The sequence below is a fragment of the Rousettus aegyptiacus genome, unplaced genomic scaffold (assembly GCF_014176215.1).
Source record: "Rousettus aegyptiacus isolate mRouAeg1 unplaced genomic scaffold, mRouAeg1.p scaffold_m13_p_7, whole genome shotgun sequence".
Taxonomy (NCBI): domain Eukaryota; kingdom Metazoa; phylum Chordata; class Mammalia; order Chiroptera; family Pteropodidae; genus Rousettus; species Rousettus aegyptiacus.
Window position 1 is genome coordinate 32,393,195 of NW_023416310.1, and position 144,179 is coordinate 32,537,373.

The following is a 144,179-nucleotide window of genomic DNA, read 5'->3' on the forward strand; positions in this document are numbered from 1 at the left end:
ATCAAACATATTGCTTCAAATATTTCTTGAAACAGATAACTGTAGAGATAAATAACTGTAAAATACCTTTCTTTTACCAAGATTTATAGCAATGTCACTTGCTATAATAGACTTTAAAATCCAGCAGTAACAGGTACACTGTTCTATTTTAGGTCTGGCTAATGGTCATATGCATTCACCTGTTTTCAGAAGTACACTATCAATTGTCTCTTACATGTCTATTTCTAATTACATTGGAAAGTCTGTGTAAACAAAAATATTGTTCCAGCCTCAATGTCTACAAAATCCAAAGCCATGAGCACTTAATTCTAATTATGATGCTCTGTATCTCCTTTATCAAGTCAAAACAAGTTTTTTGACACAAACGAAATATATATTGCATGCATGTTGCCACACCTGTGCAAATTTCTGAGACTAGATGTAGTATCAGCATTGTTTCCAATGCAGGATCCCAAGGAACTCTACCAGTCACCGTCATATGAGACAAGACTCACTCAACACTTCTTGAAAAATATCTCTTAATAATAGTAAAAAAATAAATCTTTTTTTTAATCATCTACCAAGTGTCAGGCACAATTCTAACTTCCTTTGTACATTATCTTAATCACAATATAATAACATATTGTTATTCAATAAAGTAAGAATTATTAGTCATATTTTCTTAAAAATTAAATGTTAAGATGTTATTAATTGTCCAAGGTCATGAAGATGGTAAATGACAAAATCTAAAGCTTGACTTCTGGTCTCTGCCTCTGAGCCTTGACTTTATTTATACCAATTCCTAGCACTTTGATGAGCAACAGAAAATATTACATTAAATCTTTAAAAAAAGGTTTTTTTGAAAAGTTAATAACCATGACTTATTTTTATACCAACCAACTTACGCAGTAAAAGAGATGGTGACAGTAGAATATGTGGCTATCCTCCATAAAGTTATAAGGTAAGAGAATCTAGAATCTATGTGTAATGTTTACTTCAGAGTTCTGCTTATCCGAACTTATTACTTTATTCATCCCCAAGGACATACTAATTCCTAACTATGTTGTAGGTATCACTTGCTAATTTTTACAAAATGAAGTAGTAAACATGATTTCAGACCATGAGGCATAGAAGATTTATAACACCACTGCCACAGAAGATGTTAAAGTAGAATATCGGAAAATCCATTTAGGTCAATATGTGACCCTCAATAACCATTAATCGGAGGCACAGTACATGAGTTATATCTTTAAACATTTTAAGCCTTAGAGTAATCAAATAACTATTTTGTTCATGTATTTTTTCATTACAATTCAACACAACTGCATAATAAAATTTCTTCTATTTTCCTTAAGTAACAATCTTTCTGTGAAATTGTTTTTCTTCATTGTCATTTAGTGTGCTTGGCATTTGCCATAAGCTGTTCATTTTAAATTTATTCCTGCTTGCCTACTGATTAAGATGTAACTTTGTTGTTCTCTGAATCTCAATCATCATCATCTGACACTGTATGCCTTCACACATTTTTTAACTTGAAAAAACATTGTTTATATTTGTTTTTATGACATTTAGTCTGTTTTTACATGATGTTAAAAAAGTCATTTCAATCAAAGCTATACCCGTTTTATAGCATCCTGAGAAGAGTGTACTTAATCAGTTGAATTTTTATCACTTTTAAACAGATATTTTGGTTTCATATAGACATAGCCAATGAATCATAAGAATAAGAATTTCTTTTAGCTTATGTTTAATTATTTAAAGTCTTTAGTCTTTGGTTCGTCATTTTCTAGCTTGCAGTACTACAGATGAGGAATGTAATGTTTTGTGTTCTTGTTTCTCTTTAATTTATTATTTCTATAGTTAGGTTTATAAATTTTTTTTTCTTTATTCTGAGATTCAAACATATCTCTAGGATATACACCAGTAAGTTTCACTATGATACTCAGTAAACCCTTTCAACATGAAGATTAGGATCTCAAATTATTTTTCATGTTGAAAAAATATTTATAATAATAAATACTTAAATAATAATACTTTTTCTTCATCTTTCCCTTTTACCTCTGTTTGGAATTTTCAGTATTTAAATAACTAGTTTCCTTGATTTTTCCTGAAAATCTTATTTGCGTTTTTATTATTTCCTTTTTTAAATCTTCTACTGTGTGTTTCTTTTCCCCCCATTTGATATTCTAGGATGTTAATTTGTTCTCAGCAGTGGTTCCCTCTCTCTTTCAAATGTTTACATTTGAAAATCATTTTGTTTTAGACCTACAAATTAAGTTTTGTGCTCTAATTTCATCACTAGAAGGTTTCTCATTTTTTGTTGCTTGTTTTGCTTTTTTATTGTGTTAGCTTCAGAGACACCACCTGTCCTCGTTGTTCATCTTGATTTTGACCCTTTCACGGTTCAAGTTTGTTAGAAGGACTGTGTATACCTACTCTTGGATATGTATTTTTTAGCACACATACAGATCAGACTCTAGTGTAGTATCTTATGGTATAACATGAGGATATTGCTCTGGTTTTATTTGCTTATTTCTGCTTTGAATTTGTTTATTTGTTGGCTTATTTAGTCATTCATTTAGTGAACCCATGTATTTTCTGCTAAGGCATCAGGGATAAACTTCTCTGTTCTCAGCTTTCTTTCCTAGATATATACCTGGAAAAGACATTCTCATCCCAAGGGCATGTATTGGGATCAGTTCAGTTCACATGAGCAGCTCATCTTTAGTTCTACCAACGTTAGCAAATTACAGTTTGTTAGTTTCTCCAAATTACTCCTGCAGCAAACCAACTGGTGGAGAATTCTGAGCAGAATCAAAGCCCCTGGCAGCTGGATTCTTCAGGGAACCACGAGTTCCCTGGTTTGTCCCAAAGCACACACAAAGATTTTCCTTTGCAGCTTGCCCTCTGCTTCTCACCCAACACCCCTAAGATAAAGACTCACAGTAGAAAAGTAGAAAGAAATGCTGCTCTGTCAGCCTGCCTGCTCTGAAAATATATTAACACAGCTTCAGTTACATACCATTTGTAGCACACCATCTGCTGGACTGTGATAATTAGCCCAACTTGGATACTGAAATCCAAAGCTCTGTAAATTTTGGATCATGTCAAGGAGAGGGAGAGTAATAAAGAAGCAAACCCAGGAAACATATGCTACAAAAACAATAGAAAGTTATATGATGAAGGGCCAGGATTATATTCAAAATTATTCGGAAGACTGTATACTTCTCCTTGATGAATTTTCTTTATTTGCATACAGATTGTACTAAGTTCCAATTTTTCATGTTATACCTACTGGGGAAAATATTTTTTTTTTTATTTCACTTATTTCAGTATCTTAAGAAATTAATAGTTCAAAGAAATTTCACTAGTGATAAAATAAATTAATAGAAAAACTAATGGTCAACTTCTTATACCTAGTCTTCTATTCCTTTAGCTGTTAATACAAACAAAATGAAATACAAAATATATTTCATAAATATGAATCACATGGTTACACAAAATTTATATGAGTAAATTGTACAAAATGGCTTTTTGCCGGTATAAGAGAGCTTCTAGGCTTCTATTTCCAACATGTTAAATCTTGTTTGAGGCTTTAGTATTTAAAACTGTAAACAATGTAAGAACATAACCTCTATATTTTGAAATTCAGTACCAGTACAAACGTGGACATCTTCCTAAGAGCTAGAGTTGTGTAATAAAACACACATGGGTTTTGGATCTGGAGTGTCTTGGGCTGAAATCCCAAATTCACTGTTTATATGAAGATTGGTTGCATATTTATTTAGAATGAAGATCCCTGGCCCTAACACCAGACACATGTATTTCGATTCAATTGATCTAGGCTAGGATACAAATGATCCATGAAGGCGTGACCATATAATTTGTTTGAGCTGGGTCATTTTTGAAGTGAAAGGAGACACATTAACATTTAAGCCCAGGCAAATCTGGGTGTACGGTCATGCGAGGATTGCAACTGAGAAGGCTTACTTTACTAATTTAGAGATCTCAGGCAGGGTGTTAATACCTGACTCGTATTGCTTTCTGGCAATCAAACTGAGGGACTGAATGGAAGAATGTTATTGATACTAAAAACCAAAGTAGTGTTTTAAACTGTTTCTTCTTCCGTTTTCTCCTCTTGTAATGAAATAAGCAGAAGGAAGTAGTACATACCACCCATGCTCTAGCTGGATGCTGCTGTTCTTTTTCCTGTTGTGTTCTGAGCACCCATATAGTAATCCACAGCTGTTTCTTCTCTGGAAAGTGGTACAAACTGAATTTTCACATATCGCTGTGGTACCCTCATTACGATTCAGAAAATATGCCTTGGTCCATACTGAAATGGCGAGAATGCACCTCCCCTTGGTCCCCAGGGTTCCAAAAGAACCCTGATTGTGCCTTCGCCATCATCACCACGTCTTCCGTGATAACAAAGCCCTTCAAAGAGAGCCTCAAATATGGTCCAGGTTGGAGGAGAAAACTTAGTGCCGTCCTTTCTATCTTCTTCTCCCCATGGGACCCATGTACATACAGATTACCTCACCATTGCTTTGTACAAATAAAGAAAAAAAATAACTTATGCATGAAAGCTCAGGTAAATTACACCAATTGCCCAATCTCCACATATAATTATTCAGAACTTCCCAGCTAAAATTACAGTTACATTCCTTTATTTCTCACTGTTTGCCTTATTTTCAGGTCAGGAGACTCTCTTTGATTAGCTAATGAAAGATCCTGGTATATTAAAAAAAATTAAAGAGAGAATCAGTGTGACTAGATAGATTATAATATGAAGGGTCTGTTTGCCAACCCCTTTTCAGTTTCTGCCTATCCTAGCCTTGTTCAAATATAATCGATGGTGAACTTCACCACAGGATAAGTCCTCCCTAACTAGGCATCAGATGAGGACTAGGATTTGTGATGCTGCTATAAGTATGGTGGTGGAGATGGCAGTGGTGATCCCCAGCCAGCTGAGTCCCCTAGTATTATCCTAACCTTCAACTCAGTACCTTCCAGCTGGGGTTATTGTTCAAGCTAAAATTTTTCGTTGAATTTGAACATGTCCTCTCTCCAGCCAGTTGAGCCATAGCCCTCAAACTTGCATTAACCACTCGAGTTATCTAGATTATTCCATTCCTCATCAGTCTAGTTTTAGATAAATATATATTCTAAAATGAATAATCCCCAAAGCCAAATTCTAATCCATATTCATCCTAGAACTTCCTGCCTATATGCTCAAATATGAACTATAATACCTTTTATGACCCACGGCCAAGTTCATGTTGAATCCCTCCATACTGTATTTTGGAGCAAAGGTTTGTTGCTTGGAGGGATAACTTCTACCATCCTGTGTCTATGGCATTATCCCCAGGCTTTTTTTCCTATCATGATTGACATTTTTCTCATCATCATCAGCAACAAATAACTAGTACAAAGTGAAATAGGAGGGAAATAATGAAGTTCAATGAGGTTTTTGTGGAATAATACATCTCTAGCCAAGGGAGGGGATTAGGGAAATCTATATGAATACTAGGGTATTTAATATAGAATATGAAAGCTGGGTTAGATTATGTGAGGAAAGTCATGTTATACAGAAAAACAAGAGATGACATAGAGAAGTAAAATGAGATCTCTCTTCAGATAATAACAGCTGGTGTTTATTTGTGACTCCTGAGCATCAAGCTTAGTAAACAGATTTTGAAAAAGTACTTGTTGAATGATTAATGAAAGAAAGCCATGAATTTTTGTGCTTGCTTATTGTTTTTCAAAGCAAATGGCTTTCTGCTTTTGTTTTCAACAAAAGTAGATTTTTAGTCAAACTATTTTGCATTTTTTTCTTTCCGTTTTCCTTCCCAGATTTGGAAGCAATAAAGAGACAAAGTAGTAGGCAGATGGAGAAATATTGACTTTATTACTAAATAAATCTGATATTGGAATAAGATTCTTAAAGATAAGCCCCAGAATTAGACTGACTTACCATCCTCACGGAAATCAGAAGAGTCAGGGAGGAGCATTCTTCCCTAACATGGGAAATTAAACTTTTGTCAAATGAAATGAAAATTAACCATTTTTCAAATGCACAGATTTGTTCCTATCTTGTGCTACAGGCCTCTCTCCAGAAACCCATGGTTTCTGGAGAAGTTCTGACTCCTCTGGCCTCATTTGGCTGAACTATTTTATGTCTCCCTAGCGTTCTCTATGTTGACCCTATCCTCTCTCTTTTCTTACATGTGTTGAGGCACCACTAAAAAATTTCTAGATGCATTTTATCTTGCTTTTTAATTTTTTAATATTAAGATCAGTACCAAGAAAGGAATAAATCATAACCTATTTACAGTTCATTGAAAACTCAGTTACCCAAAGGTATATGGGGTACTGTTTATCCTGTGGTACTATATATGCATTTTATTATAAAACTATCCTTTAAATTGTAATAAAGTATCATTAATATATAGAGAAATAATTTTCCTAAATAACAGTTAAGATTCCAAATTTACCTAACGTGAATACATTATTATTGTGACAATATTTATGTAGCCAGGAAGAGAGAACAAGCTGACTGGGAAGAGGGGCTATGAACAGGCATTAACTATCACATTCAGCAACTAAAGCCAAAATTCCACGAACTGTTTTCACACATGGCATTATTAAGGGTTATCTCAAAGAATAAGGGACCATACCAAAAACTGAAGAGAAGTCTTGCTTTTCCACCAATTTAGTGTAAGCTTTTATCCTACTCAGAACTTCACCAAGCATCAGAGTTACCTAAGGAGTTACGCAAATTTATATTGAAGCCTTATCCCTGACATAGTGAGAGATTCCTGGCCCACCCCACCCCAGGAGTAGGAGAATTAAGGTGGAGCAATGATGGAGACTTGGCTGAGGACTTCAAACTGTGTTCAGCCTCAATGTACATGGAAAATATTAAAACATTTCTCATATTTCCAATACCACCATTACCTTCCTGCCCTGTTTCCTAAACCACATTCAAACCCTCTTAAGGCCCTTATTAAGTTCATCTTATTCATATATATTACCTTTTAGTATTGTTTAGAAGTCACCAATTATTACCACTATTGTCTAGATTAAAAAAAAAGAAGAAAATGACATTACCATTGTGCTTTTCATAAACAGATCATATTCTATTATTCCCCAAATCCTGTTGTGTCCTCCTCACAACTGGAGATGGAGCAAACTGAAGTTACTGAGTCTCATTAAAGCTTTGAAAATTTGCATTTGATTTCCATCTCTTTTATTAGATGGGCAGCCTGAGGACTGTCTAGTCTGTTGAGCTCATTAAATCCTTTAAGAGCATTTCAAAATGCTCTTTTAAGTGAATCATTGGATTGCACATTTTGGAGAAACAGAATAGACTGATACATTATTCAACAAGACCCACCTGAAGTTTTCTTGTAGGTAGTAAAGACTTGGAGTTATAGTTTTACCAGCCTCACTCTTTAGCCCAATATTGTGTAGTAAAGATGTTTATGGACCAATTATATTTTTCATTACCTAAAACCTATAATTTGTTGCCTCTCCCATCTTATTCTCCAAGCAAGAATTATGAAATTCTCTTATATAGAATTTTCCAGAGTATTTCTATCAAACTAGAAAATCTGCCCTCTTGGAGGTCCTACACAGATCATGTGCAGAAATACATTCTTTGCTGGTGTTTGTCTATTCTGAAATGTTTTTTTCGTGAAGTGTTTTTCTTAACCCAATCTATGTAAATCATAAACAATATATAGTTGACCCTTGGACAACATGGGTTTAAACTGTGCAGGTCCACTTATATATGCAATATTTTTCAGTAAATACCTGTACTGTTTTCCACCTGCGGTTGGAAGTTCACAGATGTGGAAGGTTGACTGTGTGCATTGATCTACACATTATTTTATATAGGGGACTTGAGCGTCTGTGAATTTTGTTATCTGCAAGAGGTTGTGAAACCAATCCCCAGCAGACAATTGAGTTTCTTGGGAAGTCAAAAGTTATATATGGATTTTCCAGCGCCTGAGGTTTGCATTCCTAATCCCGTGTCGTTTAAAGGTCAAGTATGATTATCTCTCAACTCTCACAAAATATGTGCATACTTATCTCTAGATAATTGGATAGTCAGAGTAATGGCTAGTGGTGGTAGATACCGAAAACATAATGGCAAAGAGTATACCAATTTGACTATTCCCTTGCTTCTTTTTAATGTGTTCCTGCAAGTTCAGAATATCTATGGTTCTTGGTTTTCTTTTAACAAGACAGTTTCCAGTTTTTAATAAAGTAGTTCTCAAGCTGAAAGAACTTGTGTATTTGTCTGTGTGTGTGTGTGCGCGTGTGTGTGTGTGTGTGTGTGCGCGCACGTGTGAGATGATTTGCAGAATCCCAGTATCACTTGGCACTGAGAATGCTACCCATCTGTTTCTATTTTGTTTGCTGTAGTTTCTTAGTGCAAACCTCAGGACATCTTTCCTAAATATACTCCCTGGTGTTTGCCTGTTACCACCAAACTCTAAAACCACATGGAGTTCAACATAGCCCTTTTATGAAGCTAAATATATCTTACAATTCCGAGATCCTTTGTGACTTTATTCATCAGTGAAGTGGTTCTTCAGTTGTTAAAGGCTGAACAATCTCTCTGGAAGTCAAAACAGGAGCAATGGTGCACAAATATCTACTGTTGTGATTTTTTTCTTTCATGTTCTATATAGGTAGCATCCTGTTTGACACAGTTAAAAATGCCAAATCAAAAGTTTTGCCTTCTTTTGTCTTTGATCATATAAAAATACAAGTAAATAAAAAGATACATTTTAAGCCCTTTTGTGATATGGTTAAACTAAGTATATGTAATTTTTAAAATGTATTGAAAGGGAGAAAAAATTGTTTTATTCTCTTATTATTATGTAGAATATATCCTCAGAAATTTATCAGCGAATCCTGCAGACATATTAATTTAATGTCTATTATCATCCTAAAAATTGTTTAGTTCACCAACACAACTTAAAAAAAAAAAAAAAAAAACTACCACAAGTCAGTGTAAATATGTCCAAAAAGGACTTATTTACAATAACTGAATCTATCATAACCGTCTACACATGTAATATACTCTGAGTGAATTGGTCAATGTTATTTAATTCTTAGCCAACTACTTCATTATGAAAAAGCAACTTCTTATGAAACTATAGTAAAATCCTACTACTCAAGAATTATTAGAGAATTATATTGTGTGGGTGAGGGAGACAGTAGAGTTTTTTGAACAATTAAATTTTGTTTAAATTGCATTTATAAGCAGTTGAGATACAGGAGCTCTTAATGATTTCAAATGTTAGATGTACTATTGTATTCCTAAATAGAGAATATAGGCACCAATTAATCATTTCTCACTGAGTCAGGTACACATTGTGTACTCAATTGCTGTACATATTCAAAGAAAATAGTGCTGGGATTAATGAAGTATAAAGATGCCCCCCCCCCCCCCCCGCACTCATACCAGATGATATTTTAAGTTTTTGTTTTTATTCAACTTTTTTTCTTTGGTTATTTTTGCCGCTCTCCTATTGTCTACATTAGACATTTTCCCTTGCTTTTGATTTTTTTCTTTGTTTTTAATTTGATTAAAAAATCAGCCCCCAAATTAACATTTGTATAAAAGTTGTGCAAATAGGCCTCAAGTAACCACTTGTGCCTTTAAGGAAGAATTCTTTATGATGTTTTGCATTTGTTTTTATAGTTTTTTTTTTTTTTTTCCCTTCCTTCTTGTAGGCTAATCGAACCTGCCAGAGATAGGACATGATAGCCATTCAGGCTATGCACATATATGCCAGTTCTCCTTCTGGGCATGGTAGGACTACGGAGCCCGCTGGCAGATATCGAACAGCACCTAAAAGAGGGGGATGAAGCCTAAGGGAAAAAAAGGAAGACAGGAAAGTTCTTCGGGAGGGCATACAGTCAATGCTGCAGCCTATTTATACCTAAGCACAGAGAGATAAGCTTAGCTCTAGGCATACCGCTGTTTACTAAACTACCTCATCCTAGTTCCCGTAAATCATGAATATCCTTCTCTCAGGGCATAAACATTCTTGTTTACAAGGCTGTAAATCATTCCATTATCTTAAAAGGATTTCTTTAGGATGCAAATCTCTTCACCAGGGTCAGTAATGTTTAACTTAAAATCCTGCTTCCTAAAACCATTGTTTAAGCAGATCTAGCTTTGTGACACCTTCAGTGCCTTGGATAGTCAGAGTAATGGCTAGTGGTGGTAGATACCGAAAACATAATGGCAAAGAGTACACCAATTTGACTATTCCCTTGCTTCTTTTTAATGTGTTCCTGCAAGTTCAGAATGTCTATGGTGCCTTGTAATGGCTCCCGACATAGGACTGCATTTATTTAAAGTTACATGTGTTAATGTGACTTAGTTCACTAACGAAATGTGAGCAAAAGAAACATACATCACTTCTAGGCTAAAGCTTTAAGAGCCTATGTTAGAATAAACACATTTCTTATCACTCACTCACTGGTGAAGATGTAAGTGAATATCAAGATGGGATTAATGCCAGTCTAGAACTCTTGAGTGACTCTGATAAGACCCCTGGCTAAATTGCATTGGGCACAGAGTGCAAGCAAAAAATAAAACTTTCTTTTTATAAGAAACTGGGAGTTGTATATTTTCAAAGTATAATCTATTCGGAATACGTAAAATCATCACATTCTACATTTTAAATATCCTGTAGTTTTATTTGTCAATTATCCCTCAAATAAGCTGGAAAAAAGTACAGTCTAGCCTTTCGATTCATTCAGAAAAGTTTAAAATAAATTAAACATTAAAACAAGAAGCCATTTACTCATAGCTATTGGCTTCCTAATGGTAACGAATAAACAGATAAATTAGAATGTTCCAAGTTCTGTCATTAGATCTCCCTAGAATTTCGTGATAAAAGTAATAAAAGTGATAAAGGAATTTATTAGAAAAATAAGAAATACAAGGGAAAATATCAAGGATGAATTTATTAAAATCTCTATAAGCATCTTCTAACTGCATCTCAAAATAAAATTGTTTACTATCAATAGATTTTTAAAGGTTCTTCTATGAAATGGTAATAATTGCTAGTAATCAATTGATTTCCATTAGTTAATTCAGTTCTTTAATGAGTGTCTGACGATGGCGTTGTTGGTGAAAGTGATAATGGGGGTGAGATGAAGGTAGAAGAGTCACCTTCTGACATCAAGGTTGCCAAAATCAGTACCAAGACTATTGTTTCTCATTACTTTCAATTGGCAGTTTCTTTTATCTGCAAAACTGTTGAAATCAATGCTGCTTATATTCAAGTTTTAATTGTCTCATGAAAAATAGATTATAATTTTAAAACTAGCATTTACTAAAAGTTTTGTTGTTAATGTTTTACCCCTTCATCTTAGGACTCAGTAGGTGGGTGAGGGCAGAGTATTACAGTTGAACTTTTGGACAAGAGGAATAAAATCTACTGGAGCTGACCTCACCTTCATTTTACTCTGTTCTTCTTTGTCAGCACTCTCTTTTCTTCCGGGCTGAGTCATTTACTAAGAGGCTCCTTAGCCTTTAAAGTAGATTCCTCTCAGAAATGCCCCCAGGCATGCTCAGAATCTCTTGAGTATGACAGTCATTTAAATCTCAAGGCATGTATAATACTTTCAACAACTTCATTGTGTCATCTATTTCGGGTAACATATCATCCTTTCACCATTAGGTATGATGTATGCTTTCAAAAATATTCATCATACTGAAGAAGTTAGTGTCTAATCCTAGTTTTCTTAAAGTTTTAATAAATAGTGATTTTCGAGTTTTGTGATATACTTTATTGAGATAATCACATATATTCTAATTTTTTGTCAGTTAATATGATGAAATACATTGATAAATTTTTTAAATATTAACCATATTCAGTCATGTTTTATTATATATTACTAGATTTAACTTGCTATTATTTTGTTTTTTTTATTGCTGTTCAAGAGGGAGAATGGTTAAGAGCATTGCTTAAATCTTTAGTCATTTCACCAGCTATTTTATCAATTACTAGAAAAAGTTTTAACTATCTCCAACTATATTTGCATAATTGTATTTTTCTCCTTTTAATTGTATGTTTTACCCCCATATATTTCGAAGCTTTTAAATTAGGTGCATTCGCATTAGGATTAGTATATCCTCTTTTTGAATTGACTCTATCAGTATAAAATGTTTATCTTTTGCCTGGTAATATTCTTAGCTCAGAAATCTACTTTGTCTAATAATAATATGTTCACTTCAGTTTTCTTTGCTTAGTATTTTCATAATATATCCTTTAAAACCTTATGCTTTCCATCTTACTGTTTGTTTTTTATTTGTTCCATGTGTTCTGTGTTGCTTTTCCTCCTCTGACTTCTTTTAGGTTACCTGAGTACTTTTTACAATTCTACTTTGTCTTCACTATTGTCTTATCACTCATATCTCTGTTCAATATGATACTCCAGAGTTGAAAGTATGATCTTCAACTTACTACCTTTACCTTCAAGCATAATGCCACTACTTAGATGTAAGACTTTACATCTATTCCACACCTTCTGTTCTTTTGATGTTATTTTTATTTCTATGTTATAAGCTATAAAATATATTTTTGTTTTGTTCACAAAATCAACTCTTTCTAATTATTTTAAAACATTTAAATAAATATATGTATTATATAAATATAATTCCTGGCACTTGTCATTCATTTGTATGTGTTTAAATTCTTATCTGATATCATTTTTCTTTTGCCTAAAGAAATTTCTTTCACATCTCTTGTAGTCCCCATCTGCTAGTTGGGATTTTTTCCCCCCCCCTACAAATACTTTAACAATATCTTCTTGTTTTCTTCTGCCTTGCATAAATTTTGACAGAAAGGCTTTGTCCACTTTAACTTTGTTTCTTTTTACAAAATAAGTATTTTTACAAACCTCTGACTGCTTTTAAGATTTTTTTATCACTGCTTTTAACAATTTGATTTTGATATGCCCTAGTATCGTTTTCTTTATGTTTATTCTGATTAGGGTTTGTTCAGCTTCTTGAATGTGTGGGTTTAGAGTTTTAACCAAATTTAAAAAATTCTCTACTCTTCTTTGTTCAAAACTACCCCTCTGAACCTCCCCTCTTTCTGAATACAATTATGCATGTTAGAATATAATTATAGTTTCGGATCTCACCATGGCTATATTTGTGACCAGTCTTTTTCTTTAATTTCTATGCTTCATTTCTATTTCTATTCCTTCATGTTTACTGATCTCTTCTTCTGAAGTATCTAAAATGTCATTGATTCCATTCAGTGTCCTTTTAATTTTATATATATTTTATACATTTTATACATGTTTATTTTGTAATGTTTATACCCCCTATTTCCCTTTTCATCATGCTCACATTTTTTTTAATCTTTTTGAATCTATGGCATATATATATATATATATATATATATACACATATATTTTTTTTTAATTTCCAAATGTCCTTCCTTATCTGCTGATTCTGTTTCCTCTTTCACGTATGAGTCTGTTAACAACGAATTAAATTTTCTCATGAGTATGAAGAATATTTTTTTGTCTTATTGATTGGATGACTGACATGGTGAATTTTATGTTGCTGTTGCTAAATGCTAGATTTTGTTGTATTTCATTAAGTAAAATTTGACTCTGTTCTGGTGCACAATTAAGTTGTTTGGAATTAGATGAACCCTTGCTTTTAAGTTTCTTAGGATGTGTTATGAGCACCCTTTGTTTGAAGGTTAATTTTTCTAAGGTGATACCTTTCTGAGGTTTCTTTATCTGTTAAAGATCTTTCAACTCTGGCTGGTGGGAAAGAAAACTATATCCAGCTCTGTGTGATTTCTGGAAATTGTTTTACCTATTCATTTCTAGCGGTTCTTTTCCTGCGTAAGTATTTTCCTCTCACACATGTAGAAATCAAATCTAGGAGACCCCTGGATAGATTCTAGAGCTTTCTTTTGCTCTCTTTCTCACTCTCTATGAACTCTCATCTCTCTGTGGTAGACCACTTTATAAATTCTAGCCACTCTGACCTCTCCAACCTTTAATTTCTGTCTACTTCACTCAACAGTTTGCTTCGTTCTTCTTGCTTTTACCTTCTCTGTGCTATAGCATAAGGACTACCTCCAGTCCAGTGTTCTCAATCTGAGATGAGTTTGTTTCCTAGTATACACTTGCAATATCTGGTAACATTTTAGGTCATTACAACAAGAGTGATGCTACTACATGTAGTAGGCCAAGACCAGAGATGCTACTAAATACCTTACAATGTACAGGAAAACACCCACAACAAAGAATTATCAGGTCCAAGATGCCAATGATATCCAAGGTTGAAAAGCCTTCTTCTAAGCAGTTTCTTGGGAATGCCATCATTCTCTCATTAATCATACTCATGCATTGCTTATTTTCTTATATTTTCTCCAATTTTGTTGAAAGGAGAAGTATAAATCCAGTCTCTCTTAGTGCATCATAGACCAAAGTGGAAATCCTCTTGCTTCTTGATAAGAATAATTATACATTCTTTATCCTCTTACTTGCTTGTGTACTTACATTTATAAATAAATTTCATTGATCATTTGAACCTTAAAATCCAAGTTTTTTTTTTCTTTTCCTAATATTATTTGTACTCACAATATGTTAAGGTGTGGGTCACAACTTGTGGATGCTTACTTTGTTTAATGGAAGGAAATTACAACACAAAAAATGTTATACCTCATTTTTATCTTCAAAACTGTTCTCAAAGCCAAAGGCTATAAAATGTCCTTATAAAGATTTCCAAAATGTACCTGCCAGCTACCTCCGGACTCTATTTCTTCAGAGTTATCTTGATTCCATTCAGCAAAAGCAAGTTTCTACCATGTTTGGGGAGTTGTTGGGCAAGCTCCAGAAAGTGGAAAACCTGACGAGAAAAGCCCAGAGAGGAGGCTTTTCCTCTCGGGCTTAGTCAGTAGCACACCTTACAGGTTCCTGATTATAGTTCTTGAATCTGATTTCCTCCCAGGATGGCTAGAATCAGAACGATCATTCCTATCAGTAGAAAACTCTAAATATATGTGTAGCCTCACTCTATGAGACATTAGTACATGTCTCAAAGTATGGGTTGTTGTGTGACCTTTGTCAAACTGAAACCAGTTTGTCATTATATTTTCTTTATAGTAAACTGAGGTGTATAAGAAAATGTCTTAGTTTTTCTGATTTCTGGAGGCAGCTGTTCAAGCAAAAGCAAGAACATGGTTAATCCAGTGCAGTGGTTAATTGCCCAGACTGAAACAAAACAGCTGTTCATTTTGGAGCTTATTCTGACACTTATTAGCTCTGTAACATTAAAGAAGCTAATGTACCTATATGTGTCTCAATGTTTCTCTCATATAATTAGAATTTTACAGCACTATTACTATATACTATATAGTATTATAGTATTATAGTACTATAAATAATAGTATGGAATGACAATAAATTCTTTTGTTGATATTTGAAAATATTTTGTAGTTAATTCAACTTAATTAAAATGGTTGAGCAATGTTTAAAAAAGTAAAAGTCTTAAAGTTATAACTGAATTCAGCAAATTGTGGCTCTAACATTCAGTTTTTAAATGCACTGTAAAAGAAAGGGGTACAGGAAATCTGATTGCTACTGGCATCTGTAGTAAAGATTAAATGCTAAAAATATGAAAAGATATGATATGCAATAAACAAAGAGGAGGAAGAAAAGTGAAACCAAGGAATGAAAAAACAGGAAAAAAAATGCTTTACCTGAGAATTGAGTGGCTCTTTCACATATGTTAACTCATTCAATTATCACAGTAAAACTTCAAAGTAGTTATGTTTATCATACTATTGTATAGGAATTTGAAGTTCAAAAATGCATTTCATAACACTTGTCTTGTAAACTTCTTGGTATCAGAAGTTAAAAACAGAGCTTCTAATTTTAGCATATTTTACCGAAGGAAGGCACCTACTTAGTTCGATGCTATTTCTTTCAGATAAATAGGTGAGATGCCTAATTATCATTTATTTTTCTTGATTCTTCATTTTGATGTCATTAAAATTCATCATAATGTAGCATAAAAACGTTTTATTTTTAATTCAAACATTGTGTTTATAAACCCTAAGTCTTGTAAAAATCACTCGAACAGCTAAATACCCCAGTTTGTAAACATCTTGCTAACCACTAATTTATATAACAAAGGCTATCAAAACTGATTTGGTTTAACCAGCAGTAGCATGTTTTTTTAAACACCTAATGTATGAAAGGACTGTGATTGTTGCTAAATGATTAAACTGTATTTTTAACATCATTTTATATTTTGTCAATGTTTAAAGCTCAAAAACATGTAAGGTCCTATTCTGAAGGTTTAATTTCCAAGAACGTTCATTTATTCTTTTTTTGAGGAAGCGACATTTATTGCAGAGTTCAGGACTCCCCTATCAGCTCTTTCCAAGACCTCGTGCAATCTCCGTCCATTTACTCTCTTTAACTGTGCCCTAAGGGGAAAAGAAAAAAAAAATGTTTACTAAATATTTAGCTACAGAGTTATGAGAACTGAGCTAATACTGAGAGTGCTTTGAAATTATAAAATGAAAGATGATATTTATGTTCCAAATGTGATGAGCCCTGTGATGGCTGTAAAAGAGTGTACTACTAATGATGTGGTTGGAATTGATCCAGTGAATGAGAGAAATCAACATATAATTCAAACCTATGGTAATTTTTAGTTTGGGCCAATGTATGAGCCAGAACAAAGGTCAAAGCAAGAATAAAACTACCAATTACCAGAAATCAATCATCAAAACCAAATTTTGTACTTCTGTGCTTTGTTTAAAATTCATTAGTACTCACTTCCACTATTTCTTTAAGCAAAATCACCCATCTTCACCTCCTGTCTTTCTATCAGATGATATTAAAAGAGCTTCCATTGGGAAAGAAGCAAATAAGAAAGAATTGGTTTTAAATACTGTTCCCTTTATATTTAAAAATTAAGCAAAACTTATCTCTAAATACATAAAAGGGCATGAGCATCTGATAACCACAGGTTGGCATTATTTCCTCTTTTTCAGGAATGTGGTGGAGGTGGAAGTGGTGATTGAGTGTTTTGTTTTTTTTTTTAATTAGTAAATTTTTTTAGTCTATTTAATAGTCTTAAAAATCAGAGATAAAAAGCAAAATTATTGGGTAGTTACTTTTATGGGCCATAAATATGCCAAAGTTTTTCTATTTACTTCCTACCTAATTCTCTTTATAGTGCTGTGGGTGTGATGTTACTATGAAACCCATTTTATAAATGATACAATTGAAACTTAGAGTATCTTAAGCAGGGTTATAGAGCAAGAAAGCAGTCAAATTCAAACTCAGGCAAACTGACTCTATGTCTCCAAATTGTAAGCACTTTACCGTACCATAGTGCCTAATGTCCATGGCTTAAAAAAAGGAAATCTTCTAAGTCTTTATATATACTAAAGAAACATACTGATTAGCAACAGTTCTCAAAGTGTGATCCAAACTAAGAAGAAAAAGAGAGAAGAGATGGCAAAGAGGAGAGGGATGTGGAGGAAGAGGAAATCCTTTGCCTTTTTCACTTTCATTCTTCAAGCATGCACGGTAGAAGTTTCTAGGGAATCAAAGTAAATGCCAAAGAAGACATAAGAGCCCAGCTGTCTTCTATTAGCCAGACATTAAGGAGACTTGTAAAGCTATAAAATAATGCCATTCATCTTGCTAAACTTTGTTACTGAAAATATTCATAGAATATATTATTCTAACATGCTTTTAAATGAATAAATAAAGACTTAAAATCTCTAGATTTTAATTTCTTAAGTGAGGAATGTTAATAGATATAACCCACATAAACAACAATTTGGGAAGCTGAATAATTTTTAAGAATGTAAAGGGATTCTAGACCAAAATGTTTGTGAACCACTGTTATGGAGCATTTCAGTTAAATACCATTTCACTTGCTTGTGTTAACTCGTGCTTTAAAAGTCTAAAATGTTTATTAAAATGTTTAAAACAATACATCTTGAATATATCACCTTTCTATGAATTCCTTCCTAAATTTCATTCTGAAACATTTTTTAAAGTATAGTGAATCCAAATTTTGTCTGCTCAAGTTTTGAAATTGTCTCTAGTTCAAAATCAAGATTTTTATAAAAATTCTTATTAGTGTAGGATCAAGTTGTTTTTGACCTGATACTCAGTTCTTTATAAACCAGTGAGTACACGAAACTAAATGAGAGAAACCATATTGAGCAAAATGGTGCTCTTGAAGTTTTCATAACTTTATGTTGCTAGGAAACAACTTTTCCAGTGCAGAGTTTAAACATGAAGCATCTGCTTCATTTAAAGTCTGGCTTCCAGGCAGTATAGATTGCATTGAGCATTGGGAGGGAGAAACAGAGAAAAAGAAAAACCAATTACTTTCTAAAATCAACAACAATGTTAAAAGTCTTGAAAACAGAGTCTGAAGCTATATTTATAATTATATCCTTTGGAAAGTGTTGCTGGAGGGGTTGTCTTTCATCGAAAAAAGCTAAAGACCAGAGTAGAAATCGGGATAACTCAGATTCAAAATCTTAAGAAATACAGTAAAACTTGAGTGATGGTATCTCAGCATTTGAGTAGGAAATGAGAGGGAAATATACTCTATGCACTTGACCTGCATTTTATTTCATCCTTCTCAAGCAAAATTACTACTTTAGAGGAATATGAAATATACAAGCCACATTCTAGAACCTTCCTTCTGCCTCCTCCCTCATTGTTTCATATTTTAGCACGATATCATCAGTCTATAACAGGCTAGAGAAACAACATGTATTACCAATTATTTGTATGTTTTATGCAAACTAACACAGTATTCTAGTGCCATTTTTTTCCAAAATAAATATGCTTAAATAAATTAATGCTAACATTTCTACCATTATATTAGACATAAAAGTACATTTCTATGCCAATAAGTGCAGTTTTGGAGTTACCTTGGTCCTACAAACTCAGAGCTTATTACTATTTTTATGTCAAGTCTAAACCCTAAAAAGCAGAATGACTTCTGTTTCACAGCATTTCCAAATTTACATTCCTGGGAAGATTGAAAAGATTAAAAAATAAATAAAAATAGAGTGTCAAAGGTAAAGGAAGGACCCCCCACCCCCCACCCCCCAAAAAATTTGAAGGACTCGAAGAGGATTTTACATTTTTTCAGGAACTGAATGTAACTTATGTGTCTAAACACACCTTCTTCAGTGCCTCATTTTAAGGTTGCTTTTTAAAAAAAGAAGAAGAAGGAGAAGGAGGAGGAGGAGGAGGAAAAGAAGAAGAAAATAGTTTTTAATATTTTCTCCATCTGAGGAAATATTGTGGATCATCAGTATTCCCATATTTCCCTGCTGAGAATTGATGCTCTGGTCTCACCTTAGGTAACCCATGATAAGCAGACCTCAGTGACATCCTTTGTATACAGACGATTTGACCTGTGTGGCTCCCTCCTTTCTTATGTGACCAAAGTCCCTAATAGTGGTCCTCCCTCCATCACTAGAGCCTTTATTCATGATCCCTAATACATGATCCCTGACCCACTTGAAATCTAGTGGGTATTTTCTTGTTTTTGTATCTCCATATAAATTAGCTGTTTATAACTTTGCCTCACTACTAAGAGCATCATCTTATTTGTACAGCTAGACTCCAGTTCCTGTCCCCCAACCTCTCCCCTATTCTCAGTCATAATCGTAAATTCAGGTGTCTCTTGGTTGTCTGGTTAAATCCCTTGGATTTTTCCATTTGAAATAGCATGCACTATATTTCAGAGCCAACACTATGTTTGGTATTTTTTCTACCTCAATAAATCAAATACTTGTGTCCATATCTTTATAAATGTCTTTTTCTTTTAAGAAATTTATTTTTTATTTGTATTACCTACCTGTTATAAAACCATACAACATTAATTGCCTTTGGATTTTTCTCTTAGACTTTATAATTTATGAAATATTTTTCAATTTCACTACATGACTGAAATTCCCTCAGAGTTATGTGATAATATATGTTGACTAACTTTCATAATGCCTTTGTTTTAAATGAAACAGTTGCATTAAGGCCTAAAAAACATTCATGTAAAAGTTACAGCTTTCTTTTTCGTATTTCACACAAGCTGATTACATGAACAAAAATCTTACTCGAAAAAAAAAAAAAAGAAAAAAGAAAAAAAGTATCCAAATTTACCTTTAATGAATTAATAGGGCAAAATTTTAAAATCAGCTTCAAATATTAGAGGTACACTTGTAGAACAGTTCTTTGTTAGTAGTGTGGACATGTACAAATGTTATGCCCACATGAACAATTTTGTTGTATTTGATAGTCTTGGAAGATGACTGAAATCAATGTGATGGAAGTATTCTTTTTCCTAAAATAAAATGAGTCTTTAGAGCTGTTTGAAAGAGGTTCTGATGATTTAAAAAATCTGGCTCAGCACTTACCTACTGCAGGAAGCCTTCTCAAATAAACCTATTATTACAGACTTCTGTTTTTGTATTATACCTTCCTCTTCCACTATATCAGGCTTTGCCTTCTTATTACTTATTTCGGTAATCTTTCATAACTGATGTCATGTTTACAAGTCCTCAGAGAATTCTCCATTCCTGGATCATAAAGACATGGATCTCTCTCTCTCTCTCTCTCTCTCTCTCTCTGTCTCTCTCTCTCTGTCTCTCTCTCATTTTATTCTTCAGCTTGGACAAAGTATTATATACACATTGGGTGTTCAATTGGAGCTACTGATAGGATTAAGTTTCTGTTAATCTAAAAATAAGCTATTAGTGTGAGAGAGTTTCTGTGAAAAATTATGAAAAGTTTTTTTAAAATTTTATTACTCATAAATAATATTTTTAGAGGAGAGGGGTGTGGAATAGGTGATTAGGTAAATCTTAAATCATACTTCTATATTTCCTATCTGCTGACCTAAGTATTTAGTTTTCATTTAAAGGATTAGTGTAGTGGAGAGGAGAAAGGGAATGTATTTTCATGCAGATCCTTTAGCCTATGCATGCAATTCGTCAGTAGTTATTTTTCTCTCTGTAGCCATAGATTTTAAATTGCCTTTTTAGAGGTATGAAATAAGCTTTTTATATTACCCATTAAATCTCACGAATTAAGTCTACCTGCTTTTTAGTTTATCTTAAGTAACTCAGAGCTCCTTTCCTTTTTCATTATCTTGTTTTATCCCATAATATTTCATCTGCTTTTTCTTCTTTCTTCCTTCATTTTTTCATTTATATTAATGTTATCTTGCTTATTAAAAGTATGTCATATCTGAGTCCAGTTACGATACTTGCTATCTCTTCAGACTGTGTTTTTTCCATACTTTTTAGTGTTTTTGTAATTTTTTGTTGGAAGTCTGTCATGTCTTATCAGGTAACAGGAGCTGAAGTGAGGATATTAATCTGGCTAGTTGGACTTTGTTTAATGTTTGCTGTAGCTGTTGATGTCAGGGGTTTCCTGTTCCTCTAGCATTCTTGTTTTTGTCTCTCCTGACTTTGGATTTCCCTTTGAATTCCTCTTCACTGATAAATGGTACCATGCAGCTGTCTCAGTAGTGATCATTACTATTATACTGGAGCCCTACTAACGTGGTGGTAAAGAGTAGGAAAGAGGGACATTTTATAATCTGTCCACTTAATCTCTGTCTTTTCATGGGCCTGTGCCTATTTGTGTGTAACTGGCCTGTGACCTTTTTGTAATTGTTTTTTCTTGTATAATTTCTTAGCCTCTAGCACACTAGATAAGACAGAAAGGCTATAGGAAAATGGAGTGAGAAGAATATCCTTCCCCATGTCTCTAGGACAAGATTCTTTTAAGGTCTTGTCGCTGGAGAGTAGCCCTGTGCTACAGAGAATACTCTGAGCATATTTCACAACAAGTACTCTTCACCTCCTCTGCCAAATCTATGAAAGGATCTTTCTCAAATGTTCACAATGAGAAACTGGTGGAGTTCCTGGCAAAAGTATGGTGTTCCTCTTAGACCTCGGCTCAGGACTTTCTCACTTTGACACTAATCTACACTCAGTCTCTAGGAATTGATCAAAATTACCATTTTCATTTTCCTCGCAGTTTATGGCTCCAGAGGTTTCTATTCCTGGTAAACAGATCTCAGCTGTGACTCTCTGGATTCTTCTCTCTCAATAGATGTAAAGATAGCTATTTGTCCTGCAACCTCAGTTCTCTGACAAATGCAAAAAGAAAAAGAAAGAAAGAAAGAAAGAAAGAAAAAGTATTGATTTTTTTTTTTTTTTTTTTTAGTTCGTCCAGCTTTTTGTCATCACTGAAAATATGGGGGTGATGACTTCCAAACTCTTTATATGGAGTTGTTATTGATTTTTAACAGTATACATTTATTCAAAACAACATTGATTTATTTGTTTAGCAAATAATTATTGAGCTCCTAATCTATGCTAGGCACTGTGCTAAGTGTAGTGGCCTTCAAGAAGAGGCTATTAGAATATGCCTCTGAAATCCCTTTCCTCTGATAAAGTAATGTTCATTTTTGGCTGTCCTAATTATTAGAAAGAATAGCAGTATTTTCAAAAATAAAAGACATCCTTTTCCATTTCTGTATGAGTGACGTGCTGTCACATGTGTAAATTCTATGCAGAGATATTTGTTTCCTTCTCCTGGTGTCAAGCTGTTGAGTGTGATTTGTACTTCCTGCTGCCTTGCTTCAGGCGAGGGAAGAGGTGACAGCTCCAATTTGAAGAATTAGACTAATTGCAGTAAACACCCAAAGTTCTTAAGGAATGTGCAAATATAGAAAATCAATTTTTTAGTATTATTATCCAATTTTATAGTGTGCAATAATATATTTATGAAGCTTCAGCTTCCAAAATAGAAATAGAGACAATGAACATAAACAAAAATAAAACCAAAGTAGGCTCTATGCCCAGGAATCCAAAGCAATAAACTAAGTGCAGCACAAAAATATTGCCAGCCAGAATGGAAGGCTTTTCAGGCACTCATAAAAAGTACTTTGAAAAAATCTTACTCCCAAATTGAAAGAGAGTTCAACATTTTAGCTATGGTAAGAAAGCAAGACTTTTCCACAGAAAACAGCCTTATAGAACGTCTACGTGAACTGTTAGAGCTAGCAATTAGGAAATTGATGATCAAAAATGATATCATACTTGCCACTGCTCAAAATTTGCACTAGAACTCAGATTTGCTGACAGCCAGTTCATGGTTTCATCTACACAGACAAAACCTTTATGTGATTTTATGTTCTTCACAGATAGTCTTAAATACAATTCATTAGCAGAACAAACAAAACAAACTGGAAAAAATGAAGGCATCAATATGAGTAACGAGCATAGATTCATAAGAGTGATAGATACAGTATAGGAATCTACCAATACATAGATACATCATTTTATCATTGTAGTTTGTCATATCTAAAATAAAATAACTTGTAAATTTTGTACAAAAATTTATCTCCTTTGGTTCATTTTTAAAAATCTAGATATTGAAATACAAACAATTCACTAATCCATAAAAACTTGTTTTTTTTCCCATAAAACAAGTTAATTTTTATTCATGGAATGAGTTGTATTTTGATTTATAGATTATTAGAAACTATTGATAACTAGCTTAAATTAATGTTAATTAATTAATTTAATTAATATGTGTTTTGGCTTCACCTGAAACAATACTTGTCTATCAAGTTTTCAAAATGCCAGAGAGAAGCACAAAGCATGCCTGACCAATCAACACTGACATTTGGAACTGAAGTATAACAATATCACTGTTGAATTCTGTGATTGCTCTTTTTTTATTTGAGACATTATTCGGCGTTTGGTCTTTAAAGAGATTATAATTGTATTTGTGTTTCTAAAGTAGCAATTTAAAGTCTTTGGTATAGCAAAGAATCTCAGTTCTTTTTCAAATTGTTAGGTGCATGTGAAAACAAATGGTGTTTTTTTTTTCTTTTTATCTCACATATGTTGTTATCTTTTTGTAATTATGAAGTGAATACTTTAATATATTTGAACATAATAAAATAAGTATTATCTTGTGTAGGCCAAGAAGGCAAATCAAATTAAGTAGGCGTGTGTGTGCTAGGAGCTGGGAACCACGGAGAAGCGGAAGAGCAGTAGTAGGCAAACCAAGGGAAACCAGCAAAGCGTGACAGAAATAGAGATTGATTATGGACTCAGAAGATGGGTAGAACAATTGGCCAGTGAACTCAGACAGTCAGCTGAAAATGAGGAGAATTTTTAACAAGTGAATGGGTCCAGGGAATTTTGTAAACAAGAGATTGATGTGATAAACTAGGGGCTCCAGGAGTGGAAATGGAGAGCTACCAGAGATTTGCAGCAGGGAAAATTGACAGAAAGGAGCAGAAAGTGTACTCATCCATGTCTTCTATCATGCTGATTCTTCAGCTTTGAAATACATAGAGACCACCTGGGATCTTTGTTAAAACCCATATTTTAATTGTTAACATAGGAGGTCTCAGGATTAGAGCCCTATATCTTCTAACAAGCTCCCAAGTGATGTCCACGATGTTGGTCCATGGAACACACTTTATATAGCAAGATTCTGGGACATTTATTTTACTTTAGCTCTGGCAATTTTCACCAAAATATGCAGAAACTCCCAAAGTTACTGAGCTGAGCTAGTTTTTGTAATTGGTTTACTAAAATGTAAATAGTACAGAAGTAAGATACTTCTGTTATTTTAACAAAAAAAAGTGATATGAGTAATTCTAGGGACCTCAGGGTTTTTTCCCCATTAGCATTTGGTAGTTTTTGTTTGTGCAATGGTATTTAGTTTTTTATATAGTTGCCAATTATGTAGGAAAGGCAGTCTCTCTGAGGATGAGTGGTCAGCTAATGTTCTGTGTCTTGCTATATCCAATTGGCTAGATCATAGCAGGTAGGACTTGTTTTCTTAGGGATAAAGGGCAAATAGATTGGCTTAAGTAATTTTATTTTGTGTTGACAGCAATGCATTTTTTTAACCTCATTTAGAAATGTGTCAGTGTTCTCATATAAGGCATTTATTTAAATTAAATGATATTTTGGAACAGCACTTTCTGAAACAAAAGCATACACAGCATCTTCACTGAAGGTAAGAAAGTTAAGATTTTAAAAATGTGATTTAAATTGGTCAAAGCCTAATAAGAATATTATTTTCTCTGAATAGAAAAAAATGTGTTTATCATTATGAATTTGGAGTCTAAAGAATTTAGCATGCATAAATTCTAATACATAATTACTATCTATATTTATATCTATCAGATTACTCATTTTAATATATTCATTTTATACATTACCTAACTCCCTTTTCCATAAAGCAGAACAGTATTATTTACTGCAGAATTGTTACATTATCAGCTCCTAATTCATTGATTACCTGGCTTTCCTTTGAATGAGAATGTAGACCTCGGATTCTAAAGGCTGCTTACAAAAGTCCAGCTTAGCTACCCAGATGACTTTGCGCATATTGCTCATCCCCTGGGACTATTTCTTCAAGGATAACATAGAACAGGGCTAGAGATTTGGAAACTAGGAATCAGGACTGAATGGTGCCATAGGTCTCTTGGTTTCCTAATGGATATATAACATCAATAAAGATATTATAAAACAAAAAGTATCATTTGAGAGCTAAGGATAAGCTAACATACACTGAAAAAATATATATGTCTACAGTGACTTAAACAATTGCATGAGACACTGATTTTAGTTACCAAATTATGAGCAGAAATATCATGTAACATTTTTTAATTATATAACAATGTTAATTGTTTATTGAATTATTGAATGATTACCACAGAATGCCAAGATAATTACTTAGGACATAATTCAGTCTCAAAGTGTCTCTGCAACTGTAGAGGCTGCTGCAGCCTGGGGACTTTTCCCTATACAGCCAGCTATATAGGTGGTCCTTCTGTTTGAAGTCATAAGCCTAACTGTAACTGTCACCTGAATCCCCATACAGTGACTGGTGCATGAGGGCACTAAAACGATTTCAGTCAAATCTTGGCTTCCCTGAAGGGGTCTAGAAATATAATTTTTGATACTAACCATCAGACCTAGAAAGGAATTATCTAGCTCCCTCTCATCTGCCCTGAAGTGCCTCTCTTCTCAGCATTATCCTTCTGTTTTGTTAACTCTTCTTCAATGCTTTGTTCTCTGGTGATTGATTGATTGATTTTATTGACGTATAGTTGACAAAATTGTAAAAGAATAAAATGTGATGATTTTATATATGTATATGTTGTGAAATGATTACCACAATCATCTTAATTAATGTATTCATCACTTTACATGGTTACCTGTTGGGTTTTTTTGTTTTATTTTGTTTCGTTTTGTTGGGTGAAAAAGCTTAGATCTACTCTCAGCAAATTTTAAGTATACAATATAATATCAGTAACTATAGTCACCATGGCGTGCATTAGATCACCAAAATGTATTCATTTTACCAACATTTTCAGAAAAAAATAAAAACAAGAGAAAAATAAAATTAAAATGAACTACTTAAGTCACCAGCATGTGATAGCTTCTTTTTTCTTGACATCGTTACTTTTCTCATTCCCTGTTTTGTTTAGCTTTTCGTTTATATTCAGAGGTTATCTCATCCATTGAAAACAGCAATTAATAAATATAAGGTGGTCTTGTTTTTCTGAATTATTTCAAAGGAGTTGGCTTTCAAAGCTCTAAAGACATTTCCTTACCAGAAAGTTAGCATTTTCTTTAGGTAAATTCACTTACCAAGAGTTTGCATGAGATGAAATCAAATGCAGGTGACATAAAGAGGAAATCCTATCATGGAAGGTGACCATAGTCAAAAGTCATTTTAAAAGAGCATGACATACTCTTTGTCCTGCCCAATATTGGTATCTTCTTAAATTAGCATTAACTTAAAGCAATATTAAACATTGCAAAAATCACCCATGTTAGGATCAATCTCTCCTCCATTGATAAAATTATTTGCCTTACTTAAAAATGACATTCTATTTATTCTAAAACCATATTTAATTTTTTAACATATATTCTTTATACAATGTTTTTGCTCTACTTTATTGGTACCTAACAATTCTAGAATTTTTGTGAACTTTGTCTCTTGTATTTATGTACATATTATGACATTCAGAAATTCTGCCTGATATAAATCAGATGTTCAGAACATCGCCAGACAATTGTTATTTACTAGTAGTAGAGTCAGTATTTTTAAGTGAACAGAAAAGTACTTAGACTTAATCAATTAAGTGCAAAAAAAAAAAAGTGTTTTCATGGCTTAGACATTGTAGTTAGTGAGGGCAACTCTACCATAACGAGACCATTGCCTCACACCCAAGGCAACTCTGGTTATTTATAACCCTAGAGATAGGATTATAGGAGATTGGCATAAGAGAACAGGTCTCATCCTGTTACTGGCTTAATTACCTGGTTCCTTAACTAGACCATGAATTCCTAAGGTTAAAAATTCTATTTCATTCATTCCCATACTCAATCAGCAATGTGCCAGGCTTAGTATGTGAATTGATGAATGAATTAATCGCTATTTAGGATGATCTAAATTATTGCAGTGCCTTGGAAATAAAGACTATGGTTAAGAAAGAAACCATGATAATGTGTTGTGGCCTAAAATCAATGTTAATCATTCCTTATTAAAACTACATGGTCCCCTTAGTTCCATTTGAGTTTTATTAGGTAAATAAATATTCCTCTTATTCATAATAAGTGTTAACTATTTCTAGATGTCTATGAATAGGAAAGAGTCTATGTTATAACTAAATAAGCTAAGAAGAAGAAAGAAAAAGAAAGCAAGAGAGAAAAAAAGAAGGATGGAAAAAAGGAAGGAAGGAGAGAGAGAGAAGGAAGGAAGGAAGGGAGGGAGGGAGGGAGGCAGGGAGGGAGGGAGGGAGGGAGGGAGAGAGGGAGGGAAAGAAGCCTGTTTATTTGATTTGCCAAAGGGAATTCAAAGACCAATCAATCTTTATTTATCTTCTGAGTTTAAGCCATATATATATATATATATATATATATATATATATATATATATATATATTTCCCCCCCACACACACAGATCCCGTAACTCAGCTTTTTGAGCAGTGAGTGCTCCTTCAGAGAACCGATTTGTTAGAGTTCAGTATTATATTCCAAACACTCAAGGCCTTACCGTACTCACACTTATTAACTTTTCCACCTTAGCTTCTAATAATAAGCATAACATGGTTTCTCCAGGAGAGTTTTTTTGCACATCTTCATACTTACTACCCAGGGCATCTCTCTGAGTGAGGGGAAAAGGACAATGGATGAGCATTTGGGACTTGAAAGACTCTCTAAAATTATATATAACATTATATTTTTACCCCAGAAAGTAAGTCCATAGCTTTTTATTACCTATTCAGTGGAAGCTGTGACTGAACCAAACAATTTAGAATCATTTTTTCCTCTTGTTGTCTGTTCTATCACTGTTCCTTTCCCCCAGAGTACCCATTTTTTCTTTTAAATTACCATCTAACCAAATTTAGGCTTACACATAATCTCACATCTATGAAAATTGACCCACAGTTGTCTTAAGAACTTTGGAACACTTAAAAAACTATCATTTCCTTAAAGATCTTATGTTGTTAATAAATTTTTGCATAGATATCTCTCCAATTAGATATTGAGATGTTTTAAATAAATGAATTCTTTCTTTCTGTATCATAAAATGAACTACAATGAAAAATAATAAAGCCAGGAGTAGGTTAAAGTGAAAGCTATTTATAATAGTTAAGAGATAGTAAAATAGTAATTTTTTATTGATAAAATACAATATCAATTTTATATTAATGAGATATGTGGAAACTAGAACTTAAGCCTATAAAAATAGTTGATTGGGTCAATAGAAAGAAGAGATGTGTGATTTGTAAAGAAAATATATGAAAACACATATTTGCAAATATTTATAGGAAAACAAAATAACCTAAAGAATAAATATATGTTTGAATTTAAAAAGCTGAAGGATCTTACATTTTCATTCATAGTTCAGGAAACTGTCAAAATTGAGCATGTTCTCATTTCCACAATTTGAGCAAGTTTGTTTAGTTTGAAATCTTTAAAAAGTGCTTCAAACTGTGTTTTCTTGGAACAGTTGCATCACTAACCCTCCAAAAATGTATTCAGCTTTATGCCAGCCAGAGGTTACTACTCTGAGTAGACAATGAAAATTTCGTTAAACATGTAAGCATATATAGGGGATTAGGGAAACACCAAATATTCAACAGAATGTTAACAAAATAGTGAAATGAATAAGCACCTGAAAAAATAAAACTCTTAGTTTATTATATTTTTCTCCTAATCCTTTATGATTTTGATTTTGTAATATGGAAGGAAGAAAGGAAAGGAGAGAATAAAGGGACGAAGAAGGAAGGTAGGAAGGAAACGAATAATATAAACATATTGACACAGATACAAAACAATGCACTTATATTTTATTCTACTTTTTTCAATAAATATTTATTGGTTAATTAGTCAAGAACTCTTGCATTAAAATCTATAGGCCAAGAATGAGCAAGTGTTGATACATAAGAATATTTCTTCAGTTTGTCATAACCAACAGAAATGGAAATTATTAATCAGATATCCTTCCTTGACAGGTTTTCACCAAAATGGATTCTGTAAACTAAAAGTTTTAGATTAATTGCCTGAATTATGGACTTAACTGAACCCCTCACCGTGGAAAATGTATTTTCACAACCAGTAAGTCTAGGGCTGTATGAAACAGTAATCATTTGCCTAAAATTAACATCTAGTCTATATCTATTTCAGGAATGTGACCATCAAATCCTATAACACATATCTCAGATAAAAAGGGATCACTTAATGTCATAAAATGAATATAAATAGCCCTTAAATTTCTCTTTATTTCAATAAGAATATAATACTATAGTTTTTTTTTCATTTTTATTTCAAACTGTAACAAACTTAGAGAAAATTTGCATGAAAAGTAAAAAGAACATTTTTCCTTAACCATTTGAGCATTAAGTTGCTGACATGATGTTCCATCATATCCAAAAATTCAGAGTGTATTTCCTATAAATAAGTATATCCTATCTAATCACAATATAATCACCAGAATCAGGAAATTAATACTGGTACATTAATACCATCTATTCTGAAACCATCTTTCAACTTTTGCCAATTATTCCAATAATGTCCTAAAAAAAAAAAAAAAAAAAAAGCCCAAGATCATGCATTGCATTTAGTTGCCATGTCTTTTTAGTTTTGTTCTGTCTTTCCTTGATTTTCATTAACTTGACAGTTTCAAAGATTGAAGGAAAAATATTTTATAGCATATCCCTGTTTGATTTTTCCAATCTTTCCTCATGATGAGATTCCAGTTATGCATCTAAGGCAAGAATATCACAAAAGTGATGTCATGTTTTCATTTCATCCTGTAATTTGGCAGACAATTTTAATTCGTACAGTTACTGATAAAATTAACTTTAATCATTTGGTTAAGAGTCTGTGGTCTTCCACACTGTGAAGTTATTTTATTCTTTTCTTTCTCTTTTTTAATAATAAATCATTTGAAGGGATTGCTTTGTGAAAGTATGTAAATATTCCATTCCTTATTCTTTCTGGTTTATTTATGTCAATATGGATTCATGGTTCATATTACATTCAGTGAGTTATAATCTGTTGTTGTATTTACTTTGATGATGAAATTGCCTAGGATTTGGTTCCTGAGAGCTTCTTCAAGCTAGATTCTATGTTATTTTGATATGTCGTCATCATTTATTAGGCAATCTTTGCTTTCTGGCATAAAAAATAAAAATGTTCCAGATTCATCTTTTATTTTCCCTGTTTTAGCTCTGGAAACAACTCTTCAATCAGTAGTATCAGTTCTTTTAAATAGAGAATGAAATTTAAAAACTAAGATCTGGGTGCTAGTTGTGCTGATTTCTGCTGGGGTGGTGCTGCTCCTAAGTTCAGAGGACAGAGCTACTGGATATGCATGCACGCACGCGCGCGCACACACACACACACACTCACTTTCACATTATTATATACATATCTCTTAGCCAGCTTGGAGTGCTATAGAAAAATGTTACAGATTGGGCGGCTTAAATGATAGACACTTATTTCTCATAATTCTGGAGGCTGGACAGTATACGATTAAAGTGCCAGCATATACATGGTTTTCCTCGGTGTTTCTTTGTGGAGACAGAGAGAGAGAGAGAGAGAGAGAGAGAGAGAGAGAGAGAGAGAGAGAGAGAGAGAGAGAGAGAGAGAGAGAGAAGGGAGGGAGAGAAGGAGGGAGGGAGAGCTCTGTGCTCTTATGTCTCTTGTTTACTTATAACAGCACTGATTCTATTATGAGGGTCCCACTTTCATGATCTAAAGCTGATTACCTTCTAGAAGTCCCACTTTCAATACAAATCACATATTCTTGCCTTAGATGCATAACTGGAATCTCATCATGAGGGGTTAGGGTTTCAGCATACATGAATTTTGAGGGGAAACAAATATTCAACCCATAGCTATATACATTTAGACTTACTCTGTGTGTGTATACATGTTATATATATATATATATATATATATATATATATATATATATATATATATTTATTTATTTATTTATTTATTTATATTTATATTTATATATATATTTATATATATATTTATATATATATTTATATACATTCACATTTACATCTATGTTTACTTCTGTGTCTACCTCTCTATATTAATAATTCTATATTTATACTATCAGCAATCCAAATCTAACATTACAAGGTCAATTCTAGTTTTCTTCGTTTCCATATTTGTAACTCTGTTCTTTGACAGTAAGAAATCTGGAATCCACTATCTTCAACATATTTGTTTAATCAACACCCTCTTACATATAACCAGTTTCCTGTTACTATCTCGGCTCTACCCTCCATTCTTATCATATTCTGTATCAACACCCAATGCTGGACCACCACTGCCACTGCTGTCTTGCATGGACACTTTCTTCACCCTGCTTGGACACGGCTACGCTGCACAAGGCTTCTGCTATTGCTGCCCTATTGATGACACCCACCGTATCTTGCTCTGTCTGCCCTCCTAAAGTGACACTCTACCCTATTCAGGCCCCAGTGCCCCAGGTGGACCACTGCCATTGCTGTCTTTATCCTGCTTAGGCTTGAACCTTATGCCAGGTTGTGGAGGTCCCCCCACCCCCCCGGTCCCACATGGAAGCTTACTTTGCTTAGCTCACCTATTGGCTTGGCCTGAGTTGTTCAGGAAGAAAAATGAGAAAAAGACATAAGAATGAAAGAAAGAAAAAAGAGAAGGAAGGAAAGAGAGGAAAAGGAGAGCGAGAAAAGGGAATGACAATAGGTTTTTAAATTTCTATCAATGTCTACTTAAGAATGAAACAAAATAAAATAGAAATGGGTGGCAATAGCTCTCACCACTTTAAAATTCCAATAATCTTATACATTGTTGAAGTCAGCATTTCTATTATATTGAGTAATAGGGCCAGTGAACATTTCTAAATAGATTTAGAGGTTCAAGAGCCACCCAGAAAAAGTGCACACAAAGGTTTTCAACATGATGTTAATCTTTAGGTTCTGTCTGGGTTCATTTCAAGAAGCTCTAAATAATAATTTATAACGTTATATAAGACCAGCATGCAGCAAGCACCTATTGAAAATATTTTATGGGAAAAAAATTGTACATAGGAACAGAAATATTACTAGAGTTATCGACGGACCAGGCTTAAGATTTAAAGCGGGTTGGAACCGTAGTCAAGAATATAGAGTCTGCAGTCATATGTCCTGGTTCCGATCTTGGTTCAGACACTTAGTCAAGTTGATTAACATCTCTGTGTTTCAGTTTCCTTCTCTGTAGAATGGAAATCATAGCAATAATTACCTCATGGAGTTGTTGTGAGGATTAAATGAGATCATTTTTCTTAACTGGCTGAGGAGTTTTTGTATATATTATTAACTATGTGTTTACTGTTATTACTGGGATGAGGTGGGTAGATACTGGCCTCTTGTAAAGAGTCTGCTACTATTGGGCAGCAAAGTCTTGACAGCCTGAAGTGAACAACAGTTTGAATAGAAAAGGAAATTTGTTAGAAGGCTAGATCTGTGAGTGTGAATAAACAGAAACCTGGAAACTAGGTTTGAAGGAAAGCTGTGTTATATGTGAAAGTTTAAATGGCAATACAATTTCGAGACAGGAATTTTGTTGTCTGCTTATGGGGAGACAAAAGACAAAAGACAAGAGGGAGTTTTATCTGGATTTGCTAAAGTAAGCATGTTTTAGGCAATTAGAGCAATATTTTCTAACATTGGATAAACTGTAATTATCAGCACTTATGAGATCCAATTAAGTAGCTCTGTGATACTTCTCTGGCACAGAATTACTGCTATTTTTACTTTACAATCTCCGAGTTATGTGTAAGTTAATGTTTTAGATTTAAACTCGAAAAAGGGAAAGATAATTATCCTGAGATTTCAATCTCATCCATAATATTTAAAGGAGAAAAAGATGATGCATCATTATTTATGATATCAGCATTTTTCCATCCTAAGACAACATAATACTTTTGTGGAGTCCAGAATGGTATAGAGAGAAATTACTGGACTTACTCAGAATCTAGTTCCACTATTTTATTTATGTATATGTGACTTTGAGTAAATTGAGTGCGAGCTACATTTCTGCAATTATACTCACCATATGTGTAATAGAAATATAGTAATATAGTATGTCCAATATTACACAGCACTTGGCCCATTACATAATAATATATGAGGTAATGAAGCATAACAAAGGTAGCACTAATGGTCGCCATAAAAAAAAAAAAGGTAAACAATATTGACCTTTTAGAGCCATACCTCAATACCTATACAAAATAAATAGCATTTATTTTAGTATTTCCATGCTATTTGCTATGGAAAGAGAGCAGTGAGACCAATGTATGTATCCAGTATAGATGAGTTGTGTGTCTCTCTTTCCCAGTTATTAAAGTTTTGTTCTAATTTGTATGTTTTTTTATTTTTCGATTAATGGGCAAGGGAAGAAAAGTTTTCCTTCTCTTCTAGGCTCTTCAGCTGGCTAAATAATTAAATTGACATAGACTGATTAACAGGAGAGAAACAATTCTTAATTTTATACATACAGGAACCCCACAAAGACATGAGAGGCTCCAAGTCAGGCAATTGAGGCTTATATGCCACCCTGAGCTAAGAAGAAGGGGTCAGGGGTTTGGAACTTCAAGAAGTGGGTCAGGGACAGTTCCCAGGGAGATGGTAGGTGTAAATGTTTGATAAGCAAATAGGTTTGCCATGCCATGCAGATAAGTCTTTCCGATTTAAAAGTTTTCTCTGGTAGTAGCTTTCTTATTTAAACATGCCACTCTCTAATTTTTTTAGGCATTTCGGAAGGTAAAAAGCTCTACTTGAGTCTGTCTTCGGTTCAAAATGATCCGTGTTCCAAAGTGGCACCTTGTTGGGCAGCCTGCCCTAAACTCCATCAAATGACTCTCCATTCCTAAATCTGCAAAGGGTGCAAAGTGAGTAGCAAGGCCATCAGTAGTAAGGAAGCCTACAGTGTAGAGGTTCTATGCATGTGATGTGAAGCCTTTTAAGACCACACTGACCTTCCATATACCTATGTTTTTTAACTTAAGAGACAGCCAGTATATATTTGTTTAATATGAGGGTGGTTAGTGATTGTGAAAGAAAAACAATGATATAAACCAGGAACATGACTAAGGTTGTTGGGAGGAAGAACATTACCCAGTGGATTGCCCATTCTATTCATTTCTACAGGATTCAGTCAATGATTTGCCAAGGGTCCCAGTATGGGATAACAGTGTATTTTGCAGCAACCAAATCGCCTGAGAATAATTTGCTTTCAAGGAGTATAGCTAGCACTCAGGCTATAACAACTTAAAATGTAAAATACTACTGGGAAAGTAATAAATTTTGTGGAACTGAAGGTGTCTGTGTCCAAGAGTGGAGTCAACTGAGGCACAAACATGTTGTGGTTCCCACATTCCTCAGCTGCTTCCTAATATTTATCAGACTGAAGACATACTCTTCCCTGACTGAATTTGCAGTTACCCTTCACAGAGCAGCACATCAACAAATGGACTTATTATACATATTGAAAATGTAATTGCTGACTTATCACTTAGCAAATCCCGAAATGGGCCAATCTTTAGTGCAATAGGGACTCTTATGTTGATTGATACCTTCACAGTTTTTTTAAATGAAATTCTATTATGTACAGTTAAATTATACTAGTGCTAAGAATTTCTATCACCCCATAGAATTTACATATTTATCTTTACATGTATAACAGTTGACTTTTTGCTGTCTATGAACATATAAATTAGTAGTATACTACATTTACTTAATCAAGGGTATGTGCTATATTTGTCAGTTTTGCTGCTATGGCAAGCAATCCGCAAATCTCAGACATTCATTTCTATTCATATCATATGGTGGTAGCTATGAATCAGCTGCTATATAGCTCTGCCTCATGTGTCTCTTAATTCTAGAATTGAGGAGCATTCCCTATTTGGAACATGATATTCTTATAGCAAAGGAAAATGAGTAAACTGGTGTAAAACGTAATGGCTTTAAAAGTCTCTGCTGAGATGGGACACATATCATACCCACTCACATTTCATTGTCTAAAATCAGTCACTTTGAAAAGCCCAACAACATCACGGAGACAGAGATTCCCTCAGCTAACATACTGCAAGTCACAAGCAAAAAGGAAGAATGCATAAGCCTCTTGCAGGAAAAAAAAAGTTGAGAAAAATAATATGATCTGTAACTCATACTAAATATATATAATTTAAATATTATTGGTGTCAGGCTAACCAAATGTCTTCATTTCTCAAAATTCACAAATAGTTAAGCAGTTTGAATCAGACTTTCTTTTATTGTAATTAGACTGTGGGAGTGGAACAGAAAGAATCAGTTGGTAAATTAACCAAATAGGCCTAATAGTTAGAATATTTTTCATACATAAATAAATGATCCACATCATAGGGTTGTTAAGATAGTTGAAATAAGATAAATGAAGTTCCAAAATATTTGACATGGAGTACCATATATAGCAATAAATGTTATTTTCCATCTGATTTCTTACACTTAGTTAAAATGATAATTTCTGATCCCCAAAATATCAGTATAAATCAGATATGTAATATGTACCAAAGGACACACTTGAATGAATTGTGTTGGACTATAACAGTGGAGATAAAGTTTAATTTATAAATTGAGCACAGTAAAAGATTAACAACAATAACTAGTAATGAAATAGAACAACTATAGAATATACTATAGCGAAAACTATGTGAATGTTGTTTCTCTTTCTGATAACCAACCTGACAACTGAGATGGCTGCTAAGTGACTAACTGCTGGGTCGCACATACGGAACGGATGCACTGGACAAAGGGATGTTATACACCCTGGGTGAGACGGAGCAGGACAGAGCACAAGATTTAATCACACTCCTCAGAACAACATGCAATTGAAAACTTATAAACTGTTTGTTTCTAAAATTTCCCATTTAATGTTTTTGGATCTCAGTTGACCTCTTGTAATTGAAACCACAGAAAACAAAACGAAAACGTGAATGTGTGGGAGGGGGGGAGGGGAGGCTACTGTACGCAGTCTTTTTTTTTTCCTTGCACAAGAAAATAATGATAAAAAGAAAACGGGAAGAACACATCACTAAGTGAAAGATGAATAAATACATTTCACGCCATAATATATAATCTAAATCCTTATTGTATTAAAGAATTTAAGTTGCTGGGCAATAGTTTTTTGAAATTACACTGGACATAATATTGTTACTGTTGGAAGCTTGAATAAATAAATACTGCACAACAATACTGAATTTAAACATATATATTTTACTTCTGTATCTTAAAAAAAAAAGAAAAAATCCTCTTTAAACTATTTTCTCTAAAGGAATTCCTAGGAAAATTTATTTGGGACATAGCACTTTTAAGTATCTAAAACCAAAACATTAAGATTTGTTCAATTGTTTACCTTATTAACTGGTGCACTTATTTTACTCCAAATATCCATTCTGTTTCTCCAAACTTGTATGGAAAAATATCATTATAGACATGAAGATTAAAAAAAAAAAAAGAGAGAGTATTCTGATTCGAAAGTGATAGATTAAGTCATTATGTAAAGGATTATAGTATTTAATAAAGAACTGTGACCAAGATTGCCTTAATGTCCCCTCAGCTTGACTAAACTTTAGGCAAGTTTCTTCCTGAATAAAGGCCCCTGGCCTCCCATGTCCTTTAAGAAACACCATTGTAAATTTTCTCTGCCCTTTCAAAATGCAAATTTATCCCAATATCTTCCTTTTACTGGGAAGGAATGCCTTTCTCAAAAAACCTGGGAGCCATCCCTTTGAAATGCAATCATCCAGAAAGATAGGGCTCTTATTTCCCTGTGTGTGTGTGTGTGTGTGTGTGTGTGTGTGTGTGTGTGTGTATTGAGGGTGGGGGGGGGGGAGGCGATGGGGCAAGGGGGCAGGGAGGATGTGGGAGCTTAGTTTCCAAAGAGCCAATTAATAAATACAGATAGCCTAATCACATTGGCCAACTTCCTACCTAAAGTTTTCCAGTACTTTTCCAGCAGCTCATCCCAAAGCTTAAAAACTCTCCATCTTTCATTTGAAGGATTTGAGTCCTTTCTCTTTCTCCCCTGTTACAATAGTCTTTGACTCCTATTTCAGTAGTATTGAAGAAAGACTTCCTTGCCTGTTGAACTCCATCCAGTGTATTTGGTTTTTGACAAGAAAAATAATGCTTTCCTAGATTAGTTTAAATACAGCCCTAACCAAAGACAAGAAAATACACTAGATCACTTGTTGAGGTTTTTAAACTCATCAAATGGGAATCATGCATTGAAATGTTTAAGGTCTTTGAAAATGTCAGCCTATACCTGTTCCATAGTGAGGGGTGCGGGGCGGGGGTGAGGAAACTAATGATGATGCCTTTGCTTTGCATCCCCCAAACAACCTTTGAAAGTGACATCATTTGTTTGAGAATGACTCATGCTTCATGAAGCAGCCAAAGAAAATTAAATTAACTCGAAGCCACCCAAATGCTGTTTCACCGAATCGGTTTGTGTGGCAGGAATAATCCTAAGAGATGTAAATCTATTTTCCATTTTAGAAGACAAGGATTCTGTAATGAAATTGAGTGCAGAGAGCAACATTATCATACATTCATTGAAATATATTTCCCTGGTGGCTTTGCCCAAAAAAGTATGAAATTGAGATAGAAAATAAAACAAGTGACACTGTAGACAGAAGGTTGTTGAGTATGCATCACCTGAAATGTCTTACTTGCATAACAAACTGTTGGTTTTCTGACTGATGAGAATTCATATTAGATCTTTGGAAGTCTGTAATTTAAGATGACAGAGGCCTGAGTGTGTCAGAGATTCTAATCTACAGGCAAGCTAGGAAGGAATGAAAGTTGCAAATCCTGTATTGCTAATCTAGATTGCTTTGAGATTCTTCAGGAACCTATAGGGAAGACATGATCAGTACCCACTTTATCTTTTGCTCAATTTTCCAGGGAAGTTAAAACAATTTACATTTTATCCAAAGCATAAATAAATAAAAAACAAACAAGTCTAAGAGGTTTTAAAAGATATATCATCTTTTATTGTTTCTTTAGTTCTTCAAAGATGGAAGATCTCAAATTTTGGGTCATAATTCAGTGATTTACTGAAATGATGACTACAGAAATAGAATTACTTTGTTTTCAATTTCTTAGTGCTGATTAATTAACAGAATTGTTTCTTTTTAAAAATTTGTCTATGACCTATATATCTCTCCATCCCTTTATCTATTCATCATATCACTATTAAACATCTGTTATCTTCACATAGAAGGTAGCACAGTGTCTGGCACCTAACAGATACAGATAAGTACAAAAAGAAATTATAATTCGACTTAATTTACATTTTTACTTTGTCACTTATTATGACCAAATACCAAGACTTACTGTATCTCAGAGACTATTGTGCTCATCTTCTCAAAAATGATGAGTGGACTGTATCTATGATATTCATATACAAGTTTTTGGGTAGGCATGGTTTTATTTCTCTTAGATCTATATCTAGCAGGGAAACTGCTATGGTAACTGTTTGTTTAACCAGTTGAGGACTATTTTCTAAAGTAGTGGCACCATTTTAGGATCCTTTTAGCTATATATGAGGGCAGAAATTTCTCCACTTCCTCATCAACATCTACCATTAAGTGTGTTTTTGATCATAGTCATATTAGCATGTGTGAAGTAGTATCTCACTGTGGTTTTGATTTTCATTTCCTTAATAACTAATAAATTTGAGCATCTTTTCATGTGCTTACTGGCCATGTGTTCATTGACCCTGAAACAATATCTGTTTATAGCTTGTGTCCATTTTGCAGACTGCTTATAAGCCTTTTGCTGTCCCTATTGAGTTGTAAGAGGTCTTAATATATTCTAGACCCTGGTCTCTAATCAAGTGTATTTTTTGCGATTATTTTCTCCCATTCTGTGTGTTGCCTTTTCATTTTCTTAATTATAGCCTTTGAAACACAAAAAATTTTAAAGTGGATGATGTGCAACTTGTGTATTATTTTTTTGTTCGTTTTGATTACTTTTGATATATAAGAATTTCCTAACCAAAGACCATCAAGGTTTATTCCTACTATCTTTCTTATAAAATTAAATATATGTAGATGTTGCATTATGTCTGTGTATCTGTTTCCATAGTGTTTAATATGATGAGTGATTATAGGCAGAAATTTATCCATTTGTATGTAGATAAATAGTTTTCCCTGCACCATTTGTTGAAAATATTATTCTCTTCCCATTGAATTGTCTTGCAACTTGTTGCAAATCAATTAACCAATATATGTGAGAGGTTATTTTTGGACTCCAAATTCTATAATCTATATTTCTATCTTATGCTAGAATGATGCTGTCTTAATAAATGTATCCTTGTAGTAAGTTTAGAATCAAAACATATGAGTCATTCAACTTATATTCTGCTTTTTAAATATTATTTTGACTATTACGTGTCCTTTACATTTCCATATGAATATTAGCCTCAACTTGTCAATATCTTCAGAAAAATATATAAGATTTTGATAAAGATTACATTGAATCTCCAAGACATTTTGAGAAGTTTTCCCATTTTAAAAACATTGCTTTCTCATCAGTATATTTGAAAATATCTTGAAATATCTTTCAATTTATTTAGATTCTTTTTTATTTTTTTCAATAATGGTTTCAGGTTTCAGAATACAAGCTTTGGATTTCTTTGGTTAAATTTATTCATAAGTGTTTTATTCCCTTTTATACTACTTTAAATGGAGTCGTTTCACTTTCTTATGGAAATTGTTTTAAATTTAATGAATTTATTTCAAAATGAAATTATTGAATTCAATTTATGGTTTATTACTAGCCTGTAGAAATACAAGTGATTGTTTACTTTGACCTTAGACCCTGCAACATTGTTGACCTCTTACATTATTACTAGCAGTATTTAGATGCTAAACATATTTTGTATAATTTTAATCATTTTAAATTTATTGAGGTGTTTTTATGGTCTAATTTATAATGTATCCTGGAGAATGTTTCATATGTACCTGAGACGAAAATATATCCTGTTGACGGGTGGAGTGATCTATAAATATCTTCCAGGTTTAAATGGTTTATATTGCTATTTAAGTATTCTATTTTCTTATTGATTTTCAACCTAGTAGCTATATTAATGTTTGAAAGTGTGGTATTAAAGTTTGAGCTATTGTTTCGAATTATCTATTTCTCCCTTCGATATGTCAATTTTGCTCCATACATTTTGGAGCTCTTCTTTTAGGTCCATATGTTTATATTTTTTTACCTTCCTAATTTACTGAGCATTTTATCATTAAAAAATATCCCTCTTTTTTTATAGTAACATTTTTTTATCTTAAACTCCATTTTGTCTGATACTGCCATAAGCCCTTTTAGCTACCTTATGGTTGCCGTATATATATATATATATATATATATATATATATATATATATATATTTATTTATATATTTTTTTCCATACTATTGCTTTCAACTTATTTATATCTTTGAAACTAAAGTGTCTCCTATAAAAAGCATACAGGTATACAATTGGATCTTGTTTTTTTTTAAAATACTGTTTTTGTCATTTGTTTGTTTTTTAATCCAATCTTACAATCTTTGCCCTTTGATTAGGAATTTTTATCCATTCACATTTATTTTGATATATTATTGTTATTGTTATTAATTATTACTTTATATATACCAAGAATTTAGGAATACTAACTCCACAAGGGAACTGCACCCAGATTACTAGTAGGACCCTTGCTAAATCTGGAAGTTAGTCCAAGAGCTAGCAGTCTAGCCCAGTGTTTTCTTTTTCTTTTTTTGCTTTTTTTAAAATTTTAACTCATTTTATTATTGATATGGTTGATTTTGTCTACCATTTTTATTTTTAACTTTCTATATATGTCATGCCTTTTACTCTTCTATTTCTCCTTTACTCCCTTCTTTTTCATTAAGTGATCCCAATGTGATCTTTTGATATCCATTCTAAAATAAGTGGAGTTAAGATCTACCTAAACTCTTTGAATAGCTGATTGCTTTTATGTTATTAGTACATATTAAAGCAAAGACTTTGCTAAACAAAATTACCAGCAGAATATGTTGATTACATAGGAAGACCCTAATAAATCTCTGAGTTGAATTAAAATAATACATAATTCAGAATGACACTATTCAAAAGCCCACTTCACATAAGATTTTACATATATTTCATATTCAAAAAAAGGATATTTGTTGTATTTTCAAACTTTATTCAGGGCTTTCCCCATTGTCATAGAGTATATTTGTTTTGAAAAGAAAAAATGAATGAATGAATGAATGAATAAGTGAATGAATAAAATATCTAGAACTAACATTGATTATCAATTTTAATTGTTATGGTACTTAGAATTTGTTACGCACAACAAGAAAAGATAAGATTGCACTGGATTAAATTGGTTATTTGATCACTTCTTGCATTTGGATTAATTTAGAATGATGTTTCAATTATAGTTTGATTCTATTAATATTTATTTAACTTATCCCAGTGCACCATAGTTCAATTTAGTTGGATTTCAATAAGCCATAGATTCATTTTTATTTCATTTCTGACAAAAGTTCAAACTTAATTTATAAGCATAAAAAGAACCGAATTTTCAAGCATTTTATTTTTAGACCATAGCAGTATGTGTAGAAAACTGCCCACATGTAAAGACATGCAAACAGCCTATCATTTTTAAGATCACACATTTTTCTCTCCTCAGTTGCATATATTGAAAAAGTTGGAAAATGAAGCCTTTTGAGATCACATTATCTTTACTGGCACTGCCATGAGATTATTATGAAGTCACCTGAAATGTAAGTGGAATTGATGTAATAAACACAAGTTAGTTAACCAGATGATATTTGAAAGTAAAATTTTATTCATAGACCACACAGATAAACTTTCCTCTAAAATTTGATGAACAGCAAATATTTAAATTAAATTTTATCACGCTCTGTGGATTTTCAATTGAAGAAAATTCTTAAAATTTTAGCATTTTATGATGTTGTACTTGTTCTTGTTTTTTCTTGCATAAGTATATTATTGCTTACAGATTTCCTGTTCCAAAGTCATACTTAATAAATGAAAATACAGAATATTCAGAGCAATCAAATAATGTTCCAATTATTTTTCAATCGGTATTGATCAATTTGGCAACAAAATTTCTTTTATGTTCCATATTCAAGTATAGATATTCTTTTAAATAGGTCTGCCATTTTTTTGTTAAACCTATTCTTTCATGTTATTTTTCTTTGAATACCATAAATGTATTTTTTCTCCATTACATTTATAGTAAGTTATAGTTTTATATAAAAATGTTTTTGATTTTTGTTTTAATTGTGTTTTCAGGAACCTATTGAATGCTCTTATTGCAATAGTTTATGTTTTTGATTTGATATTCTAGGCATGCGTGACATCAGTAACAAATATAGATACATTTATTTCCTTTTTAAAAATACATATTCCTTTTATTTCAATGTCTTGTCGTTATGCATTGTCTAAAACTTTCTGAAGAAAATGTAATGGTCATGAAAGAAGCTCCCTTGTCTTCTCTTTTATTTATTTGAGAATGACTCAGCCATTCACCACAAATCCAGAGTTTCAGCACTGTTTCCATAAAAGCATAATCATGTTTATTAAATATTCTCATATTCCTATTTTGTTTGGGACTTAATTTTTAGTCAGGAATAATTTTGATTTTCATTATCTGTCTCTTTCTTTTTAGTAACTCTCAAGATGGTTATATATGTGTTTTTGTTCTATGATTTATTGATATGTTAAATTACTAAAAATCTTAACATTGCTCTATTAGAATGATACCCTTTGGTCATAATACTGCTGAAATTTACTTTATTAAGGTTTTAAAATATGTATTTAAGGACTACCTTTGCCATGTTTTCTTTCCCCTTTATTTATGCTTTTTTTCCTGGAACCTTGTTTTTTCTGTATGCTAGGGAATGTGTTAAATAGAGCATGTTGTATTTTTTCCTTGACTATTTGAAGTAATTTAAACATGAAACCACAAGGATATGATTTCATTTTTCCTCTCTTCTCCCCCTTTTTGGTAAAAATTAAACATAGGCACAGAGTAACAGAACAATGTAACATTCACTATTTACTGACCATTCAAAATGGTAATTTTGTGTTTATTAATATTTTCAATATTACATCTTTTTGCTTTAGATTATTTAAATAAGAAAAAATATTTCATATTTGTCAAGGAAGTATCTTGATTTTTTTAATATGTGGGCAATCATTTTTTTCTGAATATAATGATTTTCTTTCTTTTTAATCCATATGCCTCTTATTCATTTTTCTTGGTTTCTTTCATTCACTAAGATGTCCAGTGCAATACCAATAAACACTGGTGATAAAATATTCTTCTCTTGTTTCTAATGAAAAAACTAATAACATTTCACCATTATATTTTTTGTTTTGATGCAAGTTTTTAATATTTTTATTGTAGTAAAATATAGATAACATAAGATTTATCACTTTGACCATTTTCAGGTGCACAATTCAGTGGCAATTGAGATTATAAACAAAGCCCAAGAAGAACTGAAGATGATGCTATGTTTACATAACTGTAAGTAATCCAGTAAACCAGTAGATGAGTGTAGGTGAAATTGCAAAAAGCAAGATTTTAGAGAATTTTGAAAACGACATTAAAGTTGAACTTTATCCTGTTAGTCTCAGGAAGTTGATTTGTTATATTTCATCTGTTTCATGATATGAAAATAATGGAAAGGATGACCCAGCAAGAATTTTAGAATTAGACACAGTAGCACCTGGCAATCTCTGTAGCACCACACAATCCGTCATTCACCTTGCTTCCTCATTTGCTTTGCCATCCGCTTTCAAACTGCTGCTCTCATTGTTCTTCTCTAAGGCGCTCCTTGGATTATACAGTCTCCCACTCAAAACTACCAGTGTTCCTCCTCCATAACTGAAAGAAAAATAATCATTTCACTTTAACTTGGTTGGCATTTAACTTTTCAGCTCAATAAAGTCTTACTAATACTTAAGAATTCAACTCAAATATCACCTCTTTAATAAAGGGGCATCAAAATACCTAATATGTACACTCTTCTAAATTCTCATAGTATTCTGCTCACATTTTTTTTTCTTATGTGTAGAGTTACTTGTATATTGTCTTCCATGTAAAATCTCCATTAGAGATTTTCTATGTCTTCATTTCAGATCCAAATTTCCCATAGCACCATTTACAGTCTTTCATAGAATAGATGCTTTAAAATGTTTATTGATTTAATGAATGAATATACCTGTTTATGTTCTATTATACACAGTATAAAATTTAAACTTTTATAGTGGCCTAAAATTCTTTGCCTTATTTGAGCTGTTTATCTCCCCCAACATCATCTACCACCAATTAGCTTTTCACTGGCCATTCACTGCGGCCTTGTGCCCACACCTTGGACTTTAATATTTACTGCTTCCTCTGGAGTACATTCCACTACCAAATGAACTGTCAGCTGGTCCTTCCTATCATTCAGACCTCAGCTTCCTAATGAGAATTTCTTGACTGTCCCAGTATAAATTGCCATCACTCCCCCAATTACAATGAATTACATCAGGTGTTTTATCTTTTTTAATATAGTCATTACTTACAATTTATTTTAGATTTTTAAATTATTATTTATTTTTACTATTATTTACATTCTCTGAAATATAAACTATACTAGACCAGATATAGTGTCTGTCTTGGTCACCCAAGTATCCTTCAAAACTATATTTGTTTTTAAGCCTTAGTACTTATTTGATACATATTTGTTGAATGAGTTATCCATATTATAACTTTCAAATTCCTCTTCTAACTAAATCTAAAATTCATAATAAACTGGTGATGGGAATACAAAAAGTGATGTGATAATTTTCTCCTGCCAAACTTAGTTTCTCCCAAAATTACCTCAAGTGATCAGCTGATCAAATTATTTTAGAGGATAGTCTGCTTAAGGTTTCATAAAAAATCCAGTGAGCATACTAATCAAATCAGATCTTCCCACTTACAATCCACCAATGGTCTGAAATTCCCAAATCAATTATCTTTCCATCTGAGAGAACATGCTGACAAGACTTGAAAAGCAATACCAGGAAATGGTTTTCACAGCAGGTAAATTATGTACATTAACTATAATGTATTTCGGCAATTGTGATATTTCTTTCACATTTCAAAATTTTATACTCTCCTTTTCATTGGCCTTAAATATAACTATTTTTAGTGTTCCATAAATATTTTAGAATATTTTAATTCTATAACTTTTACCTTTTTCACAATTCTTAATCAAATTATGGAATGACAAATCATATGCAAAAATTTGGTTAGACTTAAATTATAATATTTGTAATTAATGGATATTAGATGAAAAGGCAAAGAAAATAATATTAGCTTTTTAACTCCTCTGAAGCTTCTTCTGTAGAAGTAATAGCAAATATATCCCTATTCTCTATTTTAAACTGGAAAAAAATAGTTTAAAATAGAAGATGTCCAAACATTACATTAACAATCCAAAGGTTAATATTTAATAATAGTGGACATTCTCTTGTCCACTATTAATATTCCAATTGATTTTATTGTTATTTAAAACCTAAAGAGGTTTTAAAAAACTGCCAAGGTCATACAACTAATATTTGACAATTTTATCATTCAAAGGTATGCCTTTTCTCTTTAAAATCCATGTTCTTTTCCATTAAGCCATGTTACATTTTTAATACCACTGTGTCAGCAGGGAGGAGGAATTCTTCCAAAAGTCAAATCATGCTTATCCACAGTTCCAGTTATTGATGAACATTTCAAATGTCCCACAAAAACTTGTAAGATCAGGCCACAGGATCAGGGTTCAGTATTTTTTCATCATTCTAACACACACCTTTGTGAATATACAGCATGTTTTTATGTTATGTTTTACATACATTTCTTTCTAATCCTTAGTATAAGTCTCTAAAATCTGCATTAATTCCCAAATTTTATCTAGTCTTCTACCTCAGAGCTAAATAACTACTAACTAGTTTGTGATGTAGAAGAGGGAAATTACTATATGTTAATTCATGTCAAGGTATATATGTGTAAAAATGCTATTTAAAATAGTGACAACAATGAAATTTAGAGGTTACCATTTTCATTTTACAAAGGTAAGCAACAAACATAGGCTTTCAATGAAGGGCTAAATAAAAGAGAAGCAAATAATAAATTATTCAGTGGAAGAAGGAATGTAAGTGAATATAGAAGTCTCCGCCTGTATGTGGCATTTTAGCTGGGTCTAAAGAGGCCTTTTCAGAGGCAAGCACAGTTGGAAAAGCAAGTGCAGAAGTGGGAGAAATAATAAGATATGATACAGGTAGCTACTCAAGAAGAGTTAAACACAGTTTAACACAGATGACAAACAGAATTCGCCTTGCCCTTTAATTAATTCATTTTTGATCTTTTCTTTTTGTTTTTTTTTTAACAAAAAGATTCAACATTTTCCAGACTTAATATTTATAAGCTGAACTATCACTTTTTAATTTGTTCAATACCATCTTTCCTCTAAGATATATGTTCTTATAGAATTTTTTTTTAAGATGAAGATAAAACTGCATATTAATATTGACTCCTCAAGGTCTCTTATCTTAACTTCTGGACTGATTGAGCAAATTGTAAAATAGTGTTATGGAACAAGCAAAAGTGACTATAAAATTGTCTCCTATTTTTGGGAAAAAATTGAGTTGATTTTTGGTTTAATTATCTGTCATTTTATGTAGTAGCCTGGGATAGCATTTCTGCTGAATTACTAATAAAAATATAGGCTTCATGAGTCAAATAGATGATTAAATATAGAATGATCCAGGATCCATTTAATATTAAGTTGAATAATAGTACTAATTGATACTCAGAACTGGAGTAAAAAGTCAAATAAATGAATGTAAATAACTAATTGCTGCTTGGTGAAATTATGGGCACAGACACTTAAAGTAAATATTGAATAGTCACATTAATAAAATGTAAAGTAATACAAAATAATGCAAAATAGCAGTTCATAAACGGTCATGTCTACTTGGCCCCAAAATTAGACATATAGGTGCTTTTGAAGCTAATTTCTCATTGGGTATTAAATGATCTTAATTTAAAATGTCTTAAGCTCCTGTTCTGTATTTCATAGTGATATTAGGCACAGTGGCATTTATACTTCTGCTGAGAATACTCAATTTTGGACTATAACCAGGAAATTACTTTTCACACCAAATCATCTCTCCATTATTAAATAACAGGTAAACAGAGGCAGATATTGAAGCATATGATAAAGTTTATTACTATGTATAGGAAAATACAGTAAGTAGTAGTAAGCATTTGTAGAGCATACTTATTTATTTTTTATTTTTTAAATTTTTTAAAGCAAGGCAACCCTTGGTTGACCTCACAGATTGCAAGGACCTTGTCAGTTTACAATCCCTTATTTTTTTTTTATTTTTTACACCTACAGCACCTGGTCTTCCTTGGTGGTCTCCCATCCAAGTACTAACCAGCTTAGCTTCCAAGATCGGACAGGGTTGGGCTTGTTCAGGGTAGCATGGCCATAGACTTGTAGAGAATATTTAAAAGAAGCATAGCTTCCTTATTAATACAGTGGATAAAGACCATATTTCAAGTTAAGTTTAACATGTAGTCATTAAGAAATTATGCAAAGAGTAACAAAGGATACACTCAAAGGCATGACTCTCCTAGCACAGATTGTGAATTACAACATCAAAAGAGAATCAGAAGATCTTGAAAGAACTTGAAAAGAATATGTCTGATGAGAACAGAAAAGACAAAAATCTATGAATCACATTTGACTAAGAGTTATCACGAAGCCTTAATGTAAAGGATTGAAAAGAAAATACTGTAATAATTTTGCTACATATTCATATTAATTTTACTAAAAACAGTGTATGTTTAAAAGTTCATTGTGCAACTGATCTACCTGTAGGGGTAATATCAGCAAAGAATAGTTGGGCCAACCCATCCCTGCTGCACATCCACCAGAAGCAGAGGTTTATCTGCCCATAGTAATAACAGCAGAGCCAGGCAGGCCAACAGGTTCCCCACACCACACCTTCTAATAGCCTGTTTACAATGACAAAGTGAATTCAAGGCAGAGACATCTCCTGTCCTGTGCTTCAACAATAGCAATCCAATCTACCTCAGCAGCAGTGACAGCAGGATTCCTGCCCCACAGGATACTTGCCTGGGATGGCAAGCCTGGTCTGCTAAAGTGTCAGCGTGAGCAGGTTCCCTGTTCTACACCTGGGATAGCAAGTAGGTCAGTCCACCCATAGTGGCCATATCAGGAGAGTCTAGGTGGGATTGTACCTCTTGCTTAGTCCCACTTGAAAGTCCAACTGGTACCTGCAGGCAACACAGAAGAACAAAAAAAGCCCAGAATACCATTGCCAAGTCTATGAATATTAAACCATCCTTGGAATTACAGTTTACAAAAGTAGTCAAGAATGTACATGCTATGCCTAATAGTGTGACTATCTGCTGAAACAGAAGTTTTAAATAGGATTCAATATCTTCTATGATAATGTGAAAAATGTCAAGGATAGAATAAAAATGTCAAGGATAAAAATTTCTTATAACACCAAGACTTAAGAAAAACAAAACTTAAAAGATAAAAACAATACATTGACACTAACACTGAGATTATTTACATGTTACATTATGTGACAAGGATTTTAAGCTGTTGCTATAAAAATGCTTTTAGAAACAGTTAAGAATTCTCTTGAAACAAATGAAAAATATAGAAAATCTTAGAAAATAAATACAAGTTACGAAAAAGAAACACATGAGGATTTTAGAACTAAAAAATATACCGACTAAGTAAAAACCTCACTGGATGGTCTCAAAGTAGAGTAGAAATGACTCAGAGTAAAATCAGTAAACTTGAGGAAAGATCAATAGTTTACTCACTCTGACTGGTCCCATTACCATTAAATAAATTTAATTTGTGACTATAAAGCTCTCCCCCAGCCCCTCTCCCCCAAATCTCTAGGCTGAGATGTTTTACACTGGAGAATTTAAAGAATTAACAGGAATCTCTTTCACTAAATATAAGAAAAGTGAACACTTCCTACTCATTTGGAGGCCAATATTGCTTGAACCAAAACCACACAAAAACAATTCAAAAAAAAAAACTACAAACCAATATCTCTCATGAATTTAGATGCCAAAATTTATGACAAAATATTAGCAAATTGAATTCATCATTATATAAAAAATGCTAAACACCATGACCAAATGGAATTGATTTTAGGTATGTAGGGATAGTTCAGTATTTGAAAATCAATCAATGTAGTTCACCATAACAATAGACTAATGAAGATGGTTCATAGACTCATATCAATTAATGAAGAAAAAGCATTTGACAAAATCTAATACCTATGCATGAGAAAAATTTCAGCAAATTAGCAATAAAGAACTTGCCAAACTGATAAAGATTTTATATATATATATATATATATATATATATATATATATATATATAAAATTATGTCTAGCATCCTATTTAGTGGTGAAAGACTGATTGCTTTGCTTTACTTTGAGGGTTGAGAACGAGTCGTGAATTTCTACCCTCACCATTATTATTCAACATAACACTAGAAATTCTAGCCAGCACAATAAGGAAAAAAAAAAAATTAAAAGGCATACCAATTAGAAATGAAGAAGTGAAACTATATTTGCAGATTTCATAATTGCCTATGTATAAACTCACAAAAATCTACCATAAAAAATTATTTTGAACTAATAAATGCCTTCAGCAAAATCATAAGATTTAAGATAAAATGCAATAAATATCACCTACCCAAATTGCCCCAAATAAGATGGAATACTTAGGTATAAATATAAAAATATATCTAGAAATCTATATGCATTAAATTACAAAATTCTGATTAAAAACTCAAAGAAAACCTAAATAACTGGAGATACTTAACATGTTCATGGATAGAAAGACTCCTTATACTAAACATGTCAATACTTCCCGAATTTACCTTAGAAGTTATGCATTGCTATCAAAATCCTAGCATTTTTTTTCAGCCATAAAAAAAAAAAACTTACTATAAAACTTATATGGAAAGGCATAGGCCAGCCCTATGATAACTAAAACAATTTTGAAAAGAAGAATAATGTGAGAGGACTCAATCTTACTGATGTTAAATTTACTGTCTACCTACAGTAATCAGGACAGTGTAATACTTATGAAGAAATATACATATAAATCAATTGAACAGAATAGAGAACCCAGAAGTAGACTCACACAAATATGCAAAATTGATTTTTGAAAAATGTGCAAAAAAAAAAAAATTCAATGGAGGAGGAATAGCATTTTCAACAAATGGTGCTATACCAATAGAATATACTTAGGCCGAAAATAAAAATAAAGTACCTAGACATAAACCTCATAACATATAGAAAATTAACTGGCAATGGATCACAGACTTAAATGTAACCTAAATATGAAACTTTTGAGGAAAAAAAAAAATACCTAAGTGAATCTCTTAGGGACCCAGGCCTAGGTAAAGAAATTTTAGACTTGACACCAAAAGCATAATTTATTTTTTTAAGTGATAAATGGGACCTCATCAAAATTTTTAAATTTTACTCCTCGAAAGGTCACGTGAAGAGGATGGAAAAGAAAGCTAAGTGCTGGAAGACAATATTTGCAAACCATATGTTTAAAGAAATAGTATGTAGAGTTTACAAAGCACTCTCAAAAGTCAACAGACAGTTCAGTTAGAAAAATGGCAAAAATCTTGAAGATACATTCCACCAGAAAGGATACATACATGGCAAATAAGCAAATGAAAAGGTGTTCAACATCATTTGCCATTAGGAGAATGCAAATTAAAGCCACAATATCACTATAAACCCATAAGGATGACAATAAAAAAGTGATAATGCTAATGGCTGCAAAGGAACTGGATCACTCATATATTACTGGTGGAAATGTAAAATGTTTCAAGCACTCTGCAAGATAGCTTGTCAGTTTCATTAAAACTGAAAATGAATTTACTGTATGATCTGGCAAATGCCCTCTTGGGCATTTATCTTAGAGAAATAAAAACTATTTTCATGCAGAAATGTGCACACGAATGTTCATAGCAACATTACTTATTGTGGCCCTAAACTGGAAATTCCTCGAATGTCCTCAAATGGGCAAATGTTTAAACAAATATAGTACACATCCCTACCACAGAATAGTACGCAGCAATAACAAGGAACAGACTATTGATACATGCAAAAGTCTGGATAAACCTCAAAGAAATTATGCTAAATGAAAAAAGGTAATATCAAAAGTTTATTCTATATGATGCTATTTACATAACACTTTCATAAAGTATATAAATGTCTAATCACTATGCTGTACACCTGAAACTAATATAATATTGTGTGTCAATTATAATTAGAAAAAAATATTTTTTTAAATAATTAAATTATAGAGATGGAAAGATTAGTGGCTATCAGGGTTTAGAATGAGTAGAGAACTTGTGGTAGTTAAAGAAAGCTACATATGTGATAAAATTGCACAGCACTGTATATGCACACTTGAAAAATAATGCATCTACAAGTGGTGAAATCTAAATAATCCTTGTGGATATTACAAACGTGAATTACCTGGTTTTGATATGATCCTATAGTTATACAAGATGTTAACATTGGGGGAGGCTGGGAAAAGGATGCAAGGCTCTACCCTATACATTTTTTTGCAATTTCCTATGAATCTATATGTATTTAAAAATAAAAAGTTAAACTAATTTACCATAAACTACATAGTGAAAGTGAATTTGTTATCAACTATGAATAAATTGCTTTGCTGTCTTTTTAAATCACTTATTATTTATCAGATGCCTATAGTCTCCCAATTAATCTTCTCAACAAATATTGCCCCATGTTAAGAATCACTTAAATATTAAAGTATTTTAATTCAGTGGCATAATATTTTGTTCTGACTTTTTTCTAGTCCACAGATATATTCTCAATCCCATCATATTAAATGATTATTCAGAATTACTTTATTTTTATTATTAAATATAGTTAATATATAATATATTACTTTCAGGAATACAACATAGTTCTTCAACATTAATGTACCTAATGAAGTGATCACCACATAAATTTTGCCATTTGTGACAACATGGATGGACCTAGAAGTTATTATGCTAAGTGAAATAAGTCAGACAGGGAAGGACAAAGACCTTGGGATTTCACTTATTTGTAGAATCTAAGAAAAAACAACAACAAAAACCAAACAATACAAGACAAAAACAGTTTCACAGGTATGAAGAATAAACTGATGGTTGCCAGAGGAAAAAGTATGGTGAAGAGGGCAAAAAAGTTGACGAGGAATAAGAGGTACAAACTTCTAGTTATAAAATAAGTCACAGGGATATAATGTAGAGCAGGGAGAATATAGTTAATAATATTGTAATATCCTTGTCTGGTGACAGATGGTTGTTTCTGTTCCGATTTTCAAACTCATGCTTTCATATCTATAAATACTATTCTCTCCATGGATTATTTCACTTCAAAACAGATTCTCAATTTGTGACCTCTATTTTCTCATCTGAAAAAGAATGTGATTATAATTTTAATGACCTATCCTAATCTGTTTGGGCTGCTATAACAAAATACCATAAATTGGTATTTATAATACACTGTTCTGAAAGCTGAAAGTCCAAGATCAGGGTGCCGGCATGGTTCGGTTCTGGTAGAGTCCTCTTCTGAGTTGCAAACTGATGACTTACCACTGTGTCCTCACAGTAGTAAAAGGATTGATCATCTCTCTGGGGCTTCTTTTATATAGGCACTAATCCCATTCTTGAGGACTCTGCCTTCATGACCTAATCACCTTCCAAAGGTCTCACCTCCTCCTACCATCATCTTAGGCATTAAATTTTCAACATAGGAATTTTGTTGAAATTCAAACAGAAATTCTCTCTATAGCAGGACCTTTCTAGCCTTCATTGATAGAGCATAAAAAAGCACAGGTGGTAGGGTGGAAGGAGAAAAAGGTTGGAGAAAAATGAGTGGTTTGGAATACTTGACTCCTGAGGAGGCATCTTAAATTATCTAAGGCAAAGTTTTCATATTCCGTATTTTCAAATATATACATATTTCTCATTCACTGAAATATGAATATCTGGTCAATCTGAAAATAAATAAGAAGTTTGCTGTTGATCTGTCACATTACTCTTTGAGCACAATTGAGAAACAGGGAGTGCTAGGGGCTTGGCAGCTGGGTTCTTGTCAGCAAGCCGTCTCTTGCTTGGTTGGCAAGATTAAAAATGGTTATTGCCTTAGGAAGAAAAGGGTAGCCTGGAGGAAATGGCCTGAAGGAAGCTAAAATGCAGCTCTATAAAATCAATAACATGGCAGAAAGAAGGTTATTTAGTTAGCAGAAGAACTGTGGAAACTCTTTGTTCAGAAGGTGTAGTAGCTGTAGTGACAAGTTATAAATAAGCTCACAGAAACTTCATGAAATATTTGAATGTCATTGTTTATTTTCTGCAGTTACCACAACATCCTAAGAAACAAAGACTTGGGCCTTTCTTTGTCTTAACTATTAATAATATTTTCATATATATAATCATATATGTATATACCTAATATTAGAGTTAATATACTAAGTTTACACCTGTGGAACTTCATTTAGTAAAGAGGATGCATGTGTCACCTTGACTAGAATCTTACACCAGTCTGTCTAATTTAAATGTGAATTTGAGATATAATTTTTAAGCAAAACAAAACAAAACAAACAAACAAAAACAGGTATGGATCAAAGAGTTCCTACCAGTAGAGAAACTGTAGAGGTTAAGAAATTAGTTCCATAAACATATCCAGCCATGAGTGTAGATGGATGAAACATTGGGACTATCTAGTAAAGTAAGGGGTGGAAATGTAGGGACCAGCAAGTGAGAATTTCATCTGAACTGAGGAGGATTATTTGCTGATTAGTATGAAACCTAGTTTGATGAATCACATGTAAAAGGGATAGTGACCCATCGAAACATGTCCAGGGAAATACCATGCAAGCTATGCAATGGTGGAAAAATTAAGCTTCATGAAGGATGCCAAAAATAAACTAGAATTTTTGTAATTATAGTGACTGAGTTATGCCTTTAAAATAACCATTAGCACAGGATCAGTGACTCGGATGAATCACTTTTACAGCATGAAAACAAAAGACAGCTAAACAATAAATAAGATCTTGGCTAGTCAACTGTGTTGACGCCAGAGAGGCAATGGGGGGAAAAAGTGTCACTCAGTCTGTAATGCTGTATTCTAGAGCAAAGGGCTTCATTTCTAGCCACTGAATCATATAAAGAAATAAGAAACAGAATAGAGATGTGCGAATGAAGATATAGAGTCATCAGCTTCTTTAGAAACCATCTCTAGTCCCAATTGCTGAACCCTTTTTACAAAGAAAAGATTTTAAATAAAATATGTATTTCTCCTGAATACATAGAAGTAATATACATACATATAAATTTTGTTTGATGTGAAAAATAGCTTTGAGATTTATTTGATGGCTATGAAATATGGAAGATTTTTTTTCCCTCATACTCTTTAAAGTCCTTGCCTTGATGATGAGGTTCAATGGCAGGCCTCTCACAAGACAGAAGAGGAAAATCCATTTCTTGAGACTATAATTCTCCAGTATTCTAATCTCTTTAAGGGCTTTCATGGTTATGCAAAGTTCCAGGGACTTAATATTAGAGTTAGGGTTTTTAAAGAATAACATGTTGATGTGTAAGTACATGGCTAAGAAGGACTACCTGTTGTCCACAATTTTTTTCTAAAGTTCTCTTAATAGTGTTCATTTCAAACAAACACAAGAAATAAATGACAAATGAAGATTGACTTCATCTAGTAATGGGGTTCAGAATATTCAGAAGTGTCACTAGAGGTTGCAACCACTAATCACAACTGATCTTGGCACTATATGTTAATTGTTGAATAAGAAAAGTTTACAGCTGTTCAGTTACTTGGAACTCATATATCTAATAATGGACTAATATTTCAGATATATAAAACTCTTACAACTCAATAATAAAAGGCAAATAACGCAGTTTAAAAATGAGAAAAATCTGAATAGACAGTTCTCAAAGGAGGTGTACAAATGATATAAATCACCAATTAGCACATGAAAAAATATTTAACATCATTAGTCATCAAGGAAATACAAATTAAAAAAACAAAACAAAACTGAGATACCGCTCCAAACCCACAAGGAATGCTATAATCAAAAAATTAGATAAAAAAGTATTAATGAAGATGTGGAAAAATTAGAACCCTCATGCATGCTGATGGCGATGTAAAATGATGGTGTCATTGTGGAAAACGGTCTGGCATTTCCTCAGAATGTTAAACATAGAGCTACCATATGACCCAGTAATTCTACTCCTGTGCATATAACCACAGGAAATGAAACACAAAAACTTTCATATGAATGTATTTAAGCAGTATTATTCATAATAGTCAAAAGATAGAAACAACCCAAATATCCATCAACTAGCAAATTGATAAAGAGAACATGGTCCATCCATACGATGGATAATATTTGGCCATAAAAAGGAATAAAGTACTAATACATGCTATAATATGGACGAAACTTGAAAACATTAGGCTAAGTGAATGAAGCCAGCCATAAAAGACCATATGTTATATGATTCTATTCATTTTATATAGAGAAATCTGTAGAGGCAGAAAGTAGCTGCTTAGGGCTATGTGTGTTAGGGGGTGGAAGGGATGAAGGCATAAGGGGAGTGATAGCTAAAGTGCATGGTGCTTTTTTTCGAGGTAAAAAAAATGAATTAAATTTGCCTCTGGTGATGGTCACATAAATCTGTGAATATACTAAAAACATTGAATTGTATACTTTAAATGGGTGAAGTATAGGGTATGTGAATGACATCTCAATAACGAAGTGCGGAGGGAGTAGGGGAGGAGGAGAAAACAAAAGAAAACTCTGCAGCCACTCAGTTAATTCCTATCATTTTCCACACTGAGGAGGAGGGTGGGGGGCACATCCTGCCCAGCAAGACAAATGCATTAAAATACAGCAATGTGAACAAATAAAACACTCATCCTTTAGAAATTAAAAATGACTCACTGACAAGAGCTGATGTGATAATGCCTTCATATCAGATAGTAAAAGACAGAGGGAAAATATACAGTATTTAATAAAGCATTGAATTCTAAAATGTGTAAAGATATTTAGTGTCAGAGACAAGTCAATGAAGAAAAACCTTGAATGCTACAGATCCATCATGATTCCATAAACAGTTGCAGTCAATTATAATTCACTTGCAATGCTACACTAAGTTTTTGTTTGATTCATTACAAGATATGTTTCCTGCACTCTCAATTAGGTTTTCAATGGATATATAACTAAGAATTTTGAGACTAGAAATCTTTTTTTTTTAATTAAATAAGTTAATTCCTAGTTAATTACACTAGAAGTATAACAATTTATTGGGCAAATAGATAACATAAATGTATTAAAGCATAATGAATATTTCTCTGAACTTCATTAGGCTTTCACATACTCATTTCTATTTAATTATAACTAAATCACCACCAAATAATAGCCTGTTTAATACTGAATTAAAGCAGAATCCTATGGAAGGCCCTACATAAAAACAAATGAATTCACTAGGAATAAATTTATCATTATAAGTACCAGAAGAGTTATAATTATGTCATTATTTCTATATGATATGCAAAACATTTTAGAACTTGGAGGCTCGAAACAAAAAGGGTGTATTTTAAAAAGTTAATTTTCCTGTCCTAAGTGATTTCTCCTATCAGTATTTTGCTTTAGACCATTTGTCATTTGAGCCATTTTTAAGGAATTATTCTGGCCCCTAACTGAAAGTTATTTCAAGAGTTACAAATGAAAACGAAACATAACTAATTTAAAGTGATTGTTCTAAAAGCATTCATCATCATAATGAAAATCACAATATGCTATACTGCAATAAAGTTCGAATTCAATTTTTTCCCATTCTAAAAATGTTACAAGTATGTTTATTCAAGATACTAAGTTTATGAGAAACACATGAATAAGGAAGTTTCTGTAAATTGATGTGTTCCATTCTGACTCCCCCCCTCCCCCCCTCAAAATGTGGTATATCTAGCCCTCTTGGTCTCTAGCAACCAGAGGCTTCCTCTGGTCATCTCTCTCTTTTGAAGTAGATATTTTTTTTCTTGTCCTCTTAAATAATATCCATCTTGCTGCCCTGGTTAACTTCCTATTGTGTCTGAATGTAACCGTTGTTAAGATTCAGACCTCCTAAAGTTTTTTTCCTGCTTCCCTGAAGTGGAATCCTATGTAGAGATTAACTACATCCCTCAGGTTAAGAGTCCCTTCTTCAGGCATCTTTTCTCCGTATTCATCCCTCGAGTGTCTATGCAGCATTAAGCCCAGGCTCAAACATGACAGCTACAGGAAGGGTTATTATCTCTCCTATCCTCAACATCGCTGCACTTCTACATAAAAGCAAGCCCATTTAATACAATGTTATAAGGAATAATGTTTAGGTATGAAAATTCTCAACTAGATCATGAGGTCCTCAGGACTCTTTGTTATGAAGCACTGTCAGGCAATGTCAGGTGAGCTTGAGTTGCATGTCAAAGAGAAAAATATGAGACAAAAGTATTTGGGAGGCTTAGAAACATACCAAAGACTATATGGACAATTCTGAAAGTTTGTTTTTCCTGTGTGTGCTTGATAAAAGTGAATGAAGTGAAAGTTAAAGAAGAGGAGTCATGGCGAACACTCAATTATTGAATGACTGGCTTCATAATGAATGAATGAAGTGATTCTTATTGTCATTACGAGATAATTCTTCCAAAATGTTATTCAAAACATTTCAAAAATATAGTTTAATGCAAATATGATTGTTAGTAGCATGCATATTTTTTAAAAATCTAAATAATAAATCAATGGCCAGGTATGGGATTACTCACCCCTTAGCATTAGGAGATGCGGCAGGAGATACGGAAAAAATGGGTTCCAACACATCTACTATTGTACCACTTAAGGGTAATTTTCTATGTATCTTGAGATGTTGGTGGATAAATTTTCATAGATACCTCCTGAAACATTGCTACTTGGATATCTCAAATATAGATAATCCTGTTTTTTTTTCTTCTTTGACCAAAAAAAAAAAAAGAGAGAGTGAGAGAGAGAGAAAGAGATGTGAGGATTCAGAACATAACATTAGCCTGCCATCACCTAAATATTTCAAGGTCCTTTGGCTTTCCTTATTTCCTCTGTAACTAATAAATGACACATTTCACCTAACCACACCTCTTTGTCTATTTGATCTATAAATTTATTTTGCTGCCTTCAAAAAAAAAAAAAAAAACGGATTCTATGATAGTGGGAAAAATTAATTCTAGAAAGAAGCAAGAAATGAGAATTGTAATTATGAACTAGGACCATAGAAGTGAAGTCTTCTTTCTCTCAGTCTGGTTCAGTGACCTTTGGAAGATTATTTAACCTCTTTTCAATCCCTTCTGTAAATTAAAAATACTAGTACCTGTATCAGAGTTTGTCGTGGTAAATTAATAATGCAAATAAAGACAGCGTTGTTAATGTTATTTGGTTAGTGCTCAATAAATGTTAACTATTATTTTTATTTTCTTAATTGATATTCGTTTCAGGTATATTATATTTATTACTCCTAATAGATCTCAGAAACAGACAATTGTCACAATATCAAAATTAAATCACAACATTTCATTTTTATATCATTGCAAATTGACAGTTAATTTCCAAGAATAGTGCAAAGGACCACCATACACATTTTACACAGCTTCACCAATTGTATATATTTGGCCTCATTTGCCTTATGATTCTTTCTGTCTTTGAGTATCTGAATATACATTTTTTTGAGAAAATAATTACACATAATTATATATACTATATATTATATAGTATATTTATATAATAGTTTAGAATATGTTAGTATAATGTATTATTTTCTAAGTTAAAAAATCACATTTGTTTCTAAAAAAATGTATATGCTAGAAAACACAAGCTTGGGAATATTCACCACATTTATCTATCAAAATATAATTTTTGTAACTTTTCATTTTGAGTTGTATATTTATTAAAAATTCCTGGAAGTGGAATTTCTGGGTCAAAAAGTAAAGCTACATTTTGAACTGTATTTAGATATTGCAAAAATCCCTTTCATATTTGTACCAATTTGCATTCTTACCAGCAGTATATGATTCTGCCTATTTTCCCACGGCCTCACCAATATAATGTATGATGAGACTATTACATTTTCATCAACATGATAGTTTAGAAATTGTATCATGCTGTAGTTTTAAATTATATTTTTCTTATAGTGAGTAATGAACATCTTGCCATAGGTTTAAGGGCCATGTCTATATATTTTATTTGTACTGTCTGTTTATGCTCATTGCTTATTTTTCTGTTTGGATTTGCACTTTTCCCCACATTTAAATATATTTAACATAATATGTTAGTCCTTTATTATTGATAAATGATATAAATATTGCCTTCCAGGTTGTTGTCTTTTGACATCACTTAAGGTATAGTGCAGATTGGCTTCCTTAGGAAACTGCTAATAATTGAAAGAAATTGCTATGTGAGAAGCTTATCAGGGAGTGCTCTTGAGATACAGAAAAACTGAGCTGTTTGTTCCATTCTTTCTAGACCTACATGTCTCTTGTCGTGGATCAACTCAGGTATTTCAGAAAGCAATAGCAGTCATAAATATCTACAACTAAACAAAAAACAATCATAGGAAGCTCACTGTTTTCTTCCAACATACCTCTATTCTCTTTGTCATAGTTTATTTAAGTGGCAAAAACAGCTGAACGATCAAGGTAATTTTCGTTATCTTAGGAAAATTAATAATTTAATCAAAATATTTTAGGTAGTCTTATATCACAAGCAAATAAAAAGGATTAAAGCATTTAGGAAACATAAATTAGAAAATACAGATAAGAAAATTCTAAATTATTCGGATATATATTTGAAATATTTCATATTTTAAAGAGCTGAATTGATTAGCTTAAAGTTCCAAATGTCTACTCTCTTTCTCTCTCTCTCCCCAATCACTTTGTGTTATTTTCTCTCTAAAAAGTTTCCAGCAACGATTAAAAGAAAACTTTCGCAGGTAGTAAATCACCAACTAACAACCAAGCTGTACTTGCTTCTTTACAATCTTGCACTCATTTATTATGATATAACAGTAGAGCTGATATTACAGAGGTAGTAAGTTATAGCTGGACTTACTCACATATTAACAGATACCACCTATTCAGTTTCATTCTGGGATTATGTACCCACAAGAGAGGTACAAGCCTAATACTTTAGAGCAAGACTGCCTAAAAGAAATATCTTTATTTTAATTTTCCCATAATATATAATTACTTCTTATTATAATAAGGAAAACTAAAATATTCTTTAATCTCTTCCCTCTAATTTGGGTTCCCCTACTTCCACTCTATAAAGTTATCATATTGGATGAATCCTTCTAGACTCTGACATTCTTTCCATTATCCAGGCCACATAAAGAAAGATCAGCCTAGAGCAATTCAAATTGTACACCCAGCCACATCTCTTATTTGTTCCAAGTTTATTTAAGTGAAATGGAACACACACAGTTCAATGAAGAAGAAAATACGCTACAGAGGGATATTCTGTAGTTTGCAATATGAGAGTATGGAAAGAATGCTATGCTTCCCAGTGGTAAGGGTGGTTGAGGTGAAAAGGAGAGGGGTTGACATGTTTAATTCTTTTTTCCTTCTTTTTCTGTTTCCCTATCTTTACAAAATTTGAATAGGGCAACCTTCAGAAAAGTCAAACTACTACCCCAATTTGGAACATCCTGGGAGTAAAAATGCTTCCAAAATAGATGGTATAAGGCGATAATTGCTGTCTTTTGGATTTTTGGTACTATTATTATTTTTTATTGTTGTTGTTGTTACAGAAGTACTCTCCTCCAAGATAGCTTGCAATCCTGTTATAATTCCAAATTCACTGATAGAAGGACACCATTTAGTAAACTACTTGAACCCAAAGCTACATTATAAACCACCTTTTTCACAATCCCTGTTTATATATTCAAATACTAGAGTTTTAACTAGTGATTTAATTCCCCCTGGATATTTTGGGTGCACACATATAAGATAAAAAATACAGGAGAATACCAGAAATGCTGTAGGATTTGAACTGAGATCATGAAACTTGATCCCATCTCCGGGACACGGCAGCCACAGCACAGCATCTCCCAGGTTTGAGCTTCAGTTAGTGTCCTCTACACTGGCTGTCTGAAGCAACAGTTGAGATCTTAGTAAATGGTCTCCTAATCTCTTTGGCCTCTTTTGTTCAAATTTTCATTACTGTATAAGTATAGCTATTCTGTATTTTATGCGCGCACGCGTGCACACACACACACACACACACACACACACACAAATGACAGATAAAGTCATTTCCAAAAGGCCAGGTGTTCAAGGGCAGAGGAAAGTGCCTGAATCCAGAGAGAGTTTGATACAGTTCTCTTCTGTTACTGTTGGCCTGAACCAACACAGATGGGTAGTATGTGAGGTGATAAAATGCTTGGGAAGGTGAAATGATTCCCGAGGAGAGGACCTGGCAGTGGCAAATAAGGCATTAAATTGGCAATGGAAGTGAAAATTAAAACATGCAAACGAACTGGAGTCACTGAGTATATACAACTCCCAAGCGCCCAACAATTTTGGATGACTGAAATGATTTTAATAGTTTACAAAAAGAGGCAAATGTACTTACACGAATCAGTACTTACATCATTTTTCTTTATTCTTTTTAGTTTATCTTATTAAAGATAACTTTATATGCAGCCCCTCAATTTTTATAAAACGAAAACAGTACACTGACATAACAAAAGAAACACCAAACAACTGTAGTCAACATGGAACATATTTTAAATAAAATGTTATTTAGAGATAATTGTAAATTCAAATATAACTGTAGGAAATAATCAAGAGATCCTGCAGATCTTATTCCAGTACCACCCCACCCCCACCCCAAGGTAACATCTTACAAGGTAATGGTACAATATCATGACCAATATATTGATATCGATGAGGTCAAGATACAGAACAATTCTATCACCACTAAGACCCTGAGCCATGCAATGCGTTTTAAATCCTCAGCTCAAACAGATCTTATGAGTTGTTGGCTTAACACATTATTTTAAAAGCACAGCACTAGGAACCAAAACAGTCATATGTATATATAAGAATGTGTTGGCTGTTTTCAAGAAAGTAAAAATACTACTGGGTAGAAAGTATGTAAATTTGAAGAGTTAACAATATCTGGCATCAGGAGTTGTGGTGGGAATTGATATTTATTAAGTACTTTTATGCATTAAGCATATTTAATACTATAATCTTCATAACCTCTTGAGATAAGTATAATTATTATCCCCATTTTACAGATGAGGAAAATACAATTCTTATGGTTAGTAATACATGGAGCTAGAATTTAAACCTGTTTAGACACTATGTGTCAAAAAATGTGATTGAGAAGACAGAGATCTCTGGAGAGCCCTCAGGATGAAAACCCAGAAACTGTGAAATTTAGATTCCACTCAAAGTACAAATAGAACCTGATTACGTGGAGAGGATAGAGATGGACCCAATTAAAGGACAAAGAGGTAAGAATGCATAAAGAATCAGGTGACTAGAAGAGTTTGTCTAGAGGGTTTGTGTAGGTTGATAGGGCAGGGAGAGAAAGAAGTAAAACACATATTTTCATTGATTCCATGAGACTAAATTAGAGGAGCCATTATATTAAAATAATAGTGATGCAATAAATAAATAAAATGAATAAATAATAATAGCTATCCATGCTGTGGCAGACCACATTCTTTGTCCTTTACATGTATTACCCTATATTGAATGATAACCCTTTTCTATAATCACCTCAAACTACGTTGATTATGAAAAATATCGTTACTACAATTAGTGAAGTATGGATTTTCATTTAATTGAAATAGGTAGTGAGGGAAACACAAAGAAAAAGAGAGTCAACACTTGGATATTCAAGATCTGATTTTCCAGTTTCTTAGAAGTCTTGGCCCCAAACTTCGATTATCTGTCTCCTATCCATTTTACTGCTCATCTGCACTTTCCCCAAATGAGTGGAAACTTTGAGAGAGGAGCTCAGATTGAATCATTATGTGAATATGCTTGCAATCTTTGCTTGAATTAACATGTAGGCATTTTACGTATTTTCCCCCCATGCACTAATATATTTCTTGCAAGCAATCTATCAATGTTCAGTTTAATAACACCATATTTTTTCTAATCATAAACACTTTGATGCAATTTCTTGATCTTACCAAAGATGTCAAAGGAAGGTTTTTTATCACAAAGTTATGACTACCACCTGGAAGTAATTTTAAGACTTTATAAATTATAAGTACATATGAATTTAAGAAAGGTTTAATTGTGAAAAAAATATATCTTGGAATCTATAAAAATGAATAATAATGCTTAATAACTATTAAACTTTCATAAGCCTTTTAAGTCAGAAACTAAGCAAATTATATACCCTATCTCAATTAATATTGTATACCAGATAACCTCTGTCTTATTCATTTTGTCTTATTTTTTCATTTTATCTCTCATCTAATTTTTTGAGTTTAGGAATTAATCCTCTCCAAACCACAGAAATGATCTTGGTATGCACTTTCCTGAGCACATGACCTGTCCTTTTCTCTCCTTCCTCCAGACGTCTCTTCCTCTGTGCATAAATTATTTCTCCTAAAACTCACATTCATGCACATCTCTTCACACCATCTTTTAAAGCTATCTAGAACTGTGATTGGTGTGTCATTGTATTAGGTTGGGGAGAGAGGAGCAGCTGTGGCAGGAAAGCGACTGCACTTAATCAGTTTTCTTTCTAATTGGAAAGCAGAACTTAAGCACAGAAATTTATTTAAGACAATTCTGAATAACTTAGTTTGTAGATAATATTTAATGTGATCCCCTCTGTCAATGTAAGACTTTAAATATCTTTCTTGTTGATGACACTCATGGATTATTAATATAATATGGAAATATTCTGGGTTATGGGAGGTCAATATTTCCTATAAAGACCTCTAATCCTTTAAGTCTTAAAGTTGTTGGGTTCATACCCTACCTAGTAAAGTTAATCTCCAGAGCAGTAAACAAGTGCTTACTGATTTCTTCCATGTGAATTGAAAGACACAAGGAATACAACTGGCACTGGCCCCCAGCACAAAAGTGGAAGTACCCTGCCTGGGCATGTAATTAGGATTATGCTTGCTCTGGGTCCTTATCTCTTACCACAGACTCTTCTTAAATAGGAAACTCAGCTATCTGGAGGCTGACAGCAGGCTAACTCATTACTCAAAATTCATTGTCTATCCCTGGGTAATTCCCTGATTAGATAATTAATCAAGTGCCAGCTGGTTTTGACCTGAGTTTACTTAAGAATTTATCGTTTCCTTATTATCCTTCAGAGTATTATTTGATATCAGCTTGGTGGGTTAGATTTGCTAATGTTTCTCAGGTTTACATTTGGGGACTTGTGTTTGTTTACTTTTTAGAGCTCTCCGACACAAACAAATACAGTGTACTCAACAAGTCAGGGATAAATGTGGGGTGGGAAGGGGATAATATTTGCTAATGCATTTTAAGGCATTTTACAATACAATATTTCACTTCATTCCCACAATACTACAAGGTTTGTACCCCTGTATCACTAGTGATAGGACTGAGGTTAGGAGTATTTATGAACTTAGCTCCAAATCATATAGTTAGTAAGTGATAGAGTTGGATATTGATCTCAGTTTAACAGTTAAGAACACAGTTCCCAAGCCAAACTGTCCAGGTTTAAATGTAAGCCTCATCACTTATTAACTATGTACCTTATTTCCTAAACTTTCCCCATCACTCACTCCTGGCATCCTTGCTGCCATGACTCCCATCTTAGCTCTTTATATTTTCTGTTTGCTCCTTCTGGAACAGTCTCTGCAGATTTACTCTCTTACCACATTTATGTTTCTGCTCAGATGTCAGTTTCACGTGGTCATTCAATAAATACTTATTGAGCACCACTATGAGGGAGCACTGTTTTAGGAACTGCAAATAAATCAGGGAATAAACAGACAAATTTTCCCACCTTGATAAAGCTTATATTCTAACAGTGAGGAAGAAACAATGGTTGATTAAAAAATAAGTCAATTATATTATATTCGAAGGTGGTACATTCTATGAAAAAGAGACTGAAGCAGATTTAATATTAAGTCAGGCAATAATAAATAGTAAACCTCTGGAAAATGTCAACATAGATTGAATATGAAAGTGTGAAGGAAAACGTACCAAGGATAAAGACTCCAAATTTTTAAGCCAGACTACTGGAATTATGGCATTGTCAACAATGTATCTTAGTTCCAATAGTTTTTCAGGTCCTTGAAACCTCCTCAGCCCAGTCACCTAGCCTCTGGACTTTTTCGAAGAGGGAGTTCTGATATCCTTTGCTCTAAGGCCACAAAGTCTTAAACCATGAGGAATAGAAATAAGCTCATATATGGTTTGATGCCCTTCCACTCAGGAAAATTAAGGAAGCAATGAAAAAGGTGTTGTTTTAGTAATTTGCATGTGACCAAAACCTACCTACAATCCAGCAGTTAAGATATTATTGCCTGTAATAGGAGAGCTACGTATCTCTCTTTGTGATTATATGTCCAATTAATGTGAGCTGTCTAATACTATTATGTGTGGGGGTGGAGGAGAGGTCTCATTTTTATGTGGGTGCACTTGTGTGTAAAGAAAGAGCAAGCAAGCAAAAATTAAATAGGTTATAGCACTACAGTTATTTCTGAGGTCATTTATCGGTAAGAATTAAATTAGGTAAGAATTAAATTACGGTCAAGGATGAGTTAATGCTTTTGTAGTAATTTGTCCTCAGAAGTATGTGAAGATGTAACATCCAGTGTCTGTAACTAATTTGAGCTAAAAATAAATTTTGAATATTTAATCCAGTATACTTATATTGTATTAAGTTCTGCTCAAAGAGTTTCATGCCACTGTGATATAGCCAGGGATACCATGAAAAGAATTGTAAAGCAGGGGGAAAGTATAAAAATTATGCAGCATAGTTAGCTTATCTTTCATGTTAGTTTGATCCTTCAAAACGAATTTCCAGTGTGAGTTATTCTTCAGGAACTCTAGCCGCAATAGCAATAAGAAAAAACTCACTACTTTCCCACTAAAACACTAATTAATTCCTGTACCACTGTTCTGAACTAGTGTCATGCAATTGCTGTTTCATAGTGTTCCTTTCTCCTACCATCCTGCTCTCTTGAACTCCTCATTCCCCTCCCTTGGCCCAATGAACAAATCTAGAAATAACTTATCTCCTCAGGTACATTTTCAATATGGTTCCAAATATTAGAATATATTTTTAATTGATTTGTCAGACATCAGATAATTTATAAACACTGAGTTCATCAGATATTCAAGTTTTGTGTATATCAAGCCAAAGAACAGGTAGGAATGATTTTTTTTTTCATTGACTTTCAAATATTTAGACAGATTGTGTGAAGTATTACCTGAAAGCTCTTGTTGGTCCTGTTCTTTCCAGAGATTTACTAGAAATTTCAGTCTATCTGTGCTACATTGAAAGTAGTAAAATTTTCTTGTCCCTTCGAATTTCCAAAAGAAGTTTCTGAAGATATTTGGTTAAAAAAATGTACTACCTCATTTTTTTGACATAACATTTTGTCCACATATCTGCTATAGTCTACCTGATACAATTTGAAATCCTGAAGTCAGGACTAAATATTTTATATTGACATCACTCCTACCTCTATTAGTGTATATCACATAGTAGGAATGCAAAAATAGGTGTTAAAATAATTCAGTATCCTTAAAAATTATATCCAAGCATTTAATGAGTTTCACATTGATCTCCATCTCTGGTGTATATTCAGGAAAGAAAACAAGCAATGCTGTGCTCGTTCATGAAATCAAGATTAAGTGGTGAGAGAAGACTGATCTCCAGTTAGCTGTTTGGTATCCTGATAGTCTCTCTGTGAAGAACACTACATTTTCTAAGTTTTAGAGACCTCAATGCTGTCTATGGCCATGCCACCGTGAACAAGCCCGATCCCATTTGATCTCATGAAGCTAAGCAGGATCAGGCCTGGTTATTACTTGGATGAGAGACCACCTAGGAAGACCAGGTGCTGTAGGCATAAAAAAAAAAAAAATCTAGCTTAGAGAGCTCAATGCCATTTATTTCAGACAGATTGTGTGTGTGTGTGTGTGTGTGTGTGTGTGTGTAAAATATATGCACACACATACACGCATACATATATATAACACACAAATATATACATATATATGCATATTTATGCACATATATACACACATTGTTATTTTAATTCTCATTTCAGGGAAAATGCTAATAAATGATTTTGAATAAATGTGTGGTATTTGGTAGAGGTAGGACAAATATATAAAGGAATGGTATTGTAAAATGGTATCAAGTAATTTAAGAAGTAATACATAATCTTAACTACAAAAATTGTGCAGTCACAAAGATTATTTCTAGTGGCCCTTCATGGTTTCTCAGAGCTTGCTGCTTTCAAGGCCCTAAAAATGGTGTCTTCTAGATTCTCAGAAATGACAACTTTCCAGTCCCCAACAGCTTATGATCCTTCAAAAGAGACATCGGAGTTGATTGAACGTTTGGTCCTATTCTCTTTCTTGGTACTGAAAATAAAATACCAAAAAGTTTTTCTTTCTTTCTTTCTTTTTTTTTTTTTTTTTTTTTAAGAGTAAAGCTTGGAAACTAAAGTAAAACAGTAAAGAGTAAACAAATGCATCTTTTTCTTCCCATTTCAGATTTTCTGCTGATTGCCCCTGAAAATCATTTATCATGATTTGGGAGGAAAATTAAGCAAAGCCAAACTTACATTTAGAAGGCTACTTTCAATACATTGAAAAGCATAAAAGGAAGCCAAAGGGGAGAAACGAATTTTTGTTGTCTTTCTAGTTGGTCAATGATTGCTCAGCACTACAAACAAACAAAGTATTAAATACATAAATAAGCAAGCTTAGATAAAGCCTCTTCCATGCTTCGGGGCAGGAAATGTCAGCCATTTTTCACTGAGCTGTAACCAACAATAGATAAGTCACTTCAACTGCATATATCTGGCCCAGAGCACTTATTTGCAGAGTCTAATCAGTCAAATTCTGACAGATTCTTAAAAGGCTATACATAAGGAAGACCTGGAAAGTTGGGTAAGAAAGATAGGCTATTTGCATGTTATTGTTTTTTAATTGGCAAGGTATAGTAAATCTTCAAATAAATTCAGCCAAAATTTTAGTTAAAAGCTTTTAGCATGCTTCTTCCTAACATAGATCTGCAGGTTATTCTTACTTCTGCAAATAAAATCACCCATAAATCTAGTTAAAAGCTTTTTTTAGTGCACCTCATTCCAACATACTGCTACATAGTTTTCCTTAGTATAATTAAAATCTTATCCTCTTGGAAATATAGGAGTAACTCTACAGACTGACTATTCCTTTGTCTATTCTGTTCCCCATGGTAAAATAGTATTGGAGATCTTTTTTTTTTTTCTTTTTTCAAATGTCCTCCCTCTTCCTCTAAAAGAAGAGGAAAAACTGTTTATCTGATTGTCAAAAATAGAAAAAGACTCTTTCTGGCATCTCCCTTTAGAGAAGTGGAACCCAGTCCCCTCAGCTCCTTTGCTAAGGGAGGTGTGGTTGGGTAAGAGTCCAGTCTGCTCTATAGACCCCCATTCAGGGAGGCAGCCTCAGAGCTAGACCCAGGGAACAGGATTAGGAAGTGTAATGTAGACACAGTTTAAGCCATACTACATAATGCAGCTTTTTTTAAAAAAATTGAAGCTGATGTTTTGATTTATGTCTACATGAAACTTGTGTCTGGTTCTCAATCACTTTGGAACTCAGAGGGCTAGAAAAGGATATTAGTAATTATTATCCACAAATAGCAGCAGTATAAATTGGAAAAAGTAATCCCATTGGCCTATAATTTAAAATTCCAGAATAAAATTATAAGGGTACCACCATCACAGAGAGCAGCTATCACATTTCCTTATGAATCTGGGTAGAATTGTGTTATTCAACATGGTACCCACTAGCCACACATAACTACTGAGCATGTGAAATCTGAATGGGCTGCACTGAGAGGCACAATAAATGTAACATGCACACTAGATTACAAAGACCTGGTTAAAAAAAAAAGTAAAGTATCTCAATTATGTTTACATTGATTATATGTTGACATGGTAATATTTTAATATACTGTATTAAATAAAATGTATTAAAATTAGTTTTACATGCTTCCTGTTACTTATTTAATATAGCTACTAAAGAATTTAAAGTTCTACATGTAGTTTATATTTTATTTTTATTGGACAGCACTGTGTTAAAACAGTGGAAAAAGTGCCTTCCCCCCCCGCCCCGCCCCCCAAGCTCTGGATAATGACAAGACCTGGGAGGTCTTAGACAAAAATGATTAAAATTGAGACGATGAAACAAAGACAGTGGTAATCAATGGCTTCTTACCCAATACCCAAAACTGACTCTTGTGTTGAAGTTTCCACTTGGGGCTAAGTTATCATCCTCTTTGTACTTTACTATTTGTGATTATACATAGTATTTCCGCTAAAATTCCAGTCTCAAAACAGTAATCTATGTTATTTTTGTTTGTTTGTTTTGAGGCCCAAGTAATTAACTCATACAAGGTTCTTTATACCTTCAGAGTAAATAAAAATAATTTTCTGTTATCAAAGGTAAAAAAGACCAATTTCCCATTTCTTTTTCAGTATTTCCTTGAAAAAACAGTAAATTTGACTCCTTATGATAATCTTCAAAATAGAGCTAAATCTCTCTAAGGATTAAGCCTACTCTCCAGTTTTTATAAGGTAGAGATATCTCTAAGCTTTGGGACCAAATAATAACTAGTTATGTCAAAACATACTTCCGGAACTAGCTCAAGCATTCCCCGTGAGATATACAAAAGTCAGTCAAATGGTACAGCCCTAAGTCTCTCAAGAATATAGTGAATTCCTTTTTCTTTCCTCTTCATTGCTGTATAAAATGTGTGAGATTTTGCCATAACTTCGTAGTCACTGTTGTGCTTTCCGACATGTCTGTAGATGAGTTATGCTTAGTAGCAATACGTTGTATTCTTCTATATTAGTATGGAGGGGTACTTTTTATGTGCAAGATTACATTATTTCTCTAAAATTATTTAACCTATGTCTGAGTCTGAGTAGACACAAGTCCCTACTGAATATAAATGTTAATACACCACTAAGGAATAATGATATAATGAACCAAGAGTAAAGTGGTCACTTGCTCAAATGATGAAAGAGTGTTCCAGAAAATGTCAGCCACCACGGTTGCTGGCAAGTCACTGGGGAAAAAAAAACACATTCAGTATTAAATAATTGAAGCTGGAAATATTCTGGATTTCATGAAAACCACTTACTTATTTTACAGATAGGAGAATTAATACAGAGAGAGCTGAAGTGACAATTACTTAAGGGCACATTTTAAGTAAAGTAGAATTATTAGAATTCTAACCCAAGGTCAAAATCTGTTCAGAATACTGTAGAGATTTCTTTTTCTTTGATCCAGTCCTATTTTGCTATAACTTATCTCATCTCCTTGATGATAATTAATAAGTTAAAACTTGGACTTTGCCTAACCCTGATGCTTAATAAAGAGAGGACATGAAGTGAAACCGAGAATCGTTCATGAGGTAGAGTGAACAATCGCTACCAGATATCAAAAGAACATTCTTATTTGCCAGTTCTTATTGTACTAACATTTTTCCAAAATAACATTCTTATGTTCTTTCTGTGCTCTTTCTAAATGAGTAGGTTATTCTTTTTAATTAGCTTCCTTTATGACAGCTTTCAAAGATATTATCACTGGATGAACGAGAATCTTCAATTGTTTTGTCTTCTCCTGGCTGTTCTGTCTCATTTTTCAAATGTTTTTATCTTGACTCTTTTCCTGCCTCTTCTCTCTCATCTCAACAATACTTCTGATTAAAGTCAAGGCAAAAGCTTTCTCAGTAAAGTTTCTTGGAAGACTGAGACAGAGCGTTGACAACTCCCTGTATTCCAGTATTCTGAGACTAATCTATTCCGAGGAATGTTCAAAACATTATAATCAAAAATTTATAAACTACAAATCCCATTACCCTTTAACATAAATAATATTATTTACAGATATAGTTTTATAAATGTTCTCAGGTGTCCCTTAATGAAAAGATACCAAGTAGGACACATTTATTAAAAAACGTGGGATTTCTTAGCTCAAAGAAACTGTCTGACATTCTTTGATGTTTAAGATATATCATTCTTAGGACACTAACTTCATTGAGATTCACCACGAAATGCTGTATAGGTGGAAATATATATTTTTTTAAGAAAAAAGAATGTATTTTCAATGTTAGAAACTACAAAAAATGTCCAACAGCCATATAGATATATTTCTCCCAAGACACGATCTCTATTTCTTTGAAAGTATTAAAGGAAGTTGAAAACTCTGCAAACTAAAATTTCTTTATTGCATTATAAACTAGCTCACCCTACATTACAGCCATTTTGTCTGTTTCCATCAGTATAATTCTCTTTTGGGACAAAAATAAAGAACCTAAAAGAATTGGTGTCCATATGCAAATATTACTGACTCCTTAACTGACTTTTGTAGCAAGAATTCATTTCACGTTACTTCTATCTTCATGGCTTATTCAGAAAAGTAGGCAAATATCTGTTTGAAGAAGTCATCAAGAAATGTAATTCTATTGTTATTTACATACTTCATATTTATTTCTTAGTATTTGATTACTTTAGGACTGGGCCAAGAATGAATTTGTGAGCATCTCTAAACCATTGAGGCATCAAAAAATTCCCTGGAATATAAATAAATTTAATAAGTGCCTAGTATGTCTCTGAAACCACGCTTGACTTTTCTTACCTTTGTCACTTTGGGCCAAATCTTGTTATTCATTTCTTTGTTATTCATTTATTGTCAATGCCCCATTGCCAAAATCTGACCCTTAAAACAGGGCATAATCATTTTTATTATTGTCTTAGATTTAAAGAAAACTATAGGTTTTATTCATATTTTTTGTGGGCTAAGCACATGTTCATATTTAAAACAGTATTTTTCAGAGCAAGATTTCAATTTTTTCCTCATTATATTTTTGTTTGCTTGTTTTCATTGTGAGAAGGAAGAATTCTTGATGTCCTAGATAGTTCTGCACATGCTTCTGAAAACAAACAAACAAATTTACCACGCTGTATGTTGAAATTATTTTGTAATCTACTTGGGATTAAATTGCTTTCAGTTCTGGGTACATGGACAGAGTGGATAAAAGAGAAAAGTTTTGAATATTCAGGCAATTGATCTACATAATAAGGATAGTGTTCATTTTTTTTTTTCCTTCTGCAGCAGATAGCCCTCCAACACATACTTTGTGCTGATACTATAACTTCCCTATTTTCAGTCTAGACACACAGAATGGGTTTATAAGACAGGAACTGCTTGCAACGGGTTTAGTCCGAATTATTCACTATTTGATCAGATTGATCATGCCATTTAAGAATAAAATATTTGTTTACCTTTCATAATGAACCTTTATTTTTCTAAGAGTATCAGAAGTTCCATGTATCTAATATTTCCTCATTATACAACTAACTTATTTTCTCAGTATTTAAAACTAAGTTGTATACTGCCATCAATTATTGTTCTTTCATTTATCCAATAAATATTTACTGTACATCTGATATGAGTCATGCATTATGCTAAGGTACTTGATATAAAATCTTGAGTGAGATAGATATAGTACCTGTTGTCCAGAAACTGATTGACTAGAGGAGGCAGACATTAATCAAATGATCATGCAAATTAACATTTTTAAAAACTGTAATTAATCGTGTTGAATAAAGTTACTAGGATAATGAGAGTAAATGATGGGAAAACCTAAACTCATAAATCAAGGAAAACTTTTCTAAGGATATGATATTTGAGCTGGAATTTGAAACATAAGTAGTATTAGTGAAAAGAAAATCTTTCCAGAGAAAATGGCATATGAACGATCTTGGGGAGGTAAGGGGTGGCTGATCATGCAGAGATTTGCAAGCCTACATAATAGATTTTGGTCCACATCCTAAAAGAAAAAAATATTGAAATAATTAGTGCAAGTGCAAAACATAACCCTTCTTGCATCTTTAGGTTTCTTTGGCTGCAATATACTGAATAAGTTAGGGGTTGAGGGTGGCTAGCATTGATGTAGGTAAGTCACTTATGAGAAATAGCTTATGGTAACTTGGACTAAGATAGAGGTAGCAGAAAGAGAAAGAAATATATAGATTTAAAAGACATTTTGAGGTTATCCATTGGAGACACAGATATTGGTGAAAGATTCTGAAGACAATTTAACATCTTGATTTATACAGTGGAAGAATTTCAGTGGCATAAACTGAGATAGAAAAAGAAGCAGAACCAGTTTAAGATGAAACAGACAATATGTTATTGACAAATTAACTTTATGTTTATTTAAAATATCCTAGTAGAGATCTTGCTCAGACAGTTAGATATTGGCTCAGAGGAAAGACCGTGGCCAAAAGTTACTAAGAAGAGAGAATATAGCAAGGAATAAGGAAAACCTATAAGGAAACTTTGAGAAACTTATATAAAGAAAAGCATGGGAGACTTCAGAGACAGAATAGGAAAACAAGGAGACTATACATCAAAGGAGGCAAGGCAGAGAGTGCTCTAAGGACAAATTTGCCAGAAGTGAGTTAAGGACTCCTGAGAATCAGCTAAGATGAACATTGAAAATGTTGCCTGGATTTGGTGAAGTGGAAGTCATGGGTCAACTTACTAGGAGTCACTTTGGGGGTATAATGGAGATGGAAGCCAGGATTAGTCAGAGTAAGGATTAAAATAAACAGGAAGAGAGAAAGTTGCCATTCTGGAATATGGTACACATTTAAAGAATTTGACCTTGCATATAATAAGAGTGTTGAGTGGAGAAATGAGATCTGGGATCCAGAGGAGATGTCACTGTTATTGCCATTATAGTTATTGCAATTTTGGGGGAGATTTTATTTGTTCTCAAGACAAGAGATTTTTATCATATTTAAATGCTGATTAAAAAGATATATTTCAAAGAAGAGTCATTGATTCAGGAAAGATAAATTTTACTTTATAGAATTAAATCTCAACCCTAGCCACCTAAACTCATTAGATTCAGGACACTTTCAAAAAATTTCCAACATCTTGGTACCACCTTGAGCCATTCTGATTAGATTAGTCTGAGGTGGTTGCAGGGCTTCTGCATGTTTTTAAAGCTCTCCAGCTGAGTATAATGGGCAGCATGATAAAGAAATATAGATGCTCAAAGATTTTTATAACATGATGATGAAATGTTCTATATCCATGCTGTCCAATACAGGGGCTTCTAGCCTTTTATGACATTGAGCACTTGATTCTGTGGCTAGTACAAATGAGGAACTGATTTTTAAATTAAATTCACATTTCATTAATTAATTGATAAATTAAAATAGCCATGTGCGTGATCTAATTCTATAGTGCCAACTTCCTACAGTGGGGGGGGGGGGGAGGGAGGTCAATTGCCTTTATCAAATAAAATAATTGGTCTTAAGGTAGAAAAGATGATTGTAGAACCAGAATGGTGAGTGTGCACAATCACCTGGTTGCATTTTAATATTCAAAGATTTGCTGGATGTTTCCCCCTCAGTTAGAAAGTGCACATGCACAGTTTGCTTAAAAAAAAAAAAAGTGAGAATCTAAGGAACCACGGCCTTGTCAGGGAACACCACTGTTCTAAGTTTAGTGGCCCCTAATAATGTATCAATTCTTAATAGAGATTTGTTATTTGAAAGAGCAGAACATAGTTGACTATCTAAGGGCCCATAGCATGGCCCTATCGGGGAGGAAAGATTTTCCCTCTACCCTCCTATATTCAGTTGCTGAGTCTATGAAATAAACTGATAGGCACATTAACAGGAGAAGTGGTATACAAATTTATTAAATTTTAGTGCTATATGCATGAGCACCACAAGAAAAAAAAAAGGGGTATAACCAAAAAAAGCTGTGAGATTTGAGAGGTTATATACCATGTAACAGGGAAAAGAGAGGGGAGATGATGGCAATTTAAGGGAGAGTAAATAATTTTTAGGAAAGATAAATAGTCCATTAGTAAAAAAGATGAGAAATATGGTAGTTTGCAACAAAGTTTGCCTTGGACGTGTATTGACTTCTAGTCACCTCTTCTGTAATAAGTCATTCTTCTCTGGTTGATGAAACTCTTGGGAAGGGATTTATCACAATTGAGTTCCTTTTGGAGGGTCTGTCTTTAGGCAAAGAAGAGGAGTTCAGAAAAGCCATCCACTGCATGCACTCTTTTTTAAGTGACTTCAACTCAAAATCAATATAACAAGTGGCATATTTTCAGGTTGCATATCCTGAACTCCTTCAATCCCCAAACCATTTAAGATATAATTCTTATAAAGCAAAATTGGAAACCTGAAAAATGTCCTCATAAATTTTTTCTCTAATGTTCTCTCTCTCTCTCTCTCTCTCTCTCTCTCTCTCTCTCTCTCTCTCTCTCTCTCTCTCTCTCTCATACACCTGAAATTCCTGCTTTACTTTCTCAACTTTCACTTTCCTGTGTTGTAGAGTGATTTTATAAAGCTTTTTTTGTTTGTTTGTTTTACTTACAGTTACATTTCCTGAGCTGGAATTATAGGTGAAGTAATTAACTGTCTGCGTGTCTTAGTTCCATGGATATGAGAAAAGATATAATGTACTTACTGAACATTATAGCACAGTAGTTAAGAGCATGACTCTAAATCTAGTGTTAACAGATTCAAATCCCATCTCTTCTTCTTGAGAACTGTTTGATCATGGCAAAACTATTTAATATTTCTTGGCCACCGTCCTCTTACATAAATTGGAAAAAAATAGTGAGACTCAGAGATTCTTTGGAGAGATACTTGTAACATGTAACTTGATACATGTAAGATATTTTTACTATGGCTAATATATGGCAAGTGCTTTGTCAGATGTTTCTGTTTATCCTTATAAATCTTTACTACTGATCAATGTTACTTGAAAATCCATCATGAAAATTTACTTTGAATTAGGATCTTAGTTTTTATCAAGTACCATTTCTATCTGAACACTTACTTTACAATTTAAGTGATTGTAATATTGTATCTTTTTTATTTTGAACAAGGATTTTTAACAATAACTTACTAAATGGTTATAAATATTGAAATAGAAGATGTGTTCTGTGTATCCAAGAAAATATAGAATAGACAAACACACTCAAGAAAATTTTAAGCACACTCTGCTTTAAATGTCTTGTTCAAATCGTACCCCGTCTATAAGGTTATCCTCTTCTGCATGAGTAGAGTTGGTTCAGAAATTTCAGTTCTATATATTTTTGCCTATGGGAAGGAGGAAAAGAAGGAGTAGAGTGCAGAGATATGAACCATAAATCTCACATGTCACTTTTGCTCATATCCAAGTAGCTGGAATGTAGTTACATGCCCACATGCAGGTTGTCATGTGTTCAGTTAAAAGTCACAAGGTCCAGTAACTAGAAGCCAAAAGAAGAGTATGTCAGATAATTGGTATGGTCTGACATTACCAATATATAATAATTATAACTTTATGTGTTATAAATATAGGTGGAATGGAAAAAACAGAGAAAGAAAATTTAATAATTAAAAAGAAGGAAGGAAAAGAAGGAAAGAAGGAAGGAAGGAAGGAAGGAAGGAAGGAAGGAAGGAAGGAAGGAAGGAAGGAGAAAGAAAGGAAGGAAGGAAGGAAGAAAGGAAGAAAGAAAGAAAAAGGAAGGAAGAGAGAGAAGGAGAAAATAATATAAATAAGGGATATGTTTATTAGACTTTATCTGAAAACTTATTTATAATAACTCAGAGTGAGAACATCAATTGTGGATTAAATTGGCCTGGATTTGAGACTTGGAAAATTTAAGGGAAATATGCAGGGTTTTCTAAAGGAAAACAACAATGAAAACAAAAACAAATAGTGAAGAAGTGTGTACTAAGTGTGAACGGTGGGGACATCAGTGTGGCTATAATGGAAAAAGAATATTAAAAGTCATTCAAAGAAGCTTAGACTTAAAATGGGTGAGTTAGGAATGAAATAAGAAACTATTACATTTTTAAGAAAGAATGTTTTAATAGAAGCATATTTTGGAAGATCCTAGTCATTTGACTTTGGAAGTCAAAGAAATGCAAGATTTGGAGGGGAAAAGGACAAAGTCGGGAAGTGATATGAGGAGACTCGTAATAGTTGCAGAATATAAGGCAGGGTTGGAGAAATGGAGAAAAAGGGTTAATACAGTAGTCCCCTTTATTCGAAGATGATACATTCCAAGACCCCCAGCAGATGTCTGAAAATGGTGGATAGTACCAAACCCTACATATACTATGTTTTTTTCCCTACACATGCATACCTGTAATAATGTTTAATTTATACATTGGTAATTTAAGAGATTAATAACTAATAATAAAGTAGAACAATTTTAACAATATACTGTACGTATGATAAGGGATGATCCATGTCCTGGGCAGGACCACAATTTTATGACACTATTCAGAACAGTTGCAATTTAAAATGTATGAATTATTTATTTATAGAATTTTCCATGTAATATTTTTGGACTGTAGTTGGCTGTGGGTAACTGAAACTACAAAAAGTGAAATAGTGGGTAAGGGAGGACCACTGTACAAAGGATGCTTTGAAGAAGGAATTAGCAAACTCTGATAGCAAAGCTTAGGCGACAGATATTCAGAAGTCAGAGACCTCTTTGGCACATGAAGAATTAAGATCTAAGGAAAAGTGAACAGAGGCCCATAATCCTTGGAGCCTGTGAGTGTCAAAAATCTTTGACACTTACAGAAATTTTCCCGAGGGACATTACAACCAATATGCTACTTCATTGTCAGGTTCTCCTGGCTGGTCAATATAATGTTGGTTTCTAATGACAAGACTAAGTTAGAGAACCAATGTAATTTTACTAAAGAAGTGGCTCAATTAAAAAAAAAAATAGCTGCTTCATTGATATTCAGGATTTCATCACTAGAACAGTGAAAATGAATCTTGGGTTTCTTTGGATAAAAGAAGCAATCAAGTATTTCAAATTCTAAAGAAACTGAAATATAAACTCACCTCTTATATCACCCAGTGAAAAATAAGTGGCACTGATTTATTTGAAACAAAACATTATTTATTTTGTTTGAGAAGAAAGTTTTCTAAGTATATTCTTAATACCAAGTAGAGTAATTCTGCCACGCAAAAAAAAAAAAAAAGCATTAATAACTTAAAAGTTAATTGTTGTATTTTCGAAAAAATACAATTACAGCATCCTTACTCTTTGATGCTTTAGGCTCTTCACTGCTTTTAGAATTAAGAGTTAATTAGAAATCTAAAATTAAAATTATTGTATTAATAGAGTTTCATTATTTTTCGAAGAAGGATTCTTAGACCTTTTATTGATACTGTTGCTTTTTAATAACATGATCAGTATACATTACTTTAACTTTTTAACATATTTCCAAATTAACTAATGGCCTAAATTTGTCTTAGAATTTTAACCGTTTGATAAGAAAACATAAAGAAAAAATTACATTTAGAAATAAATATAAAGAAAGAAAGGAAAGAAGGAAGAGGAGAGAAATAAAGAATAAAATCAAGTTATTTGGATAATTTCAAATCAGTAAGGACAGAGGGAGGAATTCAGGTAAACAATTCACCAGAAAGGAAAACTCTGAAGGTAATCAGACACAATGAAAAGCAATGGTGGAAAAGGCAAGGCACTTTACCGGAAATAGGAGATTTTGCTTAAAAGAACAAATGAGAAATAGTAATCCTCTGAGGCATCTTCTACCTCTTGTCTCTCAATACCAGCTGCCAGAATTCCTCAGGGAGGAGGTGGGGGGTTGGGGGGGGAGGGGGGAACCCTTCACCAAGAGGGGGGGGAAAAATCCATAGGGGTTAAAATTTGGGGTCAGCTAAAAAATAGCTGAGTCCTGTCCATTTTCTCTACAATAAAACCCAAAAGCCAAACTCTTCATATAGAACTCCTCAGCAGCTCTTTGTGCTTCATACTTAAATCATAAATTTACCATCGTTCAAAGTAACAACAATAAAACACATAGACCCCCAAATACATTAAAATCAAGAAGGAGAATGGCATGGATCAAAGAAATATCCAGCGTGTCAGTGGTATAGTCGGCAAATATGGCAAATCATTTTGCCTTACAGGAATAGAAAAGCAGAGCTCACAAATGTTAGTTAATAAAATAATGAATTTGGTGTTTGTTCATGTTGAGAGCACATGTGAAATTCTGTCAAAGTTTGAAGAAATACTTGCATAAAAACAAAATAAGTAAATAACTAAGGAAAAATGAGGCAATTTTCTAACTCTGGAAGAAAAGTTTGTCCAAAAATAATACATACATACATACATACATACATACATACATACATACATACATACATAAATGCAATCGTATTATATGGCCCTACCCTGAAACATATATATAAAATTACAGTAGACTAAAGATAATTCATTCAACCCAGTTAGATTATGAGACTATATTATCTCCTAAGGGGTGAGAGTGGGGTTTGAAAATGTGGCAGTGTTGGGGCTGTGAGAACTAGGACTATTATTTTCTATAGCCAATAGGTAGTGTCTTAAATCTTGCAAATTCAATAGATGTAATCTAAAATTTTTAAACGAAAAGACATATCTGCGCAAATAACTCAGAAGAATGGAGGAAATATAAGAAGAAACATTTTTAAGAGTGAAAAATTGTTTTTCCTGGGAATCGAGAATCTGGAGAATTTAAAGGTAAAAAAGGTGGAAGAGGGTGCTGCTAGTTTTCACTACAAGCCTTGGAGTGTCATTTGACTGTTTAAATATGTATACGTATTACTTTGATTAAAAAAAGTAATGAGTATGGACTCATTACAGTTTCTGGTCCAGCATGTAAGGAGCTTGAAAATCATAACTCTGTTCTAACAAGAAATAAAAATCTGCACTTCTCTATCAGAGAAGTGAATTCTCAAGGCAAGACACTGCCCCCGAAATTGTAGAGGCAGACAGGCAGTGAATATGGAAAATCACAGTTTACTGCAGCAGAAATCCATGAGCTGAAACCTCTGCAGGAACCAGTGTTAGTATAGGGAAATCTAAACTACAACTGAAAAATTGCTGGAGGCTCAGTATAGACAAGTCTGAGAGTTAAATACTCCAGATGGGGGATCAATCTTAAGGACTGATGGGGCTCGGAGGGCACCCTTTTGTGAGTTTTACCTCTAGGAGCTCTACTAGTCTCCTCCAGTGAAGAACAGAAAAAAGTCCCCTTGGGCTTCCAGCTGCCGGAGAGGAAAAGTAACCATTTTGAAATAAACCAGAGCATTCTGTCTTCTTAAGAAGACCTGCCCTCAGGAGAATCTAATTGACCAGAGACTATCCTATTAGAATTTTAATAAAGCATAACCAATCTGAGGGAAGGGAGGTACCCAACTCCAGCCCCCTGAGGCCATCCTGTTCCACCTAAGAATGGGGAGGGCATGAAAGAGAACTGAGAAGCACATGTGAGGTTCACATGCTCCTGGGGTACATGCTCACTAAAAGGCTGAGACCTAATCATTGGACTATAGAAGGCTTCCCCTGCCCCTACACCTTAACATCATATCACTAAAGGCCTATTTACCAGGGTTCCTTTTACCTAGTACATGATATCTGGCTTACAACAAAAATTACGAGGCATGTTAAAAGGCAAAAACTACTGAGTAGATAATTGTGATCATGATAGCTGAACACAGTCTTTTCTTAGGCACAGTTTTACAGCTCACAACATCTAATCCAGTGATGAGAGAATAAAGTAAAACAACACATCTGATGAATGTGCTATCTATTGGATCATAAACATGGATAGCAGCTATTTAACCAGAAATACAACAGGAATTTATGATAGCGAATTACCAAATCATTTTAACTTATTCATTTTGACCCGCTACCAGATAAATATTTATCTTTGATATTATGTAATAGTAGTATATAATGGGGAAATAAAACACAGAGCAATATTATTGTCTTTAAAATCTTTCATCAAAGGTATTAAAAAATACTAATTTTCTCACATTACCACAAAGTATAAACATCCAACATATCAGAAACAATTTTACCTTTCATAAAAAATTAAGATTTGAAAAATATTTATTGAAGAAACTCTTTAGACCTAGCAAGTTCAGTCAAGCAAGAGAAAGATATAAAAGGCATCCAGATAGGAAATGAAGAAGTCAAACTGTCACTGTTTGCAGATGACATGATTCTCTATATAGAAAACTCTAAACACTCCACAAGAACACTGCTAGAAATAATAAGGAAATACAGTAAAGTTTCTGCATACAAAATCAACATTCAAAAACCCATAGTGTTCCTATACTCTAATAATGAAGTGTCAGAAAAAGGAGTGGAAAAATAATTCCCTTTGCAGTTGCATCAAAAAAAAAAAAAAAAATCAAATACCTAGGGGTAAATCTAATGACATGTGTGAAGGACCTATATGTTGAAAACTATAAGACCCTATTAAAAGAAATTGAAGAAGGCACAAATAAATGGAAATATATTCTATGTTCTTAGATTTGAAGAATCAGCATAGTTTAAATGACCTTATTACCTAAAGCATTATACAGACCTAATGCAATCCCTATCAAAATCTTATCAGCATTTTTTAAAGAAATAGAAAAAAAAATATCAGATTTGTATGGAAGCAAAAAGACTCCGGACTGCCAAAGCCATTCTGAATAAAAAGAACAGGGCCGGAGGCATCACTCTGCCCAACTTCAAATTACACTACAAAGCAACAGTAACCAAAACAGCATGGTACTGGCAGCAAAACAGATACATGGATCAGTGGAACAAAATCGAGAGTCCAAAAGTAAACCCATATTTATACGGGCAAATAATTTTCAACAAAAACCCAAAGCATACAGTGGAAAAGGAAAGTCTCTTCAATAAATGGTGCTGGAGAAACTGGAAAGCCACCTGCAAAAGAATGAAACTAGACTATTGTCTATCATCACACACCAAAATTAATTAAAAATGGATTAAGGACCTGAATATAAGACCAAAAACAATAAATTACATAAAAGAAAACATAGGAACTAAACTCAAGGACCTTAGACTTAAAGAAGATTTTATAAATTTGACCTCAAAGGCAAGGGGAGTAAAAGCTAAAATAAATGAATGAGACTACATCAAACTAAAAAGCTTCTGCTCAGCAAAAGAAACCGTCAACAAAGTAGAGACAACCATCTGAATGAGAATTATATTTGCAAGCAACCCTTCCGATAAGGGCCTAATAGCTAAAATATACTAAGAACTCATACAATTCGATAGCAACAACGACAACAAAAATGATCCAATCAAAAAATGGGCAGAGGACTGGAACAGACACTTCTCCCTAGAGGTCATACAATGGCCAAGAAATTTTTGAAAAGATGTTCAACATTGCTAGCTCTTGGGGAAATGCAAATTAAAACCACAATGAGATACTATCTCATACCTGTTAGAATAGCTATAACCAACAGGACAAGTAATAACAATGTTAGAGAGGTTACAGAGAAAAAGAAACTCTTACATACTGCTGATAGGACTGCAAATTGGTACAGCCACTATGGAAAATGCTATGGAGGTTCCTCAAAAAATCTAAGAATTGATCTACCACATGATCCAGCAATCCCTCTACCGGGTGTTTACCCCTAAGACTTGAAAACTTATATCCAAAAAGATATTTTCACACCGATGTTCATAGCAGCATTATGCACGGTGGATGGACATGGAAGCAACCAAAGCATCCTACAATAGATGATTGGATAAAGAAGCTGTAGTACATATGTACAATGGAATTTTACTCAGCCATACGAAGATGTGAAATACTGCCAATTGTGACAACATGAATGGACCTTGAGATAATCATGCTAAGTGAAATAAGCCAGACAGAAAAGATTGAAAACCACATGATATCACTTATATGTGGGATGTAAACCTAAAAGCAAGAAACATACATAACAAACAGAGACTTACGGACATGGACAATATGTCCAGAGGGTAGGATGGGAATTGAAGGTGTGAGGTGGATGAGGTAAAAGGGGTCGAATACGTGGTGACAGAAAGAAGCCTAACTATGGGTGGGGAACACACAGTGCAATATATATATGCCTTACTGTTAAATTGTACACCTGAAAGTTACTGGATTTCATTAACCAGTGCCACAAAAAAAAAAAAAAAAGAAAAAAAAAGAAATTAATTAAAAATAAATTTTAAAAAAAGTAAAAAAAAAAAGAAAGAAAGAAAAGAAAAAAAAAAGAAAAAGAAACTCTTTGCCAGAATCCTATTTAATTATTAGAATTAAAATCAAGACATAACAAAAGTGATACTTTGGCATATGGTTTACCAATAGTGATTCATCAATATTTTCTTCCTAGACATTTTCACAAGATTACAAATTATTCGTGCATTGGCCCAACTTCAGATATGAACATAAAAACAGTAAGAATTATTCATAGCTCCAGAATTCAAGTAATCTCTAATTTTTCCCATTTCTTTTTTTAAGATATTGTGTTTTGAAAAATATCGACTTCATTACATAAAAGATTGTCAAGCTACTTCATATTCTTTTAGAAATGTAAAAGTGATTTGGTTTTTCTCCTTTCTGAAACAAGTGAGAACCCAGAACACTCTTTTCACAGAGTGCTTTGCTCCTTGTAAATATAACTTCCAGTCAGATGTTTATTTTACAGTGACTAGTAATAACTCATCATAAGTATCACCAGCTGAATCTAAGTTTCAGCAACACTTTTACTTTTTGCATCAGTTAAGCCCCAGCAGAGCTTTTTATCCAAAAATAAATATTAAAAGGCTTAATTTTGCATAAATTTAAGTCATAGTGATTTGTGTTAGATTGGGCAATGTACATACGTTTATTTCTAGGCAAAAAATTATGACTTGGAAAAATAACTTTCTTAACAATTACAATAGAAAAAACTAGTATTTATTGATCTTACTATTTGCAAGGCACTGTGTTAAGTGCTTTATATACATTATTTCAGTTTCTCACAGCTATGCTATTATGATGGTACCAGTATTATTGCCATTCTAAAAATGGGGGAAATGAAACTTGCTCAATGCATCCACCTAGTAAGAGTCTGAATTATAGTCATTCTTACCCTAGAGCCCCAGCCTTCAATCATTAAAATAACAAACCAGTTTTATGCAATATATTTAGAAGATACAGGTAATTAGGATAAAATTAAAATCACCCTTAAATTTGACACTTAGATATAACGACTGTTAACATGTTGGTAGATTTTTCTTCTTATCTTTATTTATGCTTATGTATATCTCTCAAAATTGGAACCACACTAATAAGGTTTTAAAATTGCTTTTTCATTTCAAAATATACAGTGAGTATTTCCAATATCAGTAGATGATCTTTGAAAACATAATTTTAATAGCTATAAAAGAAAAATATTTTTCACTTACATGATCCAAAGATTTGTTACAATTCTTTATGTCACTCAGCATGTGCAGATTTGATCAAAATGACCACATTTTTCTTTACTTTAGAAATTTTTGATTTCCTTTTAAGTGATCAAAATATATCAGTGGAGCAGCACTTTCTGTTTTCATTCTGTATAAAGCAGTTCTGAAGCAGAATGAAGCCTTTAAGCTTGATTCTCTAAAGCATTTGCAGCTGAAATTCACAAGTTTATAGCTTAAGGGATGGTCATTGCCCTGTCAAAACAAGCTGCTGGCGACTTAGTAGAAAACTTCCCTAGGGATTATCTAAGAGGACAATGGAATTTTCTTTCAAATATAGTTAGATTTTTTTTTCAATCTTTCAGCCTTATAAGTATAAAGGATCTCATCTGATTAACTTTGTCCATCCATACTCACTGGGAAAGGTAGAACACTGGAGACCATGGTAGATGTAGGCCCAGAGAAGAGAGCATTTGCTTTGTTTAAGACCAAAGGAGTCTTGGTTGGCATGCCTCTATCCAGAATAATGAAGAATAGACTCTTACTATAAATCTGAGTTCTTTTCGAACACTTGCTGCTTATTCATTTCTTTGCTCAATATTTTCTCCCTGGTGCTACTTATATCTCTATAAGAATGGTGCAAAGAATACAATCAAAATCAAGCCTTTAGTTTTCTTGTTTACTTTTTTCTTCCATTGTGCAGAAAAGACTGTGTCTTATATGGATTTAAGTGAAAATAATCCATTAACTGATCACTGGAGGAAAGAAAGCTAAATTACACTCTCTGTATGAAGAATATTATGGCAGTTGGTTAAGAATATCCATGGGGCATTCCAAAATGCGCATGATACAGGCTGAGATGGGGAATGGCCATCAGCTGGGTGTTTCAAAGTACACAACTGGGCAGCCTAATTTATTGTATAGATTTAGTCAAAACCCACAGATATTTTGTGTACTGTGAAGTACAAGTAAACTTAAGTAAAAGCAATACATTTTATCCACATGGAATATGTGCTTAGATATAATAAAATAAATAAGTAGGAAGGCAAAGAGGTTTATATTCTTAGAAACTAAGAATCCATTTAAGGGTATAAGTGGATTGGTGTTTATTCCTCTGATTTTCTGAAGCGGCTGTGTTTTATTAAACTCTTTTGGGGGAAACAACTCACTTTCCTTTTTGCCACCAAATACATATTACAAATGGAAATGGCCATTTAAAATGAATCCATCTCAGTCTATGGCCATGCTACCCTGAACAAGCCTGATCCTGTCTGATCTCAGAAGCTAACCAGGGTCAGACCTAGTTAGTACTTGGATGGGAGACCACCTAGGAAGACCAGGTGCTGTAGGCATAAAAAATAAAAAATAAGGGATTGTAAACTGACAAGGTCCTTGCAATCTGTGAGGTCAACCAAGTGTTACTTTGCCTAAAAAATAAAAATAAAAAAATAAGTTAAAAAAATAATAATAACATACCCCCCTGGCTATATCTGTTAGACTAGATGAATAATAGCTACTTGTCCACAGCCAAGTAAGTCATAAAAATTTTTTCCCAACCACAGTGATTGGTATAACTAGTGGGTACGCAAACCATTATTAACTAGTTTATGTCCTTCCACAGCATTTTCTCATTTGAGTTGGAAGTAAAGGTTTAGGTTTATTATCTCTTTGGTGATAAAACTTTAAGAATTGAGGAGTTATGCAGTCTTATTTCCAGGTGCACTAAGATGCCTATTGGAAATAATGAAGTCAACATATAGGAAAAAGTAGATGGAGATGGAAAGGATCTTGACTTCTTAGGAACTTTTGAAAATCTAATGAGTATATTTTAACTAATTTGAAAGGATGTTCATGAATTTCGTGATGAAATAAAACATCGTCATGTAATAAAAACAAGTGTGAGAGAGTCAATGAAGGGCTTACTTGTGTTTAACAATATGCTATTGTTTTGTTTGGGAAGAATTAAAGGAGAAAATAAAGTTTAACATCCTGTTTTTTCTAACTTTGCTTTCTATTTAGCCACTGTTTCAAAACTTATCCTGGAAGAATACATTTTTAATCATATACATTATAAGATTTGGGGTTTTCTTTTTCTGTAAAATTCTGGAAAACACAGATTCCATTGTAGAATGTACACTCATCATAAAATGCCTTAGTTGTTTCTTCAGATTTTTAAAGGGCTAAGAACAAAGGGATAATTTTATTTTTAAAAGTGTCATTGGAAGAAAAGAAAGCTCACAAAGAATTTAAAGCTAAGGAAATTCAATACTATAAAATTCTCATCTATGAAAAAGGCTGTTGCCCCATTAGGGTTGGTTAAATTTTAATCAACATTTGTTTAGCAATGATTTGTTTAGCTAAATATTTTTTAGCAAGTTTGAGATACTGTGTATAGTGTTTTAAAATATTACAATTAGTAAATGTGGTCATTTTAATAATAAGCTATGGGTGTTTCCTGAAGTATATATTTTGATATTTTGAGTAGTAAAAACCTATACACTTTGCTCTGAACAAAAATTGCTCTAAAAAATAAAGTCTTTAAAATTAAAAAAAGAAAACTACACAAATTCTTGCTTCTAGGCGCTCATAGCCTCATTAAGTTATTCAAATTGAGTTTGTTTGAGGAATAGACATATGAGCTCAGAAAACTTTTTTTGCTATGAGGCAAGCACATTGTAAGATGTAGATAACTATTATTTGGCAGATCCAAGCCTGATCGGAAACTGTGGTTAGTGTTAGCCACTATATACTAGATACTCTGACCTTCATTTGTCTCCTTTGAAATTTCAGAAATCAATGAGAGATAAAATAAGTGAGACAACTTCTGACAGGCCCGTGTTGCATACTGCTGTCCTAGGGATATAACTTACTCCCCTGAAATTGTTTTGGACTTTATTCAGATGTTATCTATTAGCATAACATGATTAAAATGTTCCCATAGATTTTAAATCTGAGTTGGGAGAGAATTCAGAAAAAACTTGCTGAATTTTCCATCTGAGGCAAAAACTGGTTTCAAATTTGAAATAGCAAAATGCCCTTATGATTTATAATACTGAATCATCAAAATGTCATAAGTCCAAGTTTTTGATTTCCATGGTGAATTTCGAATAAAAATCTATACTAACGATTCTTCATTTTTATTTGCAGTGTGCTAAGCAGTCCATATGACCCTACAACACTTCACCAAACCCTGAATCTTGCACTCCGAGCATATATTTGCTTATGGAAAATTTAAAGACAAAGATTAAGAATAGAAAAAAATAGAAATGATAGTCAAATTACAATTAGAATTCACTTGTGTATTAAAAACAACAACAACAAAACTATGTAAACCAGAAAACAAGAAAAAAAGAACAACTAGATACATCTAAGTAAAATATTATGTAGGAAACAGTCCAAGTAAGGAATATATTTTAGTTCAACTTTTATTCTTAAATAGCTGTGTGAGCAATATACTGAACTGTGGCCTTCATTTTCATCTCAGACTCGATTTCTGAAGCACTTCAGGATCTATAGTGGTTAAGGTCTCTGAGGATCAAAGATGCTATAATTTTATGATGGTGGTAGCAGAGGAGAGATGGGAGAATTTATAGGGAAGACAGCACAGGTTAACTTCAAGGGTCTTCCTAGAGGGGGTCAGTTATTTTAAGAAGCCTGGAGTAGTAGAAAAGAGGAGTTATAAGAAGAAAAAAAAAAAAAAAGACAACATGCAAAGATATCCTACATAATTTAATGGTCAGCCAAAAATTAGTATTTAAACAGCTGAAAAAAGTATGTAGAACTGATGTTAAAATGTTTTTACATCTATTTGCATAGTTGAGGAAATGTGGCAGGTTAGTCCCAGTCCTAGGCTCTGGACTTCGGTCTCTGCTATCTGAATCAAGACTCTGGCTTTTTGACTTTGGCAAACTGCCTTAATTTTCTTGTGAACCAGTTTCTTTCCATTTTGGATAAGTAGAATCCAATTGGATGGTAGACTCTCATTTGAAAAATATTTTTGATAATTTAGCATATTAAGATTCTGATTGGTTTAAGAACTACTATATACTCACTGTGTAGTCAGGCACTATTCTAGGGGTTCAAATATTAAATGAATATTATAGGCAAATTCTAAAACAATGGTTAAGAATAGCAGCTTTGGAAGCAAACAGCATAGGTTCAGATGGTGGCTACAATTAATGTTTGTTTCTAGGAAGTCATTCTATTTTTTTGATTCTATTTTCTTCTCTACAAAGTTTAAAATATAACTGCACCTAGAATTGTTTCACAAGTGAATTAAGAAAAAGTGTAAAGAACTTAAAAAATGCCTGACATATAGTAAAAGCTTTAAAAACATTTAGTATAATTGTGGCTTAAACTCCAGAAAAAAAAAAAGGAATTAACTAAAAACCAAATACCAGTATTTATGATTAGTAATTTGCTTTACTAGGTAAATTTTCTAGTTCTTTTAAAAAAAATGAATATAGTTATGTAGATCTCAAATCTTATCCACTATTTGCAAATTAGTGAGTTATTACAACCACTTAACAATGGCACACTTGCTTGTTCTCACAAAACTCTGTTGTAGGGAACCTCAGGGAGCTGGATCTCTTGTATTTTCTAATTGTCCAATTTGCCTGTTACTCTGTGTTATGCTTTGTTCCTCAATACATTCCTTTGCTTATGCTGATTTGGATTAAGCCTCTCTTATTCAACTCATTTCTTTAAGGACTGGAGTCGGACAGCCTTGTTAAACCTTCACAGAATCCTACCCTGATTATAGGGCCACAGAGCAAAGAAGCTCACTGATCATCTTTTTCTGGTCTGAGTAACTACTGATAGTTGAATACGGCCAAATTATCACACATTGATCAGGCCAGCTTCAGAGATAATGCCAGTAATTTATAAAAACTCAGTTTTTGTTGTTTCTTGATTAAAGACCAGATGTGTACTATGGATTTTACATGTGACTACTTAAATTTAATTTAGTTCAAATTAAATAAAGTTTTAAAATTCAGTTCCCGGGTCACACTAGCCACATTCCTATATTTCAGTAGTTAACAGTGACTAGTGGCTGTTTTGGGGCAGCACAGACTAGACTATTTCTGTTATCACAGATAGTTTTATTGAATAGCTCTACATGCTGAAATGTTAAGTATTAGTAATGCGATACCAGCCAACATGCAGGGTCTTCCTTTTTAGACAATTAGCCATTATCTCCTAGCAGTATGTTACCTCCTAGCTAATTTCTTGCCTAATATTGCATCCCTCTCAGTGATCTATTATAAATATTAAATTTCATGTATCAATATTTTAATGTATGACTCTTAAGCATGTAAGCAAGCACATCTTTCATAAAATATTGCAAAAAAGGTAAGATGCATAATTTCTTCAAAAGTTTCTGTTAAGCTAGTCACGACAAAAATAACCAAGCCATCAGGAATTTACTTGTATTAATAAATCTAAATTTCATACTAGAGACAAAAATATAAAAATATTTAGAACTAGACTCTTACATGACCTGACGAAAGGGCAGGAGTATCAAGCAAATGAAAAAGAGAAGATCATTGAGCATTAAATGTGGCTAAGAAACAGAAAATTATTTTCCCAATTAACCACAAATGACAAGAAAAGAGAAAAAGTTAAATGCTGAAGAGACAGAAACTAAAAATATTCTAGTAAAAATCAAATGAAAACTAATATTTAGCCCCTTATTAATCTGAAATTTACAAAATGGCACTGATATTCTTTTTAATGTGCTATATCATTCTGAATGTGGAATTATCCACCAAATGATTATTCATTTATTTATTTACTCACTTGTACAGTCATTTGCTACAAAAATGCTTCTTATCCCCTAACATGGGTCATACTCTGCTAGGTCCTGGGAAGACAACAGTAAACAAGAAGAGAAATATGAACCCTCCTCATGGAATTTCCTCTACTGGGGAAACCAACATTAATTAAATAATTACTGGCAAATATAACGTAGAAAAAAAAATGACTTTTTGAGAGGACATTTAAAAGAAACAGAATAAAGGGAATGTTTTTCTGAGGAAAAAAATTTTGAAATCAGTACTAAAGCTTGAGCTGAAACATTCTTGTTGAAGGAAGATTATTTCGGACAAAGGAAAAAAGTGAATGAAGGCTATTAAGCCATCAAAAGACATGGAAGAAACGTAAATGCATGTTACTAAATGAAAGAACCTCATCTCAAAGAACTACAGACTGCATGACTCCAACTATGTGATATTCTGGACAAAGAAAAATTATGGAACTAGAGAATTATGAATTAAAACAATAAGATACAACTACAAAACCTATTAGAATGGCCAAAATTCTGAACACTGGCATCAACTAATGCAGGTGAGGATATAGAAAAACAGGAACTTTCATTTATTATTGGTGGGAACGCAAAATGGTACAGGCACTTTAAAAGGCAGTATAGAATGACTATTTTTGTACAACACTAAACATATTCTTACCATTTGATGCAGCAATTACATTTCTTAGTATGTACCCCAATGAGCTGAAAACTTATGTTCACACAAAAACCCACACATGCTATTTATACCACCTTTATTCATCACTGCACAAACTTGGAAGTGACTAAGATGTCCTCAAGTAGGAAAACAAATACATAAACTGTGGTATGTCCAGACAACAGAATATTGTGTTATATGAAAAAAAAAAAAAAAAAAAAAGAGTTATCAAGTCACCAAAAGACATGGAGAAAGTTTAAATGCATATTACTAAATGAAACAAGCCAAGCAGCAAAGACTACATATTGTATCGTACCAACTACATGCCATTCTGGAAAAGGCAAACTATTTAGACAATAAAAAATCAGTGGTTGCCAAGGGTTAGAGGGAAAAAGAGGTAAATAAGCAGAGCACAGAGGATTTTTAGGGCAATGAAACTATTCTGTATGATACTATAATTGTGGATATATGTCATTATAAATTTGTCCAAACCCATAGGATATACAACACCAAAAGTCAACCCTAATGTAAAGTATTGACTTTGGTTGATTATGATTAGTCAACGTACATTCATCAGTTGTAACATATGTACTACTCTAGTGGAAGATGTCGATAACAGGGAAGGCTATGCATGTGTAGGGGCAGAAGTATACAAGAAACTTCTGTACCTTCTGTTTAATTTTGCTACGAACCCAAAATTTCTCTAAAAAAATAAAGTTTATTAAAGAAAAATTGAATGAAGCTAGTGTTAGGGCAGTAAATGAAAGTAAGAATAGGGTCAGATGACCCTGGAGAGACAGGAGGTGATCAGATTATAAAGGCCTCTGAGGTTACATCAGAAATATTCATCTTTATCTTTAGCACAGTGTGAAACCACTAAGATATTTTAAACAAATAGGAAAATAAAATGAACACAGCCCTATCTTGATAAGATTAATCTTGCTGTAGTATGGAGAACCAATAACAAAATGGCAGAATGTATGCGGAAGAATATTTTGGAAGTCATTTTAGTAGTCAGTATCTTGGATTGGTTATGGGCAATGACAATACAGATAAATTCATGAAATCTAGAGATTTAGGAAGTTAAAAAGAAACTTATAATTAATTAAATATGAGTACAAAGGAAACAGAAGATTGTAATTCCTAGCCTAAAGAACTAAATAGGTGGGGTTCCATTTATCGATGCTGGAGACTATGAAAGGATTTTAGGAGCAATAGTATGAGTTTAATTTGTACTTGATGATTTTGAGGATTATTTTGGTTCGTTTATGTAGGTATGAACCTAAGAGTGTATGTCTTAGCTGGAGATATTTATCTGAAAGTCAGAAGCATATAATGAGTTAATTTCATGGCTAAGGATTAGGTTGTGAAGTTTGACAATATCCAGAGAGAAAATACAATATGGAAAAAAAAGTAGAAGGGTTCCAAATCTATCACTATACCAATAGCTAATAGTCAGGTAAAAGAGGATAAGCTTATAAATTTGAATAAAAATGATCTTTCAGACAGATAGGAAGAAATTAAGAAGTACATTCAAAGAAAGAACATCAGGAAGAAAAGTACAGTAGAGTTAAAATAAAATACCTTAAGAATTAAGATAAGCACCAAAAAACATTCCATTGATTTGATGACATAAAAAAATAATAATAATTTATTAGTGACTCCAGTATATGCTGTGTCATCAAAGTTATAGAAGCAGAAGCCAGACTGGAATAGAAGGTGAGGACTCAATATATATATAGCCAACTTGAAAGAAATTTGACTGTAAAGGGGGGTGAAAGAGTTAAGGCAATGGATAATAGCTTCTGAAGGAATGTTGGTGTGTGTATATGTTGTGTTTAGGTAGGAAAGATTGAGCATGTTAGAATGTCAATGAGAGAATTCAGGTGAGCATATAAGAGATCAGTGGTCTGAACATAAATAGACAATGGACCCTGAATTAAGCTCCTACACACTTTAAGAATAACATTTCTATATTTTGACTCCTATATTATACAATAATCAGGGAAGATGTTACACAATTTTTCTGCGGCAAACCTGTAGGTCTCTAGACTTTTAGTTTATTGCCTTTTTTTAGTGGCGCAGGATGACATTAAAACAGAAGACTGGATGAAAATATTATAGAAGGAATAGAAATCTTGATTTGAGACAGATTTTCTTTGTTGCTTTAAAAAAAAAGAAATGAGAAACATCAGGAAATATAGTTGGTAAATAAGAAGTCCATGTCAGCATATTAACCTACTATGATGTCTTCTAGAAGCGTTCTCTATGAAATCATTTTGAAGATCTAGGAGTAATGACTATTGTTTTCTTACGGTTTGTGTTTCTGAATCCTCTTTTATCTAACATGTTCAACTGCTTCGATCTATTACTTTCCATACCTTGTGTACAACATGAAAATTGTCAAGCAAAGTTTGCTACAGTTGGCCTTGGCTATTTCCAATATAATACTTGCATATTATATTCTTTAATGATCTAATTAATAATGTATTGAACCTAAGCATTTGCAAGACTCACAATATCACTTCACTTTTTTAGGTCCTCACAATGCAGTTATATCAATAATTCACAATGCTGTGCTAAATAATGAAAGCTCTGCCAGTGTCTGTCATGTCATCCAGCCCCAAACCTTCCCAAGACTTGGCCTTGTTTGTTGTACACAAATGCTATTGGCAGAACTCCACGAGAAAACCTGTTCCTGCCAATCAAACCCCAGGAGGTGGGGGCAACCTGCTGATGGATCCACATTGCAGATTTAATTCTGCAAAACATAAAACTCCATGGTAAATGTTTTCCAGAATGAAATGTGGTGGCCCAATATTGAAATGTAAATAGAAATGAATTAACCACAGAGTTATAAGCATTTTAAAAAAGGGCGGAAGTTTTATTTGAGGAGAAAGAATATACAGAGAAAATGTATATTACCCAGTAGGATCAGGATTATATGTGCTGCATTATTTTATCATTCCTAATGTACTCAGAACATCAGTAGCTGACTAATTGGGACAGGAGATCAAAGAATAGGAAGGGAGTATATATTTTTCCAGAATGACAGTTCCTTAAGCATTGGTTGTCAAATCTGTCTATAGATTTTTAAAATTCTAATGTCCTGATATCGTCAGCAGAGATTCTGATTTAACACATCTGAGCAGTGGCCTGAGTATCAGAACTTTATCCTTTATTTTTCTTTTATTTTATATAATGTGATTCAAACATAATTGAAATCATTACCTTAGAATCAACATCCAACAATGTGGATTAAAAAGGAGCAAAGGTAGGTGGGATTGTGGCATTTCGAACCCAAACGAAGTCATACAGTTGACCTGAATATTTATCTAGATTAATGAAGGCAAAATTTCTAATTCAGAAGAGAAGGCTAGGACCCTGACTGGTACAGGTTGGTTTCTTTTATTGATTGAATTAAAAGTCTTCACCTCATGAAATTACAACAGAGTGAGTAGATTTGGATTTTTGATGAGCAATTAATTATGTTTCTTCTAGGCAAACTTTATTTTTATGTTTATATGACTTACAGATGTAATTATAGAAGCAAGAACTTGTATGAATTCGACCATTATAATTTTCACTTTCCATTCTAAGATGAGTAAACTTCAGATCCTTGATAATAATCTCATGACCTCTCTCCAGATTTCAGGTATTTAGATGCTAAATATTTCACTGCTACCTGGAGTAATCCAACACCAAGCCATTCCCTGCCAAGGACTGCCCTGGATGGTGGTGCGTATTCTCTGGTCTGTCAATTTCTGATTTCTAACAGTAGCAGCCATATTCTTTTAGATGTTCAAGATCGAAAACTCATATTTAACTATGGTATCCTCTTTATTCCCCAGAATAAGGCTACCATCAAATCTCAATATACCTTCTGGAGAAATAGCCCCAAGATTCTCCGTTTTGTTTCCCATTACCACAACCAGAACCTCTTTACTTCTTTGTTGCACACACTATATTCATCTTGCATAGAATGAGTCAATCTTTTAAAATGCAAATGTCACCATGCTCTCTATTTGAAGAATAAATCATTATTCTATAGCATTAGTAAAACAATTCCTAGTAAACCCCAATAAGCTCTTTTTTATCATGTAGAGAAAATGAAATAGTGCCTCAACTTTTATTAACATTTACTGTCTTCCCTTGAAAATTGCCTAAAGGAAAATCAATTTATTTAGTTATTTGAAGCCTGGAGTCCTGGTCTTATACCCACCCTATTTTATATTACAATGTGGATAGTGGGATGGACACTGATATTGAAGCGAAATATATTTGGGTTCAGATGCTGGTTTCATTGCCTACTATGTGACCATGAGCAAGTTTCTAAATCTCTTTATGTTAAGTTTGTTCTTTGCAAAAAGGGAGCCAATAAAAGGCAACTTATTAAATTGTGGTAAGAGTTCCGGGGAGGGGTGAATTTTTTTCTCTATATATTTGCTATACTATAATGCCTTGAACATACATAGTGGGTCCTAAATCAATGGAAGTGCTTATAATTATTTTTTTGTTTATTGTTGTTGTTTGATAACATGCTTAAAAAAAATCATATTTTTCTACAATGAAAAACCTTTACTTGGAAGAAGATGGCAGTCCTCTTTAAGAGAGGTTAATTAATGAATTAATTATTTTATTTATTTTGATTCAGAAATTGATGTCTGAGGTGCTGTTTCTTCTTGTCTGCTGCATAAGTTTAAACCAAAGGAAACATCAAAACCTACTCTGGCTTTGTTTAGTATGTGTCATAATTTAGAGATTCAAAGGATCTTTGCCTTTTAGCTTCCAAGCGAAAGGGGTTTGTTTACGGTGTCTACAAAGGTAGGAACAAAATTTGCTAATTAGAAACTGAACAACTTAGTCAATCAACAGGCCTTTGTTGTTAGGTTTTGATCACTGCAAAAGGAGGAGTTTTGCATTTGCCTAAACATGTATAACAGTCAATTTGTTACATTGGAAAAGAGCAGCAAAAGCTGTCTGTTGTTCTACTTACTCTGAGTATACTGTGAATAGAAGGAGAAGGCTGTTTACCAGCTCACTGTAATCGCATTTTTGGTACAAAAGGAAAACCTGAAAAGGCAAATTTATTTAGGCTTAAAATTATTCATGTTTGTTCTCCCAGTCAAACACCACTTGGGACAAATTCTTTTGTTCAAAATAGCAGGGAACCTGTATTGATGACAGAACCTATTTGTAATTGGGAGGAAACCATTATTACCTTCTCACTTTCTCTAGGACTATTTTCTTTATATAAGTAATCAGAGGACTCTGTACTCCTGGCAGGCAAGGAGAGTAGAGACTACAGGGCAAGATGCAGAATGTGGACATAAAGACCTACTATACGAAAGTGCTCAGGGAAACTGCATTTGAGTTGAACATTTTATTTCATTCACCTGAATATTAGAAGTGCATGTTTTTGTTATTTAAATTGATTTGGTTAACAGATAACTTAAAATTCCTGAAATGGAAATGTGAGTGAAAAGAAGTATCTTCCCACCCCCTCGAGAACTATGTGCAGGAGTTTAAACTTGCAAGAGAGATGGGTGCTCCATGATGTCCATCCCAGGAAACTGAAGGAGGGCTGACCCTGCAACAAAAAAGATGAAGCTTCTTTCTAGTTTGTATATTGAAATTCTTTCAACTCAGATGTGAGTTAAAAGAATAATAACAACATCAAAACATTGCCTGTGGTTCATCTCCTCTTTTCCCATGAAATGCTTATTCTTCAATCTCAGATTAATTTCCATATTCTCAGCAAAACTTTCTATTCCCATTGGTAGATAAGATTCTCTCCCTTACCTGCCTTATATTCTTCCTGTGTGGAGAGAGGCTCTTTTACACTCTAGGGCCAGCATTACCCAGGGAAAGCTTTTAGCAAGAAATTCAGGAAGTATATTTGAAAAACTTAAGTGTGCATACCAGAAATTTGTCTTAAGAAAATAAAATGTGTTCAAAGATGTATGCATAGGGTAGTGATTGAAATGTTGATTATAAATTAAGAAAAAAAATCTAACATTCTATAACACGGGATTGGTTAAATAAGTTTTGGAAATAAAAAATGGATACTATGCAATAGTTCATATGATAATATATATTTATTTATATAGAAAACGTTCAGTCTAAATGTTAATTACATTTATAAAGCAGTACATTAATTACACGATAAAGTATATGTTGGATGATCCCATTTTGTTGTACATATGTGTATATATAAAATGTTTATTTCCTTTTACCCCTAAAATTTTATATTTTTCCACAATTATGATGTTCTACTCAGACATTGAGGAAAAAAGCACTTTTATAGTTAGGTATTCTTTCTAATTTATATTTGGACTTGCTCTAAGTTCCATGATGCTTGGGATTTTTTGTCTTCATAAAAGCCCCCTTTTATTGCCACATTGTTAGTGGTAACTTCATATACTCACAGTCATTTGAAGGTGATTGTGGATTGTTTTGGGAAATAATATTGATTCCCAGGCCATCCTCCAACTCTCATCTTAAATCCCAAGATTATTAACTCTGGGAACCACTGAAGAGTTTCAAACTGCACAGGGGTAAAATTCTGAAATCTGAGATTCTAATTCTAAAGTTGCTTTGGGTCTGAGTCGGGCATTTTGGAGGCTGTCTCCTTGACTGTCCTGCATTTTATCTGTAATGTATTCTAAAGATCACTCTCCTTGTCAGTACTTTCTTAAATCAAGCATATAAATGCCACTCAGGAATGAGCCAGTAGAGAGTCTGCATGCATTTTACAGTGGGGAGAGCAGAGGCGAAAGTCCTGGCACGCTGAGCCTGATAATGAAGCATAACTTTTCACCCCTGAGGAGGGGCTGTGAAAACCACATAGAGCAGAGCATGACCTGCCTAGAGAGCAGCATCAGCAGCTTCCTGAGCATCTTAACAGCAAGCTTGCTCAAAATAGGTCTTGAATCCTCCTTCCACAACAATATTGTATAAACCAAATGTAGCACACAGATATGAATGTCTCGTCATTTGGAAGAAAAAATAATGCATCTCCAAATAGTCACTCTTGTTGAAATTAAAAGTGGTACCTCTCTTTCATGTACCATTATTCTACTGCATGAGAAGCTCTGGAGACACATCACACCTTCCAGTGAATTCTTGTATGTTTTTTTTTTCTTTTTCTTTTTTTTTTTTTTCTAAAGGCTCATGTCAGGCATCATAACAATCTCACATTCCAAAACTGATTTGGAGGCTGATGACAGTAATTTCAGAGGAAGGCCCCTGTTAAAAAAGAGATAATAGGCCCCAAATGGAGTCACTTGTGCTAACCTCCACATCAGCAAACCAAGACTTCACACCTAACCTAATTACAGTTTTAGCCTCTCCCAGGAACGTAACCTTTACCCAGTCAATATGGAATTACCAGGTCGGCACTAGTGAGGTAATCTGCCAGGTATGCTCCTGCCTTCCCCTAAGGGAGGTGGCCTTGACTAAAACAATCCATTCTTCCTTGTCCAACCCCTTCTGCTTAAACATCTTCCTTGGAGCTCCTTTCTATTTTCTAGATGGGGTGCTTCCCAATTCATGAATCATTGAATGAAGCCAATTAGAACTTTAAATTTGCTTGGGTGAGTTTTGTTTTTTAACACCCCATAAAACAAATATTCATTGAACATTTATTCGCAGCTATGTGCCCTGCCAGAGGGAGATGGGAAAGAATGACAGGGTCTTAACCTCAATGAGTCTACAGGAAATGTGAGGGATAACTTATTAATCAAAGCAAAACTTACTCAGTAGTTTCCGGAAATCTATGTCAAGGATAAGGGTTGTCAGACTTGGCAGATAAAAATACGAGATACCCAATTAAATTTTAATTACAGATAGACAATCAGTATATTTTTAGTATAAGCATGTTTCAAATATTGCATGGAACATACTAAAAATAATATGTTGTTATTCTAGAATTTAAATTTAACTGGCTATTCAGTATTTTATCTGATAACTTTATCAAAGAATGATTTTCAAACCACTGTCTAATACAAATTAGAAATAAGTCCTAGTCAACAACTAAGTCTAGGAGACTTGCAAATTATGTTTTCAGTAAATTGATACCAAATATTCAATAGGAAGGAAATGCCGTATGCAAATTACAATAAATAGTGTGATTCCTTTTCTGATGTTTGCTAAAGCCTATAAGCTATACCCCTCTCTTGTCCTCTTCTGCCCCACATCTGGGCAGGTGGATAAGGAAGCCTAATGCTCCTTCTGGAACGGAGTTCTACCCATACAAGCCCTCCTGGCACTCGCCCCACCTCGCACGCCACTCTACCATCCTCAACCACCATGAAAACCCCAACTCAGACTCCTCCCACTGCTCTTTCAATTAATTTTGGATCTGCTTGGGAGCCACTCAGTTCCCAGAAAGCTCATTTTGTGAGTAGTAACCCTTTACATACTTTCTTGGTGTGTATGTGGCATAAACAGTATTGACATCTGAACCAAATTTTGAGTGGCGAGGATTCTGTCCCATTTTTACAGAGTGACTGATATACAAACTCAAATGGCTTTACCCCTCCATTGAAAATATATCCACAGACACAACTTGAAAAGCCTTATCAGAAATTGTGAGCCTCTTCTTTTGTAGCTTTTGGGCAAGATATTACATACATAAAATTAATGCCTTTATTTTAGGAGCCTGATCAGATGTTCTGTTTTTCTGTCAATTAAATTCTAATACCCTCCCCATTTTATAACATATACGTGCCACAGGAGCTGAGCTATGGCTAAATCTACACTAGAAAAGTGGAAGTATTTGCTCTGCTAATTGTGACACTAGGAAGTAACTGGGAAAAAAGTAGCTTCAGGGACAATATTCAGTAGCTAATTGTTCAGCTCTCCAGTTCGCATCGCTTGTAGATTCTGAGTCTACTCATGGGGTAAATCAAAGTGAATAAAGCTCAGCTGGAATTTTGATATCAGCAATATTATTATTGCTTCCTAAAAAAAAAAAAAAAATTAAAATAATGCAGAATCTACCAAACGTCAGGGGAAATGCAAGATATCAAAATGGAAACTATTTATTGAATATAGTTTTCATTTCTCAATAAAAATCATCTTAGAGCACCTCATGTTTTGGATGTTTTGGATGAACTTTACAATTGTTAATTAAAACTGACTTTAAAACCTCAGGAAAGAAATATTGTAGAAGCTAATCTGCTGATGTGTATCAGACAATAACTTTAGGCCTTAAATATAATAACAATAATACATTTTTTTCTTATCACCTCTATATTTTTAAAGATATTTTCTTTGCAGTTACTGAATTTATGTTCAATTCAAGGTAAAGCATTTTCATTCTTTCTGATGAGCTAACTGCTCAAACTTCAGCCATAAACACCAAATTCTGATTACTTAACCTCAGGGTTTTTGAGTGCTATAAAACTGGTACCAGAAAATGAAGCTCAGACTCCTCAGGTAGTAAATATGTACTTTTGTGAAAACCTAGAAGCCATGGAAATCGCTCACCTATTTAATAGTTGAAGAGCATAACCATCTTTCATAGAAGAAATCTAAACATTGTTATTCTTTCTTTTACTCTTCGATTAACCCAAGTCACAAAAACATAATATGGTTTGGTTAGAGGTAATCTAGCTGAGTGTCTATTAAAATAAATAGCAATGAACTGAAAATGATAAAATTTTATTGGACAAGGCTTATATAATTATGGTCAGTAAAATCACTTGATCTGGTTAATTCTTTATTAAGTATGTCATCAGTAGTTACTAACAGGGCAGCTGAGGGTCATTGTGAACAAATACATAACTGTATTTAACCTGTGATTTGTTCTAAAATATTCCATCAAAAATCAGGTTTTAAGAATTATTGAACAGAGGTTAAAGAAGTATAGTTAGAGAGGTCTGGGGTAATAATGACACTGTCAAAGAGAGGACTTCTAGAAACTAAGGCTGGTTAACAAGAAAAAAAAAGAAGCTGCTTCAGAGAGGTCAGAGCGTTATTTAGAAAAATATTGGTTTTGCTTTATAAGACAGCTCTTAGTAGAATTAAATAAGATGCTTAACAATTGCCTGATGTCTAGATGTACAAGAAAGTACATAGCAGACCTAATTCAATAAAAATGAAAGAGAAGCAATTTACTTCTCATTTACTTGATAGGTAGACAAAGTAAGATATTATTTGAGCATTGCTGTCCTTGTAGTTAAGAAAATTATGGTTAGAGGAGACCAAAGGATTACTCTTTTTCTTAATTTTTTATTGTGGTATTTTATATACAAAGGAATATATGAATTCTAATTTTATTTTGATGTCTTATTCTGCTTTCTACATTGTTTCTGCTGCGATCTTTTTGTTTTTCCAACTTGTTTATTGGTGTCTGTCTTTTATGCTGGAAGCTTTCCTTAAATTTCAAGTTATCCTTGGCCTCTGATTCATTTTTAATAAATTATTGAGAAAATTACTGGAAGCTTTCTGTCCAGAGGCCTTCACTGAGGACTCCAGACAAGTAACTTGCTGTTTCATTGGTGTATCTCTATATGTTCTTGTATTTATTTCTTGGAATTGTAAATTAATTCAAAGAGAAATCTTCCACTTTTCTTCTAAGTGCTAAGGGGGATGATAGCAGCAATCTGGGAGCTAAACTGGTAAAGAGGGGTAGAGAAGGTCACAGTTCAATCCAGTTTTTGGTATAATCCCCTTATTAACTAATGGCGGATCCTTCCATCTGCTATTTGGTGTCCATGAGCATAAAGTATCTTTGGTTCAGTTGTTCCAGTGGGCAAACCTCAAAGCTCCACTCTATTTGGAGTAGGGGAGGGCAGTAGCCTGGTGGTGTGGGCTTTGGGAGACTATCTGGGGCACTTTACTACTCCTGATACGGAATTTAATCCAATACTGCAGTGTTAAGTAACTCCCCTCAAGGTACCTCGTGCCTCCAGTTCTCTCTACAGCATGTGTCAGCTTGTTTCTTGTTTTTTCCTAGGGCAAGTTCTCAGATTTCAGTTTTATCCACTCTGTCAACTCAGATTTTATCTATCTATTTTTCAAATATTATCAATTGCCCTCTCTTCTCCCATTCTCTTTATCCTTATGAGTTTTAAGAGAGTAGAGGTAAAGACATGTTCAGTTTTCCAAGATAACTGGTCCAATGTGTATTTTTTCCATATCATCAAGCAATTTAAGTAAATTTCAATACTATTACCCTAGAGATTGCATGTGATATTACAAGTTAAGGGCTCAGTCCCATAAGACTGTCACCCCTAATTTAGACACCATTCACAAATCCTGGTTGTCACTGTTCTTCTGACCAACCAACTATAAATTGGAGGTTCACTGAATCTCCTACTAGAGTTTGATTCATTTCTTAGAGCTGCTTACAGAACTCAGACAGTTTACTTACTAGATTACTAGTTTATTATAAAAGGATATAACTGAAGAACAGCCAGAGAGGAGTTTCTAAACCTTGTTTGTTTAGGTTTTTATGGAGATTCCTTTCATAGGCAGGATTTACTGGCCATTGGCAATTTCCAGAGATTAGGGGTATGAGACTGATATTCTAACCCTCTAATCACAGGCAACCAGCCCCCAAATTTAGGTGATTTTCAAAAGTCATCTCATTAACATAAACTCAGGTGTAGCTAAAAGGAGTTTGTTATGAATATCAAGGTACCTTTATTGCTCTTATCACCTAGAAAATTCCAAGCATTTTAGTAGCTCTGTTACAGGAATAGGAATGAAGACCAATAAATACATATGTATATGTGCATTTATTTATTATAAATCACAATATCACCACTAGAAAACACCAAATTGCCCTTCCATTCTTATCTTCTGGCTCTTCTCCTAGGGTATTATTTTTTTAGTCATTTTCCCAAACTCACTAAACCCAAGCCATATTTTCATTTCTTAATTCTTGCTCACCCTCCCCTTCCCACTCTCAACGAGAAGACAGACCTACTGCCCTTTTGTCTAAAGGTCAACTGAAGCATATTAAAAAAATTTAAGAACTTATTTGGGCAAAAAGTAATTCCAACAGGCAACATCAAACCAGAAGTAATTAGGAGCACTCCACCAACAGGAACTTGGGGCGAGACTTTCATAGAGAAGACTACCGAAGAAAAGCAAGGAAATTATTCGATTGGCCATAGGTTAACCTGTTGTCTGGAGAGCCTTGGCAGCTGCTTGCAATTGGCTGTCCTTAGGTTTCGATTTCTTAACCTTGAGGCATTTATAGGATTAGGTTTCGGTTTGTTTACATGGGCTGCTAAAACATAAGAATCACGTCAGTCTAATGGGCTCCTTGTTTAATACTTTAATACTTCAGAATGCTCTTCCTTCCCATATATCAATATTTTGTCCATACTTCAAAGACAAGCCATTCTGGTATTTTTGTGAATTCATCTGCCCATCTTGAATTAATTTCTCTTTTCTTTGTGTTTATGTAACTTCCAGTTGTACTTCTACTATAAAAAACAATATTTTTCTGCCTTGATTTAGGCTTTATTTTCCCTCTAGATTTTATTCTACTTGAAAATTAAAATTTTCTCATCTCAGTCACCTCTGTATTGCTTACGTAATATAATGCCTTTAAATATTATTTAAATACATATTTGTTGAACTAAATAAAACATATTGAACTCTAAGACTTTATAAGATACCGTATTTCTTCTGCATTTCCATTTTTTTTTCCTCTTTTTTACTTTGTTCTAGGGGCCCAATATTTAGCACTTTATTTAGTATTAACACTTAGGACTACATCTCCGTTTCTGTTTTTAATACAACCAAATAAAAACTATTGATTGAGCCTTTACTGCTAATTGAAATTAAACTCATTTTATGTGAATGCCTTCCTTGTACTTGGCACTTTGAGAAAGCCGTACAATTAGTATAAGGCTTTAAAATTGCTTTGTTTAACTTATAATGTAGTTAAGGAAATGAGACCAAAAAATATTAAATAATTTAAGTCAGTATAATAAAGAGTTAGATTGTGGGTTGTGTGATGGCCCAGATAGATGGAGAAAAACTATATGGGTATAATCCTTCCCGAAAAATGGTAAGAATTCAAAAGAAAGAAAAAGAGAAAATTGAAAATTTAAAGTGAAAGAGCAGAACTCTGGGATTTCATGAGGGCTTTGTTCTCATTGAAGCAGCAGTGGGTCAATTTGGGGGAGCTGTGGAGAAGTATGGAAATTGGTTAGGGATATTTATAATATCAACAGCTTGAAAATAGAGGCATCCATAAAAAAAGGAAATGGCACCACTAATCAGAGGAATATGACGCTTTAGAAAACTTAAACCAAGAATATAATACTAGTGGGACAACCAAGAGCAGGAATGAGACACCATCATACTGGACAGTGTTCAGTATATCTCTGGCTATTTTCAGTTGCTTATTCCAACTAGTTTTAGTTTGCTTGTTTGTTTGTTTGTTTGTTTTGTTAAGAAGTCATATCCTGGAGTTGCTTGCTGACGTTCTGATGAACTTGTAGAGGATGGGCTCAAAGTGTCTATTTGAACAACAGTAGATAGAATCTAATTCTCAAGTAATGGAGGCCTATACTTGGTAATACTTCTAAATAAATAAAAAAAAAAAAAAAAAAAAAAAAGATGCCTTGTCAGGTATGAAAACACTTGCATTGTTAGATAAGGAAGTAGTAGTTAAGAGACAAGGTGGGATAATCTCTTGTACTTAGAGTCTATTTTTTTTTTTAATTTAACTTGTGCTTTCATTTCCTTTACTTAATATATTTGACTTCCAATTAAATTGTATGATTTTTATGTGAAATTTTATCACATTTAGGATATTAGGAATCTAAAGATACCGGTCCTCATCTTAATATGCCTTATTAGCCAGAATAATATTTGTTTTTTCCTTAACAAACCATATCTTATGCATGAGTGGTTATCCACCCCATGTGAAGCAGCTATCTAGGCTATATCTGAGCAAAGCATACGTCATTCATATGCATGTCCTTAAAATTCTAATAGCTCAGATATTTTTCTCCTCTGAAGGCTTTACCTTTTGTTTTTGTGTAAATGGTCTGGGAGATGTGTTCCATTTCACTCCGATTTTTACTCTAAAAGTCCAAATGTAAGCCTTTTTGGAGTAGAGATTTTGATAGGAGAATGATAATGAAAGAAAAGAAACCAAAATGGCTGGAGGCTTGGGGAGTTGGCAAAGGCACCCTAAGAAGAGAGTGAATGAGTATACAAAGTGTAATGACAGTAATATTGCTACCAAAGACCAACTTCTTCAATTTATAATTCCATACAGGTCCAGTTAGGTGAGTTATGAACCCAGATATTAATCCACAATAATAGTAACATTTTTCTAAGTATGCCTTGAAACATAAGATTCACAAGCTGATATTCTTATCATTTGTTTCCTTTCATGTCATCCTTGACTTTATTTTAAAAATTGCCATATAAGCCTTCCACAGGCTACAGGATTAAAGTACTTCCTGATATCACTTTGTTTAAGGGATTTGTGGTCTAGAATGACTACTTACATTAAGAATGAGACATTGTACCGAACCCAAAGTTCAAGTAAGGAGTTTCACCTCTAAATCTATTGCAAAGGATGCTTTTGATATTGCAACCTATTGCAGAGGATGCTTTTGGAATATAATGTGTCTTGAGACTGCCGTTTTTAATGATTACTCCCTCTGCTTTTATCTCTATTCTCTTTTTCTCTATCAATGAAGGAGTCACACTGTGGAAATAAGTATTGTCAGGTTGAAGGTCATAATCAAGTGAACTCTTACTGCATCTTTACTTTGGAATTATGTTTCTCTAAATATTGCTTTAGGGGAAAATCAATGGGTATAAATAGAAAATGTTCAAGTACGAGAAAAACAGACTTTGAGGTAAGGTGTTTGAAATATATGGTTCATAAAGAAAATCATTCAAAAGGCATATATTTCTGCTTCTAAGGACTGAAAAAAATGAGCTATAAAGTGTAATTGCTTTATATTAACAATTTCCAACTTCTCACATTCATAATTGCTTTAGCTAATGCAAAAGTTAAGATTTTAATATGATTAGACATTTGTTTGGGTGAATTGGAAAATGTTATATAAAGAAATGATAACACAAGGGTACAAGAAATGTACTACTTTAGAAAAGGCAGCAAGAGTTACATATTCCAACAGTGTTGGATCCCATGGTCTTAATTTGCATATAAATAATTAATATGCATAGCCCAATAATGCCAGCTTCTGAGCACTGCATTCAGAATGAATTATGCAGAAATGCTTCAGAAATGCCTTTAATAATCAAGGGAATTACCACCCTCTAAGGAATGTAGAAAATAAAAATCATTGTTTGAAAAATGAATTAAAAACAGGAAATCTGATTTAAAACATTCAGAAAAGGGAAGTTTCTTGATCAACTATCTTGATTTTGTTTGTTTGTTTTGTTTTTATGCATGTTTTATTTTCTAGGAATTGTAATAGCCTTCAGGAAGATGAAGGTGCATATGAGTCCCTGGGAAAAGAACATCGTGAAATTATACAAGTACCATAATTTCAGAACAATAATAGGAATTATGGGGAAACCCTATGAGTTAGCTGCATAGAAGAGACATATGAATTAAGGAAAGTTAAATACATCAGGGAGGAGGAAATTCATGTTTATTTGTTCGTTTTAAAGTTGTACATCAAAGAATAGGGACAGTAATTCAGTGTGTGTTTGAAAGGTTTGTTGAATAAGAGGATTTGTGTAGGCCACACTTTCAAAAATGTCAGCATACAACAACACTAAGGCTACTCCATGGTTAGGTCAATATTTGATAAGGTTTTCCCCTTCTGTTAGACAGGAATGATTGCCCCAGATCTTCATGTCGGCCTAGAACTGAGATAAAGGTTTTAAACGTGCTAATCAAGGTTCAAAGAAGTCATTTCATTTGAGGAGTTTCATGGAACCAAAGTCAGTGTCTCCTATGAACTGTTCATTGCTCTGATGTTTTGATGGGATGAGACTCAGTTTTGGTGGTTTTTTTTAAAAAATTATTTTTGCACTTCAGTGGGTAATATTTGATGAAATGCAGCCCTCTTGGTCTGCAAGAAAATACAGGGACACAGTCAGTTACACTACAGTGTATATTCTTACTATGCCAAAAATTGCTAGTTGCATCAAGCTCCAGGAAATTTAGAAACATCTGGACAGTAGAGCATAGTGGTTAATTTGGAGGCTCATGGATAAGACTGCATAGATCTATGTTCTGAAACCACAATATACTAAGTATCTGACTTTGGGCAAGTTTCCTAAATTCTCTTTACCTTCATTCCTCATCTATAAAACAGAAAAAATACTACCTATCTCCATAGGGTTTTTGTAAGAATTGAATGAGTAGATACACATAAATCACAGAATAGAACCAGCACAATCATGTCAATTTAGCAGCTTTCTTTTGATTGTGTTTTGGGAGGAATTTCTAATGCCACCCTGACCGAACTAGCTAAACATGCCTCCTTTAGTACCTTTGTGAAGATGATCATCCATGTGCCCTGTTAGAACATGATTTGGTTATTAAGTTGACTTTTTTTTTCAACTGACCTCAAGGTCTAATTCATATTAAATTTTCTAAAAATGGCTTCTTATCAATAACAGTTCATAATTCTTATTCCTCATGGTAATCCAACCAATAGTAACTGACAAGGAAGAAAGATAATTTTTATCAGTCAATCTACGTTCTTATAACTTTTGTCTTCCTCATTCTCTTCCTTCTTTGTCACTGACAACTGAGGGGGTAAAAAGGACAACCTTTCTCTCCTTGCTTTTTGCTGATTAGAGAAGAAAATCTTTACAACACTAGATGACAAACATTTGAACATCTTGAGGGATCTACCTTATTCTCTACTTTTATTTAAGTAACTTAGAAGGTAAAGCCCTATAGAAATCATTGGACAAACTAGGTCAAGAACAGATTTTGCAAAATTAAGCTTCACATAAACTTACTTATTTCCCAACATTACAAAATACTGATATCCAAAGGCCTTATCTTTGGCTTCTCTAAACCCCCACCCCTACCTTACCCTCTTTTCTTGATTTTAGTCTGAATTCAGAATATACTTTAAAAATAAATTCTATTGTTTATGATGACAAGAAATTAAAATCTGTACATGACATTTAAAGTTACAGAGAAAAATCTTTGACAAGCCACTGTTTCAAGAACCTAGATACCTAAGGACAATTGTAACTATGTATTTCTCCCAATAACTGAGTTTATATATCAGAATTATTTGCTAGCAAATCAGATTCTATAGGAGAAATACTTTAAATATCAAAGTAATGATTTTAATAGGCAATGTATTAGTTATTTGTATTAGTTATTTGGTCTCTCTCTCTCTCTCTCTCTCTCTCACACACACACACACACACACACACACACACACACACAAACCATTTCTACATTTTAATAAGGTTTGATCAAATATAGAAAACTTGAGCTCTTGACACTTCATTTACCCAATATCATGTAGAAATAAAACAAAAGTTCAAAGATCAGGAAGAGGTTAGAAATTTCTCAAAAGAGGAACCACATCAAGAAAAAGCTGGTCTTTCCCGTACCATATCTTTACCAGCCTATTAGGCAAGAACAAAGTTCTTTCTCTTACAAGGATTATGCAGAATGGTCTAACTGCTAAAGAATTCTGAAAAGGAATTTAATAAGCCTAGAATTTTAAAGAGAAACACTATCAGAGCACATTCAACCATTATCTGAGCAATCTTTTCCCAAGGAATTCAGATACCTATCTTTGTCACTGCAGACAAGCTGGGCAAATACTTACTCTTCTCAGAGCCCATTGCTTTCTCATTTGTAAAATCTAGAAAAGGATATCTACCTTGTTGGGTAAATTTAATGAGATAATATATATAAAGTACTTGTCCAACAGTAGAGGCTAAAGAAGGGTACCTTTTCGTAGTAACATGCCAATACAAACTTTAAGATCTTATAATCATTTATAATGGAAATATTTAAAGACTATATTAAATACTTTATTACATTCTTAAACCAAATTTACTAAATGAAACAGAACTTTCTTGGTGGCTTGAGATCATCATTATTACATGTTCTAAGAATGATAAATAATCAGCATTGGATTGTATGCTATCTAATTATGTGCCACTAAGATGTTTCAAAATTCTGTAGGGTATTTTACCTAATATCTTGGTTCATAGCTGTGCCAGAAGTTTGAAATTGCCAGAAATCCCGCCTCCATATTAAATAACTATGAATCCATGGTTTTTGATGCTGATGCTACATTTAGAAATTGATAAGGGAAGGTATTTTCCATTCAAAGGAATAAATAGCAAAATACGTTTTATTCGGATAACTCCAGTACAAAGTAGAAAGTGACCTACACTGGGAATAGAGAAACAATCGTATAGAAATAATTACAGTCCAAAAAAGAATCCTCAAATCATGAGTTTTAATAAAAATGTGGATCAACCTGGGAAATAAGAGATAGCTAGGAGCAAGTGATATTGTTCAGCATAAGAGGTTAACTGAGCAAAAATAGAGGTCGCACACAAAGCATATGAGTTAATGGCAGATGATTTCAACCCTCCAGAAAACCTTTCAGACAAGAAATTCATAGCTAGAGGGAAAACGTATCAGAGGAATTTAAAGTTTATCCTAGACTCAGAGAGCTAAAACCCTCCAAAACATGTATTTTGACCTAAAGCTTGGAAAATGAGAAATTTATTATTTTGGGGAAGGAATTGAAGACAGATGCCCCAAACAACATCAGAATTAAATAGGATAGCGCACCAGATACACCCAATTAACCCTGTAGTCACATGTCATATTCAGATACCTAGAGAAGGAGAAAGGGGGAGGGGGCTCTCAGTGACTAATGCCAAGATAATAAAGCCATTGAAAAAAAAGGAGCATGGAGTTCATGTTTCAGTGAGAGATAAGAGATAAAAACAACCCAAAGAGTTTTGTGTTTTTCAACTGTTAGGGAAGAGGTCAGCTGGATTCTGGACAAGGTTAAAGAGAGGACCATTCTCTGTAGTTTGTTGCAATAGTTAATGCTCTCTGATTACCTATCAAGAAGAATGTGTCTAATTATTTGGAAGCTGGTGGCAAAATAATTGATGCGATTGTAAATAATGGGATATGCCATGCTATCTAGAGTTTTATATTAAAAACAACTTATACTAAATCAACTTTGAATTAAAAATAACTTAAAGAAATAATTAAAAATAATCACAATTAGTATATATGTTACAATGGGTGCTTGAAGGTGGATGTAAAAAACAGCAGCAAGCAAACACTTGACTGAATTTCATGCTGCCGGAAGTTAGGGGAAAAAATTGAAATCTTGTATAAATGTTCAGGCTATGATTTATAATAATTAGAGGGCAAGCTCTGGTTGCTTAAAGTATGAGTATTTTCATATTTAATCTACAAAATGTTTTTTTTCAGATAAAATAAGTTATTTTTTTATTGGTTAACTCTTTTTCATTATTCAGGGAAGATTCTCAATCTGTAATGTTTATGTACCTAGTACCAATATAAATATTATAAAAAGTAAAAGAGAAAATGTGAGGTATCAACTGCTACTTTTGTGTAGCTGATTGTCTTACTGGGGAGTCAAAATTGGTGTCTTGAAATTATTGGAGTGCACTAAATAAGAGCAAGTAAATTCTAATACATCACATAAAACCAGAAAGGACTGTAATCAGAGGAGTGAGTGCTCAGGGGAGATAAGGGGAGATGGAGGAGACCCACTCCCACTGAAGGGTAGACTTCAATTTGGGTGTTATCAGCAGGAGTGTTCTATGAGAAGTCGGCTGGAAATACCATGTGGAGAGAAGTGACATGCTGAAGAGTTCAGCAGCACAATAGGAATGTTATGAAATTGAATACTGTATTAATCCAACAATATGACACTCTGGAAAAGGTAAACCTACGGAGACAATGAAAAGAACAGTGGTCATGAGGTAAGGAGAGTAGTGGAGAAATGAATAGAGCACAGAGGATTTTTAGGGCAGTAATAATCCTCTGTATGATATTATAATGATGATATATGTCATTATACATTTGCCCAAATTCATAGAATGCACAACAGCAAGAGTGAACCCAAGGTAAACTATAGACTTTGGGTGATTATAATGTGTTAATGTAGAGTCAACCTTCACTTTAAAAAAAGTGCTATTCTGGCTAGAGATGTTAATGGAGGAGTCTATGCATGTGTGGGGCACAAGGTATATAAGAAATCTCTGTACATTCCTCTCAGTTTTGTTATAAACCCATAACTTCTCTAAAAAATTAAAGTTTTTTTTTTTTTTAATGGAATATATTAGAAAAACAGTTCCCATTCTGCTACATAAATCGTTAGGAAAAAGATACACTCTTAATATTAAAAATCAACCTGTTAATTTTGTACTTGGGACCAATGTATTTGGGGCCAATAAGGTGTCCAAAGCAGACTTTCTACAAAATCTCTACTTCATTATCACTTTCACACTAGTTTTCTTAAATCAGGAGAGATCCTTTCCAATGCTGGGTGTCATAGCGAAAACTTTATCTAAAAATTTTCTTCTCAAGCTTTATGGGAATGATTTCTGGACCATTGCCTTTTTTAGATTTATAGGTTGAGCTTATTTGTGAATGGTGAACTGACTGATCTCTGGGTAACCTCTCTCTAGGTCATTCTTTGCTCAGTTCAACCCCTTATAGAGCTCCCTCTTTCTAGCCTATTAGTTTATCAGTCTGTTTTCTCTGTCCACCTCCCTCTCCTGGTTTCAGCTGACTATAGTACTTACTTCATTTGAGACATTGATCCACATTTCAACAGTTCTGGTCCATTTTCATCTCCCTAGAGGACCTAGCTCTATTTATCCACAATATGATCAGGAGAAGGCACTGGATGTTTACCCTTCTCAAATCCTTTTGATTAGGCATCTGATCCTTTCTGCTGTGCACCCCAGGCTGTTGTCCCACCTCAAACACTCCTGTGAGATCTATCTTGTTCATCTAGGTAAGGTCACCACTACTTGAAAAGTGACAGAGAATGAGAGTGAGACCGAGCGAGCGAGAGAGAGAGAGAGAGACATCTCTGAACAAATATATTTCAGAAAGTGTGTAGCAAGTGACCTAATTGTTTAGGAAGTCATATGCTTCATGGAGTCATATTTGCTATATCAGAGAACCTAGAGAGAGCAGCAGAAGTCCTCGTGTACAATTATAACACTTGGAAACAGGCATGTAAAAATATTCAATTTTTTGCACCTATCCAATAAATAAAACTTTAAAAAATGAAACAACATTTACATATTTCTTAATTATTTATACGTTAGGTTTTATGTAAATCCACAAGAAATTCTTAAGGGAAAAATGGTTTAGGAAGAAACTGCAAAAGTATAATCTGTAGACTATATCTGGGAAATATTAAATTTCTTTTGAAGGAGAAAATATTTCTGTTTATCAGATAAAGGAGGAGAGAATTTTCAAGATTTCTAAGACATTATTCAAAAGGTCAATGTTCTTTTTGACTTGGGAGCTCTACCATAATTGCATGGACTTGACTTTGCAAAAAAAACACACTTTTTTCTCATTCTTGCTTTACTAGCATTTGTCATATATTCAGCTAATCTTTATAAAGTGAGGTTTTACCTTTCTCAAATTGATGAGTTTTGTATTTCACAGTTATTTACTGAGCATTTATGCTACATCAGAATAGTGATTTAATATCAGGAGACAGGTGTCATATGACATGAAGTTGGATGTGTCTAGGTCAAGGTAAATTCCTAGTATAGTGGGTCCCAATCCTTTGGGTTTTATTCCCATCTCTATCACAGAATGGCACATTTTGACCAAATTACTTAACTTCTTGGAGTCTCTTTCCATAGTAACATATGGAGGTAGGTGACAGTAGGAAAAATTATGGTATACAACATTTCATAGTTACCTGTGATGAGGGTTTGCTTCCTAGAGCAGGTCCTTTACCTAAATTTTTTAGGCAATTTGACCTTAGTAAGGTCGAAGGTCTTTTGTTTCTTAAAAATAACAAGCTTAAAATAATATTCCCCAAAAAAGGCATATTTGGGAGTGTCAAACTCTGCTCTCTTTCATACGCTAATATGTTTTTACTTATAAGGACAAAAGAACATTAAAACATTTTAATGGCAATACATATTTGTTCAAAATGCCTGCAAGAACTCATATGAGGTAATGAAAGTAGAGGAGGGCTTGGGGTGAGGGGGGATAGTTTAGAAAGTGCATGTTATTATTTATGAAGTTTTGAGTGCTACAAATCTCAGTTACTTACCAAAATGGATAAGAAATCTGGCAACAATGAGAAGTATATAAATTAAAATATTAAAATGAGAATAAAATCTAGAGGGGCAGGAAAGACACATCAAGGCACAATAATATTAGTTTTAATAATATAAATACAATTGGGGACTACATAAACACAGAGAAGAAAGAGAAGTCAATTCAAGATGGGCAGACAAATGATTTCACTAAATCATAATGTGATTTGGTTTTTAAAGTGTGAAGAGAATATCTATATATGAGAAGAAAGAGAAGGGAAATATATAATGATATGTGAAAAATAAAAGAAGGGGGAAAGGTCTTCTGTTGAGGATGGGGGAGAAGATGAGCAAGAATTACTTGGTAGGACATGTAAATAACTTGTATTATTCCAGAAGTAGACCCACTGTAAACAAATGCCTCTATATTTGACGATGAAGAAGAATCATATGGTTTGGAAAGAGGCACATGGTTCTAGAGTGATCTCAGTAGGAATGAAGAGAGTTCGAGAGTCCTGCCTCACATTGCTCCTGTACCAGAGGACATGGGGACCTCCTAAAGTGCTTTCAGGGTAAACAGGGTAAGATGACAATTGTTCTGCAATCCGTGCAAAAAATAGAGAAAGGAAAAAAACAAAAATAAAAACTACAACTCCCTGTGCTTTTGTTTATTCTCCTTTCATTTAACTTAAAGCTGTTATTTCTTAGGAACACATTTAATGCTTTCAGACTAAATGGCAAGGTCAAGCCCCTAGCACCCTGATAAAGTTCATTGTTTCAAATAAGTAAATGTATCTTTTCAGGGGCTAGTTTACCTCTATGGAATCAAGTCGAGCAAGTTTGCTGCTTTGAGACTTCCCATAAGGATGGGAATGAGGGATAGGGGTGGTTTCCTAGAATTTTAGCCTCTGGATCTTAACAGAGTCCATAATCCATACTGTATTTTCCTCTTGAGGATTCACCAGCCTAAATTGCTTTGCCTTTATGAGTTTGAAGCAACACATTAGTGGCATTGCGATGATTTTTTTTCCCCCCATGGGGTTTAATGCACTATTAGTTCTATCTCAGATGCCTTTAACTAAATGCATCTGCAAATAATTGTTTTAAAGTAATACCAGTTGTTTTGACAATTATAAGGCAAGGCTTTCAATAGATAGTACATCATTAAATTTAGGGTTTGTAAATCTACCAGAGTTAGGCTTTGAAAGTGCATATAGTATTTAAGTCTACCACTGAGAGGCTCTCTCGCTAAGTGGCTTCTTATTTCAACTACTCTAGATATAGGGATCGGATCACCTCTTGGTTCACATCCTCATTATGATGATACCATCTAGCAACACCACAGCTGATTTCCTGGGCTTATCTCTGTCTGATCACCATGGGAGTTTCTGTGAAAAACATGTCATTTCTTTGGAAAATGTGGCAGTTATGAATATATTTATCTGTAGACTCATGTAAATGTCTGTCAAGGAACTCGATAAGAATAACACCAAGGAAAAGACATCTCACACTGTGCTTATGGTACCTCAAGGACAGTTGTGCTAATAACACCAACAGAGCACTTCCTCTGCCAAGGAGGAGAATGCCTTCTAAAAATGAATTTTGATATATATGCTTTTACCTGACCTAGAAGATGAATGTCTAGTGATGGTGATGCAAGATAGGGCAAATTCTCCTGAATAGGGGCAACTCAAGCCCTGTACTGAGAGAGAGAGTTCTTTGCTGAACACAAGGAAGAATTCAAATGCATGCCAGGATTAGAGTCAAAGGAAAGTTTATTAGAAGAGAGAAAAAGCAAAGACAAGAGAAAGCAAAGACAAGAAGCCAAGACAAGGAAAAAAGACCCAAGTGTCAGGGAATCCAGTTTATATATCATTCTTCGTTTCTGTGAATCACAGTATAAAGAGTATAAAGACTGTATTTACCCATTTTCCTTTGATATGGGCATACGGCAGGAAAGGATAAGAGTATGTAGGGAGAAAAGGAAAGAATATGTAGTGTGAAAGGCCTGCTGGCAATTTCTAGCTTGTGATCTACAGGTTCCTCATGATTTTAGCCATAGGGAATGAATGATTTTATCTTGTATGGGGTGCCACTTAAAGACTCTGTTTTCCCTTCAGGGTGTAGGCAAATGGTTTATTAGCAATCCCTACAGATATCTTCTTTTATTGTTCAAGTTTCCTCCTGGTCCGGCTATAGCACTAATCAGCATATTGCGGTCTCTGAAGGTGGCTACGTCTTATCTTTTCTCACTTCTACTCTTGTCCTTTCTCACTGTATGCTCATATTTGTGGTATCTGGAAAGAAGATTATGCTGCTGTTCTCACTCCTTTCCTTCAGGGTGAGCCAACTTACACCCTAACATCTGCGATCCTGTAAAGGGAGTCCTTCTGCCTCAGTTGAGGCAACCAAGGGCCACTGTGCTGTGGAGCACAGTTTTCTTCAGCTGGACCAGCATCTCAGCAAAGTAGGGTGGTCTGTGTTTAAAACAAGATCAATATGATCTCCTTTTCAGCAGCTCTTGGCCCAGGATGAGGAGTAAAGCAGTAACCTTGAATTACTATTTCTGTCTTTTGTTGGGAAATAATAATAACAGCAATAACAGTGGGAGTAGTAGAAATAGTAATTGTAGGTTTCAGAGAGGAGCCATCCTGACCTTCCATTTCCACTGGAGGGACATTAGATAATACCGTAGCTCTTTCTCCCAGTTATGACTCTCTCTTGCTCTGGAGAATAATCTTAACTGAAAGGAGAGTTTGGAAAAAAGAGCTATCTGGGTGCTCTTTTTCAGACCTGACTTAGCCACAGAACATTCTTTTCTCTCCCTGCTGTGTGGGATGAGAATGCACCTTTTGGGGGCCATTAATTGTCCAGAGTTCCAAGAGGAGGATTAAATTCTTTCAGGAACAAAATATTATCACACTTACTTAACTGTAGCTCTAAAGCCACATTTTCCATTCAATTTATGAGTAATATTCAGATCTCCATTTGACTCTATGCTTACCTTTTAATTGATGCTGAACTCAGAAAAGGAATGGAATATTATTTATGGGCCTCTAAAGACTTATTAATGATAGCATCCAAAGGTAACATTTATGGGCCACTCGCTGTCTGAGTACCACACAAAATACTCATTATTATAGTACAGTGACTAATTGCTTAGACTCTGGATACAGAAAGCCTAGGTTCAAATCTCATAGATCAAATGTTCTTTGCTCTGGGAAAATTACATAAACTCTCTGTCCCTCACTTGTCTTATCTAAAAAACAGGAATTATACTAGCTGCAACCTCATAGGCTATCATGAAGATTCAATAGATTACATACAATATGCTTAGGAAAATGTCCAGCATGTTGTACATGCCTGATCAGGGTTAACTAGCATTCCTTAATACAATCCAATAAAGTAAGCACTTAATTTATCTTAATGTTATAGATGCAGGAACTGAAATTCAAAAAAATTAAATATATTTCTCAGGAAATTCTCACAGTTAGCAAATTGGAGAGCTAGGATGCAAAACTAGATTTAGCTGACCGTAGTGCTCTGTAGTTCATCCATCCTCAATATTTTGTTCCCAGAAGGGATATTTATCAAGTTAGAACTCTAGTGAATTAAAACGAAAGAGGGAGGGGAAGCTAAGAAACCTGCATCTGTCTTATTTTTCTATAAAAGGAATAAATGTCCACTGTTTCACATTGTAGCATCCTTCCTTGCATACCCTTTAATCAATGTTATCCTTTCTTAGCATCTGTATATAATCAAATATCCACAACCATGTTTTAAGAATTGCTCACATCAAAGCTGTCACTAAGTTATATCTAACTATCATTCAGATATTTGTAAAAAGATCTCAGTCTTAATATAAAAACCCCTACCTTTCCCTTCTCCCACCAACATGAGAAAAATCATAGGTATATTTAAAAGCATTCTTTATAATTGCAAAATTTCAAGTATGGCATTGCTATTTTTAACAACAAAAAATGTTAATTAATTTAAAATAAGTTGTAGTGAGTTCTTTTATTGAATTTTCTCTGTAGACTGACTCAAAGCCCCCAGTTGGGTCAGATTCCTTGGCAATCAGAACATTTTTCTATCCAGCTTTGCTTTTTTGGTAGAGCAATGTTTCCAGCTTAGTCATATGTTCTAAGGTCAAAAATAGTCTGTAATGAAGGAAAATGGCATAAGATTATGGAAAATAGTCTTACCACAGAAGCATGAATTCTCCTACTGTGTCCAGTCCTGATTCACAATGGATTGGCCCGATTTACTCACTTTCAACCTATTGGACTATAGAGACAAAAAGAATTATAGAAGGCTGAATGATGACCACCAGCAATTTCATCATCCAGCAGTCAGGAAAAAAAAAAAAAAATCTAGGCTAGCTTGAAAGAAAACATAGGTTTACTTGAATCCGAAGAAGACTCTGAAGGACCAGAGGGGACCATATATAGATGATATGGTCAAATCAGTTTAAAAAGTAGAGATAATCACCAGCAACCCAGCTGTCCCACCTAGTTGCTTGACATATTTCTGAGAAAACCTTGACAAATTGTACATGATTTACTTTAGATCTGTTGTGATTTTTGCCAACTTATATACCAGGGTAGGTAAGGGACTACATTTCCCCTATGACATTTCCAATAGTTTCTATGCAGATCTCTCCAATACACAAAGGAATGCAACCTAGAAAGTTACTTAGCTAAGGAAGAGCTTGACAGAAAGCAGCAATTCCCTTAACTCTTGATGCCAGCCTTCACTCACTTGAAAACTTGAGCCTCTGTCGACAGGTGGGTTGTCCAAGCTTATGAAATATGTCTATATCTGACAGTAATTGTTTCTATTATTTATCCTTACCTGAATGATAAGGACTTCTTAATTAGTGCCTGAGAAAGTAAATGAGGATCTAACTGACAGACTTAGTGTGCATGGTTTTCCTATAATGAAGTCAGTCATGTAATAAAGCCTAAGCTAGGTTATTGCCCAAACACAAATTACTAAATTGCTGCAGTAGATACTGTCTGAATTTCACCCATCACCATTATAACAAATGGGACATTGGCATGCGTATTACATATAAATTTCCTTGGCACATTCTTAATTTCATCTTGTACATTCTTGTAATACAGTTTTTTTGTTATGTTTGTTTTTACAAGGATAACACTGAAAAACCTCAATGAATTAGAGGTTGACATTTTCATTTCTAAAACGGGTATCATTCTTACTTAAGGAAACGTAGCTGGCAAGCCAAGTCATTCTGCAAAGCCATGAAAGACTGTAATCTCTGTTTATAAGGAAAGCAAGCAAGGGAAAAATTAATGAAAGAAATATTTAAAGAAGAGATTAACAATGATTCCGAGAGGCTTTTCTTTCTCCAACAGAATTCTCTCAACCTTCTTGATAAAAAGGAGATTATTTCTGGTAAGTTCTTGCAAGCTCTGGATTATCACCCTCAGATCTCCAAGACTTATAATAGTGCTAACAAACAAAAAGTAACTGTTTTTTTCCCCCTCTTATTGTAATCTCATTGATTATAATAGCCTCATATCTTATTTTATTCTCTCATCTGTATCATAACATAAAATGCCAGTTTAAACTCTTATTATTTCAGGAATAGTTCTTCATCGAAATGGCAATATGACTTCTATCCAAATTTATTATCAATTCTTTGCAGAGAAATTCATTTTATATTTCTTTTGTACTGCCAAATATATAGAACAAAGCTGAGTGCAGAAAAAGCCTATTTTATTTTATTTATTTTATTTTTTATTAATTAATTTTTATGATGACATTGGTTAACGAAATCCAGTAAGTTTCAACTGTACATTTTAACAGTAAGGAATATATATATTTACGTTGTGTGTTCACTTCTCATAGTTAGATTTCTAAAAACCCTATTTTTAAAAGTGTGCATCGATTGTGTGATATGTGTTCAACAACCTAGAGCTAAGAAATTGCGCTTTATCTGCTTTACGGAGGGTTGAAATTTCCAAATTGCTGTTGATATAAACAAAATATTTGATGCAGGTGAATCTAAACACATCTAGAAGTTTTTCCTAATATGACAGTTTTCAGAATTTTAGATCTAGATGGCACATTACAAATTGCTTAAACTAGTTAGCTCAGTCTTCTCCTTTTTTATATGGAGTGTGACATAGATTTTTAGGGACTTGATCAAAATTACAATTTAATTGTCAAAGATCCAGGATTAGTACCTCAGCCTTCTTAATCTCTGTGGCTAAAATGAAACTCTGTCTTCTTATTCTAATAATAGTTCTCTCATATTATGAAAGTTATGTTTTTTTTTAATTTAGAGATTATTAAATATTTTTTTAAATAAAATAGAACATAAGCTTATGATCACATCTATAAGATGTAAACAACATTTTGGGTATATATCACTGGAGTATTTTCCTTATATAAATATTTTTAAAAAATTTTCAGTGTTTTGTCAAGTTGATACCATTCTTCTTAATTGCATGGAATTGTCTTGACTATGACGAAATTGAATGTAATAGGAAAACTGGCTTATTTTACTGGCCTAAAGCTACTTTTTACAAAAATATTACATAGGAATATTTAAATAATATCAAGCCATAGCCACACAAATTTTACTTGTGTAGACGTCCAAAATATTCTACAAATTTAAGAACTGTGCTAATCTAAGTAGGAATGGGAAGCCCTAACATTCACCTATTGTCCCTTCTCACACCGGGCTTCAAAGAGACCTTAGAATGACTCTAGGACTATGAAAATTTTGTTTGAAGGCTATTACCATAGGGGAGTCTCTAGTTCGTGCATGTTGATGCTGCTTTCAGTCCTTGTTCTGCCCCTTTCTGTGAAGTTCCACTCTTTCACTCCATTCACTTTGCATGGAAAAGTGATGCTAAACAGAGCTTGGCCTGTAGCCACAGACAGCTTTCTGTCCCAAGGACATTGAAGCACTTTTTCCTGCAGGGTGTATGGTATTTACATGACAAAAAAAAGGGGGGGGGTTCTATAGAAGCAATTCCTTCTTAGATCAAAGCTGGCAAATTTCATGATTTTATCTAAACTATTTTGCCATGACATTTCAGTAAGACTTATAGAACAAAATGACACATTTCACAGCCACTTTGCCTGACCTTGAAAAGATTAGCCATAAAACAAATTATGTAACAAATTTTAAAATTATATTATTGATTCATTATATCCTAAACCAGCTGCTTTTAATGGTGGAACATACCTTCTTTAGGCCTATTTAGAATGTTTGCAGAAACTAATAAAAAGCTATTTTAAACAATTGTTAAAGCTTGCTTTCTTGCTCCCATGTCTGTTACTTTAATATCTTTTGCATGAACTACTAATGCCTGAAAATATTAAATTCATTTGTGATTAGAAAAGCACCAGTATTACAAGTCTAGATCGCCAAATTTCTTCATGTTTATGGGCATTAATCAATTTAAAACTTAACACTATTGTTAATATAATAAGTAAAAATTAAAATCAGTTTACGACTCTATTAGGAATGTATATTCTACAGATTTGAGAGGTAAACAGAAATATGTAACCAAGGAACCGATCAGTTTAGCTCAACCAAAGAGTACCCATATCTCAGAATCAAGGCATATATTTTTATACAGTATTTAGGTTAGGAATTAAAAAGAAAAGTGTGTTCTGTAAAGGTTCTGTGCTGACTCATCCTATGTTCTAATAGTGTGGCTTTCTCCAGGAAAAATAAACACCTTGCTAACTTTATCTTTAACTCACTATCAGACCAGATAGGAAAGATACCTCTCAGATGAAGAAACTAGTCCCTGAAAAGAACTAGTCTCTAAAATATATATCATAGATTCTGAATCTCAATTAATTCTCCATATTTCTTCATACCACCAAAGCCATCTAAACATTTTTGAATCTAAGGAAAATAGTCTATTAAAAAACTGTTAGCTCAAAGTGAAACACCACTTCTCTTTCTAATAAAATTTCTTTCATAATAAAATTATTATTTTTAAAAATTTGGAAATTTAAAAAATGTAAAAAAAAAGTTATTGGTAATCATGCCTGGTAGTATGACTATGATCAAAATATCAGATAATAGCAAGTGTTGACAAGGATATGGAGAAATCTGAACCCTCATATGCAGCTGGTGGGAACATAAAATGGTGCAGCTGCTTTAGAAAACAGTTTGGTAGCTCCTCTAAACGTAAAGCAGAGTTACCAGAGGACTCAGCAATGCTATTCTTAGATGCATACCCAAGAGAACTAAAAACATATGTGTGTACACAAAATCTTATACACAAATGTTCATAGCAGCATTATTCATAATAACCAAAGAAGTGAAAAAAAAAAAAAACCAACTATCCATAATGTAGTGTATCCACACAATGGAATATTATTCAGCCATAAAAGAAATAAAGTATTGATGCATGCTACAACATGGATGAACTTTTGAAACACTAGGCTAAAAGTGAAAAAAGTCACAAAGGATCATGTATGATTCTATTTATATGAAATGTCTAAAATAGGCAATTCTATAGAGACAGAAGGTAAATTAGTGGTTGCCTAGGCCTGGAGGGCTTAAGGGGAAATGGCATTTGACTGCTAATGGGTATGGAGTTCTTTTTGAGGCTGATAAAAATGTCCCAAAATTGATTGTAATTGGTGACTGCACAACTCTGTGACTATATGGAAAAATATTAACTTGCACATTTTAAATGGTTATGATGTTATCAAAGTAAATGCCCATTTCTTCTACATATTTTAATTTACTGGAAAAATAACAAACTCAGAAGCAATTAACTATATTACTGGAATCTGAGACTTTTTAAATTGACAAAGTTATATTATTTTCACATCTCCAGTTAATACCAAAACACCTGGGATTAAAAATCAAAATAATTATATCAACCACCCAGATTGTTTGGGAAATTAAAATATGTAGCAACATGAAGACAGAACGGAGAAGAAAACTGAAAGATTACATGGTAGTTTGGTATATTCCAGTGACTGGATCTCTGTTACCATAGGGAATTAAGATGACTTTTTTGGAGGGATTTTAATCTGGATTTTGGTTCCAGCCTAACATTAGAACCTAACATTGTTTATAACTCATATGATGATTTGAAGATTTTTTTTCCTCCTTAAATTCCTTAAAGAAAAACCAATAAGAAGAATATAGTTATTCTTTTAGTTATTCTGGTTGCTTTGTTCCATCACCACCTTTAGACCATCTTCAAGTTTACAAACTTGTAACATAAAGTACAAGTGCTATCTGTGAACAGATAGCCAAGTTTCTATCCAGGAATAAAAGTAATTGACATATCTAGAGCTTATTGCCAATTTACTTAAATAGCTGGAATATTAGAATTCATTAAGATTTCTCCAGGAAGAATGGTCATCAATATCTTTCCAGAAAATATATGGCATATGGTTATAGGTTGAAACAACAACAATTATTTTGCAGGTTGTTTTCTGAATAATTTTAATTTATAAGTACCTTTGATCAGCCTATATTTGAAAATTAGCAACAGATAAAACTATATTCTTCTACTGGATTGAAAGAAATAAATACATGGAATTATGGAGAAGTGGTAAACTTTATAACTAAAAAAAAAAAAAAGGACTGAAAGATGCGAAAGTAAAACCTCAGAATATGAATACCAATTTTTGTGTATATGACCTTGAACAAACTAATCTTTACCCTATTTTTCACCTGAACAAATGTATTAATAGTCTTATTTACCTTACAAACATCTGATAAAATACCAACTGAAACTAAACAGTCAACATTAAACCCTCTTGTAAGGGTCACTGAAAAGAGCTGAGCCTCCATTAAAATTATGCTAACAGAATTTAAAACCAATGTTTGCTTTTCTCTTCATACCAACAGCAGAGGTATGACATCTATCTAGAGTAATACAGATGCTCTTAATAGTGTGGGATTAACATGAATATGTAAGGCTTGAAAAATTCAAATATGGCCAAAAGTTAGATGGAATCCACTGGAAGCTCAAGAAGATTACATGTCAAATAGTGCCTTTAATCTTCCAAGAGATTTAAACTCTACATAATCCTTTGGGTACCACTTTGAATGTCAGTTGAGTTATAAAATGAGAACTTGTGGTTATAGAGTATAAACCTTGATGGAAGTTAATTTCAAAATCAAAATTAGTATTAAGTAGATCTACTCAAAACAATAGATGATGCCTCATAATTGTTTACATTTGTATTAAATAAGTGTCAGCATCCTCATTATAAAGAGATGGCTTTAGAAAACAATTTTGATGATCAAAGAAAAAAATAATGAAATGAATTCCAAGGTACAAATAAAATAAATTATAAAGTACAAATTATTTCTCTTTCCATAAAAATTTCAAGCATCTTTTTGAGGAAGACGTCAAGTGATATTTGATAAATATATAAACCCCTTTTTATATCATCATGAAAATGAAATGCCAGATCAGATTGTAGGGTTATATATTTAGAAGCAAAGGTAGATATATATTACTTAATTCCTGTTCTCATCCCCCATACTTAAGCTACCACTAATCTACTTTTATATAGATTTCCCTATTCTGAACCTTTTCATGGTTGGAGTCATGTTGTAGGTGGTATTTTCCGATTGGCTTTTTTCTCACAGTGAACATCGTGTTTTCAAGTTTGATCCATCTGGTAGCATGTATCAGTACTTCATTTCTTTGTATTCCTAAATAATATTCCATTGTATGGGTATACTGCATTTTGTTTATACACTCATTCACTTGTAACATTCCTGATGTGCCATTTCCCTTAATTCTATACAAAATCCTAAGAGGTTTATCCTTTTTTATCACTGGAAAATTAAAGTACTTAGTACATTGTACTGGATAAGTAAGTGGAGCTGCTGGGATTAAAATGTACACTGCCTGTCTATGGAACCTCCACTCTGTAATTCTGTGCTCCACTACCTTAAACATGTTTATCATAGTCAACCAATTCCACTTCCGGGAATTTTTTGGAAGGAAATAATCAGATACAGAAATATTAATATACAATCACTATTTATTGCATCATGTATAAAAGTAAAAATTTGAGCATAACTATAGATTAACTGTGGACTTGTTAAATTATGGTACATCAATAGTATAAATATTATGCAGCCATAAAAATGAGGTTTTCAAAAAAAAATTAATGGCAGAAAATTGAAGAGACCATAGTCTTAAATGTAAAAAAAGATTGTGAAATACGATGTATAGCTATACTACAGATTCCAGTATTTTATATGTTTATTATTTGTAAAATAGGTATAATAATAATATCAGCTTCATGGGGAGGTTGGGAAGATTAAATGTTAATATATGTGATGTTTAGAGCAACGTATATACACATCTGTTAGACAAACACACACACGATAAAAGGGTATACACAGAAACTCTGAGCAGAAAGATAGTGGGTGATATTCTTTTTTTTTTCCTCTGTATTTTCCTTCTATTTCACAGGAAACCCCAAAAGGTTTAAGTGTGTGAAAAGAAATGCCTTAAAGGAAAGTAATGAAGCAACAAAAAACAAAGAGAAACAATTTGTTCAATTTCTGTTTCCATAAGATTGAGGGGCAGTTTGAGTGCGAGTAACCACTTCAGGTTTATTTTGAACATGAAGCTGGTAGCATAAAAATCGTTCTAAAACTCTTATCTAATCTATATCCCTAAGTGCAAAAAAGTGATTTCTCTTTATAGACCTAGGTCTGTTTTGAAAAGGAGATTAACAAAATGATCCTACTAAAAACCAGATGCTTAGCAATCTTGAAATGAGTGGTAGGCTATGTGGCAGAATACTTTTGCCACTGTCAGAAGTTGCTTATTAACCCCCCACCTAGCTAAGCACACAGTTAGAGTGGGGAAGAGCCTGCAAAACTGCTTCCTTCCCAGGAGAAAATTAGTTGACATGTCAGTTGCAGAAGACAGTTTTCCAAAATCACCGATACTGTCTTCTTTTTAATAGCCCATACTTAATTAACACTCTTCCTTTCTCCATTTTAAACCAATATAAGACAGCTGTCAAGAGCCGATTTAACTTGCCCTAAGTAATATTTCATTAGAAAGCAAAAGGTTTTTTACAACTTTCGCATACTGCAGACACAGGGGGAAATAAACGCTCCTAGGAGGAATTCATTTTTCACGCATCCACCTGTCTATCAGCTGGCATGCCAACACTAGCAAAGGAGGCACTTTAATGTTTCAGACTTGGGGTGACAGGTGCCACTTCTTTTTCTAAATATATTTTTACAGTGTAAACTCTGATTATAAAATTAAAACAGATAAATCATTTCTTATTTGAAATTCCAAAAGTAATAAATAAATAAAGCTCTTAAAATGAAAAGATTTCTCAACATATTTTGTGGCAAAAGTTGACCTGACCTGAACTGATATAAAGCTGTTTCAATGCAACTTAGTGCGAATATCTATACATTTTCCTGCAAAGTATTAATGAGCTTGATCACAGGAAGGTGTCTCAGACCCACTGAAATATAGTATATCTTAATATAAAGTATATGTATCACTTAAGCATCCTCAAATTCAAATATTTCTCAGTTTTAAAATATATTTGTCCATATTGGTTTTGAAAAAGAGAATGTAGAAATGTATTTTCTTATTGTAAAAACACAGAAAAGTATAAAAACAAAATTAAGATAAAATGTTATGTTGCTACCAGAGTTAAATGTGAGCATTTTGGTGAATGTTTTTACTGTTTTTTTTTTGTAGTTATATATACCTAAAATATAGATAAATATACCTTATGTTGTGACTTCTTCCTCTATTTAGTACTATATAATAAACCTCTTTCATCATAATTATGGACCTGTCACATCATCATACTGACATATTATACACATGTGCTTTAACATATTTAACAAAACCTCTATTTTTAGGGTATCTAGATTGTTCTGAACTGTTCACTATAAACAACACTGTATTAGATACTGTTATATATATATATATATATCATTATTTCAATAGCACAGATTTCGAGTGAGTTTGCTAGGTAAAAGAACATGACTGTATTAAAATTTAACACATTTTAAACTGCATTGCAGAAACAATACCAATTTACATCTTCAGCTACCATGTGAACTTTACTGTTTCACTTTGGTAAATTTGCTTGACTTTTTCTGTATCTCAGGGTTTTTTTTATAGGTAAAATGAGAATAATTTAACCAATATCATAAAGTATGGTGAAGATTAAATGAATCATCATATGTGAAAACAGTCATTACAGTCCAAAAAATAAGTATATGATTAATATTAGTTAAATTTGAATAAAAGTGAGTTCTCATGATTCTATTCATTTGTTCAATAAATATTTTGGTGTGTGTATGAATTTTTCTAGGATTCATCTCATTTGACTGTGTTCTATAAAACACATTTGTGAAAATAGAGCTTTTATTCAAATCGCTGTTCTGCTATTTAATGATCTGTCCACCCTTGAAGTTTCTCATTTGCAAAATGGGAATTTTAATGCCTGTTTCAAAGAGTAGTTGTAAAAATTAAACGATGTAATACACTTCAAGTACTGAGCATGGCGCACATAGTCAGTGCTCAGTCATCTTGCTAGTGTTAGTGGTAAGTAGGCAAAGTTCCACCCCACTGCCTTACACAGAGCTGAAACCATATCAATTTGCTGAAACCATATCAGCTTCGCTTTTGCTTTTTCTCATTTGTTCATGGTCAAAAGTATACTACTTAACTGGGCAGACATTGCACAAGGGCAGGACCCACTAGAAAAACTGAATAACAAGGTGTGCATTAATCAGCTAAACCAATTCCCACGCGCACACACACAAATCCTTAAAAATATGTATCTTACCAAGGACAATCTGTTCCTTAATAATACAAATAATCAACATATGAAAAATAATGAAATATAGACTATGAGAGAATGTGCCATAATTATCAGAAAACTTCACTGAAGAAATGAAACAATTACTCTTAAAATAGCTATTCTTCTCATCAAAAAGAAAAGAATTTTAAAAGCCTATACTTCCAACAAAGTACTTTGCTGTCCAAGGGAAGTCTAACTAAATAATCATGATTTTTAAAAAAATACAATTTATTCTGTTAATAATGTTCAAACCCATAAATTTCAAAGTAAAAAATTTGTATAGTGTCATACTTCTTATTTATAATGCTACTTATTTGCCAACTATTATTTTATACTCCAAAACCATGCTCTTTGGTGTTTGAAGAGCCATGACTATATCATCAAAGCACATATTTGCTCAATTACCTGGTAAGCTTGAGTGCACAATGACATTCAATCTAAGTCATTAAAGCAAAAGAACAGTAAAATGATTCTAGTAGTCAAATGTCTCTAACGTTTGAATTAGCTATTTTTACGAAAAAAAAAAAAATCCCAATTTACTTATGGAAATATTCCCCTTGAAGGTCAGGGGTGAATCTCTGAGGAATTATTTGCTCGACTGGTTTAATAAATTGTGTTCACCCTTTTACTTTTTCATTTTAAAAAACAATGGGACCAGTTCATAGGACAAAAAGGCATTAACAAGAACTATCTCTACAGCTTTAATAGAAGAGGAGACTGATGACTGAGTGAGTAGCCAGCAGTGGCACTGTGAGCATTAACCACATCCTTTGGGAGTTGTGCTCTTAGTTTCAAGAATCGTTCTTAAAAGAGAAAGAGGCACAGTTCTTTAAAACTAAAGATCTCAGGTTTGCCTTAGTATAGGTGGTCTCACCAGTTCTTTTGTTTTGGCTCATGTGGCAGTGATATGATTGTCACTTGTGTGAACATGCATTCTGAATAACTGCTGGGTGTGAAAAACAGCTTAAGCATTTTAAGACTGTTATGGTAGAAAGACTCAATTCTTTCATCTAAGAGATCAATACAAAAGATGCTACCATGTGGTTGTCATCTTTGATAAAATGAGTAGTGGCTCAATAATATTTTTATTTTATAAATTTAACTTGTATATTAAAATATCTTCCCAAGTGTCACAGAAGAATTTTGAAGCATGTTGTGAATTTAATGGTTCAGCGGGAGTTGAGTGATTGTTAATATTCCATAGATACATAAGGGAGTTTTAGACATAGAAAAGTTAAATAACCAAAGCCAAAAATTCAGAAATTTTTTCTAATGTGGATTTTGAAATATTCAAGCCAAACTTCTTTCACCTGAGATTATTAGATGTATTCAGAGCATCTAAACTATTAGGAATTCAGCTTAGGTTTAAGAACTCCACTTCCAATATTGTCCCTCACTTCTAATAATGTTCCCTGCTCTACACTAACTATAGACAGAAAGCAGGACAAAGGAAATGGGCTGAAAGGTCTAGTCAGATTCAAAATCTATTGATCATGCAAGCAGCATCAGAGTAAGTGAGGGCTGGTAATTTCCATAGGTGGAAGGCACATAACAGGATCAGGCTGAAAGCAGGCAGAGGTCATGGGTGGAGTCAAAGATCTTCAGGCCATTGAGTTATCAGGAATGGTCTAGAACCCTGAATAGCACCAGGAGAAGATAAAATTGTTGTCCTCAAAGGCAAAGCCCACTTCTGTTAACTGGAAAAGATCTACTTTTTTGTAAAATAGAAAAATATAATCCTTACCCACCTAGAGTTTTCTAAACAAACCTAAAGAAGTTTATATTTCTCATCCTTTGTAGTTTTGTGGCATTATTTTTCTGAGGAGTTCCAGCATACTAGTTGGGGACAGGATTCGTCTTCTTCACCCTAAAACTAATATTCTAAGAGATTTTCTCCCCAGTCCATGGACAGAAGTTTAGTTCATAGCTAGAACTAATTGTTCTACTTAGACAGGTCTTGTAGTATACCACAAAATAGCAGATCTTTTTGTAATATAAGAGGCTAAATAGCATGAGGCAACAGTTAAGCAATTTTATTCTAGTATTAGTAATTAACTAATTGCCTCCCTTCAAGATAGCTCCCCAAATCAAAATTACCTCAAACTCTACTGAAAGAAAACTTCATTACCTTCAATTTAAAAAGGCGCTGTATGTAATAAAGGGTATAATATATTTTAAAAAGCGAAGACGTGTAAAATATAATTTTAAAAGCAAAGCTGTACCATGAAATTTCAAGGGAAAAACTGGTGTTCTCCCTTCCTGCCATTTCAGCCAGTCATCCAAAGGTCTGGCTTCTGAACCTCAGGGCAGAGTCAAGAAGAGGGTTACTTTCATGAAGTAACATGCAGATATGAAGCTCAGATGCTGACATCTTCCATAATTTGTTTGGATCACTGTTTTCATTTTTATAGAATGGAAGGATTCCCCTACCTTCAATTCCCTGGGCAAAATGTTTACTGTTTACTCCAAACACATAATTACTATTTTGACTGCTGCTACCAAGTATTGATGTTGTGAAGTCAGCTACTGGTTAGATCATAGGCAATAAGAAAGTCTGGGATTGGCCGCTACCACCATTTTCAACATCAGCAGAGGTCAAAGATCAATCAATGTGAGAAAGCAGTTAAAATAACCAAAAATAGAATGATCTAGGATGAGCAAAGAATCCCTTTGCTGAGATATTTACACTGATAACCAGAGCAATTTGTCTTCCAGTGGCTATGTGTCCCTGGTCATTTAGAGCGAACATATAAGAAGCTCTGTTTCTGTGGCTTTTTGTGTGAGCTAATTGTTTGAAAGAGATCATGCTAAAGCAGTGATTGTGAAATGTGAGCAATTATTAGAATTTCAGTTGACCAACCAACTATAGTATGAATTACCAATGTTTTACATGATATGACCCTTTGATAATTTTATCACAGATAAAAAATTTATCTGGATGGATATAACAATGCATAGAAAGTGTTATATCAAACAACCATTTAAAAAATGGTCAAAGGACCAGAATAAACATTTTTTTCCAAAGAAGACATACAAATGACCAATGAGTATATGAAAAAGGTGCTCAACATCACTAATCATCAAGGAAATATAAATCAAAATCATAATGATATGTCACCTCACATGTGTTAGGATTGCTATTATCAAAAAATTAAAAAAGATAACTGTTGTTAAGTGTGAGAAAAGGGAACCCTGTGCACTGTTGGTGAGAAGGGGAAAGAAAATCAAAAGCAAAGTGATTGCTACTAGTGAGATATAACCCTCTTTTAAAAATTTTAAATAAAAATTGTACAACACAGTAACTTGATATACAGAGCGAAATGATTACTACAGTTAAGCTAATTAACATATCCTCACAGTTATCATTTTTTGTGTGAACATGAATTTAGGTATGTTTCAAGTCAACCTCAGAATTTGAAGAAAGTAAGAGATCAACGAATTATAAGACAGCCTATAGCTTTTATATCTTCGTAATGCCATAAATATCTAGTCCATCACTCAAATTATATGGGCAAATGAGTTATTTGATCCTCTATTGTTATGACTTTTTCAAAGACCATAGAAATTGAGAGTTATATAAGAAATCTTGCAGAAAAGAACTCAAGTTCTCTTTAAATTAGGTGCATAAAGTGGATCAAATATATGGTAGCTGAGGGAAACTAGACTTTGGGTGGTAATCACACAATAGAATATATAGATGTCAAATTATAATATATACCTGAAAATTATATAATTGTATTAACCAATGTTACCTAAATAAACTTAATAAAACAATAAAATTAAAAAAATTAGGTGCTTAAAAAGAAATAAAATCTCACTGAAATTTAGGCCAAAAGCTAAAGAACATTTTAGGAGTAATTAGAACAATGTATTTTTTCCTTCTCTTTTAAACAAGATAATTGAGATTCGTCCATGTAACCACTCTTTCATCTAACACTCACATATCAGGCCCAGCCTTTCCCAATGTAGTTTTCATGCATAGTAGACTCTCATAGCCCTATACCATTGATCAGAATCCTCAGAAAACAGAACTCGAACGGCAGTTAGAACAGTTTAGGCTTATTAAAGTGATCCTGTGGAGACTGCTTTACAATGGCATCTGAATCTTAAACACCAGAGCTCAGAACCATCAGATGGACCAAGTTACTATTTCTGTTACTGTTACTGTTACTGTTACTGTTACTGTTTTCTATCATCATCATCATCATCATCATCATCATCATCATCATCATCATTTTCTATCTTCACATGGTTCCAATTTTCTTCCTTGACATGTCTTTTTTTTTGTTTTTTATTAAGCTTCCTTGTATATAGCCTATTTTGGGGTTTTCTTTACACAGCTCACATCTTTCTTGATTATGCGTTAGATGAAAACAAAATAAATGTAAATATTGTTATCATATAACCTCATTTAACAAAACAGTAGAAGGCAACAAAGGATATCAACTGGCACAGAGGTGATTTTATAAATTTCTCTCGAGCATTAAGTTCTGGGAATTATATCTAGATTAAAATTCAGAAGTATTAAGTATACACCCTGGCTGAAAGCTAGATAATTCCTTTAAACCATTGGGGCTTGAGGAGATTCTACAGGAACATCCTTTTCCTTCTGAAATCAAATTTCTTTCTCCAAAACACCTTGCTCCTAACCTCATAGTACCTGTCTCTAAAAACATTCTCTCAGTCACCTAGTATTAAAACTAGACTCAAATGTGACTGCTAGTTTCATGTCTTTCATTATGTTTTCAAGTCAGATTTAACCTGTATAATTTTCTGCTGTCTTCCCTTCTCTAATTCTACTACCCTATTTCAGGTCTCCCAAAATCTTTAGAATAATGTCTAAAATCTAACTGTATCCAATGTTATCTGTTTTCTCTTCCAGTCCTGCTTTTCAACCAATTTAGGGAGAAAATGACTTAATTTCTTTCATCTGGGTCTTTGCTCTTTCTTTTGCCCAGAATACCCACCTCTGTCTTTCTTGTTTGTCCAACTCTCTCTCATCCATCCCTCAGTGGCGGGAGAAATGCCTCTGTGCTGGAAAGCCTTCTGTTTCCACCAGTGAATGACAATTGTCAACTCCCTACTCTGAATTCTCATGTACTTAATTATGTTCTCTCTTTCTCATTATTTACCTATAATCTATTTTTTTCTAGTAGGCTATAAGATAAGATCCTTGAAGGTAGAAACAATAATTAATTTGACTTCATTTTTCAATCATCTTCTAGAACATAAATGGACATTCAATACATTTAGGTAAAAAAAAAATACATACCATTTTAGTGCTAATACTGTAATAGATAAATTGGCCTTTAATGCTGTCTAAGTAATAAATGGATCCACATGGGCAGGGAATAAATCAGCAAAGCCAAGTAATGTGATTTTACCATTTTACATCATTGCCATTTACCTTGTCATAAATGCCCCTGGCCCAACTCTGAATGAATCAGAAAGATGTAAAATCCCTTCAATGAAAAGGGACATTTGAAAGGGTCTGGGCTGGCATAAAATTCAAATAGGGTAAGGCGATAAGGAAGGAGGCTTATATTTTGTTCCACAAATCTAGTCAATACGATAGTCTTATTAATGCATTAAATTAGCCCGAATCCACTTTTTCAACTAGAATGTTATTCACTGCAATCCTTCAAAATTAGGATTCAGATAACCTGTTTACACACCTGGTTCACACCTGATGCAACTTCCTTAGTCCCTCAGAAATGACCAGCCAACCCAGCAGTGAATTAATAAAAGTTTCTTTTAACAGATTTTTGCATTTATTTGCAAGTTCAATGAAAACTGAAAAATCAATTACAGAAAAGGAATTTAACCCAAAATTTGGAGGAAAGAGAAAAATAAAATGGTACACCTTTGATTAAATACTACATAAAAGCAGGATGAATTGAAAAAAAAAAATAAACTCACTTGGCAATGGCTGTTTCTCTAGTAGCTCTGCATTCTCAAGCAGAGATACCCAATGGCTATTTGAAGAAGAGAAACAGGAAAAGGAGCATTTTTCATAAGAAAAAAATAATATTTGTTAAAGGCAGTTTATTAAAGAATGTCATTTCCAGATTACTTCCTGTACAGAGTAATAAAAATGATCTTAAAAATTAAATAGAGCCCTTGGCAGACAAATTTAAAACTTTTCTGCGAAGGCAGACTATCAGGAGCCAGGGTTCACCTTTAGTCAAGGATATGAGCTAGAGGAAAATAAAAGCCATTGAGGAATAAAGAACATCAAAGCCCAGTGGCAAACATTGAAGGTTTAACTGGAAATATGTTTATTATATTAATGTATCAATAATGGTTTCTGAGCCTTGCTTGTATTTATATTCTCTGTGTTGGCATCCTGCACTAGAACTTTCAATTCAGAGAAAATAATAAACTTGGAAAAATATTTTTATTTTCTTGAAAGTCAAACAGCAACAAAGAGATGGGACAAGGGGCTTGGAGAGAGAGAGGGGAGAGAAAGAGAGAAATTGAAGAGTCTATCAGGATTCAAAATACTCTCTTCCAAAAGCATAATGGTTTGTTTGCTTGGAAAAGAGAAAACCAAAGAAGTACAAAGTAATGAGTTAACATCTGCTTTCAGGACTGAGATAACTTCAGATTAAATAAGCTTAATTCAGTTAGATGAACAAAATTGTGCCCTCCTCCCATTCATATGTTGAAGCCTTAACCCAAAATATTACTGTATTTGGAGACAGGGTCTATGAGGAGGCAATAAAGGTCAAATGAAGTCTTAAAAGTGGGACCTTATCCAATAGGACTTATAAAAAGAGAAAGATTCTCTCTCTCTCTCTCTCTCTCTCTCTCTCTCTCTCTCTCTCTCTCTCTCTCTCTCTCTCTCTCTCTCTCTCTCTCTCTCTCTTTCATTCTCCCCTCTCTCTCTTCTGATATGTGAGGACATAAAGGAGGAGGTAGCCATCTGCAAACCAGAAAGAAAGCTCTCACCAAATTGGCTGGAAAATAAATTTCCGTTTGTTAAGCCAGCCAGTTTATGGCACTGTGTTATGGCAGCCCAAGCTGAACAACATCCAGAGAAACTGTCAACTTGATTCTAGCCTTAAGAAGGGAGAAATTAAAATTTTTCCATCTATTCAATAAATAAACATTCATCAGGGCTATTTGTTATCAGTCATTGTGCTAGATGCTAAGATTTAAATGACAAACCAAAGAGCCAGGTACTCTGGGTTTGAAAGCTCAGAGCCAAATTGGGAAAAAGATTATTTCATCACAAAAATATGTAACTACAAACTATGATAAATGCTTTGAAGAAAAAATCAAAGGACCTGTGTGTGAGAAAAGCAGTAGAATCTAGTCCAGTCTAAGTGGTCAAGATAGGCTGAGCTAAAAGAGAAACAATCAGTGTGAGTTGCTATAGCTAAAGAAAGGGAGAAAGGTGAGGGCAGGGCAAGACAGAAGGAGAGCTGGCTAATTTGGGAAAATAGCACATGCAAACATCCCACAGTGGGAATGATACATTTTAAAGGAATTCTTGTCCTTGCTCATCCTTATGAATTTTGTAACTGAGCTTACTTATGAGAAAGTAAAAGTATTACTGTGTCAGGAATAACAAAATGCTCTTTTTGAATGGGGAAGGAAATAAAAGTGATCTTAAAATTCATCAAAAATATTCTTGAGACTCTAGAATGGTATGACCTATGAGGCAGTCAGTAGCATCTGAAAATGATGCCAAATGGAAACAAAAAACTAAGTGAATTCCCTTCAGGTTTCATTGCTTTTTCTGAGCCTTTTAACCCAAGTGGCCTGTGTTGTTGTGTTGCAATGGGAACAAATCTCAGCAAAAGAAATCAATGAGTTAAAAATAAGAGTGAGAACAATAACAAACTTGATTTGCCCCAATGTCTAACCTGTCTAAATCATGACTCAGAATTGCTGGGGGAAGTGAAAGACGGAATGAAGGTTCCTCCCAAGAGAAGAATTTGCTTGGCCCAACTCTTTCTAGTGTGCCAGGCTAGACAATGCACTGTTACTGCCAAGTTAACAGATGAGGTGTTCAAGCATTTCCTTCTCAGAGTCCAATTGGCTGTGATTTATGGGGAGCAGAGTGGGAACATGCAATGTATTGGGGAGTGATTGAGGAAGATTTCATTAGAGTGAGCTGTCAGGGAAAGCAATAATCCAAACCTAGTAGTTTTACACATTGAAAGACATGTATGATCTTAAGGACCTTTTAATTTTGCCAAATAAAGGTTAAATATATGGCTCCCAATATACCACTGAAGCATCATTCGTTGAACTTGAGATTTTATAGGTTTTATCTATCTATTCAAGTTCAGATACACCATTTAGGGGTAACATGAAAAGTTAAATCAGTCCTTTAAACCTAATTGTGAGATAGTTTCTTACATACTTTCCTGAGATTTTGAAGGAAATAGGGTAAATTATAGAGCACTTGGCTAATGCAATGTGAATGTATAAAGTTAAGGAAGACTGAGGGTATAGATTGTCTTCATACATGCTATAATTTTGAATAGATGTAGGCCTGACTCCATCCTCCGCAGCTGCACGTTCTCCCAGTCCTTTACCCCGGGGCATAGAACTACTTTGAAATGTTAACTTAGTTTCTTTTCAGGAAGAGAACTACAGTTCTTTTTTAAAAGTTAAAACCATCCTTATTGGAGACTTTAGTCTCTGAATCTGAAAGAAGTGGTCTGGGGGAAAAAATCAAATTTCAGTGGTTTTATTTGCAGTTTATTGATTAACAGCAAAAAAGCAGAACTAAAATGAGGCCTTGTCTCTAAAAATGAACACCCAAGAAAGCTAAGTCTGGTGCATGACAATAATGTAGAATAGCAGCAGTGCATGGTAAATCCATTCCACAGCCTATGCATTTCTGTCTGCACGTCACAGAATGAAAAATAAACATTTTGCTTCAACCCAATGACCAGAAGATATTCACACAGGCTTCTGCACTAGCATCAATGTATTGATGATTAAAAAATAGGTCGCTAAGGTAAAGCAAATCTGTAAATGAAATGACAAGGCACACACAGATGAAAAGTGAGAATTTAATATATCTTGGTCCTGACTTCTTATTAACAGTAAAATAATTCACTTCATGGCAAAAATACTTAGCAACCTACTAGATAAGGATTAAGGAGGATCACCTGATTGGTTTGCTTGCCATCAGCCCAGATGCCATTGTTTTCAATACAACTCTAATTTTTCTTCCCCTGCCCTGTCTTTGGGGAGGAAGAAAGGAGGTAAACTAAAGTCAAGCAGGCAACTAGGACCTCCCTGCCATATGGGTTGCTATGCTTCTCCCATTATCCACTTAGAATATTATGATATTCATCCTTTAAAAGTGATACTTCATTAAGACCTGGCTAATTCTTGTCATCCTAAGTATATCTGTACCCATTAGAAAAATTGCTCTTGAGCCTCTGAGCTTCAGGGGTTTTACCTGGAAAAAAAAAAAAAAAAAGATGTAGATAATGTTTAAATGTCATCGAGATCTATAATCATATAAGGGAAACATATTTATTTAACCACAATAAAAGGCTGATTATAATAGGTGCAGAAGCAGCTAACATTTATAGAATTTTTATGGGTTTACTGCAACAACCCTGTAAGAGAGTTCCCTTACACTCATTTGACAGATGAGAACACTGAGGTTTAGCGATATCAAGTGACTTATCCAAAATTGCACAGCTGGTCAGAGAGAAAACCAGGACAAAATTTGCTTGTCTCTACTTCCACAACCTGTATTCATACAGAATAGGGAACTGCTTAATGGAATTAGAGCTTTACTACTAAGTGTAAATTAGGATTTAGTCATGCAGAGATGGTTGGAGGAACAGTTCCTAGAATCTCATCAATTTAATATGATGGAAAGCAAATTGGCTTCAGAAATAGGAATTCTGCATTCATATTATATGGGTTATAATTCAAAACTCATTGAACTGTACTCTTGAATGAATGCATTTTATTAAATGCTAAGTACCTCAATAAAGTTGATTTTAAAAATAAAAGCAAAAGAATGCACACCAAGAAAAAGATAGGTGTGGCTCTAAACAGGGCTTATTAATTTCAGATACATGAAAATAACTAAATTATTCTCATCTGTGAACTGATCACATTTTAGGCATAATTTCTGCTATAAACATGTTATAGATTTTAGAAAATAAACACATTGTAAATTGTTTTGTTCCTTAGTAGAAGCTCCAAAAGTGTTCATCTTTCTTGAATAGGATTTCTTCCAGTTAGAAAAGCTTGGTTCATTCAAAAGTGTTTGAGTGCCTATGAGTTGCAAAACAATGCTTAGAGTCATGCACAAAGTGTTAAAATTGGTGCTTATCTTAAGAAGCCTGCAGTTAACTTTTAGATTCATGCTATATGCACATTGGACACTAAAAAAATAACAATTAAAAATGTTAAATGAACTAAATGGTACAGGCATTAAATACACAATGGTGTTGTTTAGGAAGGAAAAATCAGTGAGTTTAGAATGGAGGAGCAGGAGGGGCTCCATGGAAGTAGGGGTACTTGGGCAAAGAGCCAAAGGCTAAATAAGGAGGGATATTTTGAAGCTCTGGGAAGAACTATGACTCTCAGTGAGTGAACAAAACTGCCCAGAATGAAAGAAAAGGAAAGGTAGCATCCTTTGAGCTTAGCAAAGGGAATCAAAATAACATTCAATCTATTCAAACCATTTTGTATGTGCTTAGAAATTGAAGCCTACATACATTAACTACAGATGATGACAAAGAGCCAAAAGAAATTCAAATATTTTTTAATTGGATTGTGTTCTGCTGCTTACTATAGCACCTCAGGGACTGAAAAGAAAGCCTGTTTGTTGAGTATTTCCCGAGAAAACTATATTCTAATGCTACAATGCATAATGCAAGGAAGGAAGATTATTTAGGCTTTTACTTCCATATGCTACAAAACAATTCCACGATATTAGCAAATGAATAATTTATTTAATGTAAATATACACACCTGTGCACAGAGTAATGCTCTTTCATTTATTGTGAAAAAATGTTTATAAATCACCACAGATATCTGTAGCCCATAGATTTTTTTGTTGTCCTTTTCTTTGACAGTCTGTTCATCCATCAGCTTACTATAGAAAAATTGTTGCTTATATGTAAAATAAAGGTGATGTGATAAGAAGTAAAATTGGTCAGTTTCTGAAGGAAGACCTCGCCTCTTCCCCAAATTAGTACTCCTTTCTACCACTTAGTTTCTAAACATATTGAGAAGAAAAACACTGGTGTATGGAGGCAAAAATACTACTTGTTTATTTAAACGCTAAATTAAAGGCCATAGCTTAGTTGTGAGAACTAAATGGATTCCTAACACTGAACCTCAAAATTCGGCAGACTTATATCCACCCTGTGTCTCTCCTGATCAGAGGGAAAACTACCCCTGGAAAAACCAAACACCCTGTGTTCCCAGTAGACAACTTATTTGAATTCTAAAAGGAAGAAATTGTAGCTCTAAGCTGAGCAGATGAATAGCAGACAAGCTTATTTTTATTTCCCAGTTTTACTAATCAGATATGTCACTCCACTGCCCAAGTTGAAGTAGAGAGACAGATTCTGATTTATTTTATATGCAGGAAAAAGGAAGAGTGAGGATCAAATATTCCTCATAACTTTCTCTCCCTTTTTCCCTTTAAGCTTTCTCATAAAGCCTATTATCGAGCTGGAGTTCAGCTGTCGTCTTTGCGAGAGGAACCAGTGTTGTAACAAGGAAAGCCTGCCGTGACTTTCATTAGGCTGCCTCTCCATTACCAACCACTGCTCTTTCGGAATCATCCTGGGACCACCGATAGTCACTTTAGATTTTGTTAAAATTGATAGGAAGAATGTATTATGTAGAGCAGCTCCAAGGCCACCCTGTACCCAAGCATAAAAATCCATTTCCTGTAGTTTGCCATCCCAAATTATAACCAACCACACTACCACATAGCATTCCAGAAATTCTGCTACATTAAACACATTCCAAAAATAAAAGTATACCCACAGATCTCCAATGTGAATAAAAAACCTCCTCCTATTATCAAATTCCAAGAAAGAATGGTTGAATCCCCTTGCAAATTAAAATTCCCCAAATATTAATTTTAATGCCTTAATATCTAATATGTGGGCTCAAATTATTTTGCCCTTTTAGTGTACTGTCCAAAACTCCAAATATTTAAGTCCAAACACTATTCCCCCTCCCCCCGCCCCCCCAGCAAAACCTTGGCTATGCGGAATTGGGATTCTCTGAGCATTCTCAGAAAAGCGGTTTTGTTGTTTCGGGATCACAAATTGCCGTGTTAGTTCCCTGACATACTTCACTTGTAAACATCCTCATGAGTGAATGCGCTTACATGACTCTGGAACACTGACCCCCGCAATCCCATTAAGAAGCCACACCCAGGCCCTGGAGCCGTTATGCCGTTATGCAGGCAAAATCAAGTTCCCAAGAAGACAGTACTTGGTGTTAAAAAGGCCATCACAAAGGGAGGTGGAGGTTTTGACATTATCAGCCTTGATGAGATGCCAGTCACGAGTCAATGTCAAAATGTCTAACATCCAAAAGAGGGGAACATAGAAACAATTGAAGAGGCCAGGAGCGTCCCACCCTAGACAGCTGCGAGGTGTCCCGCTTCGTCCCGCCGGCCGGGCGCTCGCAGCCCCCAGATGCTTCCGCCGCCGCCGGGCCCTGCGTCCTGCCGGCCGCGCCAACCACCGAAACCGCCGTCGCCCGAGCCCACGCGGCCCGTCCGCGTCCTCCAACTTCGACCGCGAAGCGGTGGCTTTGAGGGCCTCTGCGCCCAGTAGTTGATTCGCCTGTCTCATGACGAGAGGGAACATGCTGAGCAACCGACCAAGCTGTTTGTAGCCGGAGGAGATGGCTGAATCTTCAACATGCGGAGGAGCCGGCGCTCCGGGCCAGGGGAAAGCGGCCCAAGGCAACCGAGTCTGCGTCACACTCGAAAACTAGTGTGAATCAGTCACTACTGGAACTGCACAAACTGTCCACGGCAAAAACGATGCTCACGTGTGTGACTTCACTGAGATTCATGGCCTGAAGGAGCAGGTACGTGAACGCCAACGAATAACTGGGTGACGTTGTGACCAACTTGCGCGGGACGGAAGTGCCCCCTCCTGCCTGCCTTCCCCTCTTGACCTCACCCCTCCCCCACTCCAGCTCGCGTCCCAGAACTGGCTTAGTCGAGTGTCTGTGACAAGTGCACCCTGAGAGACAGTGGTACCTGGAGCTACGCCTACACTGGCTTCCTCGCAGCCGTGGGGCAGTGACCTTACTGAGCTTACCAATACAGAGCACGCACAGAGTGCTTACATTTACCCTTTCTGTACATTGTACCAGAACACATTTACTTTCCTTCTGTTATCTGTGCCTTTCCTTCAATTGAAATAATTTGGTGCCCTTCCCCTTAAAAAAAAAAAAAAATTGAGAAAAATCTCCCAGAATATGATTCATTTTGTCTGAATGCATACACCATATTAGAGGAAGGATATGGATGAAGAAAGCCTTCTTCATGCAGTATGTATTTCTGAAAGTTTTTAATGTCCGTTTCCTCTTAAAGATACATGATTTTTGAATCCTGATATTTGAATCACAGTGAACTCAAATAACATAGTTTTATTTATTATTATTTTTTTTCGATTCTGTGATGGTCTTTTCAGTTAATTGTCACTTCTTCTTGAGATAGATACTTAGGCCTAAGGCTTTCACCACATCTCCACTTTGGTTTAACCGCAAATCACTCTCTGCAAATTATACAGATTGCTGTCCTTGTATCTGAAACTTATGCTTAGGAAAGTGATTCTCAAAGTGTGGTCCTCAGACCACCTGCATCAGCTTTACTGGGAATTTGCTAGAAATGCAAATTATGGGCCCAGTGGAAACATCTGAACCAGAAACTCAGGAGATAAAATTTAACAATCTGTATGTTAACAAGTCTTCCAGGTAATTCTGATGTATGCTAAAGCTGAGAATCATTGCCCTCTTCTAGGAAGGGTTGGTATACTTTTTCTCTAAAAAGCCAGTGGGCCATGCAGTGTGTATCACAACTGGTCAATTCTGCTACCGTTGAAGAAAGTCACCTTAGACTAATGGGTGTGGCTGTGTTCCAGTCTATTATTTACAAAAATAGCTGGCATCCTGATTTGGCCTGTTGGCTGTAGTTTGATGACTTCTGCTCTAGGGGATTAGAATAGAGCAATACCTCTGTCTTGTGTCCCTCAAGACATTATCTTTCTTCCACTTTTCGATTACATATGCTTGTGAAATATGTTCTCTGAGGGTACAGGCATACCACTCACAATAATTCAATCATCTTGAAATATGTACATTAATTTTTTGAGAATTATTCATTCTTATGTATATTAAAAAAGCAGCCTTAAAGATAAGATTAATTCCTCCAACAGTTTCTCCTTGGCTCTGAATATATGATAGAATTTGGAACAGTCATCTGGCAATGCCTATCTAAGCTTGGCACCAAGACTTTAGATTCTGTGAACTATAAATCATAGAACTATAGGAATTTGGCTTCTTTAATGTCTGAATGCAAGAAATATTTTATACCCGCCAATACCAAGGACACCTGTAATGATTCTCTTTTTCCTGTAATATAATCTTTGTCACAGATATGTCTGTTAGGAAAAGCTCAGTTGATGAATTAAACTGTGGTCATACATACCTGTTAGAAGCCCATCCAGGCCACCTGTAGCAGAGCTTATAAATTTTACCCAGTCAGCTTTGTTGAAGTTCTCACTGTGTTTGTCTATTCTTCTTCTGAGTTTATTGAACATTCTTATGACCAGTGTTTTGAACTCTGTATCTGGTAGATTTCTTGTCTCCATTTAGTTCAATTCTTTTTTGGAAGATTTTGCCCTGTTCTTTCATTTGGAACATGTTTCTTTGTCTCCTTATTTTGTCTGACTCCCTGTATTTGTTTCTATTTATTAGGTAGATCTGCTATGTCTTAATAGTCTTGACAGAGTGGCCTTATGTAGAAGGACCTGTGGATCCCAGTGTGCAGTCTCCCTAGTCACCTGAGTTGGATGCTCCAGGGTTGTCCCTTATGTGGGATGTGTGTGCCCTCCTGTAGTAATTGGGTCTCAGTTGCTGTTGTCACTTCAATGGGTGGGGCTTACCATGACTGTAGAGGATGAACTGTTGTGTAGGGGCTGACCCCACAGAGTTCTAAGCCCTTTAGAGGTGCTCTGGTGCCAGCTGAGTCTTCCCTTCTGGTGTGTCATTTGTGGAGCTGGTTGGGTGATGGCCATGGTGTGGCCTGAACCCAGCCACTTGTGGTGGGCTCAGGGTTACTTGGTAGGAGCTACAAAGTGATCTGTGGTTTGTTGCTGATTGTGCTAGGCTTGGAGCCATTTGGAGAGGCTATGATGCAAGTTGAGGCCGGCTGCCACTAGTGCTGGGCTTAGGACCCTTTGGTGGGCATGACAATGCAAGATGAGGCCAGCCACTGTGTATGCCAGGATTGGAGCTGCTACATGAGAGTTGCAAGTTGAGACTGGTCTCTACTTGTGTTGGACTTGGCTCAGCTTAGCAAGAGCTACAAAGCATGCTGACGCTGACGCCGGCCCCTGTTTATCTGGGGTTTGGACCTTTGAGAGATTTTGGGAAAGCCTGTAACATGAATTGAAGCAGGCTACTTGTGTGGAAGAGTTCTTGGAAGAAGCTCAGACTAAATGAGTGAGTTGAGTGGTGTGGGGTGTCAGGGAATCACCAGAGTGAGGCAAACAATGTTAGCTAGGTTAATGGAGAGCACAGATTTGGGACCTGCCTAAGCTAGGCTGGCTGAGGAGAAGGAGAGCTCAACAAAGGGACAGTGGTGACTGCCAGCACTTCTCTCCTGAGAAAGAGCTTCCTGACCCCTACTCCTCCAGCTCTTGCCCTGAAATTAGTCAATTTAGTTCTTCCCTGTGTGTCCTTGGCACTTTTTGAGCTTTGCCTCTGGGCTGGAGCTCAGAGCAAGTGAGTTTGTGAGCGAGTTTGTCCACTGGCCCTTTCGGAGCACCATGCCTCTGTCTCCTCCAGCACTTTATCTCTCTGGGATGCAATCCCTGCTGGACTTCACAGTCAGATTTTATGGGGATTCTACTAACTGGCACTGGTGCCGTAGGCTGCAGAACCAGGTACGGGGTGGGGATCTCTGCAACCAAGATATCCCGCCCAGTTTTCAGTCACCTCGACATGGTTGTAAGACCTACCTATTCCACAGAAAGGCTTTACATTTTTCGCCCTTAATTTTGATAT

General features: G+C 33.9%; 1 long non-coding RNA gene and 1 pseudogene across 1 annotated transcript; both read left to right on the forward strand.

Moving 5' to 3' along the window:
- Positions 1 to 42,363: 42,363 nt before the first annotated feature.
- LOC107507040 lies at positions 42,364 to 95,891 on the forward strand. The gene is made up of 3 exons (XR_001596060.2): positions 42,364 to 42,459; positions 44,156 to 44,231; positions 95,481 to 95,891. It is a non-coding gene; the product is annotated as an uncharacterized LOC107507040 (long non-coding RNA).
- Positions 86,605 to 86,723, forward strand: LOC118605910 (annotated as a pseudogene).
- Positions 95,892 to 144,179: the final 48,288 nt, after the last annotated feature.